The 140,427-nt window shown below is 54.8% G+C and overlaps 2 protein-coding genes across 4 annotated transcripts; one reads left to right on the top strand and one right to left on the bottom strand.

Annotated features, from left to right (window-relative positions):
- Nucleotides 1–473: 473 nt before the first annotated feature.
- On the bottom strand, nucleotides 474–62,504 carry KIAA0513 (KIAA0513 ortholog). Of its 2 annotated transcripts, XM_044255619.1 has the most exons (13): nucleotides 62,427–62,503; nucleotides 22,296–22,768; nucleotides 20,481–20,580; nucleotides 19,383–19,456; nucleotides 16,674–16,744; nucleotides 14,797–15,004; nucleotides 13,932–13,972; nucleotides 13,300–13,378; nucleotides 11,813–11,890; nucleotides 10,614–10,643; nucleotides 7,491–7,571; nucleotides 6,928–7,022; nucleotides 474–5,820 (listed from the first exon to the last, which is right to left on the bottom strand). In XM_044255619.1, exons 2-13 carry the CDS (start codon nucleotides 22,622–22,624, stop codon nucleotides 5,771–5,773), a joined length of 1,236 nt encoding a protein of 411 aa, XP_044111554.1. In that variant the 5' UTR covers nucleotides 22,625–22,768; nucleotides 62,427–62,503; the 3' UTR covers nucleotides 474–5,770. The 2 variants fall into 2 exon arrangements, with proteins under 2 accessions (XP_044111554.1, XP_044111556.1); XM_044255621.1 differs by lacking the exon at nucleotides 10,614–10,643 and having other exon boundaries at nucleotides 62,427–62,504.
- An 8,807-nt stretch (nucleotides 62,505–71,311) lies between these two features.
- On the top strand, nucleotides 71,312–97,750 carry ZDHHC7 (zinc finger DHHC-type palmitoyltransferase 7). 2 transcript variants are annotated; one of them, XM_044255623.1, is made up of 8 exons: nucleotides 71,312–71,483; nucleotides 83,435–83,520; nucleotides 86,395–86,725; nucleotides 93,365–93,489; nucleotides 93,635–93,731; nucleotides 94,173–94,254; nucleotides 94,989–95,119; nucleotides 95,748–97,750. In XM_044255623.1, exons 3-8 carry the CDS (start codon nucleotides 86,411–86,413, stop codon nucleotides 95,922–95,924), a joined length of 927 nt encoding a protein of 308 aa, XP_044111558.1. In that variant the 5' UTR covers nucleotides 71,312–71,483; nucleotides 83,435–83,520; nucleotides 86,395–86,410; the 3' UTR covers nucleotides 95,925–97,750. The 2 variants fall into 2 exon arrangements, with proteins under 2 accessions (XP_044111558.1, XP_044111557.1); XM_044255622.1 differs by lacking the exons at nucleotides 71,312–71,483; nucleotides 83,435–83,520; nucleotides 86,395–86,725 and adding an exon at nucleotides 87,104–91,635.
- Nucleotides 97,751–140,427: the final 42,677 nt, after the last annotated feature.

A 140,427-nucleotide genomic window follows, 5' to 3' on the forward strand; every position in this document is an offset into this window, starting at 1 on the left:
CCTCACCCCAGGGAGCACACCCCGTCTTGCCCTTGAGTCCTCCTTGGGCTGAGGATCCTTCCCCCAGGCCCTTCGCGGCTCCCCAGATTCACCTCCCTCATCCGTTTAGGCCAGAGATTTAGAAGTGGCTACTGGCTTCTTACAATCTGAAAAAGAGAAAAGTCCCAACATTTCACAAAACACAGCTGTCCAACCACACAGGAAAGGACTGATAAAGGTACCCCGCTCCTGCCAGGTAGGAGATGCCACCGACAGTCCCCACCCCAAGCCCCCAAAACACAGGAGGGGGGCAGCTGGGGCTCAGAGGATCGGGATTCCAGCCAGAAGGAGTGTCGGGCATCCTGCAGGCCCGGACTGAGGTCCCATCCACGGTCACCACTCCACCAGCACAGGACCCCTCTCACGCTGAGAAGATTGCCAATTCTCCAAGAAGGCCTCGCTGATAGGTGAAAACAAAAATTAAACAGAACAGCTTTTTTCTTTTTTTTAAGGATAATTTATTTAAGTTTCCACCTTCTGACAACCTGAGGTGCAATATAGAGACATAGATTGTTTTTTTCACAGGAAACCGTTTTGATTTTAGCACTGTTCTGAGATCTGCCACCTTGAAACTTCCTCAGCCTTAAAATACTGTTTGCAGGACGTCATCTGGTGGGACACGGGATTGCATAAGGGGCACACCAACACCTGCATCACGGAACCCTACTTTGGGGCTACTAAAGGGAAGGTCTGGGTGCGGCAACGGCAAATGTGGGGTCCAAGACCGGCTGGCTGAAGGAGAGAACGCATTAATGCTGGCGTGTACACCATCCCCGAGGGCCCCAGCAGAGGCCGCGGTTGTAACAAAGGCAGCAGACGGGCCTTGTTCTAACACATTAACATATTTGAAGGGGATCTATGTCTAATGTTTGAATTTCTAGCATTTCCTGATGTTCAAAGGTTTGGCTTGTCTTCTTCAAGATGCCTTAAGGAAGGGACAGACCCAGGCTCGCTCACGACCTTGCAGAGGAAGCTAACCCACGCCGTCTCTGGCACAGGGGAGGCCAGGACCACACCTGTGTCAGCGCTGGGGGGACAACGCCCGCAGCGCCTTCTTCCCGTTTTCACAAGCACACGTCCAGGACCAAGGAGGGAACAGGTACAGCCCCCCACCCCAATTCTAGGACTGACCCATGGCTCAAGGGGGATTTACCAACAGGCAGTCTCTTTAGCTAAAGTGCAGACCTCTTTGGGGGCAGCTCAGGAGGGCTCCAGGTGGCGGTGGGCTCTGCTCAGACTCAGACTCCATCTTGTCAAAGCCTTGGAGTCTGGGGCTTATGAGGATCTGGGATCCCCTCCATCTTCGGACACCCCGTGGCAGGCGTGTGTGGAAGAGACAGGAAGATGGGCAAACCCAGACCTGCTGATGCTTTTCTAGAAATGGTAAGTTTATCCGTTTCCATTAGTAACCAAGAGCCCTGCACTGAGAACGCTTCCCCAGTTGAATCTGAGGGACACGGGAGTCGGCTGGACACAGCTGGGGGGGGCTCCATTCCTGAGCTCTGGTGGACTCGGGGAGCACAGGCCAGCGCCCCGGGAACAGAGCACCCCGGCTCCCACGAGACCCTTCCATCCCTCCCCAAAGAGCATGAGACTCTCTGCCCCAGGGACAGCAAGGAACGCCGATGAGGTCCCACCAGAGCCTGCCACGGAGGATGGTCTTAGCATCGAGCAGATCTGCTGAAGGGGAATAATCTGAAAATGACCCATGCATTTGTTATCTGGTCAGTCAGCACGCCCCTATTCCCAGCTCCACGGCGACAAGGACGCAGGACACCGGTGGCCTGTGTGGCTTTGCCCGGGCTCTGAACATTGCACATTGCTCAGCTAAGGGTGCTTCCAGCCCACCCAGTTCCCTTTTTGGTGAAACTCATCCCCGAGGGTCATAAGGAATAAATGATTTATAGAGAAGCTAGGGGAAGGCAGCAGAGACGTGAGAGCGAGGGGGGTTGGGGGCTGGGAGGCACAAGGGACCCCCCACCCGGCAGCTGATCCTTGACGAAAGACGCGGAGAGAAGAGAGCAGCCTGGACTGGTCTGAGCACTGTAAGCCCCTCTCCGCAGGCTGGGGCCGGGCCTCCCTGCTCTGGACAGACCCTCCTTCCCAACCTTCCTCACTGTTCCAGGAAAAGGGCTCCCCTCCAGCCTCCGCCCCGCTGCCAGGAGTCTGCAGTTTTAGGTCATCTGGTAATAACGCTGACGGGCCCACCCGTCAGCCAACAGTGAGGCTGCTGGAGAGTGCCGGAGGGTCCGGCCTGCAGCTCGCGGCCCGGACAGGCAGTCATGGGCCAACCTGCCCCCAGGTGGCTTCTTGGCTCACCCGAACATCCCAGATTTTAATTTGGGTACAGAACTCAGGAAATGGGACTCTTTCTGGTCCTCCTTTTGGTAACGTAAGAACTTAGCAAACCTTCCCCCTTTTTTTGGCAACAGGAAATCATAGTTCACTCCATGTTACTGTACAAGTAACTTAGGGTATCACAATCTGGTTCTCCTACCTTTGGTTCAACACACATGCTCACACACAAGGCAGATGCAATCCAAATTATTAACGTGCCCACCCCCCACCTACCGATATTGCTAAAATGAAAACAACGGGCTAAACACATACAGGGCCGCATCTTGGGGTACCTGCGTGGTTCAGTCAATTAAGCATCTGACTCCTGATTTTGGGTCACGTGATGATCTCAAGGTTGTGAGATCGAGCCCCGCCTCAGGCTCCGCACTGGGCATGGGGATCTGCCTGGGATTCTCTCTCCCCCTCAGTGCCTGGCCCACCTTCAAAAGCTGCAACTCTACATCATCCTGTTTGCCAAGCAGGGAACTTTTTGAGAGGATTGGCTGTCCAGGCTCACTGTGAAGTGCACAGCCCTGGCGGACAGCCAGCAGAAAGTCTGAACCACCCGTGATGAGGGGCAAGACTTCAGAGCTCCTGGCTTTGGACACTCCACCTGCTGGGACGGGAAGGTCTCTTCTAGGATACGATCTGACCCTTCCTGCATTGAGTCTACGGTTCCTGAGTTTGCAGGAAGGGCTCACAAGAGCTCTCATACCAACATGTCCCTGTGTGTGTGCAGCAGACGGAGACTTCTCCACGCTCTGGACCTCTGAGTCTCCCCTGTCAGTCTGCTCTGACCGGGCCCTCAAGGGGAGAGACGGGGTCACAGGGACCCAGGGCATCTCAGCAGGGCAAGCTGCCAGCCTTTTTTCCAGGGACGGGACTCCTCCAAGTGACAGTGGCCAGAGGCATCGAAGAGGGCCCAGGTCTCGGCACGGTCTGAGCCAACTGGGCTGCTCAACCCCACTCTGCCAGCCACCTCTGGAAGAACAAGCAATGGGAGGGGAGAAACCCCCAAGCGGTCCTTGCTTCCACCTTCAAATGCTATTTCAGGAGGCCTACGGGGGGAATCAACCTCTCAAGATCATTTTCGAAATTAAAGTGCTTGGAAAAGCCCAAAGAAATCAAAGGGGCGTTTCCTTCCAAAGGCCCAGGAGTCCTGCTGGCCCCGCCCCGGGGGGGGGGGGAAAGGGCAGCGCCTCGCTCCCGGGTACTCTGGAGAGAGCCTCAGAACCCACTCCACTCCCTCCAGAAACCAGAATCAGACTTTTATCCAAAACTCGTACATATACACGGATAAGTCTTTGGGGCACCTTACAAAAACGTTGTGACGCATTTCCACTAAGTACTGAGATGTGACTAGTAAAGCCAAAGACATCGAGAATGAAGGGAGAGCCTCGCGGGGCTCGGACAGACCCCTCCCCCATGCAGCCCTGATTCTACAGAGGGGGAGGGGAGCACAGAGTGTTTCAGGAGGGGACGCAGTATCTGACAGAAGCATTGGAGGAGGGGCCCACATACCCCTTAATTTGACCTTATTTGTCTGAAACGCCATCGGTAGAGACATGCACTGTCCCTGGGCTCAACACTGGCCCAGGGTGGGGTGGAGGGACCTCCGGTCTGTGGGACCTGCCCCAGCAACACAGCTGTGCATTGTGTGGTGACATCGCCAGACAGGCTGACCTCTCTCTCTCTCCCTCTCTCCCTCCCTCTCTCTCTCTCTCTCTCTCACACACACACACACACACACGAACGATACCGTTACAAAAATAAGCAGAGTTTCAGGATCCAGCCTTCGGACACCAGCCCAGCCCCACCACACCAAGCTTCACGTCGCCTCTCCTGTCCTCACCGAGACATGCGGCTACAGCTTTGTCACTGCCTGCTCGTCTCTGGAATGTTCCAGGGAGGCATCCCACGACGGAAAGCGTTCCAGCACTGGCCGGGTCAGTGACCAGCAGGCATGGTTTTGCTGTTCTCCAGGGCAGACCGTGATGTAATGACTGCCAGGTGGGGAGGCAGAGAGGGGAAACGGGGGGGGGGGGATGTGGGGAAAGGAGTGCGCCCACGGGCCTACTTTCAAGGTCAGTGCCCAAGTGCAAGGGGCAGAGGCAGAGGGAAGCGGACGGACGGGAAGTATTCATGCCAGAGGAGCCACATGCTGGCTGCTTGCTGTCACACGTCCGTCCCCTCAGGCCGGCACAGACCCCAAGAGAAAAGCCAGCGTTCCCGGGCACCAGAAGCGGGACGAGGGGGTATCTGCCGAGTGTGCAGGAAAGCAGTCAGCCCGTGAGGGCGAAGGGGCAGAGGTGCCTTCCCATGGCTGCTGGGGGGCGGGGTCCCCAGGCCTCATGGCCACTCCACACACGAGCCCCACGCCACTGCCCCCAGAAGCCGCCTCTGCCCAGCTTTTTTTTTTTCCGTCTTCCTTGAAATACCGAAGAGCAAGGGTGGTTGTTCTGCAGCTACTGGAGAGACTTCTCTCATCCGCGCCTCTTGGAGGGGCAGGCGGCCCGCGCTCCCCCCAGGACGGACATGGGGGGACTCTGTCTGCATCACGAGGAAGCCGCGCAGACAGCGCATTGCAGGTGCCCTGACACCGCCCCCGCCCTGGGCTGGTGTGATTCGCAAGTGACCACACAGACCTCACGAGGACTCCAGGACGCTCACACCCCTTGCTGGGGCTTCTGCGGCTGGGAAGGAGGTCCTCTGCACCAGGCTCTCTCCTTCCCTAAAATAGCCAAGTGTCTCTTTCCTCTTAGCGGTTCCTAGGACTCAGGTTCCTGTCACACGGTGGGCAGCTGGCACAGAGCCGGCAGGAGCCATGGACTGACCCGGCTTGCCCGGAGAGGCCCATTGCCCCCTCCGCAAGGCCGTGGCTCAGCAGGAGCCCTGACTGGGGGAGCACCCCCACTCCATCCCGCTGCTGAACAAGAGGGTCCCGGACTGTCGCCCACGTCACTGGCGCGTCCCAGCTCCTGATGCCCCCACCTGCATTCCCCCGTGCACCTCCCACCCTCCCTCTCCTGCAGGCGGCTGCAGCAGGCACTGCTCTGGGCCCACCTCGGCCCTGGCTTCCTTCCTCCTCCTCCTGCTTGGTCCTGTGTCGTGGCCCTGACACCCAGGAGCAGGGGCAATCACCTTGGTTTTAGCCGTGTAATCCCAGAGACCCTTTGGCACGCGGATGGGGGGAGCAGACAGGCAGAAGGGAGGTGGGGAGACGGGCAACCGGATTCTTCTAACCGCTAGTTCTAGGGCAGCGCGGAGCGGCTCTGGGTGCTTCCGAGGTCATGCAGGGTCATCAGGTAGGGTGACAGCCAGTCGCTGGCCCAGAAGAGGGGTGTGCACCCTCGGTCCTCCTGGAGGGTGCTCCGGGCGACCTCCCATGGCCTGCCTACTCAATGGCCATCTGCTCAATGTGGTCGCTCAGCAGCTTGTACTGCTCTGGAAAAGAAAACAGCGTTAATTCTTGGAAGAAAGATGTCCACACCGACGGGCAGACCCTGCTCTTGGCATGTGGGCAGTAACAAAGCATGACCTCGGCGGGAATGGCAGCGTCACCAGGAACATCGAGTCGTGAGCCGCTAGCATGCTGCCCGCCTGGCCCCTGGAACTGGGCTCCTCGGAAATGAGACACGTGTTTTTAAGGAAAGAACCTCAAGCCCAGGGAAGGCTCCGTGCCAGTGGACGAACCGTGCCAAAGGAACCAGGCCTGAGTCCTACAGGGACGGAGGGCCGCGGGGCAGGCCAGGGGACAGTGTGTTGCCCCGTGCTGTGGGGCTGATGGACGCGTTCTGCGATTTTCCGGGGGGGCACCGGGCACCCTCCTACCTCCTGAGGCCACTCCTCTGTGGCCCCTCTTAATTTGGTGCAGGATGGAGGATTTTAAAAAATGATTTATTTGAGAGAGAGAAAATGCAAGCAGTGGCAGGGGAGGGAAAGGGGCAGAGGGAGAGAGAATCCCAAGCCGACTCCCTGCTTTTATTTTTTTTAAAGACCACTGTGTCCATCCAAATGTGTATTTCAGCGGAAGCCTTTTTAGACTGTGAGGAAAGCCGTTTCGCAGCAGGTGCGATGTTACACAAACACCAGCTCTAACAGAGTGGGGGGTATGTAACCTGTCCTGTCTTGCTAGAGAAGTCAGAGACTGTAGAGAGACGTCACGGCTCCTACACCCATCACAGCAGCGTGGTTCAAGAAAAAGCAGGCCATTTAGAAGCAAGGGCCACTGAGGGTCAGAGCTTCAAGTTCAGAGTCTGAGCGCCCAGTCCCATCTTCGCCTTTGGCCCCGTTTGGAAACACGGGGGAGGGGAGGCTCCCCAACCCCAGCGTACCACACCCCACCCCGGCAAATGCTGCCTGGCAGGAAAGGCCTTTAAATGCACCGGGAGGTGTCCCGGGCATGCAGGGAGATGGGAAGAGCCCGAGGTGAGGCTGCCTGCCGGCAGTTCCTAATGCAAACTCCGGCAATCCTTGGGGTGGGGTGGGGTGGGGTGGGGCAGAGCACTGGTTCCCCAGCCCGAGCCCTGGCCGCCTCTGGCCGCCGCTCACCTTCGTCCAGATTGCCGATCACGGCCTGCTTCTTCAGGAAATCATTACACAGCTTCTTGCTGAGCCCGAACGCCAGCATGTTGTGAGTGAATGTGCTGGAGGAAAAGACACGGTGAGCGGCTGCCCTTCCGTCTCTCTGAGAGGGGCGGAGGGCCGGGGCGGCAGGGGGGGCGGGGGGACAAAGGGCAGTTGCCTGGGCCCGGGGCTACTTTGCTGGGCAACTGCCCACCATGGGGGGGGCGGGGCATGAGGCATGTTTGTTGGGAACCGGAAGCCGAAAGCCGGGTCACACATGAACCGCGGGCTTGCGGGCTGCGTGAAAACACAGGGCTACAGTGACACAGAGACGTGTGATGCTGTCAGGGACACCTCCCCCCCGCCATGTCCCGCAGGTCAGGTCGGAAGGTCTCCTTGGCGGGGGGCCTCTTGTCACCATATCTGGGCATCGGTGCCCCCTCTGCCCTGCACGAGGACAGGCCTTCCGGCAGGAGAACCCCAGGCTGGCCCCCCGCACCGCGCCACTCAGTCAGGGCCCCCTGGGGGGGTCGTCGTGGTGCTCTCACCCCAGCTGCCCGAAGGTGATGTTCTCATTGAACCGCAGACTGTCATTGCGTTCCTCTTGGGTCATGTGGCACCACTTCTCCCTGCAAGCACAGGGGACAGGAGAGGGTTCCCGAATGCCGTCACACTCCCCTGCCTCTCACCCCGCCCCCCCACTCTGATCTACAGGGGGCCCCCGATCCACAGTGGGGAGCACCTCCCCCAGAGAGCTGTTGGATCCGCTCTTCCACAAAGCCTGCCCAGGGTTCTGCCACTCTGCCTGACAGGCCCAAACACGAACTCCGTCACTCCGTCCTTCCTGAGACGAGGAGACCCAAAAGCTCATACGCTTCCTACTGACCCAGCGATCATGTGCACTCAGTGGCTGCCCAGAACATTCTCCAGGGGACAAGGACACTATCCCCCGTGTCCTTCTCTGTGGGTCACAGATGGGAGGTCCTGACGCCACTGGGGAGGCAGGATGACCTGCAGAGAGGACAGGGTCCCGCTGGCGTCCCAGGGGAGGGGGAGCTGAGAACCCGTCCAGGAGGTTCCTCGGGCTGGTCCTCTCGCTGCAGGTCTCACGGGCTCTTTGGAGGGGGCAGCGTGTCAGCCTCTTGTGGCAGGGAGGCCCAGGGAGCAGGGGAGCTTGGCCGTGCTGAGGGCCCCTGGCCTGTCAGGCCAGATCTTCGCCCGGCTGTACTTCCCAGCCCTGACTTCCTCAGAGGCCCAGGTTCGTGCCCTGCGCCCCTCCCAGGAGCACAAGGATGAGACCCCAATCTCCCCGAAGGCCCCCGTGCAGATGGCACGAGGCCTTAGCACAAAGTGCAGAAACGCCAAGAGAAAGCAACGCGGTCTGTGGGCGGCTGCCCGGGCGGGACTCTGAAGCCCGACTGTCCTCCCTGGAGAGGGACGTGAGCCCGCACGGCTCTGGGGCGGGGATGCGGCTCTCTGAGCCCTGTGAGCTCTGTGTCCTGATGGAAAGCCGCCTCCAGCCACTCGCTGTGGGTGTGGTTGCCCTTCCCCTGGGAGAGCACCCCGTCTCGAGCACATCCCCTGCCCCTCCGGGTCTCCCAAGAAGCAGGCTGCTTGCAGGGGCAAATACAGGTGTGGAGGAGATGCTCACTTAAGCCCACTGCCCCTTCAAGATTACGCTCTGGGTGATGAGTCTGACTAAAGGTTAGAGAGAGAGAAGAGAGGAGGGAGACACGAGGCAGAGTGAGGGAGTGAAGAAGCCAAAGGAAGAGAGAAAGAACCAACATCAAACCTTAACTGCTCCCTGCCCGCCGGGCCCAGGGCCACTCGTGCTGCTGCGGCTTAGCGGAAGGCCACAGGACACCGGGGACAGGTGTCATTCCCAGCCTCCTCGTGCAGATGACAGGACGCCCGTGAAGATACCCAGAGCATGCTTCCAGGCATGACCCTGATCCCACCCCATTTTCCTTCTCAGCCTCTTTCCCGCAGTGGTTGTCTGGGCACATGAATCCCCATACCACTATCAGGCCTGCTGTGTACAGTTGTGTAGGTTGTGCAATGCACAACCCCACACCACGTGGGAATGACCGGCTGCCCTGACCCTCCTGACCTGGATGAGGAGGAGATTCTCTTGGCTGTGGCAAGTCCTAGAAGTGGGGCATTTAATCTGACCTTCGAAGAAAGACGTGGAAGGCCGCTGGCACTCAGCGGGTCAGGTGCTGCCTGCTGTCCAATCAGTTCCTGAAAACTGAGATCAATACCCAATACCGGGCACGGTCTAATCCCACACAGACGGCAGGATGTGTGTCTACACTGCCACAGTGGGAGCTGGACTGCGAGCAACAGATGCCTTTGGAAACGGAGGCCTTTCTGCCACTGAGTCTCACCAGCCGGGTTTACCGAAGAGGAGAAATGATGCTGGAGGCCCGAGGTTGCCCAGGGATCCGGGGCCCACCCTCCGCCCCAGTCTCAGAGGAACACTCGCCCTTCATCCGGCTGAGGCCGGGAGCATGTGTGGGTGTCCCAGGGGGCAGGTCTGAGACATGTGTGGTCAGACCACATCTGCTCTGGGGCTCAGAGTGAGGCCCAGAGGCCGGCACCCCCTCGTGGGCTTGGTGCCGACCGGCTTGGAGGCGGCCGTGATGCTTCAGCTCTCCCGGGCCTCAGCCACTGGTGCCAGGCAGCCCTGCCCCTGGGAGGCTGTGGTGAGTCATGCTCCCCTGCCCCCAGAGACACTGTGGGGACGCGGGGGCTTTGTACTAAAGGCCATGTCCTTATGCCTAAATGCTCCTTGTATAGTCATAATAAGGCTGCGTAAGAAACAAGATCTCTCGTGAACAATAAGCACTAAAAATATATCACTGATGAAAGGAAGCGTGCTTTAGGAAATGTCCGGCGAAAACAATCACTGTACCAGAAACTGTATTGTGAGTAGGCAGGCCTTGAGCTACCGAAATGTATTACAAAAGATAATCAACAAATAAATAAAATCTTTAAAAAAAAAAAAAAAAAGATACCCAACAAATACAAAGGTCAAATGATGAGATTCAGACCCCACTGGGGGCTCCAAGAAAACAGCCTATTCCAGGCCCTTCTCTGCAGGGGGCACCCTCACACACAAACACACACGCGCGCGCACACGCGTGCACGGGCTCCACACCAGGCCATGGCCGGCAAGGCGGGGGCAGCTGTCCTTCCTCTCTGACCCCAGGCCTGTCCCAGGGGCAGGGGAGGGTCTGCCAGACCCCTGCAGATGTCGGCACCTGGCTGACAGAGCCAGATTCTCTGTGCGCCCCCACCCCCGCCGCCCCCATGGCTTTGTGCCACGACCAGATTACCAAGCGTGAAGTCAAGGGGGTGGGTTCGAGGCCTGCTCTGGAGGGGCTGGAGTGGCCAGTGGAAGGCTGGCCTCTCCCTCTCTGAACTCACACCAGGCCCTGCAGGGGCTCGAGTGCCTTCTGTGTGTCCTGTTCCTGGTGCTCTGCCCTTGGCGAGCCCCCACCCGCCACCGGCCTGTCCCCAGCATGGGGCTTGCCCCGGGCGGCGGTGCTGAGCTGCCCCTGCGTGCGGGCTCTGCCTCCTGCAGCAGCTGGCGCGCGGCTCCCACCCTGAGGTGGCCCTGGCGGGGACCCCCGGCCCCGGAGCATGAACAAAGGCACGTGGACACACACCTCTTCTTCTCCTCCTCTCCAGCATCCCCTCTGGAGCGGCAGCAGAAACAGGTAAACAGAGGAACATGTCAAAGTCATGCAAGATATGTGGATGGAAAAAAGAGAACAGCGAGAGAGGAGCGTTATTACAGGCAGAAACAGAGAGACGGAGAGAGACGGGGTACTCAAGACCGTTCATCTGCTAGGAGCCCCACAGCTACGTAAGCAGCAGGAGGAAACCCCGTTCGCCTACAAGCATCGAAGCGCTTCCTTCAGTCTGGTTTCCCGGCAGAGCGTGGGATTCTCTCTCTAGAATCCCTGGGACGGCTCCCTCTGCCTCCCTCAGGAGAGGCAGCCGCAGCGGACTGCAGGGCGTCCCGCCCAGGGAGGGTGTCGCTGCCCCAGACCTGTGCAGACAGGAAGACTGCACTTCCAACCCCCCCAGAGCTGGTGGACCGGCCACACAGCAGGCACCTGCTGTCCCCTGCCAGGGAGAAAGGCTGAGGGGTCTCCCCCTGTTAGAGAAGGAGAGGTTCATGACAGAGAGGGGGTATGAATAGGGGAGCCAGAACTGGGAGGGCTGCTGCCCTTTCCTGCCCAGCCACTCGACACAGTGGGCAGCAACTGTGGCTTGCTGTGGCCAGAGCAGGAAGGGCCACCAGCCCTCACTCTGCTGTGCTCTGTGTGACCTTTTACAAAGGGGGTCTTCTGATGTGGCAAGACTAGCGTCAGGGAGGCTGGGGGAGTCTCAGGCTGCAGACCAGAGCAGTAAGCTGAAGGTAGCAATCACATCTCCCCAGAGGTTAGCTCTCTCGAGCTGAGCCTATGGCGGCGGGAGGTGGGGGGCAGCTGGCCCTGCATGCCCCGAGTCCTGTGGCCGCAGTTCTTACAGCAATAGGCAGACTCAATCCTTGGGGGGTCCTGATGGGTTCATTCTGGGGGAGTGTGCGTTTCAGAGGAGGGTCAGCCCAAGTCATGCCAGAGCCCAGGACAGAAAGCGCTCATGCAAGCCGAGGAACCCCCATTGACTCCCGCCCACGAAGCTGTGCGTGCCCGGGACCCCCCAGGCAGCTCGCTGGGCACCGGGGCCAGAAGGAGCTGAAAAAGAGACGGACACACTGACTCAGCTGCCGTTCTGCTCTCCTCTGCAGAAACCGGAAAATAAAGCCAGTCCCTGGGCCTCTGCCGCAAGGCAAGGCGGGCCCAGATGCTGCTCCTACCTGGTAGTGGGAGACCGCTTTCTCCTCTCATAGTGGACAGCATCGAAGAAAGCCGCATTCCAGAACCTCAGTGTGTGCCTGGGAGACAGAGCCGAGTGTCAGTCCTCTGCGGGGAGGCTGGGAGGCAGCGCTCAGCACACCGGAGGGATAAGAATGCACAGCTTGCAGACACATCGCAGAGAGGCAGAGCAGGGAAGAGGAAAATGGCCAGGTGCCTTTGTCCCAAATCGAGGTGGTTCCCTGGGCTCCTGGCTAAGGGTCATATCTCTCCCAGGAGGAGGGTATGACATGGAGGCAGGTAAAGTCCACATGCATCTGCGGGACATGGAGGAAGGCCGTCTTCCGCTTCTGCACCCCCGCTGGGCCTCCCAGAGGAAGATGGGCGTTTGGGGACACCAGCTGCCCGAGAACAGGGTCTAGTAACATAAACGGGAACCTGGCGAGGACAGGCCATGTGCAGAGAACAAACATGTTCATAGGGACTCACAAGTAAGAGACGTTCTTCCTAAAGATCAAGGGTCAGCCAACTACGCCACTGTGGCCTTCGAGGGAGGGGCACATCTGACATCCCTGGGGCTCAGGGGCCGGCTCTCTACTTGGGGGTGAACATAGCATGGCGATGGAGAGCCTTGGAGGGACCAAGGCAGCCCAAACAGTGATCCACAGAGCGAGACAGAGGGCAAGGGCTCCCCTGACCGCCGGCCTCTCACTTTACTCATGACCTTCCTTCCTAGACATTCGTAATAAAATAGCTTTATTGGGATATAATTCACGTACCATAAACTCAGGCTTCTAAAGTTCACGATTCAGTGGTTTTTACTCTATTCTGAGTTGTGCAACCCGGAGTGCGATCCTCAGAACATTTTCATGCCCCCATAAAGAAACCCTCCCTGACTCCTGCTTCCCGCAGTCCCCGACAACCGCTCAGCTGCTCTGTCTCCAGGGACGGGCCTGTCCCTGACGACAGATGAGGATAAACAGCATCATCTACTACGTGGCCTTTCGTGTCTGTCTGTAATTGTTTCCAGGTTCACCCGCGTCTCAACGGTCAGCGTCTCGCCCCTCCTGTGGCCGAAGAAGACCATGTGGTCGGGAGGTATCACGTTTTGCAGATCCACAAATCACGTGTCCCTGTCCGTGGATACCTGGGCGCTTCCCAGCTATGGGCTATTAAAGTCTTGGCCCGAGAACCTGTGCTCAGTTCCCTCGAGCCCCTGTCTAGGAACGGAACTGCTGGGCTGTTAGGCTGGGCTGCAGCCTAACTCTCCACTAACATTTGGGGGAGCTGCCAGGTTTGCTCGGCCGCTGTCCCCCTTCCCTCCCTGCAGACAGGGTACGTGGGTTCCAGTTTCTCCACATCCTCACCCACACCTGCCACGGTTCCCCTCTTCTATTCCAGCTATCCCAGGGTGGGCGCAGTGAGTCCCGGTGACGAGGGAGCCGCAGGGGCCAGGAGCTCGGGCCCGCAGGTGTGAGGGCGGCCTTACCAGATGGGCTGCTGCTTCAGGTGCGTGTACAGGTAGATCTTCTCCCCCTTCCTTTCTTCCTCCGGGCTGCACACGGTCACTGCGGGAGGGCGACAGACACCGCCCGTGGCTCCGGTTGCCCGCACAGGTTGGCAAACCCCTCAGCGACCCTCCTGCCAGGCATCGCTTCTCCCCAAAGGTTATGGAAACGCACGGTAGAAATTTCCAGACCACTTGTCCAACACCGCCCGCGGCCGGGAAGGATGCTCCTGCCACCTGGCTGTGGGGGCTCCTTCTGAGGGAAGGATCCCTGGCTCGGCCCCCCCACGCCCACCAATATGTTCCCTCACTTCCCTGCGATGAGGAATTTAGCTCCCGAATCCTCTCCCCAGAGAAGAGGCTCCCCGCCAAAATTCCATAGGCAAGTCCAGGCCAGGGTGGAGAGAAGTTGGGAGTCACCTAGGACAGAATCTGGTGCCCGGAGGAGAAGGAGCCCGGATGTTCAGGGGCCTGCTTGGTGAGGCTGCTGGTTACCAAGGACGGTGGCTGGGGGTGGTCGAAGACCCCTTGGGGGCCTGGCTACGGGACCAGGGGCGCTGCTGTGGCCACAGCCAGACCCCTGCTAGGCCAGGAGAGCACTGGGAGACACTCACCTGTCTTCTGCGGCTTCTCCTTGGGCTTGTTCTCATCCTCCCTGGGGGACAGAACCGCAGCAGTGACATAAAGACCCCCCCCCCCATTTTCTCAGCTCAAAGGAACGGGTCTAACTTGGCTGAAGCAGAATTATGTCTCTTAGCGATGGGTACATTTCATGTGGTTTCTTTTGAAAAAGTGTTATGAAGTCGGTGCTATATTTACCAACTGCCAATCTTCCAGGATTAAGGAGATGCGGCAAGGAGGCTCCCTTGCACCATCTTCTCTGATTCCAAAACTGCTTGGACCAGACAAGGAACAAAACCAAGTCTCCCGGCGGGAACCAGCCATCGCAGAGGACAGTGGGGACCACAGGGAGCCCGGGGTTCTCTTGCTGACGTGCCCCCTTTCTTGGGAGGTTTGGCTTCAACACCCCGCTCTCAAGCGCCCGGTCCTGGAAGGCTCCTGAGCTCCTGCCGCAAAACAGCTGTCCTGGAGGACGGGGGTCTTTCCCCTGCCTACCTGGTCCCGTTCACACGAGCTTTCACCACACTTCCAGGAGGAAGAGCCAGGGAGGAGCGGTGATTCCCCTCCTGCCACTGACAGCTTCCACATGCTCCCCCCAATCAATCCTAGAAGACCCCGGCCCCCAGGACATCCCTGTCTGTCAGCCAACCCACCAGCATGTGTGAACCCCAGAGAACCCTGGGGAGTCAAGCGGGGCTAGCAGCTGTGCTGCCGGCCCCGAAGGTCACCCAGGGAGGCCAAGTGGATGCCTCCACGGCCAGCCCACAGTCTCCCTGTCACCGCCACTGGCAGGTGGCACGGGGCCTCAGCCCTCGGCCACAGCCGCCCCTCCCCCACAGTCCACCTGCTGACACGTACTCTTGTTTCCTGGCCAGGGGTCCCTTCAGCTTGGTCTCCAGCCCCCCGAAGAAGCCCTTGACGTTCTCTGTCTTGGCCGATGTGTTCTTTAGCAGCCGCTCAGCGATGTCCTTCTTCTCCGCCAGCCAGCTGTTGGCGGACTTCAGGTAGGAGTCGATGCTCCCCGCGGGCTTCTCCTTGGACTCGGAGGGCAGCAGGTGCGGCTTACCTGGAGTGGGGGAGAGGCGGGAGGGGGCAGAAAAGGAACTGCGCTGTGTAGCCTCTCGGTGGCAGTGGCAACCAGCGAAGGACCCAAGATGCCAGGGGAAGGCGGAGGGCCGGGCCTCTAGGGCCACAGCTAAGCACCTGCTGCATCTCAGAAAGCAGCCAGGTGCACCCAGACTAATGAAGAAACAGGAGCGGACCCAGCCCTGAAGCCCGAGGACCTGAAGGAGGGGAGCAACGGACACGCGGAGCTCCGCCGCGGCGGCAGAGGCCCAGGGTTAGAGGGGGGCGAGGAGCCTCTCCCTGTGCGAGGAGGAGGCATGCGGACCCCGGACAGGCTCTGGGCCCCCGTGTGGGCCTGAAACTGGACGAGGCGGGAGTGGGCATCCCGGAGAGAACAGTAAGGCCAAAGGCTCTCCCGCAGCTTAAGGCGCCGCCTACAGGTCAGAGTCGCCCTCAAGTCGAGGCGCCCCGACAGATAAAGACGGGACTGCCGGTCAAAGATACCCTCTTCGGGTGCCTGAATGACTCAGTCGTTAAGCGTCTGCTTTGGGTTCAGGTCATGATCCCAGAATCCCGGGATAGAGCCCCACACCGGGCTCCTTGCTCAACAGGAACTCTGCTTCTCCCTCGGACCCTCCCCTCTGTGTTCTCTCTCTTGCTCACTGTCTCTGTCAAATAAGTAAGACCTTTAAAAAAATCTTAAAAAAAAAAAAGATACCCCCTTCAGAGCCTTGCAGGTCAAAGGCCACCCCTGCCCCGCCATCAAGGTGCTGAGTGTCCCCTACTAATTTAAGCTGCTGTGGGCACAGATGTGACTCCCACTCCTTCGAGAAAGAGGAGCCATGGTTTGGATGAGGGGTTCCCATCATGGGCACGAAGGGCCCATCCAGCGTTAAGGCAGTCGCCCAGCTGTCACCAGAACTGAGGCCCGGGGGGATGGGCAGTTGGGAGTGTGGGGAGGACAGAGCCGAGCTGCAGAAGACACGGGGTTTGGACACAAGACCAAAACTGCATCCTGAGAGAGGTGGGAAGGGAGGCTGTGCTCACTGCCGCGCTGACCCAGCTCTAGAACGCACGCAGGCACCCAGCAGCCTTCTGCTCACAGCGGCCTGAACGAGTCCCTAACGTCACACCCAAGGAACCTCATGCGGGGAGTCCGCAAGCTCCAATGACCAGCCAGTTCCAGAGCAATGAGCCAGAGTGAAGAAAGATCAGACGTCAGGATGAAGAATGATCTGCCCTTGCCGGGGGGACATTGCTGGCCCACACCAGGGACGCTTTCCACCCCAAGACCCTTTACTATGCCTCCCACAGTCTTCAAGGGCCAACCCTGTGTTGTATTTTGCTAAAACGTGAAAGAGAAGTCCTCACGTCCAGCAATTTCTGAATCGCCCACAAAATTGCCCACCAAGTGGACAGCTGCTGGGTGGCTTCCTTCCTATCGCGGCAAGGCAGCCGCTTGACCCACGCTACGGACCACACCTTCCCCTCCTGTTTCGGGTATCTCTCTCCTTGCACATCTTGCCCTAACCCCAGGTTCTGTTGTTTTCTGGAAGCCTCACAACTGCACCGCTAATGGGGAAAAGCCTCACTTGATGCCACGTTACAAGGGGGCGAGCCTTGAGTTTCCGTGTTTGCCCTCCACGGCGCTCGCGCCCCCGGGGCCTTACCGATGTGGTAGTAGGTGAAGCACATGGTCATGAGGTTCTTGGCGGGCCCAAAGTCATCCATCTGATGGCACCTAAAATGAAAAGGAAGGCCGGCCAGCTCAAACGCCATCCTGCCCACTTTTCTCACTGCAAGCTCCTGAAGCAAGAGCTAAAAATTTTATAAATATTTGGGGCACCTGGGTGGCTCAGTGGGTTAAAGCTTTTGCCTTTGGCTCAGGTCATGATCTCAGGGTCCTGGGATCGAGCCCAGCATCGGGCCCTCTGCTCAGCCGGGAGTCTGCTTCCCCCCGTCTCTCTGCCTACCTCTGCCTACTTGTGATCTCACTCTCTCTCTCTGTCAAATAAATATATAAAATCTTTAAAAAAAAAATAGGCCCACATTTATACCTCACTCCCCAGATGCTATGTAGAAGCAACCAAAAAGAATCCCCAACTGCTTATCTTTTTCAGAAAGATCTATATTTGCCGGAATGTGTGTCATCAACAGTGGTTATTGCCAGGAGGAGGGCCACAGGACCAAGGACAGGGTTGTAAAAGGGGGTTTCCTTTCCATTTGAAGTGCTGTGCCTCTCTACTCTGTTCTTCTGTGCTTTTTTTTTCTGTTTAGTTCCCGAAGTTTTTTGTTTAGTTTCTAACATTGTATTAACAAGGTTATTACATTAACCTTGTTTAATGTATTTAATGTTTAAAGTATTAACAAAAGAAAAGTCAATGGAATTTACCTAGACGGTGGGGTTAGGGCCAGTTCTATCTTTGAATATAAAATAATCTAATGGGGGGGCCTGGGTGGCTCGGTTGGTTAAGCATCTGCCTTCAGTTCAGGTCACGATCCTGGAGTCCTAGGATCGAGCCCCACGTCAGGCTCCCTGCTCAGCAAGGAGCCTACTTCTCCCTCTGCCTCTGTCCCACCCCCCACTCCTGCTCTCTCTCTCTCAAATAAAAGTAAATACAATCTTTAAAAAAAAAACTAATAAAACTTGAAGAACTAGGGGCGCCTGGCTGGCTCAGTGGGTTAAGCTGCTGCCTTTGGCTCAGGTCATGATCTCAGGGTCCTGGGATTGAGTCCCGCATCGGGCTCTCTGCTCAGCAGGGAGTCTGCTTCCTCCTCTCTCTCTCTCTGCCTGCCTCTCTGCCTACTTGTGATCTCTGTCTGTCAAATAAATAAATAAAATCTTAAAAAAAAAAAAACTTGAAGAACTAAACTCTGCCAATAAAATCATAAAGGACTATAAGTAAAAGTAAAAACAGAAGACACTAATAAACTAAAAATTATAAAACTCAAATATTAAAAATACATATTTTTGGAAGATTATAAGGTGTTTTTCCTTTTTCTTCCCCCACACACAGAAATACACATGCTCACTGAGAAATGGGAAGATTCTGTGTTTTGGTTGGATTGGGACTTGAATTTTATTTTCCTACCCCCCCCCAATTTTATTGAAGGAAAAAAATCAAACTCAGTCCAGAATTGACTATGTTACCACGTGGGACAGGTATGTCTGCACAATATGGATCCGTGAGAAATCCTACGATAGGAATGTCCGGAAGCGGAAGTCTTCTCGGGGCCGAGAGCACACGGCACACGAGGCAGCTGCGCCTGTTTGAAACCGATCCTTCCGTGACGCTCTCTTGTTCTTCCTCCCTTGCCAGCTCCGAGACCCAGAATCCCCCCCGCCCGCACAGGAGCCTATCCACAACATGGGACATTCCGAGCAGGTGCCGGAAAAATAGGGACCCTCCCCTTTATGGTCTTTCTCCTCCAGTCCACGCTCCATGTTCGTGGCGGGGGCAGGGACAAAAGAGGGGAGGAAACATTGAGACACTGGGGAATTAAGAGCTGGCATGTCTCTGCTGCAGGAGAAGGGGAAGGAAAAGTAAAGAAGGGGGGTTTTCAGGCCTGGAAGGACAAAAGGGACATGGGGACAAACCACGGGACCAGGACCTGCTTCGGGGCCACAATGAGGGGACAAGGGTAAGTGGGGCACAAACCACTATCTCCCGCATCCTTTCCCAATTCTCCTCCAAGTGCCCCCTTCTTCCTCCCATCAGTACGGCTGCTGTCCCCTCCTTTCATGTGTGTGTGGTGGGGGGGGGTGCCGTCGCCTGCTCTGACGCAGGTCCAGCTCGTATGATGTGAGTCTAGCGTCCCGGGGCCCCGGAGCCTCAGGAGGAGAGAGCCCGTGAGTCACACGGCCTGCCTCCCACAGCTGCACAGAGGTGGAGGGGGCCCTTTCATCCCCCCCCCCCAGCTTCCACTGTGCTGTCTGTGATAAAGGGTTCCAGCAGGGCCTAATTAGCACGCAGAGCAGGCTGAAGGCATCTGATCGCATCATTAAGTGGGTGGTTCTCTAGCTGGAAGTGCTTCACAACAAGAAATCCAGAAAAGGCTGCATCTCCACCGCAGGAGGGCAGCGTCAGTGGAGTGTCGTCCCCGCCTGTCCTGGCGGCTCTCACAGAGGGATCTGCTTACGCCCAGCTGCTGTCCCCTAACCTCCCCTACCGTGGGGGTTGGACCCTAACTTCCTCCCCCCGAGAGGCTGGGGCAAGGCCTCTCTGTGGATGCCAGCAAGTGTGGGGGGGGTGGGGTTTGTGGTTCAGAGCAAGCACGAGCTCATGCCTCGTGTGGCTGTTATGACTGGGTTAGTACGGAGCAGGAAAAACGGGGAAGACGTGCTTTAGGACAAAGGCTTTGGGCACAGCATCACTTACTCGAACAGGACCACGGCGAAAGACTGCACCAGGCGGTAGAAGGTCGGCTCGGAGACACACTTGGAGTTGCAGCGCTGTGCGGGAACAGGCAGACACGTCACTGGGCGGGCGGGCGGCTGTCGCTCAGACAGGCTCACCACGCTAAGCACTGCCCGACACAGCTGGGCCGTGAGTCTGGGACGGGAGCGGCCTCCTCTGTGCTAGAGTAACTGGGCCCCCCAGCAGAGCACAAGCCAACACTTTCCTGCATCTCTCTGAAATTTCAAGAACTAGGAGCCCCACACACTCACCCATACAACACAGAACGGCCTGGACGGATGAAACCCCCAGAGGACAACACGGGCCATTTCTGGATTGGAGAGTTTGGGACCATTTATGCGTGCTGATCGGCATTCTCTAATTTCTCTTGGAAAACTAAATTGCTAAAAGCGCCTGTGTGGCTCAGTTGTCAGGCGTCTGCCTGCAGCTCAGGTCAGGATCCCGGGGTCCTGGGATCGAGCCCCACTCAGGCTCCTGCTCAGTGGGGAGCCTGCTTCCCCCTCTCCCTCTGCCCCTGCTTGTGTCCCCTCTCTCGCTGTGTCTCTCTCTGCCAAATAAATAAATAAAATCTTTTAAAAAAATTATAGAAAAGTAAATTGTGATAAAAATACCTGAAAAAACCAAGAGCTAAAGCTACTTTGCAGAAAAAAAAAAAAGAACCTACTAGGTATTTACAAAAAATAATTATTTTCTGAACTCACATGGCTGTCACCATCTACGTTACCTTTGTAAAACTGAACTTTGTGGGTTTTTGAATAAAACTACGCATGGACATCGTCCACGTGCTCACCCTTAAAAAAGGAACTTTTCTGCAATTGCACAGATTTGCGATTTGTGCAATTACAAATGAGTTTGCTCGCTCATTCTTTCTCGCGGGACAACCAGATGAGCAACTTCCTGTTTCCCGCTATTCTAACAAGGCCTTTTGGGAACATCTTTAAGTAAGTTCTACTCGTTTCCCTGCTGGGCTGTTTCCTGGGGCTCTTCTCTTCGGAGCGGAGCAGCAGAGGTGGCGAGAGGAGGCCCCACCCACTGTACCTCCCGTCACCGCCCCCTCACCTGGGCGCTCACGAATCGAGCAAACCACTCGCGTCCCTTTCCGTTCTCGCTGCCACAGTACTCTCCAAACTTGGCTTTCTCCTCCTGGTCCAAGTCCTCCCTGAAAGGAGCAGAGCAGGGAAAGGAACTTTCAGTCCTCGGCAACAAACACGGCCAGAGTGGGGAAGAGGCAGGAGAGGCAAGGGGGAAGTGTGGCCCCCCCAGCCAAGCGGGGCCGCCTGGCTTACACCAGCACGTCCCACCCTCTGGCGATCCTGGCGGTGTAGGTCAGGGATAGAGACTGGGGGGGCCCGGGGGTCATCACAGCCAGGGTGAACAGACGCTCGCCTGACCTCAAACCACCTCTGATCACTCATCGTGGGAGGCGAACACTCCATCCCCAGATTTAAAGACAAGATAAAAAAGAAACAGAAGGCTGACGATCAATGAGCTCATGCAATCGTTCGTTTATTTAAGGTTTGGTAGAAAACATCTTGGTCTCATTTATCCCCAAATACCAACAGCAGATGAAATCGGGGACTCTGCCAGCCAGTCTGCAGTGATTTCTGGAACGCTCTTGAGAATGCATCCGGCTCAGCTGTCCAGGCTCCATACTGCTGACAGGCGGCCGCAAATACAGATCAGCCTTCCTGACAAATTAGCAGGCTTCTGCGCTTTCTCCCCTTTCATTAACTGGGTGTGCTCAGAGAAAGCTGACTAATTCCAGTGTTAGTCAAACAAAATTAGGAGAGAGCCACATCTACCGCTCTCCCAGAATGCGTGCAAAACCAAACACGAATGCGGTTTGGGATCGTCCCATATACGGATCGTCACGGAACTCTCTTCCCTATTCTAACGGCAAAGAGAAAGGACACACACCTAGAAAAGGCCGACGGCCACTGTGCCCGGTTACGAACCAGGGCCCTTAATCGCTGTAGGAAATACTGGCCTCTTTACGTGGCGTCAACAGGCGGATTCTTCCTACTGCTTTAATTAAATGGGAAAACGGTCCTGTCGGTCCCTGAGATCCTCACCCTGAAGTGTGGGCACAGAGAGTGTGGAGGTTTGGCGGAAATGCAGAGTCAGACTCAGCAGGTCTGGGTGGGGCCCAAGACTCTGCATTTCTAGCAAACTCCCGCGATGCGGCAACTGCGGGTCCCCATCCAGGGAACGAGCAGCAAGGCGCTCAGGGACTAGCGTGTGATGGGACGCAGGGCAAGGCTGACCTCCGAAACCCAGGGATCTGGGTTTGCAGGCTCCCTGCCCCAATACTGGGATATAACAAGAGTTGGGGGGGAGCTGGAGGCCTCCCCACAGACACCCTCTCCTCTGTCTGATCCCAACCCGAACTCCACTCCCTGCTGCTCCAGGGGCCGGGGCTCCTATGTACACCTTCAAGAACCATCCAAGAAGGGCAAGAAGGAGAAGCAAGGACGGGTCCGCATCCTGGCAGCTGCTTGAGCCTCCACTGCCACAAGCATCGAGAGAATTACGGGTCGTCGAACCCTTCGGGGCTATACCATCCCTGCCCTGAGAGTCCCGAGTCACGGCAGCGTCCCAGCCCCGCGTGGGCCGATGCTAACGTGCCAGGACTCAGACGCAGGGAAGCCACCCTAGAGGCCTTCTGGATTTAGCAGAAAGGACCTGAACATGTCAGTGGAGTGGCTGGAGCTGGGGGGGTGGGACAGAAGAGGTGGCGAAAGCTCTCCAAGTGCTTCTACCTGCAGCCAGGGGTGGGGGCTGAGAACCACCCCGGAGGCCCACCCCTGGCCAGCGAGGGAGCGGAAGCCCGGGCTCCATCAAGGACAGAGCCCAGAGCGGGTCCCGGGGACTCACCCTCCAGAGAAGATCTTCTCCACGTAGCCGCGCATGAACTCCCGGAGCTCCAAGGTCTCCTCGTCCTTGGCCGACTCGGTGCTCTGGTTGGAAGAGAAGGACTCGTTGGAGGAGGAGCGGCGGTACTGGTCCCAGGACGGGTGGGACGGCGACTCGCCCATGTCATTCTCGCTGTCCGCAGACTCTGTGGTCTCGCTCTCCGAAGCTCCGTCGCCCTGGGAGCTGTCCCCATCCTGCAGCTTTGGAGGCAGCATCTCCAGGGGCGAGGAGGCAGACGGCTCAGTCCCGAAGTCAATCAGCGTGCCCACGGGGACCTCCGGGGCCTCCATGGTTCGGGGAGGCTTCCAGGCTGGAAGACCAGCAGACGGGACCCCCAGACGCGTCAGCGGGAGCTGGAAGCCACGGGCACGGGTTGCTTGGTAGCTGCTGGCCACCAGGAGTCCTCTGGGGCAGCTCTCGGGGTCCTAAGGCATCTAGAATGGAAGACACAGAAATAGGATCACCACGAGAGCTACTCCCTACGTAAGGGGAACTTAGCGCTGAGAATCCAGACTTCAATGAACGAATGAGGCCACAAATTTCCTGAAAAGAGAATAGGCTCCAAACGTCTAGAATCTGGGTCATCACGGCATGGACATCACTTCCCGACTGCCTACTGCTACACACCTGGCACATGCAGGCACTCAGTAACTATTGGCTGAACAGCAACGAGCAGGACTTCTCGCAACTACACCTATGACTTCAAAGCCACGGCACCTCCTGGCCGCCTCCCTGCTCGGGCCCACCCGACTGACGCCAACAAATAAATAAAAAGGCCGATGCTGGGCTAGAATCAGAAAATCACCAGGGACACATCTGCCTGCTCACTGCCGTGTCACTGGCTTTGGGAGATGGTGTCGTCCGGCATGCTGGGAAAGCCGCCTCTGTTCCGCACGTGCGCCCTCCCTTCCTGGCTGTGTGTCTCTCCCTTCCTGGGCTCCCACCTGAAGACGCTTCTCCTCAAGGCCCAGACCCTTCCCAGGCTCTCAGACAGATGCCCCTTTTCATGTCACTCACCGCCCCGTCACCCACTTCTGAGGGTCATCTGCTGCCCAGACCCAGCCTCTCCTTCCCGCCCTGCCCCTGCACCTGCAGGATGAGGACACCCAGATGAAGGCATGTGTCTCATGGTGCCTGGTCCTTCCGCCCTCCCCCTTCCCTACTCCACCCCGTCTTCCTGCCTCACCCTGCCCGGATGTTGTCCATCTCCCAGGGGGACACGGTGACGCCTCTTCTGAGCAGCTCACTCCAGCCCTGGCCAAAACTATGCCCAATGCCTGCGCGCACCTCCAGCATTGTGCCTTCCCCCATTCGTGGTGCCGCTTGTGTGACGGACAGGTGTTCCCATTTCTGTTCGTCCTGCCACAGTCCACGCACCTCTGGAGCCGTGGGCTGCCCCGTGCAGTCTCGACTACGGGTGTTTGCCGCACGTCTGCGAACGGACCAACGGGGCTGCGCATGAACGTACCCTGAGAGCTGGGGACGGGGCTCCAGGATGCAGAGGTTGGACTCTTTGCATCTAAACCAGGTTTCCTGACTGCCAGCTGGGGGCGTTGCCTACCAGGTCTGGGACCCGCCTTCCCCGGGGCAAGCCACCAACAGCTCAGCACGAAGCAAGAGCCCTTCTGATGCATAAGCTCCTCCAGGCAAGGGCAGCCTCAAGACTGGGCCTGCCCCCTCGGCACCCTCCGCAGACCCCGAATATCTAGGACAATCCCCGGCAGGCAGGTGGCCACCGCTGCGGCGACGCTGGTGCATCTTCTGAGAGTAATTCGATACTAGACTGCGTCTGCTGCCTGTTAAGAACTTAATGTTCACAAATCGATCATGGGTTCCTCCAAATTGCCCAACTCAGGATATTTTTAAACGCCCTGAGTCAGAGAGATGGAACGGCTGGCTGGCTTCTCGTCATCGCAGTGGGAACGGTACACTTTGAGGAGATCCCAAGACGCGTACCTTGGTTCAAAAAAGAGAAGCATAAACCTCCACTCGAAAGAACCGTCAGGGCCAGGAGAGAAACACGGGGTTGTGAGGAGCTCGGGAGACAGGACCACCACCCAGAGAGGCGGTCACTGAGGGGGCCAGTCGGAGGCCGGTTCAGCCCTGGTCCCCCTCCTGCCACCTGTGCCTGTGGCCTCTGCTCCCTGGGCCCAGGTCTCCCCGTCTGAGACACTGTGGTTGGGCTCACATTCTAAAGTCCTCCTGGCCACCACATTTTCAGACTCTCCAGAGCACAGAAAATCGCACCTATGACGACACACTAGGAGTTCAAAATGGAAAAATCGCACACTAGGAAGATCTCGTTTGCCGTTGTTATGATAGGAAAATGGGGTCAAAATGATCTGTATTATAAACTCCCCCGAAACCAACTGAAAACTGTGTTCTGAGAAGGAATACAAACGGCTCAGACAAGTCACGTAAGAGATTCTCTTGCTAAATGCTTAGACAATGCTTCAGCCTACACTGGTAGCCGCGCACGGAGAGAGGCAAGTTAAAACAACTAGATAGCATCTTACACTACTACGTGAGCAAAAACTTTAAAATGCAAACAAAATACTGATGAGGTTATGGTAAAGTTGAAACTCTCAAGCCATCCTAAAAATAGGGATAAATAAGACACTGGAAAGTGTGTTTGTTTACTTACGTATTTATGCATGTACTCTCCGTGCCTAATGGGGGACTTGAACTCACGACCCCAGAGATCAAGAGTCGCCGGCTCTCCCAACGGAGCCAGCCAGGCGCCCCTAGAAACTATTCTTTGTGATTTTTATTATTTTATCCTCTGATCCAGGAATTCAAATTCTTGAAATTTATCCTAAGAAAATAATTTAAAACCCTCAAAACCGGGGCGCCTGGGTAGCTCAGTGGGTTAAGCCGCTGCCTTCGGCTCAGGTCATGATCTCAGGGTCCTGGGATCGAGTCCCGCATCGGGCTCTCTGCTCAGCAGGGAGCCTGCTTCCTCCTCTCTCTCTCTCTGCCTGCCTCTCTGCCTACTTGTGATCTCTCTCTGTCAAATAAATAAATAAAATCTTAAAAAAAAAAAAAAACCCTCAAAACCGGTTACATGGAGGAAAAAATGCTCCTTGCAACAGTACTTCTAATCCTGATAAACTGGGGGGGGGGGGATCTAAATACAGGAAAATGGCAAATACATTCTAACAATTTGATACAACAGTCATGAGTTGCAGTTGTAAGCAATCAGAACGTCAGTGAACGATGCTCACTTTACAAGCTAAGTAAACACAATAATCTGCCGTCAACGTACTAACTGAATCCCATAGCACACCGTCCTTTGGAGTGGGTGCTAGGAATCCTGGAGTGCACGAATTTTAATTTTTTAAAAATAACAACAAAGCATATGTACAAAAAGGGCTGGAAAAGAAGACAGAAATGTATTATAGTCCTGTAACTGAGGTCCTTTTTCCTTTTGATTTTGTTCTTGATCGTAACGATACAGTTTGCAATAAATAAAACACTGGGAGGGAAAAGGAAACAAATTTCTGTATCTGGAAGTGGTTTCCAGCGGTCAGAAGGGCTGCACTGATTTACCAAGCAGGACGCCCCAGCATCAAGACTGCAGGATCAGAGCAAACCATCCTGGCTATTTCTGGTCCAGCCCGAGGATGGCAAGCGGCTCTCCCAGCACCTCCTCACTCGAAATTCTGGGAGTGCATGTGAGTCATCCTTTTCCAGAAGCCTCCTGTGTGGGCTCAGGCAGGAGGGACAGAGCGACAGAGGGAGGCAGAAAGTGAGAGGCCTGACTCCTGGGTAGAGAGAAGTGGCGGGCGACCCGAGCCGCGGTGTGCCAGGGCCCGGCGGGCTGCCGTGTGCAGAGCAGACCTCCAAGACACACCCTGTTGCCCCCTTAGCCCAGAGATCTCCTCTCTGTCGAGGAGAGAAGGCAGGGGTGCCGAGTCTGCTCACGGAGCTGAGATACCATAGGGAGCGACCCTGTGTGGGTAGGGGCCTTGGAAGCACGCCCACCCTCTTCCTTCAGGATGGAAACGTAATCATGGGCCTCAGTACAGGTCGAGGTGAGGGTCGCTCTGAACACACCAGGATTGCACCCTTCGCGTGACTCCGTGTTGGGCCAGCCAGAGAACACAGAGGAAGTGGGCCCAGCGGGAACCAGCCGGGCCGTCCTCAGGCAGAGCTACACTTGGGAGGGCAGGCCCACCTGCACCAGATCTAAAGAACTTTCCAAAGAATGCCCAAAATGCACTACGCGAGACCCTCTAATTCCGCAACACGGGCAATTTACATTTATTTCAGAACATGCAGCGGCCCGAAGAAAACACACCTGTGGATTGCGCCCAGACCTTCTGCCTTGTTCTCTGCAGAAGGAAGGAAGGTTCCAGAGGTACGGCAGGGCCACAGGCTCCGAGACCCAGGCCATCAATTCACAGCAGGATCTTTGCAACTCCAGACCGCGTATATTAAAAATGATCTTCTGGAGCCTCGAAGCAGAACCAACCTTCCTGCAATTGTACTTCTGCAGTTCATTTTCTGGGCCTTACAGCACGAGTTTCTACCAACCAAACTAGGAGAAAATTCTCAGTCCACCTATAACGCAAAGGCCTTAACCACCCACCCACGTGCTCATTCAACAAGTATCTCTTTTTTAATCTTTCCTTTAAGTAGGCTTTTCACCCAATGTGGGGCTCAAACTCACGACCCTGAGATCAAGAATCCTGTGTTCTACTGGCTGAGCCAGCCAGGCGCCCGGGACAGTGTTTACTGAGCAGCTGCTCTGCGTCGGCTAGGACGTCAGCAGCTGGGAACGCAGGCGTGAACAGGCGGGAAGGAGCATCTGGTCACATGTGGGGGTGCAGGCTAACAGATGGGGTGGTGGCGGTGGCGAGGGCAGGGGGAGGTCTCGTAAAGACAGCTTATGAGATGGAAACCCATCTCATAAGATGGGGGGGGCTGGATGGCTCAGTGGGTTAAAGCCTCTGCCTTCGGCTCAGGTCATGATCCCAGGATCCTGGGATCGAGTCCCGCATCAGGCTCTCTGCTCCACGAGGAGCCTGCTTCCTCCTCTCTCTGCCTGCCTCTCTGCTTACCTGTGATTTCTCTCTGTCAAATAAATAAATAAAATCTTTAAAAAAAAAAAAAAAGAACTTTTGGGGGCACTGAGCACTATGGAGAGTCTCCAGGCAACGTCTCTGAGAGCCCCCAGAAGCGCTTCTTCGGACTGGGAGCAGGGGAGGCCGATGTGAGCTGAGAGGGAAGGAGGACCCGCCAAGAAGACTCAAGGGTCCTCTGACAGGAGAGAGGTCTGGGCAGAGGTGAGGGTCTGCACAGAGGCCCTCGGCAGCAGTAACTTCGGAAAGTTCAGGAACCAGGAGGCTGATGAGCTGAGGGGCACCGCTCACAGAGCAGAGGTTGGCCAGGCTCCCACCCCGGGGTCCGTCCGGGCTCATGGCAGCTGCGGGACCAGCTTCAATACCGGCAGCTGCACGCACAGGACAGGAGCACAGGGGCCGGGTGGGGGGTTGGGGGAGGCAGGCCCACGTGGAAACATCCTGATGGGAGGTTCCTGACCTCCTGCTCTCCCCTCCCCATCCCCTTGCCCCCCGGTCCTTTCCCGCCGCTGTGGCCCCAGCTGCAGAAGGAACTAGGAAGGAGGCGCCCTCTTGCAGCTGCCCAGCCATGTCCCCACAGGGCCCTGCTCAAACTCTGATTTCCCCAGCACCCCGGAGCAACGCGCGCCAGGATTTCTCCAGCCGGTAGACCTTGAGCAATCAGATGAGGCTCCCTGGGTGTGAATCCGGAACTTTCTGTAACTCTGCCCCTTCCCATCCACCTCAGGCAACTCCCCCTCGTTTAGTGTCTCCGAGAGCGATCAGATGTGCTGTCTTCTCTCGCTCACCCGTGTCCCTGACACGCCGGCTCACACTCGGGTCCAGCCAGCCCGTCCTTCACCCCATGACGCCTCTCAGTCAAGCTCAGAGGCTCACTCCCAGGCCCAGGCACACAGCGAGGAAGCGACAGCACACACAATCCAGCCACATGTCGACCGAGAAGCCCCTGCCCTTGACTACCACGTCGTCCCCCTACAGCTAACTCTTTGGTACCCCCCTGGGGCTCCATTTCTAGAAGTGGGGTTGCTGGGTCAGAGCTCTGAGCGTGACTAGGGCTGACGATGAACGCTACCGAGTGACCTTCCCCGAGCCTGTACTGCGGCTACATACACCCGGTGGGTTTCACGTCTGCACCTTCCTTTCAGCTGTGAGGTCAAAACGCCACCTTGCCTCCCGGGTTCAGAACTCTGATCCATTTGTTTCACTCTGGGTCAAGTTCGGGGCAGCCTGCAAGGAAGGGCGGGCCCATTCTGCAGAAGAGGAAACTGAGGCCAGCTGTGTCTCTGCAGCATGACCTGCACGAGCCCTAGCCTTCGACACCGGCGTGTGGCTGGAGTGTTTTGCCTCACGACTGGCCCGAACAGAGAAAGCCAGCCTCCTCCCTCGGGCTCCAGCTCCGCTCCGACTCACACCGGGCAAGTCATTTTATTTCTTAAATTTTATTTTTAAGCAATTTCTGCAGCCAACATGGGGTCTGAACCCACAACCCCGAGATCAGGAGTCTCAGGCCCCACGGGCTGGAGCCAGCGAAGAGCCCCTGGGAAAGTCACTGAAGTCAGGACCAGTTCCTATTTCTGGAAAACGTGGATGTGAATTTTTCTTTTTCTAGACTCATTTGGAGTATTAGCAAGATGAATGAGATAATACGGGGCCGGGCTACCGAGCTGTGTTACTGTCCTCCTCACCCAAGCTGAACGAGAGGCCGGCCGCGGCCACGTCAAGACCGCTGAGAGACGAGGCTGATGCGATATTCTCAGAACAGTCGACAGATGCATGAGATGTATGAGAACATTGTCTTCGAGCCCTCCGTCAGGCGGCTGGGCACGAGCGCGTGTTTATTGCCATGTCAGAGACGAGAAGTCTGCGGCTGGGGGAGGCGGGACCATGGCTGTGTGGAGTCCCCTGTGGGCACGTACGGAGCTGGACCACCTACTGGTCTAGGACCAAAGGTCAAAAGTCCCTCAGTGGCTACCTGAGCTTCTGCTCCACTGTGATCTCTCTCCAGCCCCGAGGTGAACGTCGTGTGCCAGGGCTTCACCCGAAGTAGCGAGCTAACCTCCCCACAGAAAATCCGCCTTGCTTGCTTGGCCTCAGGGTCGCAGAGGGCCAGAGCAAACCGAGACCTGCACACCCCTCCCTGATCTTGATCACGAACATCCTTGACCCTGAGACACGAGTCCTAAGACGTTCAACCCCATGCGCCTCCAGCGAAGGGCCTGTCCAAACGCAGAGAAGGTGAGGGTCTTGGGTAGGAACTAGAATATCAGTACCTCTCCCAGGCAGCCATGAGACTCCCGTAAGCTCTGGGATTTAACCCCTGAAGGATGGTTCCCCCCAGGTGTGGGCGCCCTTCGGCATCCAGGCAGCCTTCTTTACCCAACATCAGCTGGATGCCGCCCCTGGCTCAACCAGAACAGGCGGCCTGGCTAAGGGGGTGCCCCCAATCCTCACCCCATGAAGCACAGCCCAAGGAACTGAGCAAAGGTGCTTTGACCACGCAGCCGGGGTTCCCAAACTGGTGCCAGGGCACCCTGGGATACCTGAGCAAACTCACGGGGGTGCTGTGGGATATTTCAATTATTTTGAGGGAAAACACAGCAATACTGGACATCCTCCAGACACGGACCAAACTACCAGCTCAAAGCAGCTCTCAGTTTGACCCTTAGGTCATGCCGTATTCCTTTCTGCAACTCTCATCTTTACGAAGCAGAATTCTCTGCAATTATGAAAAGCACATAGTGCCTGCAGATCAGTATGGAACAAGGAAAGAGAATGGCCATGTCCAATGAAGAATGAAATGAAAAATAGTTTTTCAAATGGTGTCAGGGGGTGACGAGTGGTCCCCTAAAGGTGCCCACGACCTCATCCCCAGAACCGACAAAGACATGCCCTTCCACGGCAAAGGGACCTTGCAGATAGGACTGAGTGTGGGGCCATGGGATGATCCTGGATGATTCAGGGGGGCCCATCACAGTCACAAGGGTCCTTAGGAGAGAGAGACAGGAGGGCCAGGGTCAGGGCAGGAGCTGGAATGGTGCTTTGCACCTGGAGGAGGCAGATGAACCAAGGAATTCAGGCGCCTCTAGAATATGAAAAGCTGGAGGGCTAAGAGTCTCCTCAGGGGCCTCCAGAAGGAACCTGTCCTGCCCACCCTCGTCATTAGCCCCAACAGACTGACTTTGGACTTCCACCCCCAGAACTCTAGGACAGTAAATGTGTGAGATTTTAAGTCACAGAGTTTGTGGAAATTCATTAAATCAGCTGTAGGAAGCTAACAAAGACAGCTAGTATGTGGTTGGGACATAAAGACCCACAGAGGTACCCAGTACTTGCTTTAGCCTAGAAGTGTCAGGGCAAAACGAGAAGGACACTACAGTGCTATGAGCGCGGTGACCTCCAGGCCTGGGCCCACACCTGAGCCAAATCCTGTGTCTGCCACGTGGGCCTTGAACCCGATCCAGGCTTCCCATGGATCCCTGTGGAACGGACACGGCCCAGAATCAAGTGGAGCTCGTGGGGACCATGCGGTTTCCATCTCCCTCCATCGTGAACACATCACGAGAGAAAGTCTGGAAACAGAAGGGGGGATAAAGCCTCTGGACGGCAGCATGCCTCAAAGGCCATCTCCATTTCTGTGTCTTTCCTTCCTGTCTTGGTGCTTGTACGCGACCACGCCGAGGGAGGTCCGAGTGTGAGGTCTGCCGAGGCCCTGGCTGACCCTCTCCCATCTGCAAACACGCAGGTGACCTCACTCAGGGGTCTTCACTCGTCCCCCAAAGAGCATTTAATTTCCAGTAGACCTAAGGGCAGGTCAACAGGGCGTGGCAGGAATGAGGGGGAGACAGACCCCTGGCTTAGATTTCTGGTCTCCAGGGCTGCCTTGAAACCTGATCAATTATGAGGTCACCGTTACCTGGCTTTGCTCCGCTATTACCAGACCCAAGAAGGGACGGTTTCCAGGAAGACGCTGCTTATTAAAACCGCCGGAGCAGAGGAGGCGGAGAAGGAAAAGAAAGCTAAGTGGGATCATCCTGTAGGGAAAGGCGGGGTTGGGAGCGCTCTCAGTTGGCCTCGCTGGGTGTGGGAGCTGCTTCCACATCCCCCTCCTCCCGCCCGCCACAAACAATCCGCTTCAGCCACAGCGCTCCCTGCTCAGTGGGCATCTGCTCCACACAAAGCTTGCTCCCCTCGCGCCCCACCCCCACAGTCAGAGAAGGGCCCCAGTGGGCTGGCCTGGGGCAGGCAGCAGTGAGGAAGCCCACAGAGCCCCCCTGTAGAGCTGGGCCCTCCAGAGCCCCCAGAGCTCAGTTCCTAGCCCCAGCTGGTAAGAACACGCACCTCTCACGCCATGAGCCAATAGGGCTCTCATCTGCCTCTGCCCCGGGTTGAGGGTGGGGGGCGGGGTGGCCCAGACCTTGGGCTCCCAACAAGTCCCTCTGCTCACGCCCTTCCGGCCAGCTGATGGCGGCCTGCGCCTCTGAAGCAGGAAGAGAGGTCTGGGCCGTCTGGGGCTACGAAGCAGTAGTCATTCCAGAGAACGAATCCGTGTCCAATAGGAAATGTCACCAGTGTCCTTTTAGACATCAGTGTGTTTGGGCAGCTGCTGGACACGGATTTCTATCTAGTCAGTGTGGATCTAGGGCAACTTGAGGCCCGTGGAATCAAACAACAACAGTAACAACGACACCCATTCCCAAAGCCGGGCAAGGAGCTTACTGGAGTTTCCTGGTAGCCAAATCGAAAAAGAGAAGTGATGTGGGAAACCAGGGCAGAAGACACATTATTACACTTCCTTACTCCCTACAGCCAGCGGACAAGTCCTTGAGACCAGCAGAGGGACATTCCTCTAGGGACTCAACTGCCTCAATGATCATATTTTGCTAAGGGCAGAAGGCAACCCTCGCCCCACCCCCTCCCACCCAGGATCCTCTAAGTGTACTTTAACATATCAAGATGCCTTTAGAAATTTCCTTTATCTCTAAACCCCCCAAGCATACGGCCCACCGATATACACCTGAAGGGTCTCATGACTCAGGTTTTATTAGACGGTGATAAATGGCCTTTCCCCATCAATAGCCCAAGGCCCTGGAAACCTTGCTTCCAAAATTCCCGGAGACTGACGCTATCCCTAACCCTCTCCCAACCTGGAAGTCTATCATGGGCCAGTCCTCATGACCCCGGGGCAGCTCTTTCTGCCCCTGGGCCCTGTCCCTGGGCTTTAATAAAACCACCTTTTGGTACCAAAGACGTCTCAAGAATTCTTTCTGGGCCATGGGGCTCCGAACCCTAACGTTCTTTCCTACATCAGGACGCACACTGACTCCAGAATGTCGGGGACACTCCCTAGTGGGCCGAGCCTCTTCACAGCCTGGGGTTAGTGACCTCAGGACTACGCTCCCCCAGGAGAGGCTTCCGGCACAGAATAATTGCACAGGGAGTATCTGTTGTTGTGGGCATCTCCCAGGTCAGAGTTCAAAAGGGATCACAGGTCACAGGCTGCACATGCCAGGTTAGCTGGCCCGCCCACCCACCCAGTCCTAATCACGGGCACACACTTCCTCCATTGCCCTTGGCCTTCACGAAGGAGGGGGCTGAAGGAAGACAGGGAAAAAAAAATGCCACTGCCCATACTTTTACAACTGAAAGCAGGAAAAACTGTAGGAACACTACTGACCTTTCAGTCCGTAAAGCTGGCAAGTCCTGCCCCTAAGCCATTCTGCTAGGCTGCACGGGGAGACCACACAATTCCTGACCTCAGTGGGCTTCCAACATAACCCACACATTCCACAATAGAACGGAAACAAACCTGTTTTCTGCCTAGGTGCAAAGAAGAGTAGTTTGCAGACCCAGTTTTTACGAGATGCACGCACAGGAGGGACAGTAAGATGAGGATCTAACTAATGGTCCCAACAGGCAGGGGGCCCCAGCACACGACAGGGTAGGGACCTGGTGGAGATGAAGGCTCAGAAGAAGCAAGACCACACGGCTGGCAAGGAGCGCGTGGGAAGGCTGGGTCCATTTCTGCTAAGTAGAGGCCGGGAGAGAAGCGCCCTTGGAGAGTCCAGACATTTCCAACGAGGTGGCCTGTGGAACACAGCGAGCTACCACTGTGGTGTGGCCCTGGGGGTAACGTCGCACGGTCGTGTCCAAATCTGAAACCAGAGGCTTCCGAGACATTCAGACCGATGGGCAACGTGTCCAGAGGTGGCCTCCTAGCGGTGGGCTAGGGAGGAGCACGGGTGGAGGTCTGGGGAGGGGCGGGGGTGCCTGTGGCCATTTGGGATTCACATTCTGGATCCTGGATCCCAACCCTAGACCCTCATGTCATCCATCCCAACACAATGCTCGGCTCCCCTGAGTGAGGGCGTACCTGGCACGTGGACATGTGAAACCAGATGGTGGCAGCTCCCCAGAGAGCCCAGGCTAGACATGTTCTTGGGGATCATGAGGCAGGAGCACTGAGAGGGCAGAGGAGGGCAAAGCTGAGCGCTGGCTAGAGGGGGAGCCGTGTAGGAAAGGGACACCAGCAGGTGCGGGAGAAGGGGAGCATGGGGTCAGCCTGAAGCCCAGCACGACACACCAGCTTAGGGGCTTTAATGGGGCAAGAGCCCACGCTGGTCAAGGGGCCCGGAACGGAGCGTGTGTCTGCCACAGTGATGCATTACAATTCCCAGCCTTTGCAGGGGAAGCCTCCACGATCTCTCGTCTCTGAACAAGTGAAGATGACAGAAGGGGGAGAGGTGACAGGGACAAATGTGTCAACCTCACTTCTAGAGGCGAAGGAAGGAGATGCTGTGAAGAGATTGAAGGGGGACAGCCGGACCAGGGAGTATCTAGCGGTAACTAGCAGGGCAGCTCTGTGAGCCCCGAGAGAGGGAAGTGGTGAGGACCAAGGTCACACTCTGAGCCAACCTCATCTCCGGCACGATTTGTGTCTTACACACTTGTAGATCCCGAGGATACTGTGCAAATTGTACACTGGGGTACCCTTTCAGCAAGGCGCTGGACAAAATTCATTACAGCTCTGAAATGGACACACGGAGCCTGAATATTGTGAAAACTGGGTTGATTTATAAATGCTGTATTTTGTTGCCCTGAAATACACTTTTTTGCATTTTATTTTTCTAAAGATCTTTAAAATCTGAGGGAGAGCAAGAGAGAGAGAGAGAGAGAGAGAGAGAGAAAGCATGAGCAAAAGAGAGGGAAAAGCAGGCTCTCCACGGAGCAGGGAGCCCGATGTGGGGCTCGACCCCAGGACCCTGGGATCATGACCCAAGCCGGACTCCTTAACCAAATGAGTCATGCAGGTGCCCCCCTTTTTTCATTTTAATATCACTGAAATTGGATGCCTCATCATTGCTCCTAGGTAGGCTTATCATGATCTGTTGTCATTATGCAGAGACAAGAGAGGACCCTCCTTTATTTTTCAAAGTAATTAATGAAATAAATTCCCAAAGTGCATAAATCATAGTTATAGCACTGACTGGCTCTCACCAAGTGAACACTCCCACGTATCCACAGCCCCCCAGGAAGTGGACAGGACCAGTCCTCCTTACTCTCCTCCTCCCCAAAGGGACACGGACGGGACACCCTACGAACAGCTGGGGTCAGAGCAGATATTGGACAACATCTGGGACACTAAAATGACTGAGACAGTAAAATGGCAGTGTTTAGTCTTTCTTCACTGTGCGTAAGACAAGGGTGACTCTTACAACTGATGAGGTCTTAGATTCGATGAAGTACGGGGCTTGGCCGCACTGCCCAACAGTCCCCTTGGGAAAGATGACTGTCACTCACAGGCAAGGGACTCCGGCGCAGGCTCTAACCTACACCTTCATCAATTACTCTGGTTTGAAGGCAAATAACCCGGGGATGGAGAATGTGCAGAAGCTAAAGCCAGACGGGCAGTTAACACAGGGAACGACACAATCGGGACCCAGAAAGCTGTTGGGGGCTTCAGTGGTGGGCTGTCTTAAGACGACACCTCTAGATAGCAAATCTGTTCATTCGCTGGGCACCTGCTGAGTGCCTTCCCTGTGCCAGGCATGACGTGGCAGCCAAGAGGTAAGGACAATGTGGTCTCTGCCCTTGAGTAACTCATAAATTATTAGCGAGGGAGTCTGACGTGTGAGCACCGACTTGCCCAAGCCCCGTACAGGGGAGGCTTTGCACCCGCTCGTCTGTGTGTTGGACACTAAGGACAGACTCCAAACGGACCTCCAGCTGCGCTGATGAAAGCAAGCTGACCCAAACAGGAGCGGCGGTTCCACCCCACCCGCGTTGGCTGGTCAAGCTGCTCCCGGGACATTCTGCCCAGTCCCACACCTGGAAAGGAACGATCGGCTCCTTTGAGGGCAGCGACACCGAGGACACACGTCCAAGAGCCCCCACGCATTGCTCTCCTCCAGCATTAAGTCCAAAGCAACCCATGAGGATCCCTTGCTTGGGAAAAAAATAATACACTTGCAAGGGCCTATTCATTCAATAAACGTGAATGCTTAAGACTTAAAAAATGGGGGCTGGGAGGGGGAGAAAAAAGGAGAGAGCCCCTGAGAATCAAGAGAGCATCCAAAAGGAGAAAGATGAAAACGAAAGCCCGCTTGATGGTCTTGTCACCTGGGGAACCGGGAGGAAGGGGAAGAAACCGACTGGAAGTAAGCAACTTGGGGGACAGGACACGAGCCTTCAAACTCGCGAGCCGCAGGCACCTGACAGAGAGGCCAGATTGGTTCTATGCGGCTGCAGAAGGAAGAAGGGAGTCTGAGGGCGGAGGCCCACCCGGGCAGCATGTCCACCCCCAGAATGATGCCCCATCTCGTTTCTGGGCCGCCCGCAGCGGAGGGTGGACGTCTGCTGGTCAGCAGCTTATCCGCAGGAGAGGTCGCTGGCCTTCCGGGGTCCGTGCCACTGGCATCCTGAGATAACATTTTACGATGTGCAATGCGGGCTTCCCCCACTGCACCTGTTCTAACGCTGCTCCCCGAAGAGCACTCTGACTTTATGACCTCCGGGAAGAAAGAAACATCTACAGCGTCCACGGTTCACAGGAAAAAGAGATAAGGGACCATCTGCCGGTTCCCCAGCGTGGTCAGAGAGCGAGACGGGTTCCATTGCCCACAAAGACCTCCCCCCAGAACCACGACTCTGCTGGGTCGATTTTCAATCCACGATGCCGGGTCAGGTGCTGTGCTAAGTGCCGGGAAGAGAGCCATGGGAGAGATGAATTTCCTGCCTCGTGGAGCTTGTGGAAGGCTCCGGAACAAATCTCATTTTGCCACGCTGCCAAAAACCCAAAGGGTCCAGGAGTTCCACTGGCCCCAGTGGAGGCAGAGAAAGGGAACTAGGGGTGCCCATCAACCACTTCTCCATGGTCTGAGACTTAAAATATCTTAGTTCTTCAAAAGTCACCCTGACTCTCAGCTCGGGAGCCACTGTCACACAACGTACATTTCTCGCTCTGCTGATGTTTCGTCCGCCCTGGGCAACCGTGCGGTGAGCGGGTGAGCCCTGCAGTTCGAAGCAGCAAGGAGGCATGTGGCGACGGGTGTTTCCCGTTAATGCTCACTCTTGACTCCCTGAGTCGGTGCCACGATAACCCAGTGTTAGAATTTACTGCAAAGCGCCTCCCTCCCCTGGTGAGCAGCCGCACTTCTTCAACAAAAGAAGGCCCCAGCTGACAATGCGGTGACAGCTGGATTCAGTTTGGATAGAGACTGACTTGGCCTTCCGGGCTTTCAGATAATTCAACCAAATAAATTCGTACTGCTCTGACCCCTGCTACGGAGATAGCCACGATTCATCACTGCATTGGGACGGGCTCCCTAAAAGATCCGGGACTTGGTCCCTCTCCGAAGAACCCAGGGGAGGGGAGGGATGGAACTGAACAAGCATGCATTTTCTTTGGGCTTGGTGATTCGCTCTACTGGCGCTATGAAGAAGCGTGCCCACTGGACATCTGTGTCTCTGGGAGAGAAGGCTCCAGGCAAATCTTCCTGGACACGGTTCACCTGGCAGGCTGCGTCATCTCTGGCTGGTGGTCAGGACGCTCTGCAGTCTGGAGCTGGTCGAGGCTGCCCACACACCTCTCCAGGGGCCACCTGCAGCGGGGACGCTGTCCCTATAGAAAAACAACCTGCCACAAGCATTGGGTTGCCGACCTCTTCAAGACACAGTTTCTGCTTTGATCTGGCTGGTTTCCTCGCTCTCTCTCTCTCACACACGCACACCCCTCCCATGCCTTTGTCACTGCTTTCTTCACTTCCCTACGCACACCACCCACCTTCCTCTGGCTAAATCTCTTGGCACACCTCAACCCTGCTCGTCGACATGGAGAAATCTGAAATTTGTTCATGGGCTATGCTGGTGTCTTCTCGATGTCAAGTGTGGTCTTTCGAAATCCTTTTTGATGTTGAAACATGCTTGACAGTATTTTAAAAGTCTATCCTAAGTTTATCCTAAGGATGTAAGCCCAAGCGTGGCCCAGGGGCCGACGTGCAGCGACTTAATACAGCAGAAGGGACAGGAACCTCAATTCTTGACAAGGACCTGGACGAGTTCTGCTGTCCTGTTTCAAGAGCTCTGCTGGAGTGTCACAGAGAGCAGGGAGGGCAACACGGCACTGCGTGACAATGCCCAGGGGACATGAGAATGAAGCGGATCACAGACAGCAGGGAGGGCAACACGGCACTGCGTGACAATGCCCAGGGGACATGAGAACGAAGCGGAAAATGGGAAACCAAGACTGAAACTCTTCTGTGAGGACAACTTTGTAAAAATAACACAGCTCTCCGGTGTGCCCTTCTAACATCAAGCAAGCTAACACAGCAACAAAAAAAGGCGGATGTACAAATTCTGAACGGCATTAATAATTGGGCATTTGTAGAACGTTCAGGGCTGGAGCCAAAAGGGAGACGGAAACTCTGACGACCACATTAGCATCAGAGACCCGAGAAAGAGGCCACTTCAAAAGTTCTGCTCTACCGTCCACAGACGGTCTTTGTTCTCATCTGTGTCGACATATGCAGGTGGAAATTCAGGGCGACGGTTACTGGTATCAATAGGGCCACTCATTCAGAAAGTCTTAGCAAAGCAGGAATTATTCGTGCAGTAACTCGCCTTACTTGAGTGAGTGAGACAGAGAGGTCTACCTCACAGGGTTAGCCTCTCTCGAGACCAGATCTAGATTCTGCAGTGCGAGGCTGTGGACACCGGGGTCGACCTGGAGACAGACGCTTGGCGTCCCAGAGTACAGACTCCACGCACACAGAGGTCTGCGTCTGCTTCTCCATGGGTATTTTCCTAGCGCTCCCGCGATGAGGAGGGGAAAAGCGCATTTGCTTAGAGTCAAAGCAAATATTCGCTTCAAGCCGGCAGCCTGAGCAGGTGCCAAGGAAGCCCCATCTCTCTCAGTAAGGGCAGAGACATGAGGACGGGGAGTGAGGCGATCTGAAGGGAGGGGCCCTTGAGTCCTATGGGGGACACTGCATGGCCGCTGTTTCCACTAACACCTACCAACTCCTCCAACATTTCTAATTGTGCCCCAGCTACATCCCCACTTCCTCATTCCTTTGTTCAATCCAGATTTCTTTGTTGAATGCCTCTAAAACACACGTCTTCTGGCTTGCCTGTGGTTCCGAATGAGATGGGGTGGGGACAGTCCACCCAGCCTCATCCACCAAATGTGGCTGTAAAACCTGGGCAGAAGGCACCAAGCAGCGACCCGACCTGATGTCCCAGAAAAGTAAACCACACCAGGTAGAGGAGTTCAAGCTCAAGTTCAAGACAACTTGAAGGGCCACCCAAGCATTGGTGACCCTGCCATGTCCCTCGGCCTGGACTTTACCCAGAAGGGGACCTCCGTGCAGAGAGCAGGGCTCCATCTTGTCCTGCTTTAGAAGCAGGAAAGGGGCCCCTGATTCTCATTGAGCCAGATCCCAGGGGGTTTTCCTTGTTCTTGTACCTCGGCCTTCTGGGCTCTCTTGCCCCAGGCTCCCCAGTGACTCTGCAGTAGCAGTGACAACAGCAGCAGAGGGGCCCACAGAGGAGGGAGCCTTCCGTTCCCGTTGGAGGGGCTGTGCTCTCAAGAGGGTGACAACCCCACTGGGTTTTTCTCTCTCGTTCCTCCTCCTGCTCAGTCACGGAAGCGAGCTAAATTTCGGGGAGAATGTAGCCAAGCGGGAGAAGTAACAGCCCTGCTTTCTGGCCAAAGGACCACGGGGAGGAGATCCCTGGAGCTGGAACGATGTACCAGGGAGATTGTGAAGAGGGAGGAGCTCAAGAGAACAACCCCATAAAGCTATTTACGAGCTCTGGGCTCGGCCCAGGGCTGTGCATACACAGATATAATCCTCAACAGCATATCCTAGACTCTGAGTGCTGAGGCTCAGGAGAGACCACTGCTGGGGTTCCACACTGGCCAGGGGGTGACACACGGGGGACAGATCTGAAGAGCACCATGAAGGCTTTGAAAGCACTACAGATGCTGAAGCCCATGAAGGCTGGTAGGGACTGAAAGCCTGAGCGCCTGCTAAAACAGAAGCAGCACATTCTCCACGGGATCCCAGCGAGGTCCAGAGTCTCACAATGTAAGATCCAAATACGCGGGATCAATCCAAAATTACTCAACATACAAAGAACCAGGAAAATCCTCAGCTCATGAGGGAAAAGATAAGCAACAGATGCCAATGTCAAGGTGACAGGTACTGACATTAGCTAAGATTTCAAAGAAGTTATTATTTAAAAAAAAATACTCCCAAAGTAAGGAGTTGTGGGAATGAAGGGAATGATGAAAAGTCCCAGCAAAGAAATGGAAGATATAAAGAAGAATCAAATCCAAATTTCAGAACAAAAAAAATACAGTAACTGGAAAATTAAAAACCACTGGATAGGCTCCATAGCAAGTAAAAGGAAGAGTCAGTGAACACAATAACCCATCGATGAAAATGACCTCATATGAACAAGAAAAATAAATAATAATAATAATTATTATTATTTTTAATGCACAAAGCCTTGGGGCCCTGTGGGACAACTAAGAGATGTGACATTGGTGTTATGAGAGTCCCAGAAGGAGAGAAGAAAGAAGGCTGCACAAAAAAAATTTGAGGAAATAATGATGGAAACTCCCCAAATTTGGCAAAAGACATAAGCCTTCAGACTTGAGAAGCAAGAAGAACGAAAAGGATTACATCCAAAGAAATCCCCAGCCATGGGCGTCATGCTAAAATTGTGGACACTAACAACAAAGGACACATCTTGAAAGCAACCAGAAAAGAGAGACACATTACTCACTAAGGATTCGGTGATGGCAGGTTTCTCGATAAAACCGAGGCCGCTGGAAGGAGGTGAAACTTACATTTTCGGTGCTGAAAGAAAAGAACTGCCAGACTAGAATTCTATATCCAGCAAAAACATTGCTTCTGGAGCGAAGGCAAAGTGAAAACATTTGCTGCTAGCAGACCTGCTCCATAGGAAGTTATAAAGAAACTTCTTTAGACAGAAGGGAAATAATGAAAGGAAATGGCACAACAGGAATAAAGCAAGTGCAAAAGAAACAGAGAAAATCTGGGTAAATGTAAGAGACTAGTCTCCTCCTCTTGAGTTCTTTAAGATAGGCCGGACAGCTGAAGGCAAAACTCAGAGCTTTGGCTGAGGAGGTTTTCAGCGTAAGTAAAGATAATACACATTAAAACTACAACACAAAGGGGAGAGAATAAAGGCACCTACGTGGTGGTTAGGGCTTCTACTTTCCACCTGCAATGGTCAAATATTGATTCTAAGTGGACTAAAAGTTAAGTGTGCGTATTGTAATCACTAGAGAAAACACTGAAAAACCCAAAGCAAACAAACAAACAAAAAAACCCAGCTAGAATTGACCCTTGAGCAACAGGGGTGTGAATGGCCTGCGTTTGCTCATAGGCAGATTTTTTTTTTCCAATAAATACAGTAAGTACTGTAATGTCTTTTCTTTTCCTTATGATTTTCTTAGTAACACTTTATTATCTCTAGCTTACTTTATTGTAAGAATGTAATATATAATACAGACAAAAATATGTATTAATCCATATTTTTGTCATCAGTACAGCTTTGGGTCAACTGTATGCTATTGGTAGTTAAGTTTTGGTGGAGTCAAAAGTTACATGTGAATTTTCAACTGTGCAAGGGATTGTCACCTCCAACCCCATTTTGTTCAAGGGTCAACTGTATATATAAAGTAAAAAAAAAAACTCGATAGATAAATTAAAATGGAGATGTAAAATATTCAAATAATCCTGGCAAACATAGAAAAGGGACACAGAGGAAAGAAAACTCCACAGAACAAAGAGAAAACAAGTAAACAAAATAAAAATAAAATGGTAGACTTAAATCCAATCTTACTAATAATTATATCAAGTGTAAATTGTGTAATATGTACTAATTAAATGACAGAGATGATCAGAATGGATAAAAAGACATGACCTCGCTGTACATTACCTGTAAGAAATTCACTTCAAATGTAATGGTATTAGTAGATCAACAACAGAAGGAGAGACAAAAGACATATGCAAACACTAATCAAAAGAAAGCTGGAAAAGCCATGTTAGTTAGGGACAAAGTTCACATTGGAGCTAAGAGAATTACCAGGAATAAAAGGAAACACTACATAATGATAAAAGTGTCAACTCACCAAGAAGATAAAATGAACCTAAACATGCATATACCTGACAACAGAGTTTCAAAATACATGAAACAAAAAGTGAGGAAACTTAAAGGAGAAAGAGACAAAGCCACACTTACAGTTGGAGGCTTTAGGACTCGTCTCTTGGGAAGTAGCAGACAGAAAATCAGCAAGGACACAGAAGAGTGCATGAGTAACATCAACCAACTAGATCTCACTGACCTTTACAGAACATTTCCACCAAACAACAGCAGTATAAACACTCTTTTCAAGTGAATATTCCCCAAGACAGTCCACATCATGGCTTATAAGATAAACCTTAGCAAACCTAAAACAGCTGAAGTCATACAAAGCGTGTTCTCTGACCACAACAGAATTAGACGAGAAGCTAACAGAAGCACAGCGGGAGAATCTTCAACCATTTGGCAATGAAACAGCATACTTCTACATGATCCACTAGTCAAAAAGGAAGTGTCAAAGAACATGAGAAAATGTACTTAACTAACTGAAAGTGAAACTACAACAAATTAAAGTCTATGAAATGCAGTGAAACCGGGGCTTAAAAAGACATTTATAGCATGAAATACTTAAGTTAGGTAAGAACCAAGGTCTCAAATCAATAATTTCAGCTTCTATCCTAAAAATGAAATGGGGCGCCTGGGTGGTGTAATTGGTTGGGCGTCTTATTCTTGGTTTCAGCTCAGGTCTGATCTCGGAGTCATGGGATCAATCCCCTTGTGGGGCTGCACGCTCAGTGCTGAGTCTGCTTGAGTTTCTCTCTCCATCTCTCTCTGCCTATCCCACATCGTTCTCTCAGATAAATAAATAAATATTTTAAAAACAAATAAATACATAAAAACTACAAAAATATCAAAATAACCCCAAAAGGGAGAACATAGGAAATAGTAAAGATGAGAAATCAATGAGAAAAAAAGAAACAAACAAATGCAACCAAAAATGTCTTCTTAGAGATCATTAAACTTAACCCTCAAGCAAAATCAACGAAGAAAGAGAGAAGACACAAATCGTGAATATCGAGAATAAATGAGGGGGATATCACTAGAAAACACTACAGACATTAAAAGGATGACAAGAGGGGTTCTTGGGTGGTTCAACTAGTTAAACATTTGACTTCAGACTTTGGCTCAGGTCATGGTCTCAGGGTTGTGAGATCAAGCCCCACGTGGAAACTACTTGAGATTCTCTCTCTTCCTCTTTCTCACTACCCTTCTCATTTCTATCTTTTTGTCTCTGTCTCCCTCTCTAAGAATGAATGAATGAGTGAACGAATGAATGAGTGAATGAGTGAATGAATGAATGAACGAACAAATGGATGACAAGGGCACACATAAAGTCAGAAAGCTAGATAAGATGGTTAATTTCAATTCCTTAAAAATCACAAGCTATGTAAACTCACCCAAGATGAAATGGATAACGTATATAGTCCGTTAATTATTAAAGAATTTGATAGCTTTGAACCTTCCAAAACAGAAATCTCCACGTCCAAATGCTTTTACTGGCAAATTCTACAAAGCACTTATTTTTTTTTAAGATTTTATTTATGTATTTATTTGGCAGAGATGTAAAGTAGGCAGAGAGGCAGGCAGAGAGAGAAGGGGAAGCAGGCTCCCTGCTGAGCAGAGAGTCTGATACGGGGCTCGATCCCAGGACCCTGAGATCATGACCTGAGCTGAAGGCAGAGGCTTTAACCCACTGAGCTACCCTGGTGCCCCTCTACAAAGCATTTAAATAAACACTCCAATTCTACACAACCTCTCTTTGAAAATGCAAGAAAAGGTAAGATTTTCCAATTCATTTTATGACGTCAGTATTACTCTACCCAATCAAAGACAGTACAGTATACAAAAACGACAAGCCAGCATCCCTCATGGACACAGCTGTAGACATGTTAAAATACCAGCAAATCAACTCCAGCAACACATGAAAAGAATAACACATTATGAGCCAGTAGGGTTTATCCCAGGACTATGATGCAAAAATCAAACAATGTGATCCGGTGCATGGACAGTCTGAACAAGAATGAGCACAGGGTCATACTGAGTGATCCAACAACAAAAGAGATTTGACAAAATTCAATCCCTATTCATGAAAAAAGTTCTCAGCAAACAGGCGTAGTAGGGAACTCCCCTGACTTGATAAAGAGCATCTGCAAAAACTCCATCTGACATACACAATGGTGAAAGACTGAACGCTTTCCCTAACGCTGAAGCAAGGCAAAGCAGCCCTCACCACTCCTATTAACACAGCACAGCATGAGCCTTACCTAGTGCAAGGAGGTCAGGGAAAGAGATCAAAAGGCACTGAAGAAAACACTGGGAGGAAGAAAATAATCCTGTCTGTTCACAGATGACGTACTGTCCAAGCAGAAAACTCAAAGGAACATATCTTTTAAGTATTTGTTCATTTAAGTAATCTCTACCCCCAACATGGGGCTTGAACTCACAACACCAAAGTGAAGAGGCTCAGTGGGTTAAGCCTCTGCCTCCGGCTCAGGTCGTGATCTCAGGGTCCTGGGATCAGGCTCTCTGCTCAGCGGGGAGCCTGCTTCCCCCCTTCTTTCTGCTTGCCCCCTCTGCCTACTTGTGATCTCTCTCTCTGTGTCAAATAAATTAATAAAAATCTTAAAAAAAAAAAAAAAAAGAGTTGCATGCTTCTCTAACTGAGCCTGCCAGAGGCCCCCTAAGGAAATTTTTTCTAAAAAATCCCTAGAGGGGCGCCTGGGTGGCTCAGTGGGTTAAAGCCTCTGCTTTCGGCTCAGGTCATGATTCCAGAATCCTGGGATCGGGCCCCGCATCGGGCTCTCTGCTCGGCAGGGAGCCTGCTTCCTCCTCTCTCTCTGCCTACTTGTGGTCTCTGTCAAATAAATAAATAAAAATATTTTTAAAAAAATAATAAAAAAAATAAAAAATCCCTAGAACAGATAACTTTTGCAAGTTTGCAAGATGCAAAGTCAACACAAAATTCAACCATATTTCTACTTATAATGAACATTTGGAAACTGAATTAAAAAGAAAATAGCATTTACAATAACTTGAAAAAAGTAAATACTTAAGCACAAATCTAACAAAACATGTACACTATTTGTATGCTGAAGACTCCCAAACACTGATGAAAGAAACCAGGGTGCCTGGTGGCTCGGATGGTTAAGCACCTGCCTTCAGCTAAGTCATGATCCCAGGATCCCAGGATCCCAGGATCGAGTCCCGCATTGTGGTCCCTGCTCAGCAGGGAGTCTGCTTCTCCCTCTCCCTCTTCTGCTCCTCCTGCTTATGCTCTCTCATTCTGTCAAATAAATACATAAAATCTTAAAAAAAAAAAAAGAAAGAAGCCAAAATAGACCTAATAAGGGAGATGGAGACTGTGCCTGAGGACTGGAAGACCGAACACAGTAAAGATAGGGAGTTTCCCCAAATTGGTATTTCCTAAATTTCACACAGTTCCTATCCCAGAAGGACTTTTTATAGATATAGAACAAGCTTGTTCTAAAATTTATATGGATAGACAAAGGAACTAGAACAGCTAAGACAACTCAAAGAGAAGAACAGAGTTGGAAGAATCACACTTTCTGATTTTAAGGCTTACTGTGATAGCTGCGGTAGTCAAGACAGTGTGATGTTGGTGGGTGACAAGCACACAGACCAGTGAAACAGGACGGCATCGAGAAATAGCCCACACAAGTACAGCCAGCTAATTTTTGATGAAGATTCGAAAGCAACTCAATAGAGCAAGGAGAGTCATTTTATTTCAATTTTTTTAAGCGACAGTAAGGTTTATTGAATGATAGAGTACAAAGCTCCCAAAGACGGAGGGGGCCCAAGAGGGCTGCACAAGGACAGTCATTTTAACAAGTGGTATCCATATAAACGGACGCCCATGGGCAAACAGAGATAGAAAGAAAGATGTGGGGGGAGAGAATAGAGAGATGGATAGAGAGACAGAGAGAGAGAGACAAAGAGAGAAAGACTAGGGCACCGGGCTTGCTCAGTCCCTGGAGCACGCGACTTTTGATCTTGGGGTTGGTAGTTCAAGTCCCACCTGGAGTGCAGAGATCACTCAAAAATAAAATCTTTAAAAAAGAGAGAGGTAGAGAGATAGGTAAAAAGAACCTGGACCTAACCCTCACACCTTATTTAGAAATAAGTCAAACGGATCACAGACGAAATGTAAAACATAAAACACAAAACTTTTAGGATAAAACAAGGCGAAGAGTTCTTAGACGTGACACCGAAAGCACTACCCTTAGAAGGAAAATTTGATATACCGGACTTCCTAAAAACTAAAAGATTGTGCTGTGTGAAAAACACTGCTAAAACAATGAAGAAGCAAGTTATAGACCAGGAGAAAATACCCGCTGGTCACACAGCCCGCAATGGACTTGTGTCCAGAACGTGGAAAGAATCTGGAAACACACCAGTAAGCAGCAGCACCGGGGAGGAAGACAGACATCGCACAAAGCCCACGCGGATGGTAAGTCGGGGCGTGGAAAGGGGGCGGCATCATCAGCCACCGCGGAAAGGCAGGTCCAGACCACGACAAGCTACAACTACACATCTGTTAAAATGGCTACAATAAAAAATATTGAGAACTGTGCTGACGGTGATGCTGAGAAAATGGAACTCTTCATATGTTGCTGGTGGGAATGTGAAATGATTTGGCAGGTGTTTTTTTCTTTTTTAATAAACTTCTTCATTTTGAAGAGTTTGAAATTTACAGAAAAGTTGTAGAGTAGAGAATTCCCACATAACTCACAGCAAGCTTCCCCTACTGGGAACATCCTACATTAACGAGCCCTATTTCTCACTACTCATGAACCAGTGTCGATCCAGTCTTAGAAACTAGCATCTGTGCCTCACCCCTATTTCCTTGGCTCTTCCCTAATGCCCCTTCTCCTGTTCCAGGACCCTGAGTTAGTCATTGTGTCTCCTAGGATTCCTCTTGGCTCTGATAGGTTCTCAGACTTTGCTTGGTTTTGATGACCGTAACCATTCTGAGGAGTACGCGTTGGATATTTCATAGAATGTTCCCCAACTGGGATCTGTCTGACCTTTTTTCTCCTGGCTAGACTCGGGGGATGGATTTGGGGGAGGAAGGCTGGAAGGAAAGTACCACTGTCATCACTTCCTGTCAGAGGCATATACCAGAGCACTTCTCAGTGCTGACCTTGATTGTGGCTAAGGGCACCGTTATCAGGCTTCCCCAGAGCAGGATACTCTGTGGTTAATCTCCCCTTCCATCCTCTTTGGAAGGACGTCACTGTGGGCGGCCCCTCCTGAAGGAGTGGGTAGTTTTATTTGGAATTCTGCATAGGAGATTGGGGTCAATTCTTGTAGAGTTATAAATACACCTGTCACACAACCCAGCATGGCCACTCCTGCATACATATTCGAGAGAAACAGAAACTTCGGTTCACACAAAAATCCGTACACAAGTGTTTCTAGCAACTCTGTTCGTAATCATCCAAACCCGACAATCATCCGATGACCATAAACAGGTGAATGAATAAGTACTGAGGGCACCTACACAACAGTCTGTCGCTCGGCAGTAAAATCTGACGACACAGAACACCTTGGGTGACCTCAGACACACTGTGGAGCATGAAGGCTGCCATTCTCCGAAGGTTGCCTATGGTATGATTCCATTTATAAGACACACCCCAAAAGAGGGGGACCAGCAGTTGCCAGGAGTTAGGGATGGGGGTGGGTGTGAACACAGGGGAGAACCCAAGGAGATTTGGGGGCTGATGGAGAAAATGTTTCATTTCCTAATTCAATGCAGCAATGGTTGCATGAATCTCTAGGTTTTATTTTATTTTTAATGAATTTATACATTTTTGAAAACTCATAAAAATGTACTCCAAGAAAAGGTCAATTTTACCACAGGCTAATTAAAAAGTTGTTAAAAAAAAAAAAAAAAAGAGGTGGAAACAGCCAGCCGAGTTCCTAGAACACAGCATAAGTAAGTGGTAATGTAAGTAAATGGTAGTTCCCCCCTCCTTTTGTTTGTTTTTTTTTTTTTAAATAAGAACTTGGGCTCTAGAGACCTAATTCTTCAGCTGCTTGGCTAATGTCCGCCCATGATCCAGCATGTCCTAGATTTCTTGGTTTCTCTGTTCACGTTTCTCCCAGGTCTCTTCGGGAGCTACACACCCTTCCTGACAAGCAGGTTCTAAATGTAGATCCCCGGGGAATGTGGGGCAACCGAGTCGGCCAGCTCCTCTCCACCACCAGCTGACCTCAGAGGATGGTACGGCCACAGAAAGGCTGTTCCTCCTCTGGTGTTCGTGCACCAGCACCCACTCTCTTGGAAAAGGAATTCTCTCTCTGCGGCATGAGGGAAGCAAAGAACCACCGAGGGTCCCACAGACAGAGAGTGCCCAGAAATGATGAAGGCAGGGGAGAAGGGCTTCCGGTGGGTACACTGTCACCATTCTTGCTAGGCAGGGTGGGCACCACATTGCGGGGAAAAGAGGCAGAGGACTGGGTGGTTCTACCATACCAGAGTCCCTAATTTTTCTGTGATTTTTTTCTCATCCTTGTCTACATGGAGGAGAGAGTCCTACATGGAGAAAGTAGCCCGATGAAGTCAGCTTTGTTTTTGAACTAAACAGGGACACCAGCCACCAGAGCAGGCGTGACCGCATGGTGGGAAAAGACACATGGCGAGAAAGATTTAATGAGGGAAACCCACAGGCATGGCTCCTGCCAGATTCTCTACGTGAAGCGCCAACAGCCAAAGACCAGAGTGAAGTCGGAAGCAGCTCCCTGCATCTGAGAAGCTAGAACACGCAGTGTCAAGTGCAATGGACTGGCTGTCCTCCTAAGGGCTAGCCAGCACCTGCCCGTCTCTCCTTTTAGACCCGTCCCTAAGTGGATGTCCCTGGGAGAGGGCCTCACCTGCTGGGACAGCTCTGCACCCGAGAGGGGTACCCAAAGCCCAAGCTGGATATCAGGATCGAGGCTGGTCACGCAGAAGGGCTCCAGAGAGCCTTGAACTGAGTGCTGGTCTCAGAAAAGCTGACAACTGTCCATGCAGCCTGAACAGGCTGGAACACAGACGCCCCTCCCCCGCCCCCCCAGGGCAGAACCTGGTCACAATGACTTAGGATCATTGAATCCTTGAAGCGGAACCCAATTTCAGAACTTCCTCTGTTACATCCTTAATCCAAGGTCACAGGGCATCTGCTTAAGCCTCACATATAAGGACTCTCTCTCCCCAAAAATGGTGCTCACCGACAGCTCTGAAAAGCTGGGACAGGCAGTCCTGTCCTCCTCTCTCCTTCCACTGTCATGCCACAGACATGTCTAGAAGCACATCTCTGACCATTTCCATGACTAGGAATGGAAAATTCCTTTCCTCCTGACCTAGTAATAGTGGAGGGAGAGACGGTCTCCAGAGCTGCTGGTAAAGTTGGGGGGCCTCACCCTTCTGCACCACCATGAAGCAAATGCAGTCAAAGCTCCCCCTTCAGGGCCATGACGGAGGGGTCTGGTTCCTGAGTCACATCTCCAAAGGCTGGTGACCTGCCCTGAGTGAAGCAGGAGACCATCATCGCCCCTTCTGGGGGTGCATGGTCCCAGCGTGCGCTCCGGCATGGGGTCGCCACCTTCCTGCAAACCCACGTGAGGATACAGACTCTTTGGTATGGGCCAGACAAAGGTACTGAGCTGCACAGAACTCACCAAGTGACCTTGAGGAAAGAGACAAGCCTTGTGTAACCAGGGCTTCCTTCCTTCCGAGCCATGGTGGCTTTAAGGAGACAGAGATGGAGACCTCGCACGCCCTTCTAAAGGCACAAAGGTCCACGTAAGGTATTTCAGGAAATTAGATGTTCCCACGACTAGCTCATGGCAGAAGCACCCAAGCAAAGAGAACAGAGAATGGCCTGGGAGCCAGGCAGGGCAGTGACCTGGTCTCTGGAGGCGATGTGGCTATGGGGGCGGGCGTCCAACTCTCTGCTCGGCCACAGCCTGACACAGACCTCTGCCAGTTGTCAGCCTGTCTCTCCACCCAGGGACGTGGGCCTGGGACAGTCATACACCGAGGCTCAGGAGAACCAAGGGAGGATGGCCCCAGTTCCTCTGCCCAGGACTTTGAAAGAGCCAGGACACCTGCTTCCAGCCCCCACCACCCCTGTGGCCTGCTTCACTGGTTTTCTTTCCTGGAGTGATCTGCCCCATTTCCCAGCTGCTGACCCTTTATTGAGCACATATGAATGTCTTCCTCAGATCCCCTCCCAGACTCTTCAGTTTTAACCTAAGAGATCAAGTATGTATTTTTTGGACTCAGAATCCCCCAAAACACGACACGGAGGAAAGAGTCATTTCACCGAGCGCCTCTGGCCAGACCATCCTTGCTAGTTTGTTCCAACGATCAGAAGGACAGAGGGACAGAGAGAGATAGGAGGACAAACAGAGGAGGAGACAAGGAAGGATGCGCACACACACACACACACACACACGGAGACTCCCTATCGGATACAAGGACACGGCATCACAATTCTGTCAAGTGGTCTTAGATGTGACGTGACAGGTCTTTCTATCAAACATTTAAAGAATTTTATACCACCCGTTCTAGAAGCTATAGACAATCACATTTTTCTGAAATTTTCCTTTCAAGTTCGTATTTCAATAATGGATGGCATTTTCAGACATCTCAAAACAGTCGCTGCTCCTTCCTCTCCCGTGCACATGTGGGCTGTCCCGCCCCACCCGGGTGCCGTGGTGTCCCTGGTGTTACGTGCTCCCTGGAAGGTCAGAGCCCCTGTTTCCCACTGCTGCTTTGGTAAATGCGATGGTGTAAGAAAGCCAAGCCGCTCGGAAGTCCTCTTTCCAATAATGCTTACTATTATCTAATACTTTTTAATGCTGAAATGGTAATTACCACCTAACTTCAAGCTCACTACATTCTGGGCCACTGAGCTAATGCTGTATGGATAACCTGATTTAACTCTCCTGTAACCCGTGGGCTAGGTCTATTGGAATTCCCATCTGATGGTTGGGAAAAGCTTTAAGGCTTGAAAAAGTGAAAGAGTCTAAAAATCCCACGATGTTAGAGCTGCATGGGACTTGAAATTTCCAGAAGATGGTGGGAGGCTGGCAGACAGACAAGACAGGGACAGGGGAAGGAAGCTTGGGGGGAAAGCCGTGAGACCCAGGACAGTAAAGTGGTTCACAGACAGCTGTGTCTAGAACCCACGCTTTCTGCCCACAACATCACCCAACGGGTAAAGGAAAACCAGGGAAAACAATCACTCTCCTCCCTGGACTGGTCTGTCGTCTCCTGGCTCAGAACCACGTCCTAAAATATCACCACCCCAGGCCAAAGAACGAGGCTGCTGCTTCTCTTTTCTCCTCGGATGGCCCGCAGCACCCGTGTGGACAGGTGCACAGTGTTATTTTGTAGAATTCAGGTCATTTGTTTGACAAACGTGTATTAAGCCCCTACCAGATAGTGGGGACTGTGGCAGGACCTTGGGATTCAAGGAACAACAGGATATGTGCCTTCCTCCCCCCAACACCATGGAGGGAAGGACAGATACAAGGAAATGATCACAGCGACATCACAAGGGCTCTGATTCCAGGGCACAGATGTCAGTGGGAGCCCAGAAGGAGGAGCGCTCCATTCTGCCTCCGTTCTGCCTGGGGACAGTTTAAAGACTTCGTTCTTCAGGCTGCATCTAGGAGAAGCCCACTGGTCAGGCTCGGGAGGAGACCCCGGACGGGTCTCTCCCGAAGCTGCAGGGAGGACACACCCTGCACACAGTGAACACGGACGCATTCTGGCCTTGCTGGAGGGTCCGGAGGGATGACGAATACGGATCGCCAAGTCTGCCGCGACTTCAGTTTGTATCTGCAAGTACCGCTGACTCTTGGACCACAATTGGGGGGGGGGGTAACCCCCACGCAGTTGAAAATCTGCGTATAATTCCTGACTCCCCCAAAACTTACCTCCTGAGAACCCACTGTTGACCAGAAGCCTTACCGAAGATGTAAACAGACTATCACGTGTTCCATGCTACGTGTTACGTATTTTCTTCTTACAGAATTTAGAAAGTTGTAAGAGGAAACACACTTACAACTCGGTACTATATTATCTGCATATAAGCAACCCGCGCAGCTCAAACCCGTTGAACCTGCTGTTCCAGAGTCAACTGTAGTCCCCAAAACCTGAAAACCGAAACGTGCATGATCATTTTTCTACTCCCAATAAATGGGAGCCGCATGCTTTTCTTTTGGGGGAGCCCATGCGTAGAACAAGAATTAAAATGCACATAATTCTGTGCTCCAATCTTGCTTTGGAGTGTAAATAAGGATTTTTTTTTTTTTTTTTTAACAAGGGTACTTGGCAGATGTTTCCTTGCATGTAACTGAAAAGAAATCCGTTTCAGCTGCGGCTCTGCTCCGAGGGTAACTAAACAGCTTTCAGCGGGTGCTTCCAGCGTATTGATCTGCGGTTCTGAGGACACAGGCTCTTCCAGATGTCTTCCCTGCAGAATTCTAACTCCCAATTTAAAAGGGAAGCTAATTTTCTTTCCTCTCCAATGCTTTAGCTGAAGGCAGTTTTGTTCGGTCTCCCCTTTTTAGGAAGAGAACGGAGAATCAGAGGCAGGTTTAACCTGAGAGAGAGAAGGGAATGAAAAGATGGGGTCTGCAGAGAACCCATCGTGTTTCCAGAGACCAGTAACCATCCTGACGTTTTCAGAGGCGACTGAGAAACGCCAGGGATGTCGGCACCGCTCTGATCTACAGCAGGGCTGACCTACAGCACCACCACCAGCTTTGGGGCTGGGACATTCTTTGCAGGGAGAGCTGTCCTGTGTGAGCACAGTGAGATGTTCAGCAGCCCCTGTGGCCTCTCCCCACTGATGCCAGAAGCACCCCAACGTGGAGACAATAAAAAATGTCTCGGTGGGGGGGGCATCTGGGTGGCTCAGTGGATTAAAACCTCTGCCTTCGGCTCAGGTCATGATCTCAGGGTCCTGGGATCGAGCCCCGCATCAGGCTCTGCTCTCTGCTCAGCGGGGAGCCTGCTTCCTCCTCTCTCTCTGCCTGCCTCTATGCCTACTTGTGATCTCTGTCTGTCAAATAAATAAAATCTTTATTAAAAAAAAAAAGTCTCTGGGGGGCACCTGGGAGGCTCAGTGGGTTAAAGCCTCTGCCTTCGGCTCGGGTCATGATCTTGGGGTCCTGGGATCGAGCCCCACATCAGGCTCTCTGCTTGGCGGGGAGCCTGCTTCCCCGCCCCCCTCTGCCTGCTTCTCTGCCTACTTGTGATCTCTATCTGTCAAATAAATAAATAAAAATCTTTAAAAGAAAAAATGTCCTGGATGCTTCCCCCAGTCGAATCCTCTGATCTGTATTAACTCGGAGCAGCAAACATGGCCAAAGCACCTCAATCCCGTTAACTGCTTTCTAGTGAAAACCCTTCTCTCTCTCGGGATCACGGCACACAACCCCCCAGACAGATCCAATAAAAGGGGGCCACAAGAGACTGAAGACAATATATGACTCTGTGTGAAACAGTTTACATTTCTGGCCAAAGGAGAGCTTGCGCACTGAAGCCCTCTGATTCCAACAGGCTCCAAATGGCGGTGGCTGTCATAGGTTCGCGCCCTTGTTCAACTCACTGTCCATGGGCAGCGCGCCAGTGTTTCAGGTGAGTAAGACCAACAAAAGCCGAGCCCACAGGGAGCTTATGTTCTTCTAGTCAGAGAACAAGGAGATCAAGGAATCATTACAGCCCATCATTGGGGCTGTAAAGCAGCAACGGGCTTGAGCTGTGCCGTTCAACAGAGAAGCCACCTGCCGCCCATGGCTGGGAAGCCCGTGAGGTGTGGCTCATTTAAGCTGAGCTGTGCTGACCACACCGGATTTCGGACTTAGTCCAAAATGAGAATGTAAATGTCTCAATAATTTTATAACGATTAGCTATGGAAATGAGATTTTGGATACACCAGATTAAATAAAATCTGTGATAAAAATTAATTTTGCCTGTTCTCTTTACTTGTTTAGTGTGGCTGCTAGAAACTTAGTTCAATGCACATAGCTCGCCCCTATTTCCATCAGGCGGTGCTGGGCCAGAGAAACCAGATGGAAGTGGGAAGCTCCTTTGGCCCGAGAGGCCGGGGAGGGTCACTCTGCCATCTGGGGCACCAGCATCCCAGCCCCAGGAAATGGCCAATTCACAGCTTTGCAGTGGGAATGGACCTGGCCCATTAAAGCGATAGTGAGGCAGTGTGGCTGGGGGGGGGGCACGGGGAGGGAGGGAAGGAGCTGAGGATGGCAAGGCTGGGGGCCAGTGGGAGGCAGGGGCCTGGAGGCCAAGCTAAGGGGTTGGGATTTCATCCCAGGAGCCATGGGAGGGCCCTGGAGGGTTTGCACTGGGGGAACATCATGACCTCATTTAGGTTTTACCAAGATGCTACACTCGCGTGGCTGTGTGCAGAGAGGAGACTGGCATTCCAGCAAGGACAGAGGCAGGCCTGCCGGGACGGAGGCATGAACTTTGTGGGACCCCTCAAGCTTTGGGGGCACTCTGGGTCAGCTGGCAGGGTTTCTGGGAAGAGGACAGGAAGGGTGCCTCGTGGCCCAGTCGGTTGAGCAGCACTCTTGGTTTCCACTCAGGTCGAGATCCCCTGGGTTGTGGGCCAAGCCCCGCACTGGCTCTGCGCTCAGGAGGAAGTCTGCTTGCCCCCTCCTCCCTCTGCCCTTCACCCGGCTCTGAGAGAGAGACAGAGAGAGGGCGCCCATGCTCGCCCAGATAAATCCTTAAGAACAGAAAGTAGAGGCGAGGGAATGAGTTCAGAGATGCTACTTATTTCCCACAGGATATTTAAGTCTGGTTAATTCAACTTACATTAAAATTTTGATTATATATAACACCTCTTTGTGCCCCAAGAGCAGGTAAGTGAAGTTTGGTGGTTTTTTTTTTTTAAGAAAGAGAAAGAACGTGAGGAGGAGGGAAGGAGAGAAAGAGAGAGCATCCTAAGCAGGCTCCCTGCTGGGCGCCAAGCCCAATGCGCAGTGGATCCCACAACCCAGAGAGCACAACCTGAGCCGAAACCAAGAGTCAGACGCTCAACCTTTGTTGACTGGTTTCCTACTTCCTTGTACCACTGCACCAAGTTTCAAACTGGGGATTTTTAGGTTTGTCATTTGTTTTGGTCTCACTTAATGCATTGACTCCATTCTTCCTACTCTACTACTAACGCAGAACTTGCTTTTCTTCTCTCATGAGGCTTTCACTCCTTTTAATTGGGCCCTATTTTTGCATCTCAGCCTCCTGGGATCCCCCCCCCCCCCCCCCCCCCGCCCAAGTCCCCTAACTCAGGAGTGTCGGCAAACAGCGGTCCTCTGAGCTCATCTGCTCTGGTATTTTCCATTTGCTGTTTGCTCCGCTGTTGCTACCGTCTCCTTCTCCCCTAGCTCACTGGTCACTTTTGCCACTGGTGAGTCATTTGCTCTGAGTCATGCCTGGCTGTGAGGCAAAGCCCAGGAAAATGCCTCAGAACACACACCTGGCTTAGGAAAGGACGTCACTGAGGAATATGGTGCTTTCCTAAGTGGATTCAGTAATTAACTAAAAAACAAAATCCCCTTGTCTCTCCTGTTTTCTCCCCCTCCAAACTACCACGTCCCTCAGCATCTGCTGGAGATGATTCCTGCGGTGACAAATCTCAGTCATGCATCTTGGATTGTGACAGGCCAAAGGACGTTTCTGGAACGAGCCCAGAAAACCCCTGAGGACGAAAGCAGGCTCTTCTCCCGTAACGTTCTTGCTCTACGGAACGGAACACCACCAACCTCACACACAGGCCACACGAGGGTTGCGTGTCGAGAGCTACGACACTGGTGTCTCACACGGGGACCACTACACGGAACGTGAAACAGGGAGAAACGAGAACCGCCCCGGACCAGAGCCGGACCCGGATCAGACCGTGGGACAGGAAGACGAGCTGCGTGTGGACAGCGGGCCAATTCCTCGCCTGTGAAGCGGGGATGGCACCAGCAGCTCCCCCGGAGTGTCCCTGGGGGGCTTAGCGTGACGACCCCCGAGCGCGCTCTGCACACTGCTGGGCCCGGCAGAGCGAGGCGGATCAGCACGACCTGTCCCAGCAACGCCCCCCGCCCCCCCAGGAGCACAACTGCCCCTCCCGCCTTTCTCCCCCAGAAGGCTCTGCGCTTGCCTCCCATTGTGGCTAACCCTGCCGTTACAGGAACTGGGACCCCGAGAACCACCCCAGGAATACGAGCACGTTCCCCACCCTCCGGCCTCAGAGCCGCACATTTCACATCACAGGCTCCTTGCTTCTGAGCACCTTCCCTCCAAATACCGGACTCCTGGCAGACTAATGTCACCAGCGCCCAACACGTGGGGACGCATCGGCCCGTCAGGTCCCCACAGAAGGGGTTCCGAAAATACAGCAGGAAGGAAGAATGGAAAGCAGGGATGTAAGCACCGCCCTTGGGGTGGGGGGAGTGAGGGGGTGGCACTCAGAGACATTAGAAGGGACGGCAGATCTGGAAGGAGACAAAGAAAAACCGGGTGTGATGGGTGCCCCTGGGGAAGGGACCGGGAAGCTGGAGGGCAGAGGCGGGAACTGCTCTTCATCAGGCATGTTTTTCTTATCATCCGAATTCTGTACCATCTGCAGGTATTACCTTGTCCAAAACCTCTCTACGTTAAATAAAGAAGGGATCCTCTAACTCCCTTAATAAGGCGAGACAAGAGCCAGAAATGACAAGGTCTCAAAGGCAAAGGTGCAAGTCCTTTTGGACTTTTCGCTGGCAGTCTGCCCTGTTCTCATGCCCTCCTCCGGCCCCAGCCCCCCAAATACAAAGAGTTTCCCCCATGAATTCCTGGAGGGCTCATTCTCGGAACGCCAGCAATACTTTTCCCGGGTCATAACCCGAGACACTGAAACCCAGAACTCATAAAACCTTATGGAAAAGCCCTTCTGAATCACTGGGAAAGCCCAACAAGGGGAGACGCAACTTCTCCGAATGGTCTAGCACCCAGCAGATCTGGCCTCCTGAGGCCCACAGCTGGGCATGTCAGGCTCAGCTGCAACGTTTACTTCACTGTGGGACGTCAAGGAGCGAGGCCTCCACTACAAAGACAAGAGAAAGCAAACCGCCAAGGAAGGAAATCATCCCTCCAGGGCTCATACACAGCCATCAGACAAACCCTGCAGCCTAACCTGGGCTTGCACCACGAGAAAGACCCGTCTGCTCGCAGGCGGGAGGCCACGGCTCTTGCTATCCCATGTAGGAGACTCATTTTGTCCTCTTGACCTTGGGCAAGACACTCGATTGCTTGGACCCTTGGCCTCCTCACTCTGACACATGCAGATCACCACTGACCTTGCAAGTTGTCAAGAGCGCAAGGCTTCATGTAAAAATACCCAAATCCACGTCATCATCCCTAAAGAGAACCCAGCACCTCCTGCCAGTCTTGTCCTTTAAAATGTTACTGGGTCTTGAAGTTAGAAGCTGTTACGCATTGAACTGTGTCCCCTAAAAAGATATGTGGAAGTCCTAACCCCCAGAATCTGTGACGGTGACCTTATTTGGAAACAGGGTCTTTGCAGATGTAATTAGTTACTTTAAGATAAAGTCATGATGGAATATGACCAACTCGATGGCGTCCTTATATGAATTAAAGAAACACACACACGCATGCACACACAGGGAGAGGAAGGCCATGTGACCACAGCGGTACAGACCGGAGAGATGCGGGCTACAAGCCAAGGAATACGAGGATTGCTGGAAAACCAGCAGAGGCAGGGAGAGAGGCAGGAACCAATCCTCCGTCTGGATCCCCAAGAAGGAAACAACCCTGCTGGCACCTTGACTTTGGACTCCTGGTCTCTAAAACTGTGGGAGGAAAACAGATGTTGTCTTAAGCCACCTGGTTGTGCTACTTTGTTACAGAAGCCTCAGGAAAGTAGTACAGTAAGTTATCCAGTTTTCCTCTCTATCTAGTTGCTTGAACTGTCTTTTCTAATGACTGGCTAGTCAGCCATTTTACATCTATGTCTATGTCTGACTGTCCCCAGTACAGGAAAACTAACTCAGTATCGACTAAGGCAGCAATCCCTCCCATCTTTGAAAAAGTCCGTCATTTAAATCATTCATTCAACAAATATTTAATGAGCATGTACTATATGCCAGGCACTCTCTGGGGCACTGCTGATACACTGGTAAATGGGCAGCAGACAATAAAAGCTTTCTCAAAGAAGACCATTTCTGATATTGTTATGAGGGAAATTAAACACTCTAATATAATAAAGTACATGGGGTAGGGACCTGGAGGAAACTGTTTTAGTTGTCAGGGAAGGTCTAAGGATGTGATATTAGAGCAGTCCCTTGAATGATAGGGAGCCAGCCAATGGAAATTCTGGTGAAAAGAGCCGCCAGTGCAAAGGCCCTAAGGCACAGTGAACCGGATGTGCTCAAGGCACAAGAAGATGATGGGATTTTGTGAGTAAGAGAGAGGTGACTTGTGAAGCTGGAGAAACAAGAAACGTCAGCTAGCACTCACCTGGCACCTGAAGTACAACACAATGAGAAGTGAACTCAATCCCCAGAGTACTGGGAAACCACCAGGGAGAGGTATGCTTCCACCCACAGTTTTTATAAGATTACTCTGGCATGATACAGTTCTTAAAACTAAAACCTTCCTGGGGTGCCTGGGTGGCTCAGTAGGTAAAGCATCTGCTTTTGTCTTGGGTCATGACCCTAGGGTCCTGGGACAGAGCCCTAGTCAGGCTCCCTGCTCAGCAGGGAGTCTGCCTCTCCCTCCACCCCTCCCCCTGCTTTTGCACTGACTTGCTCTCTCTCTCTCTCTCAAATGAATAAGTAAAATCTTAAAAAAAAAAAAGAAAGAAAGAAAGAAAGAAAACTAAACTAAAAAAATCTTCCTAACTATAACTTGCGTCCTTTGGTTCTTGGGCCACTACAGAACAAGTTTATTAATGACAGCCCTGAACCCTGTGACCATGCCCCCCTACCCAGATTCTCACACTTACCAGCTCTAATTCACTCACCACCACAGCAATTTCCAATGGCTATTCTTGATTTTTTCCCCCTATCTCCTTTTTAAATGTGATGTCCAGAAAAGAACACAATACTCTAAGCACGGAGTCATAGATTGGAACTGTTATCTTTCTCATTAGGGACTGTACATCTATTGTTGTGCCCTAAGATTGTCTTGGCTTTTTTTTTTTTTTTTAATTTGTCAGAGAGAGAGAGAGCACAAGCAAGCAGAGTGGTAGGCAGAGGCAGAGAGAGAAGCAGGCTCCCCGTGGAGCAAGGAGCCCAATGCGGGACTCGATCTCTGGACCCTGGGATCATGACCTGAGCTGAAGGCAGCCGCTTAACTGACTGAGCCCCCCAGACCTCCCTGTATTGGTGTTTAATTCTGTTTTCTACCATTGCCCACTGAGGCATCTCTCGGATAACCTCCCTCTGAAGTCCTTTTCCAGATCTAGATGCCCAGAGCTAGAAAGTGGGATTAAAGCATGTTCTTCTCTAACAAGAACAGCTGTGCCCTGTTTTCTATTTAAAAAAAAAAAGGTGTCACCATAACCCAAACAATGCCACGTATCGAATACTGTATCCGATAAATAAAACGACTGGGTCTGCTCCCCTCGTTTCACAACCAACCACGCTCTTCTTCCGGGTGGAGGACAAGGAAAACTCTCAGGGACATGTCCCTAGAATTGCTTTGTTCTCTTGCATCACCATCACCGCTGAAGACACCTAGACTATTTGGAAACACAGAGCAGTTGGGCAAGAGGCTCCTTGCAAGCCACTTCCTACTAGATTTCTCAAAGATGCATAAACAAATCTGAGTAGATGCAGACGCTCTGGGGCTGTGGTGGGGGACCCGACGGTGCAGGAGCACGGGGGAGCTGAGCTGACTGAGTGAAGAGGCCAGTGATGGCAGAGAGCCATGTTCTGCCCTTGGATGCTGGGGAAGACCCCACGTCCTCGGAGGCACCGTAAACTGTCCTGTCCTTCCCCCACCCACTCCACAGGCTGATGGCACACTGCTGCTTCTGGTTAACCCCAGAAGGTGAGGCTTATCGTTTTGCTTTGCCGCTAGGACCTAAGTGACTCTGGGCACTCACTTGGCCTCTGTTCTCTCATCAGTGACATGTGACTGGTAACACCAACTATCACTCCCAAGTTTATGGTGAAGCTCAATTGAGATTTTGTGCACGACCCCTTCGTAAAGTACTCTGTCATGTACAAGTGAGGGGTTGTTAAGAGCGACAGGATTTTACTCCTCCCTTTGTGTATTTTTCCTGCTGCTGGTTGAATTTTCATGACTTAAAAAAAAAAATCTTCTCAGGTTGCTTTTGATGTTTCTTTTAACCTAATTATTTTCTTTTTTTGAGGGAGGAAGCAGTGGGGGAGGGCATATAGTGTGACTCATTCCATTCTAAACCTTTCTTGGGATTGTCCTAAAAGATGTCATCTCTGGGGGTCACCATAAGGCAATTCACCTCTGAAGAACCAAAGTTAATTGTCATACAAAGAGAATCACTATTGTCCATTCTCTGGAGTTCTGTAGCAAATTATTTAAGGTTTGTGATTCATTCACATCACCCAGTAGTAGCTTTTTACTGCCTTTAGTTGTTACATTTTCAAATAATGGAAACCATCTTCAGGCTGACACATGCCATAGGAGAGACACATGCTACAAAAAAACCTCAAAATCCAAAAACAACCATGGGAATGCATCCCAAGACCATACAAGAGGCTAGAGATAATCTGTAATCACTGAAAGTGCCTATGTGTGAGTCCCCAGTCATTTCATTTCTTTTATAGAAAAAGAAAATCTCATGAGTCAACTTTTTCATTGTGAGCAGGTCTCAAAAGCCTTTCGCCCAAGCTTCAAATGCATAAGCAGTCCTATTTCTGAACAAATGGACATAAAAACAAGTGACAGGGTGCCTAGGTGGCTCAGTCATTAAGGGTCTGCTGTCTGATCGGGTCATGATCTCAGGGTAGGGGGACTGAGCCCTGGATCCAGCCTCCTAGGGAAGCTGGCTTCTCCTACACCCCCTGCTATGTTCCCTCCCTCTCTATGTCTCTCTGTCAAATATAAATAAAATCTTTTAAAAAAAAAACAAACAAACAACAAGAAACAAAAAACGAGTGACAGTGGAAGGGAGAGGCTCTGAACAAAGAGAAAACAAACTTCCAAACGGGAAGGTGTAAAAGACCAAGGAGAGCGTTCATGTGTAACTAATCAAAATCATCCTTTTTCTCTTTCCTTAATTCCCTGTTCTGTATCTTGGCTGCCCTGGTTTGGTTCCGGGAGGGGGTCCCTCTCCTGAAACGACTCTGAAACATTAGCATTAGGCGGCAGCGGTCTGGGCGGCAGCCGTCGAAAGCAGCCGGGGCCCTGACAGCTGTCCGCGTGCCTCCACCACTGACTCACCCCAGCGACAACCTCTCCACCAGGCGCCTCACCTGCTAGCTCCGAGCCAAGTTCCTGCTCAGTCTGCAGGTCGGCACCCCCGCCCCACACTCAACCCCAGAGTCAGACGAGCAGGCCAAGGCTAGTGCCCACCGCAAAGTCGTCCTCTGAAATCCGGTCGAGGTACAAGCCAGGGAAGGGCAAGCCGGGTGCCGGCGGGAAGAGGCGCCCAATCCCCGGGACTACGGGTTCAGGCCGCCCCGAGCCAGCTGTTCCGCAGCTGCCAACCCGGCGCCCGCGCTGCCGTGCCCTCTGCAAACCTCGTCTGCTTGCCGGCCCCTCCGGAGGGCGGGGGAGCCCCGGGCAGGCACAGGCAGCGCTGGCGCGGCAGCACCGGGTCCGGAGCCCCCTCTCCCGCACCCCGCACCCCGCCCGCCGCCCAGGAGCAGAGAGGCGGCGAACTTGCGCCCGAACACCCCGCACGACTTGGCTGACGTCCTTCCCATCCTGGCCCCAGGCACCCCCTCCCCAGCTCGCGCTCCCCGGAGTCTGGGGGTTCTTGCTCCCCGACACTGAGGAGCTGACTCCACCCCAAAGCCACTTGACGACACCACCTGCCACCGGGGGTGGGGACCCCCTGTCCATCCCCCCCTCAGCATCCCCAGGTACTGCACCGCCCCCCGCACCGCGGGCTCCCGGTTCCCCTTCCTCCTCCTCACCCCCAGCTCGCGCCGACCCTGCAAAAGCCCCCGAGGCCCTGACCCCCGCGCGCGACCCCGCGTCATCCCGCGGCCCCCTCCCTCCACCCGCGGCCCCTCACCCGCCGGCCCTCGGAGAGCCCCGCGCCGCCCGGACAAGTGACGCGTGTTCCCCCTCTCGGGCGCCGGCGGGAGCCTCTCTCACCGCGGCGGGCACCGGCCGGCGGGTCCGAGCGGGGAGCGAGCGGCTGCCTCCGGGCTCCGCGCTGCGGCCACTGCGCGGGCCTGAGAGCCGGGTCCTTCCGAGGCGCCAGCAGCGCAAGCTGTCAGTCAGGCGGCCGTGCCCGCCCCCCCGGCGCCGACTGCGCAGGCGCGAGGGTGGCCCCGCCCCTCCCCTCGCGGCCGGCCGGAGCGCGGGTCACGTGACGGGGCGGGGCGGCTGCTCCTGGGCTGGGCAGCTGCTCCTGGGCGGGGCAGCTGCTCCTGGGCGGGGCAGCTGCTCCTGGGCGGGGCAGCTGCTCCTGGGCGGGGCAGCTGCTCCTGGGCGGGGCAGCTGCTCCTGGGCGGGGCAGCTGCTCCTGGGCGGGGCAGCTGCTCCTGGGCGGGGCAGTTACGGTCCCGGTACCCGTCCCGGATCTCTCGGTACCTGGGCTGTCCCTGGGCGGGAAATCTGGTCCCGCGGCCCCCGGGAGCGCGCTCGTACGGCTCCGGTGGATCGCTGTTGCGGAAAGTCGTGGAACTAGGGTTCCCCGGGGGCAGATGGGTGGGACGGGTTGTTCTGCGAGCACAGAAAAGAGGGATTTGGGGATTTGGGTCCGGAGGGCTGGGGGAGCCCCGGCCGGGAGCCGCGGAGTGAGACCGGTTCTGGGTGCGTCGGGGCCCCGACTGTCTCCACCTTTAAGACAAGATGACGTTTGCCGTTTCCTGCCCTCCAGTACCAGGGATAGGGTGAAGTCTTGACCTTAACGAACACGCTTTCAGAGTGAGTCGGGCAAGGAAGCAGGTACCGAAGGGCACGCGGAGGCCTGATTTAGTTTTTGAAGGGGGCATCTTGAAAAGCTAATAGATCCCACCTCGCTTGCCTCGAAATTTCTAGGCCAGTCTGCATCTTTTCAGCAGATGCAGCAAACAACTTTCAGGCCGTTTGGTTCCTGGTTCCCTCATACCTCTAAAATTAAGAGAAAGGGTTTAAAAAAAAAAGTGTCTCCTGTGGAAGCTTTTCTCAGTTCTAGAGGAAGGACGTATAGAAACATAAACTGATGCCCACTCCCAGTAATTTCGGGGGTGCGTCATACTTGGGTCCAGCACCAGCAAGATAGAGACTGTGATCCGAGTGGGCGGACCTTCTCCCCTGGCTTCCAGCCTGCATTACAGAGCTCTAGGGCTCCTTCTGGTGGTTGCTTGTATGAAATGATAAAGCCCGGTCCCAATAAGCGTAGTGCTCTCTGAAACGGGGGAATGTCAGTGCAGAATTTCTATGCAGAGAACTGCAGGTTCTCTGAAGCCCTAGGAGTTACACGGGAGGATCTGGGGTTCTGCCACTTTTAGGAAAAAAGGCCACTTGGACTGATGACCAAACATGTTTGCTGTGCCCCAAGTGCACCTGCTAATCCCAGCAGATGGTTGGCCAAGTTTAAGAAAACAACATGAAGGAAAAAGCCAGAAGCTTTACCCACAAGAATTATGGGGCCTTTGGTGTCCTAGCTACTTCTGGCCCATTCCAGATTTGCCTGACCAGCTCGGTGTGGCCCTCATGTATGAGAAGTATTTCAAGTTTAGTATGAACTCAGGAAGGGAAGGAGTGTAAGCTAGCTTTCATTCCCTTAAGTGGACACTACAAAAAGGTGGGCATTGCCATTGATGCCTCCAGCAGAATACGAGCCCATCTAGTGGACTTTGTGGGAACAGGATTGCATCTGTGGTTGGACAAATCCTCACCTAGTTTGGGGAGTGAACACAGCATGAGGCAAGGACCCAAGCAGCCCTGACCTGACTCTGGTGATAACCAGTCTTCAGGAAAACTGGAAAATGTGAGCTCATTGAGGGTCAGATTCCATTCAGGCAAAGTATCATTTCTCAAGAGATTCGTATGAACCCTGCCTCGCCATGCCTCAGAAAAGGTCTTCTGACCTTGCCAGCAGGTTGGAGAGAGGCAGATACATAGCCATTTAAAAAAGGGTGGGGAGCAGAGTTCTGCAAATCCCAGGCCAGCGAACTGGACATAGGGCGTGGGAAATAGGACAGATCACTCACAAAATAACTGTGGTCCCTCAGAAGAGGAAGCACGGATGACAAAGACCAGGTCATCGCTAGGTTGACCATATTTCTGTTGTGAAATGTACAGACTGCTAAATCAGGAAATAGTATAGAAATAGTGTACTGGGGCCTGGGAGGTGTATTTACCAGGATTCTTTCAGTTAAGAGTGACAGAACTCAATTCACACTGGTTTTTCAAAAAAAAAAAAAAAAAAAGAATAAAAGGCTTACATAACTCACCTAAATTCTGGGGTTGGTCCAGCGGGATCCAGGGGTACCAATGATGTCCTCAGAACTCAGTCTTTCTCCCTTACTTGACCGCCTCCCTCTGACCTGGCCTCACTCTGGGATCAGTGACTTTTTTATAAGGTAGTCTCCAGGAGCGACGGCACAGGTCCTTTCATTAGAGACTCCGGGCAAGAGAAGGACTCTGCCCTTCAACACTTCCAGCAAAAGTCCTAGGGTTTGATCTCAGTGGACCAGCACTGGTCGGGTGCTCATCCCCTCAAGCCCATCTCTTAGGCCAGGTTGTTGGGATGACTGGACAGGAGTGAGGCTCCGCCCTACCCGACTCCTTGGGTAAAGAGCGCGGGGATGGGGGCGTCGCCACAGGGAACTGAGAAGATGGATTCTGGGCAGGTAGGGGAATGCCACAGATAACCAGGACAAAGCATGTGCTGAGGTATCTCATGGTATTGTATAAAGGACATGAAGAAAGGGTGGGAGAAATAGGAAATTTATTGGATGGCTGAGTCCATACTCAAAAATACCTTGACTAGAAGATGGCTCGGAAAACGAATTCTACGAGATCAGCCAGGCAACTCTTCCGCTTCTGGCTGCCCGCCATGCCTATTTCCCCCTCCCGCTCTGTAACATATTGCCACAAATGTTGTGGCTTCAAATAACATAGATTTACTCTTTTACAGCACTGGAGTTCAAGTTCTAAGTGACTTACCTCAGCGGGACCGTGTTCCTTCTGGAGGCCCTAGGGGAGGAGGGCCTCCTTGCCTTTCCAGTTTCTGGGGGGCTTCCAGCATCCCTTGGCTGGGGGAGGGGTCTTCTTCAATCTTCAAAGGCAGACCCTTTAATAGTTCCTGGTTCTTCGGAGCCCTTCTAGGCACTGATGCGTATTTAGGGCACAGGCTGGTGGTTTTGTCAGATGTCTCTCAGTGTAGGGTTCTCTGTCTGCCCCTCAAAGTCAGGTGGCAGAGTGTGGGCAACAACAGCACGGATGTGTGTCCTCAGGGTATCGGATCAGGAGACACAAACATCCCTCTCTCTCATTACTGCCGATGCTGTTGGCCCACGGTTGAGATGGTGACCTATTTTTCTACTGTAACAGTATCTTTTCCCCTTTGTCATCTCTGGGAAAGATACTTTTAGACTATTTAAATATCCTCTTTTTCCAATGAACTTCCACCCGACGGCTTAGGATCCAGTAATGATAATGCCAGGCTGACTGCCGGATGCTGAGTGGTCTTAATCAGAGGACTCTGTCGACAGAGATCGCTTGACATTTCCTTGTGTCTGTCCTTGACCTTTTCCGGTTCTTCTCCGCAAAGCAGCTGAAGTCACCTTTAGAAATCACACATGGGACCAAATCCTCCAGTGGCTTCCTACTGCCCCTCAGATGTGGCTAGAATCCTTCCAGTTGTTTGGGCCATGCATGGTCTGGCCCTTCCAAGCTCTCCAGCTCGGTTTCCTCACCCTCCACACACTGGCCCCTTCAGAACTTCCCGCAATCCATGCTGCTTTCTTCTGCAAGGCCTTCCAACCTACTCTTTTGCCTGGAACCCTCCACCTCCATCCCCTGCATGCCTTTGCTTATGAAATATCCATGTGCCCTTCACCTATCACACAAAAGGAAGCTGTGTGACCCCAGGCCAGGCCAGATGTCCAGGTATACCCTTCTACCATGCGATGTCCTTTTCCTTTATAGGAACACCCCTGTTTGTAATTGGGCACTTATTTACTGGTTCACCGTAGTCTCTGTGCTCTGTAAGAGGCAGGGACTGGCTGGTTTTGCTTACTCATGTGTCTGCAACACCTAGCAAGGGGCCAAGCACAGAGCAGATCATTAAATGCTTGTTGAATAAACCAACATGAGTTTAAGAAACGGATCTGGGGCAGAGAGGACAAGAAGATCATGAGCACACGTGGGCAGGGCCTTGCTCCCAGGAGAGTTGGTGATGGGGCCTTTGGCAGCAGGAGCAAGCAAGCCATCAGGGCCTGGTGTAGAGCGCATCAGTGTACAGCCTGGCCTCTGGCACCTTGGAGGAAGAGTCTGGCACAGTATAAGAAGTAGGCTCTTCGCAGGCCGACAGAAAGAGGTGTGCAAGCTAGCTGGGCTTTCTGCTTCCGTGGGGCAGTCACTTCACTCTGAGCCTCAGTTTCCTTAGCCCTGCAAGGGATCACACCAGCTTCGCAGGGCAGTGAGGATGAGGTGAGTTTATGGGTGTGACAGCAGCAAAGAGGACAGGTCTGTGTCCGAATCCTGGCTCTCTCCTCCTAGCTGTGTGACCTTGAGCACACTGCTTAACTGCATTGAGCCTGTCTCTTCACCTCTGAAAAGGGCCACCCATAGTGTGTCCACTCCCTCATTCAGTGCAGGTTTTTTTGTTAACAGGAGCTGGGGAGGCACCAGTGGACACAAGCAACATGGCTCGCAGTAAGTGCTCCACGCAATGTCCACTAGCCATACGCCTGCCCCACCAAGTATAGGCACGGGGTCCCAGCAGGCTCTATCCACAGCTGGAGGGAAGGTGGCCCTGTGCAGCGGAATTAGGACACATCGTACCACTCTGGGTTCTTCAGACTCCCTGGGCTTTGTCCAACACCATGGGCTGGGGAGAGTCGGCCTTCTCGCTTCCCTATTCTGGCTGTTGCATTCAACACCACAAAGCCGTGGTAAAAAATGAGGAACAACCCCAACACCCAGAAGAAACCTCTGACTGTCCACTGTACAACCATTAGAAGCATCCCTCTCTCTCCTTCTATCCCGCTGTGTGTTTGAAATCGAGCACACAAATCCCAAGTGTCCAGAGGCGAATGAATTGACCCCGAGTGGGAACCGGTACAAGGGGCATCCAGATCAAGACGTGGAATATGATTACCCCCTGGTCACCGCTGCCTTGCTTTCTCTTCCTATGCCAAATACCAGTTTTGCCCTATTTTGAAGCTTTTAGTAACGGAATCACATAGTGTATCTTGCTTCTTTTAACCCAGCGTGTATTTGAGAAGCTGATTTCTGCTGTTGTGGGACAGTTGGTTGTATGAGTGTACACCATCTATTCCTCCTGTCGGTCCCAGATGTTTAGGAGGTTTCCAGTTTGGAGCGACTGTGGACAGCGCTCGGAGAACATTCCGGCGCCTGTCTTTTGGTGAACACAGGTTCACGTATGCTCAGTTTCAGCAGATTGTCCTAACAGCCGTCCCCCGTGGTTTAATAATGACCTTGCCTCCAGCGGTGTACGGACGTTCTAGTTACTCCCAATGCTTGCCAATGCTCGGTGCTTTGTCATTTTAGCTGTTCTGGTAGGTGTGTAAATATTTCTCTGTGGCTTAAGTTTGCGTTTCCCTGGTGACTAATGAGAAGGTGCGCTTTTTCATGTTCTGGAGAGTCTCTTCCGTGAAGGGCCTGTTTGAGTGTCTTGCCCATTGTGGCACTCTCGTTTTGTCATATTTTATGTATTTAAAAATAAATACATGGTTTTAAAAAATTAACGAATTACAGACCCATTTCTTGTATTTCTGTCCAGGGATATTCTATGTACATAGAAACATACACATCTCAAAATAAAATAAAATAAAATAAACATACATCTCCCCATTCTGCTTTCTTAACAACGCACACAGTTGGACACAACAGACCTGATATGCCTTGAAGACCAGACATCTGAATTCATGAAAATCGGCATTTTTTTTTTTTTACAATTATACATCACAGCATTCCCATTTGTATGTACAACCTGTCCAACGAATATATTCACAGGCCTACAGCGTGCTGCCTGTGTTTTGCTTCTACAGCACGCTACCGTATGCACGCAAGCGCAAACAGCTTCGTGCATATGGGTAAGCCTATCTGGAGGATAAACTCTTAAGGCGGGTTGCTGGGTCAAAGGGCACGTACGCTTACATATTCTGTGATCCATACTGCTCGTTCACTCTGCAGAGAGATGAACACATTTACGATTGCATCAGCTGAGTCTGTGTGCCAACACAGAGTGTTACCAAACTTTCAGCGTTGCCAATCTACTCAGTGAAAAATGGTATCTCCTTCTTCTTCAAATTTGCATTCATCCCTTTTACTCTGAAAGAGCCTGAGCGTCTTTTCACATGTTTGGATCGAGTGTCTGCTTTGGAAGGGCTGCTTCCAGGGATGAGTGGTGAGCGGGAAACCAGCTCCTGAAGGATAAACAGAACCAACCCTGGACATGGGATGTTTCCCATCCCTGCAAAGGGAATAGGAAATAGTAGGGTTTCTGCTCTCAGGACCTCAGTGAAATCAGGGAGAGGTAAAAAAACCAAAACCAAAACCAAAACCAAAACCAAAACCTCACAGTCTTGAACCACAGTCTTAAAACAGGAAAAAGCCCTAGAAACCAAATCTAATCTCATATTTTGGAGATTAAGAAAAAAAGTAACAAAAACAAAAGCTGAGGCTTGGGAAGGGGAAATGACTTGCAGAAGGTCTTTTGAAAAAACATACAATTCTGTTAAGAAAGATGAAATTCCTTGATAGCATTGTTTGTGTCAACCTTTGCTGTCCGTCTTAAATATTTTAATGGATGATTTTACTGTGCCATTTCCTATAGTAAGGGCAACACTTTCAAAGTTATAGTGGACAAGCTACACCGGGATTAAGGGACACAGGCAACACAAACAAGTATGGGGACTCTAAGAAGAATCATGGGGGTAAGGATTCCTCCACTCTTCATTTTTTGGGAAAGACTCTGAAATGGGTCAAAATGATTATTGGGTGTCTTCAGTGAACAACCAGAGGTCTGGCACACCCTTTGGGGTTATCTTTTCCCTGGGGTCTTCTCTTTTCTTTAAGCTATTTATAACTTTACACGTTGCAGGGCTTATCCACAGATATCAGACATAAAGTCAGTTTTCTCTGGTGAAAGTTCAGTTGATTCCTCCCCCAACGCCCCCGCCTGGCCGTAGAAGCCAGCTCTGCATCTATTAAGAAAATTCATTTTAGCATTCTTGACTGCCTTGATATGCGTCTGCCTTTTGGATTTATGTCTGAACCAACTATATGTATCATCTTACATACTTCATTAATGGGTGAGTTACTTTTAGAATTGACGTGGTTATGTTTGTCCCAGATAACCTTTTCTCTTTTATTTATTTTTTTAAAAGATTTTACTTATTTGACAGAGAGAGAGAGATCACAAGTAGGCAGAGAGGAAGGCAGACAGAGAGGGGGGAAGCAGACTCCCCGCTGAGCAGAGAGCCCGATGTGGGACTCGATCCCAGGACCCCGAGACCATGACCTGAGCCAAAGGCAGAGGCTTAACCCACTGAGCCACTCAGGAGCCCAAATCTTCTTTGAAAAAAGACCCATTCTAGGGCCCCTGGGTGGCTTAGTTAGTTAAGCGTCCCACTCTTCATTTCATCGTCTCAGGTCATAATCTCAGGATTCTCTTTTCCTCTCCCCCACCCCATCCCATCACGCTCTCTCTTTCTCTCTTTCAAAAAACAAAAAACAAAAACCCCTATTGTTTTCACAGTGCTCCTAAGAAGGCCATCTCAAATATAGGGCTACCTGAGGTCTTGGAGTTATTCAAAGATAACCGTCCTTTCTTTCGGCCAAGGCAGAAGGAACAGGTCACGGACTGAAGGCCCCGCTCACTCTCCGGCCCCGAGGAAACAAATCCCCAAGCTAAGAGAGCGGGAGACAGGCGCCCGGGGAGCGATGACGACATGCACACACAGCGCCGCTGGGAATAAAGAGGAACAAGATCCAGTAACACAAGTCTAAACTTTTAAATGCACCCCGTGACTTCGCACAGCTCAGCGGGAAGAAGCGCTTCTGGAAAAGCAAGGGCGGTAGACGGTGAGCCGGCGCCTCGCAGCACGTCGGGCCCCGACGGACGCCCGGGCTGGAGCCCCCGCTTCCGTTCATCTCGCGGTTCCGCCGGCCCTTGGCAGTGTCGGGACAAACACTGACCGCGCACCCGCTTCCCAGCCCTGCGGAAACGGCCCCAAACACTGCAGGAGAGCCAAGGAGATAACGAGCGCGTGTCCACCCTCAGAGCCCTCGGCACCCGGCGTCTGGAGGGGTCGCTGGGACGCTCAGGGAGGGCAGCGGAGGCCCAGCGCGCCCCAGGAGCCCCCAGCCCGGGCGCCTCCCCTTTCCCCCACGTGCTTTCTGGCTCAGTCGCCGCCACTCCCGCTCCACTATTTCCGCATTTTCGAAGTTCTCGCTCCGCGCGCCGCACCAGCCACCCCTAAATCTGGCTCTGAGACGGCGCCGCGGGCGTCGGCCACGGGGTCCGCGAACTGGACGGGCGGACGGCGCGGCTTGGCCTGCGCGGCAGCCCGTAGCCCCCATCCTTCCTCTTCCAGACTTCGGTGTGGATGGATCCCTTTATTTTGGCGAGCGGTGCTTGCGACCAAGAGCTGCCCTGGACAAGGAGCCGTTAGTCTTCGAGACTCTCGGGTCCGCGAAGATCCCGGCTCCCCATTCCCCACCGACCGCCTCAAGCGCCCTCTCCGCGGCCGGCAGCGGCGCGCCCGGAACTGCGCAAGCGCGGCGCCGCCGACCCCGCGCGGTTCACTTCCGGGGGTCGCGCCGCCCGGCTCTCCAGGCAGGGCTCGCTGCCCTCGTGTGTGCTCGGCGGCCGCCTCCCTCCGACCGGCGCGGCGGGACCCACCCGAACCGAGCCGCGGGGCCCGCCCCGGCCCGGCCATGAGCGCGGCCGCATGATGCGTCCCTGTCTCAGCCGCTGCAGGCCGGGAGAAGCCGCAGCGCCGGGCGACCCCGCCCGGGCCTCGGGTGAGTGTGGCGGGCCGGGCCGGGCTGGGGCCGGGCAGGCTGCTCACGCCGGGGACTCCCGGCCGCCCCTCTCTCGGCCCCCTGCGCCCTCTCCTCCACCCGCCGCGCACCCGCGACCTTCCCGAGCTCCTCGGGGGCACCTCTGTGCCCGTGCGTGACTTCCCTTCCAGGTGTCTCCCCGTCACCCCTTCGTTGATCTCTCGGGATCGGGCGCGAATGGCAGCCCTAGCTTTTTGCCTGACCTTGGGCAGGACACCCAGCTCTCGGAGCCGCGGCTTCCGCTCTGATAAACTAACCACGGGCTTGTTGTTAGGGCGGAGAGAGAGAGACTGTAAAACCCTACTGTGAGCTGTAAAGAGTGGTTTATAGGCGTGTATTACGATGGGCTCCCGTGAACGTCGCCCGTGGCTCCTCGGATGCTCCTGTGCCTCCCTTCCTTTTAAAAAGTTTAACTGTTCTTGTATTCTTTGCTCCTCTTCGTGGTTATCTTCCCTTCCCCCATCAGTGATCTTCGGCGGCGGGGTGTGGGGTGGGGATTGCGGGGCAGGGCATCTCGGACAGTCTGGTCAGCCTTCAGGGCAACGTCTGCATGTCGTCTTGCTGCAGCCAAGGTCCATCTCTCCTGGGGAGTCATTGCTGCGGGAACTAAGTCCCTTTGCTGTGATGGACAAACTTTATTAGCTTATAAATAACCCGTTTATGATGGTGGTTACAAGGGAGCGGAAGAGCTGTCAGGGCAGCGGCCTTGTAGCTTCTTCCAGTGACCATTTGCGCAGTGAGTCCGCTTGGTGTATGTACCTCCCGCACATGTATTTGTCTGTTGTACTCTTGCTGTCTGAGATGGTCGAGAAATCTGGGTCAGTAACTATTTCTTCCTAAACTCTTCACCTCACAGATGACAAGTTTAATCTTTTTGACCTTGTTTTACCACTTGTACTTAACCCAAAGCCACCTTTAAAAAAGTTACCTTATTGAACTTGGTTAATGTGAAAGGATTTGGGGATATTTGAAAAAAGGAGAAGGATGGGACAGGAGCATTCAGTTGTATTTCTTGAACATTCTGGAAGATAAAAGGGTTTGAGTTACCGAAGTCGTTTGGGTTGTATATTTTGGGGGGTTAGGCTGGTGGGTTCACCTTCACTTTTGAGTTGAGAAAGGGAGGAGAACAAGGCCATCTGAAAGGTGGTTTCCTGAAGAATTCATTAAACTGCCGTGGGAACTTTTTATGCAACTGTCTCAACTCAAAGCAGAGGGGGTCAGGTGTGTGCAGAAGCATTCCACTACGAATGGCTCAGAGCCCGTCTCCGCGGACAGTGTGCGGATTGGACGCTTACAGCTGTGCTGACCAGCCCAGCATAAGAGCAGGCGCCTTCCAGAAAGGACAAGCATTCGTATGAACGGAATGGGTCACACGGTATCAGCGTTGTCAGTTCACGGCCCTCTCAGTGAGAGAGAAAATACTAAAATGTCTTGATTCAGTCAGAGGTATGGACTGACTTCCACGTACCTGCTGAAACTGTCACCTGCAGGCTTGGGACTTTCTAGTGGTAGAACTAATAGTTTTTGGTCGTTTGAGAAATGGGACTAGAAATAAGTTTACATGTGAACTTAATGTTTGGGATGAAGTGGGAAGCAGTTTTCCTGATTTTGGAGCTGCCCTGCTCCACTCCATGTTGGGCAGCTCAACAAGACAATTTTCCTAAAGCAGCTTTTTGGAATTATGTTTCTTAAAAATAATGTCTCAATTAGAAAAATAATACAGATTATTTTGTTAAAAAAAAAAAGTCCAACACTAGAGCAGAGCATGAAGTCTAAACACTCACTGAATTTGAATTTCCTTTTGGCCCCAGAGCCAATGTCCAGCGTCTGTATTGACCCCTCGCTTTGTGACCCTTGGGCTGTAGCATCTGAGAAGTTCTCGGGCCGACTGTGAGAGGCAACTGCAGAGTTTAGAGGGAGACAGTCATGCAAGATCACCCTCACTTCTGACTTCAGTGGCAAGTTTCGGGGTTCTCAAAACCACTCTCAGGCTGGACGATCATTTAGAAGGACTCCCAGAACTTACTGAAAACCGTTATGCTCATGGTTGTGGTTTATTACAGGTAAAGGATAAAGATTAAAATCAGCCAAGGGGAGAGGCTTCTCACACAGAGTCTGAGGAGGGGGCAGGGGTGAAGCTTCTGTCGTCCTCTCTCTGTGAATTCCGATGTGTTACATTCCTAGCATCGATAGGAGACAGTGCACGGGGTACTGCCAACCGGGGAAACTCATGTGTGCCTCGGTGTTCACAGTCTTTATGGGGGTTCTATTTTGTAAGTGTAACGGATTCGTTAATTGGCCACACGGAAAATGTGAGACCCAAAGGCCCCCCTGAATCACAGTATGGGTCTTTCTGGGGTGCCCAGCTCCCACCCCGAGTCAGATTGTCAGCCAAGACCAAAGGCCAAACCTCCTTTTGGGCAAGGTTGTATTTTTTGATTGCACAGCAGCATCCTTCCTTCCTTCATGGTCCTTTTCTACTTAAAAACACACCCTTTTGTTTTACCACTGACAGATGACTACCTTCTAGATCACGGAGGAAACAAAGGCTACTGGAAGAGTTCGCTCAACCTTGAGTCTTTTCTACCTAAAAATCTCTCTCAGTGTCCATCAGTCTTTTTCTTTCCTCTGCCTCTGAGGAAGAGAGAGTCCCTACTTCTCATGAACTCTGTGTCTGTTCTTTGCCCTGCCTGTCACGGGACAGGCTATTAGGCATTTCCTCTCACTTTTGCCTCTTTGATTTCTTCCCACTCACTGACTTCTTTGCGTCTCTCTGCAAACAGATTCTTGTCTTGCTGCTTATCGCTGAGTTTTACTCCATTCCGGTAGAGCCTTCTTAGAACCCTGTTGTCTCATAAAGCCCAGACTCCGTGTGGGCCCAGGATGGTGCCTTCCCTTGGTACCAGCATCTTACAGTTTTGAAAACACTTAAGTCATCCAGGAATGCCTTCTATGTCGAGGGGGCTTGGGAGGTGCTTGATTAACGACTCAGCTGGCCGGGCAGAGAGTGAATGTCCTCTCGCTGGAGGAGAGAGCAGGAGCAGAAGCACGGAGGGGTGAAAGGGCGTGGAGAGGGGACCAGCATGAGCGCGCCGTGGAACAGAGTGCACGCACTGAGCCCAAAAAGGTAGGGGAGCCGGATTCACTGGAACCTCGAGTGCCATGGGCAGGGCTAACAGGTTTTGGACCACATTGCCTCTGTGACCCGCACTGTGTATTTGGCTGTAACTCCTGTGGCTACCCAGAGGGTGGTGGTTGGACCTGGTGACCTTGAGATTAGGGTTCTGCAGAGACACCCGCCAGAGGTGAGGGTGCCTAAACTTGGTTGTGGGAAAGGTCAGAAGGGAGGGGGCAGGTAGGAAGGGGTGAGGGGCTGTATGTCTAGAGGGTAAGAGGAACTAAATGATACTGGTTGCATGAGGGGCGTTCTCAGGACGTGGGAGCGAGGCCAGCTCCCTGTGTTGCTGGTGCTTTGGAAAGGGTGTGGTCCTAGGCTCTGCATTCCGGGAGGGGTGCTCTTCCCTCGCGGCACCCTGTAAGCGAGAAACAGTCGGGATGGAGAAGCTTCCGGTGTCTCTCGAGACAGGCTTCTGCAGTATCATTTCTTTGTTGAAATGTTTTGGATTCTCAGAGTCCCACAGTCCCTAATTCACTTTATTCATTAGAGAAAGCACTTTCTAAAACCAGCTACTCTGCGAGGCAGTGTATTTTAATGGAAGGACGTGGGCTCTGGTGTCAGGACAGTCCTGCGTCCACCCTTTCCTGGCTGTGAGCTTGGGCAAGTTACTGCCATCTTAAGGCTTCATGGGCTCGTGGCTCAAATGAGCCGATACTAGCGCCTTGCTTTTGGGGTAGCAGCGGGTTCTGGTGCACGGATGCGTGTGAAGCCCCGTGCCGGGAGACGGGTAGTCGGAGCTGGCCTTTCCTTTCCCTTTCCAGCCTCTGGGCTGTCACTGATTTGCCGCTGACAGCTCGCTCAGGAGTGGTGCGGCCCATGTTCGTAGCACTTCGGGTTCAGTGGAGTCTCATGTTAAAAAAGTTCATTTCATTTTAAACAAGGAAATCCTATTTAGGAACATCTGGAAAGAGGCTGGGATTTACGAGCCTGATTGAGCTTCCGCTAGTGCCTGGGACAGGACTCCTAGAGAGTTTGGAACTCTGGTGTTCTTTCTGTTTCTGGATTTAGAATTCCTCGGGGTTCATTGACCTTCTTGGGATTTTGAAAAGAGCTGCTCCATTTGACTTGGAGAATCCAGCTGTGGCTGCGGTACGGTGGTAGCAGCGAGACTCTGGCGTGTGGGGGAGCACGCCCCTGAGACGGCCTCGGCAAGCCAGCACGCCCAGGTGTTGCCCCAGGAAGGGAGGCGCCCCCGGAAAACCCCTACAAGTGGGTTTCTCCCTTCCTCGTCTCCCTCTCTCCCGTTAACCTTCCACATTTCTCCCTGACTGCTTTCCCCCAAGGCTCCCAGACTCCTGACCTCCCCTCGCAGGCCAGATCTCACTTGATCGCCTCCCTGTTCCGTTCCTGTGGGCTTCCTCCGGCGCGCTCCCGGGTTCTCTCACTCGTTCATTCCACAGATGGGTGCGGAATGTGGAGCGTCCTGGGTGCGGGCCGGGGCATCGCCGGGACATGGCATGATGGCGGTGAGAGACGGCCAGCCCGGTGGGGAGGTGAGAAGTGAGGTCAGCATGCCTTGGGGTGGGGGGGTTCACTGCAGGGAGGCCTGCAGAGGCAGAGGCACTCACCGGGTGGTTTTAAGAAATGGAGGAACGCAGCATGATTTCTATCTGTGGGAACTTACTCGGGGCTGAATGGGGGTGGATTGTGGGGCGAGGGCAGCGGGGAGAGCAGAAGAGGAGCACGTGTGGGAGGCGCCCAGCGGACTGCCCGGGGCCAGGCTCCTGGGCCATGGTTTGGCTGGGCGGGAGGGGGAGGAGGCCCCACTGGGGTTGGCTTTGGAGATCGTGCCCTCAGGACTTGCTTAAGGGTTTGGTGGGGGGGGGGTCGGGGAAAGCCCAGTGAAGGGTGACTCCTGTATTTTGACCTTGACAACTAGTTGGAGGTGCCTCCGTGCAGCCATGAAGGTCGCAAGGGCTGGTGGGTGGGGTGGTTGTTGAGCAGCTGCGGGATTTACCTGGGGTGCCTGCTTGGTTTGGGAGCTTCCGGGACAGATGTGTCTTCAGCAGTGACAGTGGGCCCGAGAGTCTAAAAGGTCGTTTAGAGAGAGCCTGTAGATAAAGGGAAGACCCAGGGTTGAGCTGGGCACTGCCAACACTGAGGTGTCCACAGTCGAGGACCCAGTAAGAGACTGAATTGTGGCCGGTGGGAAAGGAAGTTCTGGCGCTGCCCCGCCCCCCATTCATGAGATTGACTCTGTTCCCAGTCCTGTCGGCCCCCCCACAACGTGGGCACATTCCTCCATTTGCCATCCTTCCATATTTGAGTGTGGAAGGCCTTTCTAGAAACCTTAAATAAGTTTACCGTTCACAGTATGGGGAATGTGCCAGCATGTGATTGAGGCTTAGCTTTAGGTAGCTGAATATTCTGCTGCTTTTTTCCCTTAAAGGTTAATACTCTGTTCTTTAGATACAATAATTTGAGGAGACAGTGGTTTCGTACGGCATACGCTGTTGGTAGGGTTTGAAAGCGCGAGCTAAATCTTTCATGATTGCAAATGGACGGAAAGAACATTTGAGAACGTAATTGCCATAAACACACTGGAGCGGATTATCAGAGCGCTCCACTGGGGCTGCAGGATCAGCTAGGACCGTGCACGGTCTTCCCACTCCGTCCCGGCTCGCTTAGCAGCCAGGCGGCGGGGACGCCCCCGGATAGGCCGCCAGACCTTTCCCTTCACTCGCTTCCACTCCCCTTCCAGGTCGGGACCTGCTGGCTCTTACCGTTCCCTGAGCGGTGCCTCCGCGGAGTTCTCGGCGCTGGCCCGCTGACCCAGCCTCGGCCCCACCTGGCTGCCTCGTCGCTTCCTCCCCACCAGGTTCTTGGTCTCCCCAGGACCTCCAGTTCCCCGGACTTCTCGGTCACCTGGCTTGTCAGGCCTCTCCCCTTCGTCCTGCGCTCCCGGGCCCGGTGAATCATTTCAGCTCAGGTCTTGCCTTGGATACCCTGGTTTTCTCTCCTGTATTCTTGGCCACTCTCCAGCCCATTAGGCCTGTGGGGGCCGAGCCAGGCTTCTGGAGAGCAGCGCGAGCCCCTCCCCTCCCGTTGTCAGAAACTGGGGGGCCCGCCGCGCTGCCTAGGCCCACGGCTTCCTGGATTGTCCCCCCGCAGCGTCCCTTCTCCAGTCTCAGTTGCCTCCGGCGCTTGGAATGCCCCCAGCCTGCTCCTGACTCCGTGCCCAGGAGACGGTGGGATGGCGTGGGAACGGCTTTCGCTTCAGTCGGTCTGCGCGGTTCTCCGCAGACAGGCCCCCGCCCGCCCCACTGTTGCTTCCTCCGGCTCAGGAAGAAGGGTCATCCCCCGAGTCGGCAAACTTAGACACAGTCTTTTCAAGAACAGAAAACCTCAGAGCGCCTGGATTGTCCTTGTAGTTGCAAGAAGAGTTCCAGTAAGTACAGGACGAGAAAGCAAACAGGAGCAGGCGTGGCGGGGCCTCTCTGCCGACCTTCCCTTAGACCCCAGCCCAACTGGCTTAACTGCACATATCTTCTTCGTTCTGTTTCCGTTAAGTCCCTTTTGGGGCTGCCCTCAGCTTTTAAAAGCTAGCCATGGTCAAGGCAGGATGCCCTGTGGTGGGATTTGTATGGAGCCCCAGGGACTCACGGGGGTCGGGGGTTGCGGGGACTTAACCCCTCGGGTCCAAGGCGGCCCGTGTGCGACAAGCCCGGGTGACCCTTTAACAACATGGGTGTGACTGCGCAGTTACTTACATGTGACCTTTTTTTTTTTTATAAATATAATACAGTACTGTAAATGTATTTTCTCTTAGAATTTTCTTTTTTTGTTTGTTTTTAAGATTTTATTTATTTATTTGACAGAGAGAGAGAGGGAACAAGCAGAGGGAACGGCAAAGGGAGAGAGAAAAGCAGGCTTCCCTTTGAGCAGGGAGCCCAGTGCAGGGTTCGATCCCAGGACCGGCGATCATAACCTGAGCTGAAAGCAGACATGTAACCAACTGAGCCACTCAGGCGCCCCTTAGGATTTTCTTAACACTTTGGTGTCTCTTGCTTACTTTGCCATAAGAATACATACAAAAATTGGGGCACCTGGGTGGCTCAGTGGGTTGAGCCTCTGCCTTCAGCTCAGGTCATGGTCTCAGGGTCCTGGGATCGAGCCCCACATCGGGCTCTCTGCTCAGCGGGGAGCCTGCTTCCCCGCCCTCCTTGCCTGCTTCTCTCTGCCTACTTGTGATCTCTCTGTCAAATAAATAAATAAAATTTTTAAAAAAAGAATACATACAAAAATTGTGGTGTTTGTTACTGTAAGACTTCAGGTCAACAGTAGGCTGTTACGAGTTAAATTTGGGGGAGTCAGGGGACGCCTGGGTGGCTCAGTTGGTTAAGCAGCTGCCTTCAGCTCAGGTCATGATCCCAGCATCCTGGGATCGAGTCCCACATCGGGCTCCTTGCTTGGCAGGTAGCCTGCTTCTCCCTCTGCCTCTGCCTACCTCTCTGTCTGCCTGTGCTTGCTCTCGCTTCTCTCTCTCTGACAAATAAATAAATAAAATCTTAAAAAAAAAAAAAGTAAATTTGGGGGAGTCAGAAGTTGTAAGTGGATTTTCGACTGTTTGGGGCAGGGATGAAGACACAGCCCCCATATTATTCCAGAGTCACGATCACTGTCCTAGCGGGACCTGAGATCACACAGAGAGCAAAAGCTCAAGAAGGATTCCCTCGACTTTCCCTTCCAGCTGCATATGTCCAGGACTTAACTGCATCTTTAAAAAGGTGTTTCTTTAGTTTCCTCACGACCCAGTCTCCCGAGCTCACGGCACATGACAGAACCCGGTGGGGAGGGGTCCCTGCTGAGCCTCTCCCAGCGCCTGCTTTGCGGGCACAGACTGCTCCAGCCTTTGTGCCCTTAAGCCCCCCAACTCCCTTGCTGGCTCACTGGACCCTTGTCAGAGCTCCAGCCCCACACTGCTGGGGCCCCTTGGGTGGTCCGTTCCCACTTGGTCTCTCTAGAATGGAGTAGCAGGAGGGCAGTTGATAATCTGCTAGTTTTACAGAAGCTCCTTAAATTCTGTGAGCCCCAGTCTCGGGGGGCGGGGGGTGCCCTTCCTGATCTGCAGCTCCCATATTCCAGGAGACCGAGGCGGGGCAGAACCGCCTCCGAAGCCCTTTCACTTCCCTGTGCTGCGCCCCAGCCACACCTCGCCATTGGTGCCCGCTGGGCTTTTGCTTCCCGTAACAGCTCTCAGTCCCCTGCAGGCCCTGCTTCCCTCTTGGCCCCCTGCGGCTGCTTTCTCTGTTCTGGGTGGTGCCAGCCTCCTGGTTGGCCAGCTTCCTCCTTCCGTCCTTGGTGTCACCAATTAGTTTTTAAAACATCTGTGCATTTGCCAAAGATCTGGTGCCTCCTGTACTAGAACAAGCCCAGACTTCCAGACTGCTCAGCTGGGCATTCTGAGTACTCTGTGAGCGGCCCCAGTCTGCCCTTCCCCTTTGTCCTTCTCTCCCTCCTTCACCTTGAGCCTGCGGCCCTCGGGCTTGCTGTGTTCCTGCTCCCACCTGGGCTCCTCACACTGTTCTCACCTCCTGTCTGTACCTCTGCTGTCAGGGCCCACCGTGCTGGCGGCTGCTTTCACACCTTCTCTGGCTCCTCCGGATGGAATTAGCTGCTGTCAGCCCTCTCCCTCCTCACACTGTGCTCCTAATTTGGGGATAACACTTAGCACATTGTTTACCGGCCTGATTCCCACCTCTGCAGGTCTGTGAGCTCCTTCGGGCTACAGCTCCCATCTGGGGCTGCGCATCCTGGGGCCGGGGACAGAGGCACCGTGCTTGGCGCTCCCCACTCCATGTCTGAATTAAGCAGCTCTCTCAGGGCTCGCATTGGCTTCATGTGCTGCTGCTGCGCCTGAAGCAGAGCTGCTGATTCCTGCTTTTTATAGGTCATCAGTGGGTGTGTGGATAGTAAAGCCGTAATGAGTTTAAACAGCACCTTAACATAAACATGAATATCGGACTCTAGGGTAGACATTCTTTTTATTGCAATAGTGAAAGTATCTGATTCTTTTTTAAAGGTTTTATTTTTAAGTCCTCTCTACACCTAGCCTGGGGCTTGAACTCACATCCCTGAGACCACGAGTTGCACACTCGACTGACTGAGCCAGCCAGGCGCCCGTCTTGATTTTCTTTGTAGTTACTGGTCACCAAAGAATACTGACATCTTTTCGTTCGTTTTCAGTTTGTATTTGAGAATACATTGTCTGTTCACAGCCAAGGAAAAGGTGAGGAAAGAGGCCAAGAACCCTGCCTGAAGATTCAGACAGAAGTTGGTCAGAGACCTCCTGGGCCCTGTGTGAAGTTTCTGGAGGAAGCTTCTGGCTGGAGGTTGGCCTCCGCTTCACCTTTCCGACCCAGCACCTGTCCCCGTGCTGCTGATTTTTCTCCTGTGCATTTTTTTTTTTTAATCGTACAATGAAATGTACAATCGTAAGTGTACTGTTGATTTTTTTTTTAATAGCTCATTGACTTCTGTTTGGAGAGACGCACGTGCCGGTGGCACCAGTGAGGTCAGGATATAGGGCGTTTCCATCACCCCAGAAAGTTACCCTGGGTTCTTCTCAGTCATCCTGCTGTGTTCAAACCTCTGTTCTGATTTCCTTCAGAGTAAATTACTGCTGCCTGACTTCAGGTGCCGTGCGGGTGACATGACATCTTTGAGATTCATCGTGTGGTTGCAGATCTCATTAATTTCCTTCCTCTGTGCTGCTGAGCAGCGTGCCCTGGTAGGACTATGCCGTAGTTTCTCGGTGCCTCCTTGGTGGTGGATGTTCGGGTTGTTTGTGGTCTGGGGAGTATTGCGGATAAAGCTGCAGACAATTGTGTGCACGTTTTGTGTTCACATTCACTTCCCCTGGGTAAGTACCTCCAAGTGGAGTTGTTGACTCGCAGGGTGGGTGTTGAACTTGGAGAAAGTGCCAGGCCGCTTTTTGAAGGGGTTGCTGTGTTGGTTACTTTTTAAAATGCAACAAAGTAATTGGGGATTTGATCGCATTGTAGAGATTCCTCTGGAAACCTGATGTCCGGGATGAGGAGTCTTGTGTCTTGCAAAGCCAGTTTTATTTTAAAACATTGTCAGCATAAGCTTATCTGCAAACAGTTCAGAATACCATTAGGTATTTAAAGTTGTTGGCTGTTGCGTACATAGCCCGTGAATGTAGTTACTCTGCGTAAATACCGTATTTGGAAAGTCACCTGCATTAGTGGCAGCTGCGAGGGGTCACGCCACATGTGTCCCTCAGACATCCAGAAGGGGCTCCGAGCCGGAAGGGGTCCGAGCCAGCAGGCACTTGGGAACGCTGGCCAGTGGGTGGCGGTGGAAGGGCGGGCAGGGGGCAGGGGGCTGTCGGTAAGTGCTGGGGGAGAAGCGGCTCCCGAGGAGCCCTGCGGTGGCGGCCGGAGAGTGGCCTCCGCTCTGCCCTGGGGAGTCTGGCTAGTGGCCGAGACTAGGGGGTCCCCTGCCACCGCTGACCCCCCAGCCCCTCTTCCAGGCCAGCTTCCTGCTGTCTTAGGGGTCTTGGTTTCAAAAGATAGGCCCCGATGGAGCGTTGGCTTAAGTAGAAAAATCATCTCTTGGAAGGAAACGGGGTGAGGACAGAACAGGCATCCAGGAGGGAAGCGAGGCCGCGGCAGGAAGTCCTCCTGCTGCTGGGACGCCAGGCCGGCTACTTGGATTTTATGCTGTCGCCTGAGGTCTCTGTCTTCGTCACTTTATTCTCCTTTTGGGAGAGTTGCTCATCTCTCATCCTGTCCCGTTTTTTGTTTGTTTCTTTGTTTTTAAATTTAATTCTCTCATTTTTATTTTTCAGGAACTAGGAAGTCAGAATGTTCCTTTTGGTTTCACAGATAGAGTGTTTTAATTGTTAAGGTTTCTCTCTACATTTTACTTCTTCAGAATTCCTTTCCCCCTCTTTCTGGGCTCTGTCTCTCATGAGACCTAATTCGGGCTCTCTTCAAAACCTCTGACCTGTAGGTCAGTCGAAGGATTCTGCTGTCCACCTAGAACACACACAGGGACGCTCGTCAGTTCTATGACATTAAGACTGGAAATAAATGGACAGCTTAAAAAAACTCATGAAAAGGTTTGTGCTGGAAATAAAGACTAGTTTTGTTGGGGGCTCCTCCCACCCCCATCTTGGTATCTTTACGGCCTTCCCTCTCGGGCCATAGGCGTGCTTCTGGAGATGCCACGGCAAGTCACCGGCCTGCCGGTGATCCGGGAGCCAGGAGGGAGATGTCAGCTGGGACTTTCTTCCTTCAGGAGATGGACACGTCCGGCGCCCCGCCTGCCTTCCTGTGCCTCGCTCCCTCCTGCAGCGGGTCTCACCTCTTGGTCTCACTCTACCATTTTCTCTGGAAGTCTTTTTGCTGTGGCTGCTAAAACACTTGTTGACTTTTGAAATACAGGCTGATCTGGTTTGGTTTGGGGGATCCCTGGGGATCTTTCTCAGGAGATTTTGGCTTCTAGACTTGTATTTGATGCCAGGGCTCAGGTAGCAGGAGGGGGAGACAGGCAGATGTAAAGTAAACGACTTTGTTTTCAGGACTGTCCCATCATTTCGTAGTTTATTAGTAATGAAAACACAGAGGAGTAAAGATTTCGTGGTTCCTTTACATGTCAAATGTTACACTGGTTCTACAGCTCTCCAAATTAGTCCTGTCCTACGAAGCGTCACACGCTTTGGTCATTGAATTAGTAACTTTTTTAATGAGAGTTTGTTGTCTTCCAGATCCTGTCACACGCGACACTATGCACCTTAAGATCCTGAAGAAAAGGCGCAAGATATTCAAGTAATGTTTCGAGATCGTCTGTGAGGTAAGCGAGTGACTATGCGGGTGTCTCGTCCCGGCGTCCTTTCTGCCACGGACACCAGCTGCGTTCGTGGAGGGGGCAGCCCGGGCGGTGCTGAAGGCCGGTCTGTCTGCCCGCCGGCCGCCGCCTACGGTCTGCTCGCCACTGCGTGGGGGGCTTCCGGGAAGTGACTGTGGAAGCTACCAGCAGGTGTTACAGGGCGAGGCACGTGCCGAGTGACATTAGCGGAACGTGTCGCTCGCGTGGTCATCCTATCGAGTTGTGTGGCGATCTCCGGTGCCGCTAGCCGTGTTCTGGGAAACGGGGCTTTCTCTGCCATGAGCATCAACTAAGCTTGGGTTTGGGAGTATGGACAGAATCCCGTTAAATCGGCTCCTAAAGGCAAAAAATGCTGACGTGCCCTCTGGTGGCCCATGGTGCTTTCTGGTGTCTCTTAGAAACGGTCTTCAGGAGCTCGAGGGCAGTGTGGCACGGAGTGTGGAAGGAGACGCGCCCTGACCCCAACGATGGGCTCACTTAGTGTCACATCACGCACGGCCAAGCCGCTGCTGCCTGTTTCCAGAAGACTCAGATGGTTCCGTGTGAAGGGGCTGCTGCCTCCTTTCCTCCGTGCCCTTCCTCCTGCATCCACGAAGGGGAAGCGCGGTGACGCAGCAGAATGTCCGTGCCGTGGGCTATGGAGAGTGGACTCTGTCCGCCGTACCCCGCTGTGTTCATTGACTGCTTTCGGGTGTTGGGATTTTCCTGTTGCCTTCTGGTGGGCTGTACAGATGCAGCTTTGTAACATTTGCACGCAGACTTCATGCATCCACGTTCTCATAAGCTTGTCTGGGAAGCTCCCACCACGCCCGGTGCTGCCATGTTTGTGGCTTCTCTTCCTGTAGGAACAGACTTGCCATCTACAGTGGGGTAGGGACATGCCACGACAGAGCTGTACCATGCTCTTGGGGGGTGGGGGGTGGGGGAGCTTCTCACCAGCGTCTCCACTGGGAAGGTTCCGCCTCCACCGTGTGTGCCGCCAGAGGACTGGCGGGCTCGGGCTTTCTGGACGGAACTCCGGCTGTACAGACACACCGGGACAGGAAGCGAGCCTGTCGCTTCCCATCTTCCTGCACAGCAGGAAGCCCACTTGTCATGGGTGCTGTCCTGCTGGAGGAGGAGCCATAAAGCAAAATGATTTCTGGTTGGAGGAGTTTTTCTGCTTCAGTGCTTGGTGGTGTGTAGTTAGGACTCACTCGGACCCTCTTATGGAAGTCACTGGGAGACTCCTGGAATCCGAGCAGGGGACCAGGTTCTTGCTGGTGCTTCTGCCTGACAACAAACAGGCACTTGCTGGGGGCCGCACAGCGTGTGCACAGCGAAAGGGAGTGTGGGGAGAGAAGACCAGAGCCTCCGTGTGAGTCGGTCAGGAGCGGGACACACGAGGGCTCCGTGCGCTGCAGGCAGCACTGACGTGCGGGGCCTGGGAGTCCCAGGGAAGGGGGCAGCGTCCGCCCCAGTCTCCGCCCCTAATGGCCGGTGTGGGCAGAGCCAGGGCCGCTGCCCTCTTCAGGTCATCCCATCCCATCTGCGGCCCAGAACCCTCCCCCCCTCAGAGTGTGCTCTTGAGAGGAAGGAGAGCCCTTTGGGGTGGCTTGCTTGGGAGGGAGGGAGGTCCGGCCCCGGGGGGCACGGAGGGTCCCGGTGCGTGACAGGGAGGCGGTGGATGGGCTGGGACCGTGGCAGGCTTGGCAGGTGCCAGCCACGAGGTCGGCCGGCCGTAACCCGTGCGCAATCACTGCGTCTTTAGTTTCTTCTGTTTCTCCTACGAAAAACCCGAGAGCTGTTTTCGTCAGACCCAGGAGCAGGGTTACTTTACGGACAGTGGGAAACCGCTTTGAGTGAGTGTTTGCCCAGCAAGAGGGAGCTCCGCCAAGGTTGTGCCGCATGATCTCCCGCGGCTTTGCGCCGTCCTTGTCACCGCCGTGCCTGTCACGGTGGTGCCACGGTTGCAGGAGGAGAGGAGGCCGCGCCTGGGCGGAAGGATGGTGTGTGGAGGGCGTGTGGCGGCCTGAGGGGGGCCCGAGCAGCCCGCTACAGCCCCTGCTCCACGTCGGGCTCTGGCCGAGGAAGTACTCCGGCCGCCCGGGCCTCTCTCCCTCGAGTGAGCGCCTCCAGGGCCATTGAACGGACCCCTGATGTTTGCCACAAGCGTCCTGCTGCTGCTCGGTCACACGCTGGTGACAGAAGGGCATGCGTGAAGGCAGCCGTCAGCCAGTCCGGGAAAGGCTCCGGAGCTCCTGCACCCGCGCTGTGTGCCTGGTTCCGGGACTGCGGGAAACGGGAACGGTGCCGGAAGGAGAGTTAAGAAATGGATTAGCAAGTGAAGAAAGCTTGTAAGAGGCGAAAGCAGAAAGAAAGAAAGGCCTTCCAGAAGGTGCAGAGCTGAGGGCGAGCGCACCGTCAGCCGCGGCCTGGGCACGGTGGGGGAGGGCGGGCAGGAGCTCAGAGCTGCCCGCAGAGGGTGGCTCGGGGGCCGGGTCTCCGCACCCATGGGCCAGCGCGGGCTCGGTGCCACCCACTCTGTCTCCCCCTGGGCCGGGAGCCTGCATCTGGCCTGGCCCGTCGTCGTGGCTCCCCTGTGGCTGGCTGCAGGGGACAGTGGGCACGTCTCGGCATCGCCCACACAGTGGGACCGATAGTGTCACAGGCTGTCCGCTAGTCACGAAGGTGGAAGGTTTTAAGGTTCAAATCTTGTTCGGTTGTCGTCTTTTCTGTCACGTGTATTTAGACGTCTCCGTGAGACAGCCCAGAGCAGGGAGCCCGTCAGGTTTCAGGGGCACGTGAGCTAGCGTGCATGTGTCCCCCGGTCCTCACCAGCTCTCTGTTCCCCTCTAGGGTGCGCGGGGAAATCATGCCGTCATCAGGACACCGGCTCCGGGATGTCGAGCATCACCCTCTCCTGACCGAAAATGACAGTTACGACTCTTCGTCCTCCTCGTCCTCGGAGGCCGACGTGGCAGACGGGGTCTGGTTCATCCGCGACGGCTGCGGCATGACCTGTGCCGTCATGACGTGGCTCCTGGTCGTGTACGCGGACTTTGTGGTGACATTCGTCATGCTGCTGCCTTCCAAAGACTTCTGGTACTCTGTGGTCAATGGAGTCCTGTTCAACTGCCTGGCGGTGCTGGCCCTGTCGTCTCACCTGAGAACCATGCTCACCGACCCTGTGAGTACCCGCCGTCGCCCGCACTTCCTTCTTGTCTGCTTCTGTGGCCCACAGGCCCTGTGGCCTCAGGCTTTTATTTCCCGGGTAAAGGCTTGGTGTTTTTCATGGTTTCTTTTCTTAAGTTTGTTTATTTATTTAAAGTGATCCTTACATCCAACACGGGACTTGAACTCACAACCCCAAGACCAAGAGTCGCTGCTCTACTGACTCAGCCAGCCAGGCATCCCACATTTTTCGTGTCTTACTTTAAGATTTATTTGAGAGAGGGCGCGCAAGCGAGAGAGAGGGCCCGGGCACAGATGGGGGGAGGGGCAGAGGGAGAGAACCTCCAGCTGACTCCCCGCTGAGCCTGGAACCCGATGCGGGACTCTGAGCACAACCCTGAGATCCTGAGCTGAACCAAAACCAGGAGTCAGACACGCAACTGACGGAGCCATGCAGATGCCCCACGTTTTCCGTGTCTTAACTGGAGAAGAAACATCACTCAGACACAAATGATGTCACAATGCACGAATGGAAAATATCCTGCTGGGCAGTTTGTACGGATGGACAGATGGTGACTGGAAGATTCGTAAATTCCTCCCGGTTCAGATACTCTGTTCCTCTAAAGAAAACACTCATGGCCAGAGATGTAGGTTCTGGATTTCACCACGTAACTAATCTTGAGTTCCCTGCATCTCTACAATTCCCTGATCGTTCTGTGTCACCTCAAGTCTGAGGCCAGGTGGGGTCCTTTGGGAGCAGTTTCCCTGAGAGTCAAGAGGGGCAGACCTAACACCGTGAACTGCCCTTGGTCCCTGAGGTCTTGAAGGCCACTAGATTCAGAACCTCTGTGTCGAGTCAGGCTCTTTCTCTGAGGTTTGAGACTTCCTCAGGGTAGGCAGAGCGGTACGGACCCTGGCAGCTCAGCCAGGAGTCACCCCCAGACTCTGGGTTCCAGGCTCGCTGCAAAGCCCGGAGGAGGTGCCAAGGGCCCCAGGGAGAGGTGCCCACCATCAGCGGGGCCGTGCGACGGGCGGTACCACCCGGTGGTGCCTGTGGAGCAGTGTTAGAGAAAAGCTGCTTCCCACGGCAGTAAAACCACAGTTTTCCGCTACTGGCACAGGGGCTCCTGACAGGTGAATTAGCATCTACCCGGCTCATGTCTGTTGGTAGCTTTCTCTGCAGAAAATACTGAGAAGTTAATATCTTATTGATACAGATTGTTTTATAAATCATATTAGGAATCCGTCTGAAGGTGAACTGATACCGGTCGGTCCACCCGGTGTGGTTACGTGCGCATTTATCTGACTTGTGCTGAGTTCGCACCCCAGGGGCTCTTCCTACACTGTTCACTCAGTCCCTTGCTGAGGGGGACTCTTGGGCAGAGGACAGTGTCACAGACCCGGCCAGGGAGCAGCGGGGAGCAGCGGGGAGCAGCGCCACGGGACAGACTCGGATGCAAGGTCTGCTGATGACTCCGTAGACTCACCTCACAAAGATTGTGCCATCTCTGGCCACAGCCCCGTCTGATGACCCCCCACAGACTTCTCTGGGGCCCTCTCCTCCCTTCCTTGCATGCAGCAAAGCCTCTCTCCAGGAGCGAAACCCTGCTCCTAACATCCGCAGTGCTGCTCCTGTCCCAGCCCCCGCTCCTGTGGGAGAAGGTCTCACGCTTCGCGGAGGGCCCCAGAGCTGGGCATGCTGCGTGGTGGGGAGAAGGCGTGTGCGCGACGCTGCCCCTGTCCCTTGTGGGCACGCTGATTCTCCCTGCCGGGTCACTACAGAGAATGCTGGGCGAAGCGGCAGGAGGGAGGGAGATCCGAGGTCAAGGAGAAGTTTGGGGTCCTGGATATCAGCGTTGGAATTCAGACTGAATTCACACAGCACAAAACTTAGGCTTTTAAAATGCACGGTTAAGTGGGTGTTACATATTCCGACTTGTGCATCCACCACCGCAGTCAGTTTTAGGACATTTTCATCACCCAGAGGAGAAGCCCTGCGCCCCTTAGCTGTCACCACCTGGGCCCTTCTCCCCCCAAGCCCTTGACACCTGCCAGCTTGCTTTGCATCTGCGGACGGGCCTGTGCTGGACACATCACCCGCACGGAACCCTGTCAGATGGGGTTCTGCCTGTCTGGACCGTCTGCCTCGTAGCCGTGTCAGAACTGTGTTTTTTTACGGCAGAAGGACGTCCGTGTCCGGATACGCCACATTGGCACTGTCCGGCTTTTACCGAGGACGCTGCTGCACACGCTCCCGCGCCGGTGTTCTGGAGGTGCGTCTCCTGTCCCTGGGGAGATGCCTCACAGTGGAACTGCTGGGTCCCGGGCAAACTCTACGTTCAACGCTGGGAGAACTTCCGGACTGTTCCCCGCACTGGAGAGCACGTGCCCAGCCGCGGCGTGAGGGCGGCAGCTCGTCCACCCCCTCCGGCCCTGGCCCGTCTTGCGGACGACTGCAGATCTGCGGGCGTGAAGCCGAGTCGCGCTGTGGTTTCCGTCCGCGTCTCCCTAGTGACTGAGGATGCTGAGTGTCGTTCCGTGAGCTTATGGCCATTTGTGTCTTCTTTGGACAACTGTCCCTTCAAGTCTTTTGTCCCTTTGAAGTCGCTGTTTCGTGTCCGGACGCTGCTGGAGGCTACAGACACTGCTGGAGTCAATGTACGTAAAACCGGGGACATCCAGGGCAGCCTGAGGAGCCCAAGGACAGGGACTCGCCTGGCTCCCGACAAGCCTTGGAACTGGGTCGTGGAGGCTTTTGTCAGGACGGACCAGCGGGAGAGCGGGACAGGCTCCTTGCGTGTCTCTGTCCTTCGGGCATCTGTCTGTCTCTCCTTGCCGTCTGGTGAGGAAGAGGAGTCCCGCAGACCAGAGCATGTTGGACTCCTTGGGGGCCAAATCCCCACGGCTGACGGGAGAGGGCACGGCCCCGCGGAGTCACGCATCCGTCCTTTGTCCCTCAGCACGGGGAGTCTGCTGTCTTTGCGGGTCACAGCTTTACCGTCCCGGGCTCCAGTCTCGGCTGCACTGGAGCCGAACCGTCGCATGACGGCAGGGCACAGACCCCACTGGGACCTCAGTTTACAGGCAGCAGGACCGGCACTGGCTTCGGGTCACATTGTTCCTGAGAACAGGCCCTGGCTCTGAGGAACAGGAAGGAAGTGGCGTCCTTGAGAGGGGACGGGCTTCCTATCAGAAGGTGAGACTGTCACCGATCTTAACATTCAGGAACACGCTGAGGACTGGAAACTGAGAGAGACCACCCACGACCCAGAGCCCGCCGTCCCAGATCCTGGTCTGTGTACGAATGTCCACCTTCTCAGCAGGTGTTGGCCGAGCGCCTGGCGTTGACCAGGCCCTCGTGGCGCCTGCGGTCCTGTCCCAGGCACCCGACGGAGGGCGCCCCTCTGCAGCCCACCAGCTCGCAGACGTGGTGGTCAGTCCACACCAGAAAACAAGATCATTCAGCTGAACAGGGAACAAAGCAAGGCTTGAACAAGCTTTGCCTGTCACAGAGTCCCTGTCTTTCTGTTCACTTCCTGCAGACCGTTCGCAGCACCCAAAAGTGGAGCGGGAGCTTTGTTAGCTTGTCCTGGTCAGGCTCGCATCAGCGATACCCTTCCTGCTCCCTCTCTTCCTCTCCCCAGAGCACCTGGAGGTAAATCACAGACACAGTAAAGCTTGGTTTGTAAATCTCGGCATGGACGTTGTGAGAGGAGGGCTTTCTCCTGTACGGCGGCTCCCGCAGATGGCCGGGCAACCCCTCCGTGTGTGTGCCTGTGTGCCAGCGGCCCCGGGGTCTCGGTCCACCCGCTCCTTGGGAGCGGGCCTCCAGTAAGGCCTGCACTCGGATGCTGGGTGACCTGTGTCTTACACCTCTCAGTCTCTGTGTCTCTTGGGATTTTTTAGTGGAAGAAACATGGGCCTTCTGTCCCAGGGCTTTTGTCGCGCTCTGGAGTTTGCAGCTTACACCCCATGTCCGTTTCCACACATGGCCTGTCCCCTGGGCAATCGTAAATGTGTCTTTAGGTCCCGGGGAAGCCCCGTTCTCAGCTGGCTCTTGTGTAGGTCCTGGGGATCCAGAATGCATGACAGGGAGTCGGGGAGACAAGATGGAAAGATACGAGAGAAAAGAAAAAGAAGTACATTGCAAAGTGTCACCTCCCTGGCCACGGGCTGTGGCTGGAAGTCGTGTCCCCAAGGGCAGACATCTGGTTCCCTGCCCCGGAATGGCAGAGAGCTGTGTGTGGGTGGCGCAGGGACTGGACACTGGAAAAAGCAGCAGTAGAGCTGAAAGCTGTTCGGGGTCACGGGATGCCCGAAGGCGTGGCTGTGGTCCAGGGAGCCGAGGCGAGGCACGCAGATGGGTCTCAGAAGAAGCACCCCTGACGGGTGATGGCCAAAGTAGGAATGCAAGACTGAGGACCGCATCTCCAGCCTTCAGCTTGTGGTCTGCTCTGTGAAGGCACAGCGAGAGACCCAGAATCCGAGGGTTGGTCACCAGCTGCTGGGCGTCAGCCGGGTGGCCCAGAAGCCCTGATCAGCTATGCTGCCTGCCCAGGGTTCTGAGCAGCGGCCCAGAAGCTCTCCAGCAGGATCCCCAAGATGCCCAAGGCAGCGCGTGGCGGCCCCCAGCCAGCGGCGCCCCCTGCCCTCGCCTCAGGAGACGGTCCTTGGAAAGACGGGCACTTACTGGGCCATGCCGCTTTAGGCAGGCGCATTGCAGCAGATCACACTTTGCAGAAGAAGGCATCAAAATTAGGGTGTGTGGAGTTTGAAAATCTGGTGCGTTTCCTATCACGGAAACATAGGGCACTGAGCTGTCAGCAGGAGTGTGCACGATGTCAGTGTCATGGGATTTACAGAATCACTATATCTTTAAGATGCCTGGACCAGTGGAGGAAACTTGATGAAAGTCTCCACATTGTGGTATGTAGGTTACGTCGTAAAATATTGTGCCTGACGTTCTGGTTTAAGTTTTCAAAGTCAAAACATCCTAAACCCTTCGCTTTTTAATCCCATTTAAGAAGACAATTAGAGTGTTAGGAAATGCTAGGACCAGAATAGCTTCCCCGTGTTAGGACAGTGAAGGGACCGGCTACTGCGCGGCGGGAAACGCACTGTGGTAGGAGGTGGGCAGGAAGCCACCCCTCCTGTCCTCAGCCGGCAGGACGCCTCCTGGAGGGTGGCCTTGCTCACTGGCTCAGGGGCTCTAAGTCTGGCTTGCTGGGGGCCTGGAGCCGGCAGTCCTCAGTCTCTTGGCCCAGCACACTCACTGCTGTGCCTTGTCAAGCGTGGATGCTGGCCCCCTCCCACCGGGGCTCAGATCTTTGGGCCTGGCATCTGCCTGGGCATCCGGCCTGGGAGGAGTCCCTCGCCGTCCCCACTGCTGCTCACGCCCACCTTGCACCTCCCCGGGCTCGTGCTCCCACCACAGCCCTGGCCTGCTCTTCCTGAAGCGCATTTCTGCTCCAAGTGCAGGCTCCGAGGCACTAACCAACGGGAGATGAGACCTTGTTCCCGCCTGCCGCGCGCAGAACCTCCTGCACTCTTGTGGGTCCCTGTCCTCAGTGCACCCCGCATGGCTCCTGGGGTCCTTTCCCACATGTGTTGTTCACTGAGCATCTCCACTGCCCAAAGAACAAGGCCGTCCCTGCCCGCTCCTGGCTGCCCGTGCGCTGCCTCGGCCAGAGTGTGGGATACCGGCAAATGCTCCGCTGCCACCTGGGCGCCGCTCCGCACAGGGCCCTCCCCACCCACAGCGGGTGCGGTCAGGAGCTCAGGGCCACACTTCCCAGGTGTGCGTGCCAGCCCTCCTGATGAGGCCTCCGGGGCAGGTGCACTGCACAACTCTGCAAACACGAGATAAAGTCCCTCTCCTTATCACGGGTCTGTTCGGCGCCGCCCTGCGCAGCGGATAGGAAGGCTCTGTGGGGCATTCTTATCATGAAGCCCTGCCCGGAGAATGGGGTGACTCGGGAGTGCTGTCCACAGAACATTCCGCCCTTTGGGGACAATGAGCCGCCCTTGAGCTGGAATGACTCGACAAGCCCTACCTCTGGTGTGTCCCGCGTGAAGCGAGAAAGAACTCAGGTGACTTACCGCTTAAGAAAGATAAAGCATTTTGAGTTCATTTTAATACATGTGCTACTTTTCTATGAAAGTAAAACTCCTGATTGTGTCTGAGTTACACAGTCACTTCTTTTTGTCTTCTGGTGTTTTTTTTTTTTAAGATTTTCTTTATTTATTTATCAGAGGGAGAGAGAGCGAGCACAGGCAGACAGAGAGGCAGGCAGAGGCAGAGGGAGAAGCAGGCTCCCCGCCGAGCAAGGAGCCCGATGCGGGACTCGATCCCAGGACGCTGGGATCATGACCTGAGCCAAAGGCAGCTGCTTAACCAACTGAGCCACCCAGGGGTCCCTGTCTTCTGGTTTTTAAGTAGGCTCCATGCCCAGGGGGAGCCGTGGTGGGGCTTGAACTCACAACCCCGGGATCAAGACCTGAGCTGAGATCAGGAGTCGTCCCCTCACCCCTGGAGCCACCCACGTGCCCCTTGTTTTCACACTAGCGTAGCTGGAGTGGCAGCCCCAGCGCAGCTGTCAGATCTGACTGCTGATCTTTCCTTCTCTCCCACCAAAACATCCTCCCTAAACTGCAGGGGGCAGTGCCCAAAGGAAACGCGACGAAAGAGTACATGGAGAGCTTGCAGCTGAAGCCGGGGGAGGTCATCTACAAGTGCCCCAAGTGCTGCTGCATCAAGCCCGAGCGCGCCCACCACTGCAGGTACGCGGCCCTCCCCGAGCAGCCCCTCCCGAGAGCAGGCGGCCCTGGGCCTCTCGCCGGCACCGGATTGTATGCATTGCATGTGGGACCCGGCTTGTGTGTTCTCAGAGTGCGGCATACTGAAAACCGGATTTCTCCTTTTCAGTATTTGCAAAAGATGTATTCGGAAGATGGACCATCACTGCCCGTGGGTGAACAACTGTGTAGGAGAAAAGAATCAGAGGTTTTTTGTGCTCTTCACGGTGAGTAAAGCGCGATCACGTGGGGACTCACGGAGTGCTCCCCTCTCGTTAATGGGAGCCTGGCCCACAGCAGGGGATCTGTTCTCACGGCAGACCAGCTTCTCAGAAGCTCCTCTCCGGGACGAGACCGCGATGCCGCGCTGTCCTTGGCCGCAGGCGCCTGCTGCCTGTGTGACTCGAGGGGATTTGGGCCAGAGACGTGGTCTCCGTCTCTCCAGCACCGTCCGTGCCGGCAGCTCACAGGGTCTGCCCTGCTGCGGTTCAGGGAGGTGGCACCTTGCTGTAGAGCGACCTTGGGTGGCAGCTGCCCGCTGCCCTGATGGGGTCCCCCCCTCGTTCATTGATGAAGGAATGAAGCGAGACAGTGGACAGCCGATGTGGCCTTTGCTCCTAGAAACCTGTGGCTGCTCCCTGGTTGCTGACGGGCTTCTCTCATTCCAGATGTACATAGCTCTGTCCTCCGTCCACGCTCTCACCCTCTGTGGACTCCAGTTCGTTTCCTGTGTCCGAGGGCAGTGGACTGGTGAGTCACGCCCCGTGTCCCCTTCCCGCAAGCGCGTGCCGTTGGGCAAAGTGGGAAGAGCCGAGAGAACCAATGTGCCAGTCCGTTCCTAAATTCTTCTAGTGAGGAATATGGGTTTCCAGTCCGTTTCACTCGTGTGTCGCAGCCACAGACACACAGTCCTTCCTTAGCCGTGTAGTAGTTCCTGCAAAGCCGTTGTGCCGAGGCTGAGACCTGGAAACGAGTGTCGCTCTGCCAGACCTCGTGTTTGTTTTCCAGCCGCCTAGCGGGGAATTCAGCGTGCTCCCTGCCTCCTGGCCGGGAGCGAGCTGCGGCAGGTGCGCTAAAGCGGGCAGTGATCACGCCTCCCTGGAGGGGACGGTGGGTCGGCCAGACGCGCGCCCCCCCGGGGGCCCGTGCGAGGAACCACGAAGGGCGGGGGCGCAGGGCTGTCCTCTCTCCTCGCTTCCCCTGAAGGTCAGCGCACAGGTTCAGCTCTCACTGAAGCCTCAGGTGAGATGGACGCGCTGCCCCACAGCGGGTGGGGTGGGGTGGGTTTGGGCCTGGAAGGGCTGACCACCTCCGCCCCGTGGTGTGCAGCGAAGGTGCCCGTCGACGGGCGAGCACGGCCATTGCTGGGCCGGCTCCGGGCCTGTTCCACGAGGATCCTTCTGTGAGCCGAGCGCCACGCTCGCATGCGCTCTGGGTGTTGGTGTGCGCTGGGGCGCACTCACAGCCGCCCTCTCTGTCCGCAGAGTGCAGTGACTTCTCACCCCCCGTGACTGTAATCCTGTTGGTCTTCCTGTGCCTTGAGAGTCTTCTGTTTTTCACGTTCACTGCAGTCATGTTTGGCACCCAGATCCACTCCATATGCAACGACGAAACGGTACGCTTGGCCGCCACGCCTGCTTCACGTTACTTGGCTTGAGTACGTGGGCAGTCCCAGGGTCAGGGTCACCGGCAGGTGTGGGCGTGCTAACTCGGGACATTGCTAGGTCCGCTCCTCTGTGTCTGTCCTTCCTGCCTTTACGCGTGGCGCAAACTCAAGGATCCGTTTGGTTAGAGAGTCAGCGGCCCCGGGCAGGTAGAGCCAGGCCGATTCCCAGGTTCTAGGAGACCCAGCCTCCCGGAGCAGCTCCGTGAGGTGCGTCAACAAATTGCCTTCGTGCCTTTGAACCGTATATCTAGAGCAGGCACTTGATAAATACTTGTAACAAATGAAAAAAGGCCAGTGGCCTGACCCCGAGGACCGGCTCCTTTCTGCCACCACCGTGGCTGCCCGAGCTATGTGTGGGGCAGGGGCTTGGTGGGGGGCACTGGCCAGCCATGGGGCTGGCATAGCAAGGAGGGTCTGCTCTGCTGACCACTGGGGCCCACACGTCGCCAGAGCTGTCGCGTGGAACCGGATTTCAGACTCTGGGTCTGGCTCCTCTGCGGAGAGCACGGGGCCTGGCCTGCGCGTGGTGGGCGTTCCGGGGGGCCTGCCGCCCACCTGCAATCCTCTCTGCTTCCAGGAGATCGAGAGGCTGAAGAGCGAGAAGCCGACGTGGGAGCGAAGGTTGCGATGGGAGGGGATGCGGTCTGTCTTCGGGGGGCCCCCCTCACTCCTCTGGATGAACCCCTTTGTTGGCTTCCGGTTTGGGCGGCTGCAGACCAGACCCAGGAAGGGGGGCCCAGAGTTCTCGGTCTGAGGCCTCATCGTGCCGGGACTTGTCACCAGACTTAAGTTATTTATTTGGGGTCTGAAAGGGTATGAGCAGCTCACCTGTGACCATTAGGGCAGACGGAGCCTACACAGACCGGTTGCTTGCAGCAAGCAGAGTTTTCTAGATTTATAGTCACAGACCAGATTTTTCCAGACCAGTGACGGGGTGACGCTCTGGCCAGTTTTTGCCTGTACGACTAACGAGAGGTACGTGGCCACGTGAAGAAGCCAAATGTCATTATCTTCCTCACGGTTAGGGTTTTTGTTAAGAACACTTGGCGTTTTCTGAGAAGTCGCGTGGGCTGTTCCATGGTGATTAAAGTCCTGTGTACTAAGCTGCTTTTCTCAATCATGAAGAAAAAACAAAAGTCAATCCAGTGACTGAGATTTCTCCAGCTAACGGTGTCAGGGCGTTCCCGTCGACCCGGGGCTTCGTCAGTGCCCTCGCTCGAGCAAGAAGGGGCGCTTGCACAGAGACACACTGTGATCTCCGTGAGCTCCGACACTTTGCACTGAATACGCAGAAGATCTGGGCACCGAACCGCGGCGGTGGCTTCAGGTTCGCTCGCACTGCCCCGGAAGCGCGTGCTTGGACCCTTTCGGCAAGTTTGTGCGTGTGTGCGCGTGCGCATGTCTGTGCGCTTGTGCGTGTGTGTGCGTGTGCGCTTCAGCACTGGCAGTGTTGTCTAGGGGACGTGACCGGTACTAGCCGCGTGCAGCCAACAAGCTGTTTTTCAGAAGCCGACGTTTCAGGGAAGAGGAGAGAGCGGCCACGGGACCCTCGTCCCGCGGGCGTTCCTATGAATGTATTGCATTTTGGAGAATATCTTGATCCAAAGAACAATCACTCGTGTGTGGTCCTTCGTTGCCCACCTGCTTTAACTTTATTTTGAAGATCGTGGGTGCGTGAGGGCCTTGGAGCTGCCGTGGTTTTGTTCCAGCCATGTCAGCAGAGTACGGACGGCACCTCAGTGAAGGGAACAGCCAAGGCTTGGGCCGGCCTCACCCTTTGTGCCGCCGGATGTCGGTCTGGGTGCAGAGGAGGGCGGGCCCGGCCACGGGGACTCACAGAGAGAGTGAGTGGGGTGGGGGGGGCCCTCTGGGCCTCACTGAGCACGTGAGGGGACCCCCAGGCAGATCCCCGGACTCTGAGCCTCACTCACTGTCCCAGAGTATTCAGGATGGCAACAGCTTTATTTTTTGTATCATTTATGTTTGTTTCTCTCTCCACGTCACGAGCGATAAAACAGGCCCTTCTGTGCAGAGCTGAAAATGCTGTCAGAAAGCAAACAGCTCCCCTCCTTGGGGACTCGCCTTAAACTTGCCTGGTCTGCGGCTGTTCTGTGGGACCCGTGAGGACGCGAGGTCCAGGGCGCTCCTACAGCCCCGCCTGCAGGCCGAGAAGAGTTGGTGTTTCATTCCTGGCTCGGACGCCTTTCCGTTCATCTGTGAACTGTTCCGTTTCTGTTTGGAATTAATCCGTATCCTATCCTAATCAGGGCTTCTGCCGCTGCTGACGCAGATCCACAGGGGGACCTACCTGAGACACAGCTGTCGCCAGGCGAGCAAAGCTGGGGGATGTCTCGGCAACGGACCGAGTCTGCACACACGTGTGAGCCATGGGGTAGGGCCGTGTCCCCGCCAGAGGGACGGGCCCGAGGGGGCCAGACACGACGCGCGTCCAGAGGTCGTGTTGCGTGTTCATTTGCACATGTGTTGTCTGGGGTGGACGTGTATGTCCGGCTTCAGTGTGAGGCTTTTAACATGTATACCTGTTTATCAATAAAAACATGGTCGAAGTGGTTGAACCCATGAGACTTGCAGGTGTGCAAATCCAGTGTCGACTTCCAGCTCTTCAGCGTCCCTTTTCTATGAAACAGAGTCGCTGGTGATGGCCCCACACAGCTGGGCAAGTGGCACGAGTCCACCGACCAGCAGCGCCAGCAGCCTGGCCGCCGCCATCACTGTCCCAGAGCCCCAAATGCCCCGGTGCTGTTACGAGTGGCGTGGCCGGCGGGCACTGCCCTCCCAGACTGTGCCCGGCCCCCATTTACTGTCTGCTCCAAGCTGGTGCGCGTCATCTCACTTGACTTGGTTCGGAGCATTCCTGTCATTTCTTTAGTGCACTTTGAAATAAAACCAATTTTTAAAAAAATCTCTTTCTTGGATCCAGAATCTCGGGCACCTACAACTTTTGGCCCGAGGGAGCCAAAGGGCCGTGAGGAGGGCGAGCCTGCGGGTGCTCCGACCGCCATAGTGGGAGGACGGGCAGCTACGTTTGTGACCGCGGTGCCCGCTGGCAGGGACGCTGCCCGCACGCTGTTCCGCGAGGCCCCTGCCGGCGTTTCGGATACAGCGGAGCACGGAGACACAGCCCTGAGCCCGGCAGCCAGGCCGGCGGCGGCTCTCGGTGCAGGGTTTTGCTGCCACATCCCCTGTATTCACTGTTAGGGGGTGCGGGTGGACTACTCATAAGTAGGACGTTGGCATTAAGACGGATAACGGAAGTGGCACCCACATCCGAAGGTGGCCGAATTCAGTTTTCATGTATGTGAACTTGGTTGGGTCCTGAAGCAGAGGCGGCCTGGAAAAGGTGGCCTGGAAAAAGCCCACGGCGGCTCCGGATGGCGTTCCGCCGCTCTTGGGGAAAGGGTGAGCTCCCTACAGCCCTGACTGGGCACCAGATTTAAAACCACAGAGCTTCCTATCCGCTGATAACGGAAGCAAAGACAGCCTGAAGACATGAAGGGACGATACACTGATGTCAGTTTGTGGCTGGTTTTGCTTTTGATCAAGGGAAGCACAGCTCGGCTGCCAGGCCTGCTGGGGAAGACCGGGAAATCTGCAGGCCCAGGAACACAGGGTTTCCCGGGATTCCCGCCTGCCTCCCTCCCCCTGCCCACTCCCACAGCGTGTTCGCAGCCCCACATCTTGCTTGTATCGTTTATGATGGCTGCATGAAAAACTGCTCAGCCAAGTAGGGTCTTTGCTTTCCTTAGAGAAGTGCAGTGCATGCCCTGGTCCCCATCCCTAGGCCTTCCTCTCCCACCCCGCAAGCCTCTCTGGTCTCGGGGAGGTTCTGCCTGCACCGCCCCCCCGCCCCCGGACCCATTCCTGCTCTCAGAGCCCAGCTTCTCCGGCTGTGTCACGTAGCTGTCGTCCTGAAGCACATGTGTTCCTGGGTTCCACATCTGGGTCCTGCAGCTGCTGCAGAACGTGCCGAGCTTCCTCGAGAAGGGGTGTTGTCGGTCAAGGTTTCCAACACGGTAGCCGGTTGGAAAACGCTTTTATTCTGCCTTCACCTTGGTTGACGGACAGTATGACCAGATTGTGAGTTCTAGTTGTGGTCTCTTCCGTCGTCCTGCTGGAAACGCCATATCGTCATTTCCCCCAGCACAGCCACTGAGACGGTGTGTGTCCCCTGGTTCCCGTGTGTCCTCAAGCGTCTGTGCGTGTGTTTCCGACCACAGGAAGCCTGTATGGTCCTCGGATGTCCCCGCGGTTGGCCTTGTGCACGTGCACCTTCCCATCCCAGACATATCCTCCTGGTCCTGGCAGATGACCCATCCTCTCCGTTTTCTTGTTTTTTCTAACTCTTACAAATTGAATGTTGCCCTGCCTAGACCGCCCCTCTCATTTTCTTACTGTCTGCTGTGTTTCTGGAAAATACTCTTAATTCTGTCTTCTAGCAGAATTATTTTTTTTAGGTTATGATAGTTTCCAAGGGCTTTTTATAGTTCCTTTGTCCTTGTTTTCTTTCTTAAAGAAACACACACAGCATTTTTTTAAAAAGTGGTTTCAGATTTCCAGCAAATCTGAGGGGATGGTTCAGTGGGCTTCCGTATGCCCCATATACCTCCCCATCAGCATCCCCCACCATAGGGTACCACCAGCCCAGCTGATGAGCCCACAGTGACACATGACCCAAAGCCCACAGTTTACATTAGGGTTCGCTCTTAGTGTTACTTCAGTGGGTTTGGAACAATGTCTAGTGACGGGTGTCCATATACACGGTATCTCCACTACCCGGAAAAAGCCGTGGCTCCACCTCGTCCCTCCTTCCCCTCTACCCTGCCTGGCATCTGCTGATCTTTTCACTGTCTTTGTAGTTTCGTCCCTCAGAAAGGTCATCTGGTCGGAATCTCACTGTATGTGGACTTCTCACGTGGGCTTCGGTCCCTCAGGGACAAGCATGTGAGTGTCCTGTCTCTTCCCGGCTTGATGGCTTCCTCTAGCACTAGTATCTGATTGCAGGTGCAGGTGATCCAGCTGCTCAAGAGCATCTCGCTTGCCACCCAGCACTGGTGGCTGTGAGCGGAGCTGCTAGAAACATCCACGTGCAGGTGTCTGTGTGGACCTACGTGGACTGAAGTCTTCAAGCCTTGTGTGTTCTGGGGGGAGTTTTGCAGTTTCAGGTCTCCTGTTTGAGTTGACGTTTGTGTGTGAGGGAAGGTCAGAGGTCCGTTTTCATTATCCCATTTTCCCAACTCCACCATTTGTCGAAGAGACTGTCCTCTCCCCTTTGTGTTTCTGGTACCCTCTGTCGAAGCTCAGTTGGCCACAGATGCCCGGGCTTATTTCTGGGCTCTCCGTTCTGTTTCATTGGTCTCTGTCTCTACGCTGGTACCGTATTGTTTGGATTCCTGTGGCTTCAAAATCTATTTTGAGGGGCACCTGGATGGCTCAGTGGGTTAAGCCTCTGCCTTCGGCTCAGGTCATGGTCCTGGGGTCTTGGGATCGAGCCCCGCATTGGGCTCTCCACTCTGCAGGGAGCCTACTTCCTCCTCTCTCTCTCTCTGCCTGCCTCTCTGCCTACTTGTGATCTCTGTCAAATAAATAAAAAAAATCTTTTTAAAAAAAATCTATTTTGAAATCAGGAAGTGTGATCTTCAGCTTTATTCTTTGCTTTCATGATTGGTGGGCTAGTGTGGTTCTCTATGAGTTTTAGAATTGTTTTTGTGGCATTGGGACTCTGATGGGGGTCACATTGGCTCTATAGATGGGATTGGGGGGATGTGGGCATATTAGTAATACTTCTTCCAATCCATGAACATGGGATGCCTTTCCATGTGTGTCTTTGATTTCTTTTACCAGTGTTGTTGGAGTTTATACAAGTTCTCCACTCCCTTTGTTTATTCCTAAGTATTTTATCTTTTTGAAGTAAATGGGATCGGTTTCCTGATTTCCTTTTGAGGTAGTTTGTTGTTAGTGTATAGACACGTGACTGACTTTTGTATGTTGATTTTATATCCTGCAACTTTTATTATTAAATTTCTTAGTTTTAACAGTGTATTTATTTATTTTGGTTTGTTCTGGGGGGCATCTATAGAGTTTTTTTATATGTAAGATCATGTCATCTGCAGACAGGCATGGTTTTCTCTCTCCCTTTCCAGTTTGGATGTGTTTTACTTTTTGTGGATAAGTGCTCTGGTTAGGGCTTCCAGTACTGTGCTGAATGAAAGGAGTGAAAGTAAAAGGCGTCCTTGTCTTGTTCCGTATTTTTACTGCTGAGTATGATGTTAGCTGTGGGCTTTTCAGACATGATCTTTATTATGTTGAGGTACTTTCTATTTACAGTTGAGAGCTTCATTTGTTGTTGTTTTTAAGCATGAAAGAGTGTTGAGTTTTGTCAGACATCTTTTCTCTGTTGATATGATCCTGTGAATTTTATGCTTTATTCTGCTAATGCAGGTGAATCACATGAGTTGACCTTTGTTTGTTGAACCATCCTTGTATTCAGGGGGAAAATACCACTTGGTCACCGTGTATGTTTCTTTTAATGTGCTGTTGGATTTGGTTTGCTATTGTTTTGTTGAAGACTTTTATATCTGTTTTCATAAGGGACATTGGGCTGTAGTTTTCCTATAGTATCTGTGTCTGGCTTCGGAGTCAGGATAATGCTGTCCTCATAGAATGAGGTTAGAAGTGTCTACTCTTAAATTTTCTGGAAGAGTTTGAGAAGGACTGGCGCCAATTCTTCCCTTAATGTTTGGTAGAGTTCACCAGTGAAGCTGTCTAGTCCTGGACTTCTATTTGTTGGGGGGGTTTGATTACGGATTCAATTTCAGTATTAGCTATAGGTCTGTGAAGACTTAATAAAATCAGAAATGAAGGAGGAGACATTACAACCAACACCATAGGAAAAAAGTGACTATAGGAGACTAATGCAAACAGTCCTGTGCCAACGAAGGGGAGAGCTTAGAGAGGATGCACTCCTAGAAATGTACCACCTACCAAGACTGAATCACGAAGAAAAAGCACACACTTAACGATTCCACCTGCATGAAGGCCGTGGGAGCCCCCCACCCCACTCCACCCCCTGGGCACAGCTAACGTCCTGCAGGAGTGCCCTGGGGGTCAGGCGTGTTAGTGGCAGGTCTTTATCTTGAGGAAGGATTTTACTGGGAGGAGGGACTTGAGACCACCAACAGATTAGGAAGCAAAATTCAAACTAAGTGAAATGTTTGGATTTCACTATCCTTCCTTTTACTGCATCCCCTCGTTTCGATTGTCATCCTTGAGAACGTCATAACGAATGTGCTAGGAAAGAGGAAACAAAGGCTCCTACCAGCCAAGACCAAGGAGACCATTTGCTGACAATTTCTCCAAAATAGGCACGTTCACAAGCCTGTTGCAAGACGCATGAACCTTCAAGAGCTTTAAATGAAAGGGGCCACAGGCGCGTTGGCAAGCATGCAGGTCTGACGTGAACATGGTCACTGCTTGTCTTCCAAGTAACACAAACACAACAAGCACGTAAGCCCAGACAACCGCAGAGACCCACGGGGACCTCACTTCGTCCAACTACAGAGACTGGGGATCTCCATTCTCACCCCACCTCCGGTCTCGTGTATATCCACCCAGACCCTAAAAACACCTTGGCCACGTGCAGCCCCCTCTCCCTGGACCAGGTCTGGTGGCGAAGCTTTGCCCCATGGATGTGATTTTTTTCAGTGTTGGGACATCCTAAAGGAATGTGACTTTGCAGGCTCATGAGATGGGAGCAAGCAGGTCCAGTTACTTGGGGTCCCAAAGCCCCTCGGGTTCTTCTTAACAGTAGTCCCACACATGAAAACTGACGGCCTCACAAGGCCTTATTTTTGTAAGGACATCGCCACGCCATGCAAAGTAATTTCAGCATTTTACAAGTTCTGAACCAGAGCTGCTCACACCATAATGTACATACACATTTCCTGGCATCCTGGTAAAGGTTAGATCCTGACTCAGCAGGCCTGGGGCTCAGCCTGAGATTTCGGCATCTCTAACCAATTCCTGGTGACACTAACACTACTGGTCCACAGACCCACACTGAGTAGTAAAAGCTAAATGTCAGCAACCATGGGAAGAGTTAATTAGCCCCCTGTAGCTCCTCAATGAAAGTATTAACCATTTGACAACACTGAAATATGCTTGCACAAGTGAAGAAGCCCATCTTCTCCCATGTCAAGATCATGTATGCATGTGTACACACACACACACACACACACACACCCTTGTAAAGTCAGACCAGGAAGAACAGAGAGAAAAGTAAAGCAATTGGACTTGATGCAACGAGCCTTTTGGAGAATTTGTTTCAAAGTGGGCAGGTGTTTGCGGAATCAGCAATTAAAAGGAAGAAAGTGCTCGATCCCGAAAGCAGACCATTCCTTTGAGCTCTTTATCGTCTACTCTAAAAAGTCTAAAACTTAATCATTTGGGGAAGAGTTCCTGGCTCACTGAGAAAAGCCTAGAATTTGATCCAGGTCAGGTAGGAAGTGTGGCTGAGGGACGAAGCAGGAAACGATTCAGACAGTGGAGAACGGTGCCCCCGTGGTATCATCTGGGAGGTGGGAAGCGTTTCCCGCAGAGCCCTCACGCTGGCTGCTCTTGGACGTGGGTGGGGTCACTCTGGCGTTCTGTCTCAGCACGACCTTGACCGCTGGCCCCAGCCCAGCCATTCCGAGGACAGAAGTCAGCCAGCTGTGACGGCACCCCCCTCATCTGAAGGACTGGTTTGGCCTCAGAGGCCTCCTCGAATCAGCACGGAGGTTCCCAGGGGACCACTTGAAAGGAAATGGCCCTCTGGGGGCAGAAGCTCTATATGAAGACACGGCATTATTCTGACTTAGCAGTCAGGCTTTGCCATGTCCCAGGCAAGACCTGCAGGATGGCACTCCAAATCTGAAACCCCCTGGTTTCAGACCTGGGGGGTCCTGGGAGGACCACCCGGCTCCACATGCCATCTGGCCGCAGGTGGGCACGCCCGTGTGCACAGACAGGGACGCTGTCCACCTGCAGACCGGCCATCTTCCCCTGGCCGGAAGAGTTGGCTTGAGCTCCGAGAAAAGCATCCGGGGCAAGGGTCAACAATGACAGTGACCACCAAGACACCATTTCAACCCTCCCGGTTCTAAAATGCCATCGGGTCCATGATCCCATCCCATCTCACTGGAGCCCTGCGGCAGATAACAGAATGCCCATTTCACAGACCAAAAGACAGGCTCCCTACGGTGACCAAAATGCCCCAGTCCTCACGGGGAGGGAAAGAAGAGGACCCCACAGGGGCATTCAGGCTAGAATAAAACACTTTTTCTAATTTAGCTCCTCCTCTGTTTTTATTTTTCTAATTACTGAGTTTAAAAAGTAATTTCAAAAAGCCCTTTTGAGTAAATAGGTCCAAAACGGTAACACAAATTGCAACCTTCGCTGAGGTTATTTCAATGAAATATTTTTAGTTGCGTTTGAACGGCGAATATATCCTGAAAACTTCACTGCTGTTTCCAGGCTAAGTCATGTCCCCCTGGGCGAGGGAGCAAGGCCTGTCCGTGTCCTCGTGACCCCTTTCCTCCAGGGAAGCCTTTGTGCTGGCCTTGACACCTGTGCCGGTGCAGGGCCCAACCTGGAATTTCTGGCTCCACTCTGACATTCAGACCCTGATTTTTCAGTGTCTGGGATGTGTGTGTCCACAGCTTCCCACTCCCTGGCTCAGACTCTAAAAGCCTCCAAATCTTTTCTGTGACCTTTAGTGCAAATCCTGGGGGAAGGAAGGGACAGCTGGGTCAGTGGCCAGGACCTGCCTACCACAGCCTCCGTCGCAGCCTGGAGGAGCCAGCTGCTGAGAAAGGGAGGGAACTCGGGCCCTGGGGGTCCCAGAGGATGACCAGGAGAGGCTTCTTTGCAGCCCACAAGTGGCACAAAATGACCATTTTATGTTTAATGTTAACAGGAGTTTAATAAAAACGTAAGAAGTGGGCTGAGCTCCCAACTCACCTGCTCCTCCAGAAGCAGCTCACAGGACTCCAGGAGGACCAACTTCTGCTGCCCACAGGCTCACATACGTCACCTTGGTGGCCAGGGTCCTGCACAAGTGTGCGACCCAAGGGTCAGGAAGCTGAAAGGGAAAGCAACGGGCGTTGGCCCTCAGCCTGGCATCAGCGTAATGTCCACCAGAGGGCGCCACCAGACAGCAGATGTCCACACAGGCCTGCAGCCACAGACACTCCCTGCCAGGGCTCATCCCCCCCCAGGCCGTCCACAAATACCGAGGAATGCCTACCCTGTGCCAGTGAGGCCTCTGCCCTCAGCAGACATGGATACAAGAAATTAAATTATATACTGTGATTCATGCTATAAATGAACAGCAGCAGGAGAGGGAAGACCAGGGTGGACTTCATGGAGAATGAGGACTCAGGGAAGGGCCCTGAGGGAGAGAACAGCATCCAGGTGGGGGCAACAGCACATGCAAAGGCCCTGGGGCAAGGAAGGGCTGGCTGGTGTTGAGTTTTATCTAACATCAAACTGGAAGTGGAGATGCTTCAAACAAGAGAACGCTGGGGTAGGAGAAGGGGGCAGAGCTCACGTGGCCCAGCCTGCTGGGCTCGGAGAAGGCGCCGAGCATGCTAACACGTGCACACCAAGGGTTACCAGCCAGGTGGGGCGCAGGCTCATCCAAGTAGGTTTCCTAAAGAACAGGCCAGCTGTCCCCGAGAGTCCAGCAGCAAAGCAGATGGGCTTCTGAAGATCGGGGGCTTTAGACATTCCCCTCCGGGGTGGGGTGTTAGGGGTCCTCAGGTGGGCAGGGGGGTAGCGGAGAGGCATTTGCTGTGGGAAGTGCCCCAGAGGTGCAGGGGAGCAGGTTTGAGTAGTTGGGAGCGGCCTGTGCATGACCTTTCTCTGGCCTCGGTCCAGGTGAGACCCGGTCCTCTGGGCACAGGGGCAGTGACTTACTGGATGGCCTTGACAGCTACCTGGCAACATCCAGGTAGCCTTGACAGCTACCTGGATTGACTACATCCAATCCCCCAGAAAGCTCGGCCATTAGGCGGCCTCCGGGAGCCTCACTCCAAGGTTTGGCTCTGGGTGGCCACGAGAGCGTGTGGGACGTGGCTGCGTTTCCCACTGCTGCCCCCTTGCAGCGGCGGGACCTGGGGCTGGCACTTTCCCTCTGTGCCTCAGTGGCCTCAGCTGCAAAATGATGCCGTCGCGGTCCTCCCCGTGCAGCCTGCGGGAGGCCTGGGGCTGTGAGCGCGGCCGGGGTGCCCGTGCGCTGTGCTATCTGTCCCTGGGTCAGGGCTCCGCGGCCACCGCACGACCTCACGCCCCACCCGACAAGCAGTGGGTGCTTGGACTCCTCGCCCACGTCTTTTGCCCTTTTCTTAGTTTTTCTGGACTAACATAGTGTTCTTAGTTAAGAAGGTCTTGCAGGCTTTTTATTTTTTAAACACAAAAACTTAACCAGCTAAACAAAACCAAGTCCATTTATAACAAAGTCCCACCAGAGCAAACATTTGCAATCCCCCGCAAATTTAAACAGGCTGTGGCTCATGTCTTTAAAAGCCACCAGCATCTTCATGTTTGTCTAGGCCTTTCTCTGCTGGGAGGTACTTTTCCATCTGCCCTCCTTTCTCCCGGAGAGCCCGAGGACATGGGGGCGGCCAGCCCAGCGCTGGACCAGGGGTGGGCACTCTGCCCCTGGCTTTGGGAGCGGCTGCAAGCCGGTGGTGTGACCTGGACGTGGTCCCATGGTGCTGGGAAAACACCCCTTCAGTCACTCCCACGTACAGATGAGGACAGCTCACCTGCAAATGCAGATTCACAGGCTCCCGGGGCGCATTCCTGATGGCCACCCTGCCTGGAGCTGGCGGCCTTTCCCCTAAACGCACACGTGCCCGTTTCAATCTCCCTCTCTCTTTTTTCCAGTGAGCTCTATGCCCATCATGGGGCTTAAACCCACAACCCCAAGATCGAGGCTCACACTCCCACTGAGCCAGCCAGGCGCGCCCTGTTTTCCTTTTTCAACAACCTGTTGAAGAGAGATTCACATAACCTAAAATTCAGCACTTTCAAGCAAACAGCCGAGAGGGACCTTGGGCCCTGAGAGTGTCGAGCACCCACCCTGAGAACCCCCGTGCCCGTGAGCTGTCCCTCCCCGCTTCCCTTGCCCTGGCAAGTACCTGTCTACTTCACCTCTAGGATCGGCCTCTGCGGGCCTTTCTCACAGCCTGGATCACGCAAGCAGGCTGCCTCCTCGCTGAGCCGGTCTTCAGGGCTCCTCCGGGTCGTAGCCTGGCTCCGAGCTCTGTTCCTTTTCCCGGCCCGTGTGCACATGTTACACGCACACAGCGCAGTCACGCACAGCAGCCCCTGGGAGCCCAGCCCGTTGGCCCCTCTGGATCCCCCTCTGACCCCCCGGAGACTTGCTGGTTCACTGCAGCCCCGGGGCCCCTTGGGCGCACAGGATCCTCTTGGGCGCACAGCCTCAGACCGGGATCCGCGAAGCAGTTTCTTGGCCAGTCCCTGCCCTGGGCGTCGCTCACACCTGCGCACGCCTGCACGCACACACGTGTGCACACGCATTTGTCAGTGGCATCGCGGCCACACCATGTGTGCTGCTCTCCCGCGTGCACACAGAGCTCCATCGATCCCCTGCTGCACACGCAACCAGCACACAGCTGCTGTCGGGCGAGGCCCCCGGGGCCCCTAGGCGCTGTGACCCTCAGGGGTGGGCCAGCCCCACCAGCACCCACACCCCCAGCCTGGAAAGGGAGGTCAGAGACGGCCTCTGGTTTCTTGGCCTCCGACTTCCCAGAGCCAACACCTGACAGCGCTGGCAGCCCCGGGGCCCCATGGACACAGGGGAGATGTCTGGTAATCAAAGGAACGAAAAAGTGAACAGCTACTTATCACTCATTGTTTAAGGCCTAGATCAGATGCCGCCTCCTCCAGGAAGCCTTCCCAGGGTCTTGGCTCTTCCCAGGGGCCCGTATGTGTAGCACAGCACATAAACTCATGGGTTGTAGCCGATAGCACTGTGGCGGCAGCCATCACACGGGCCTCCATTCCTCCTGGTACCTCCAGGAGGGGGCAGGACCACACAGGGAGGTGAACGGCGAGCCTGCAATGCCTGGCATGTGGCCAGGGACGAACAGACAGCAGGAGTCACCTCTGCCATCATCAACACCGCATCTGAGCACACCTAACAATTTGTTTCCACCCAGCTCTGCCGTCACACCCATTGTGCGGATGGGAAGCTGAGGCTCTGAACGGTCCACATCTTACCCGAGGCCACAGGGCTACTAAACATGGGAGCTGGGCAGCTCCAGGTTGACCTGCCCTGGACCTTGCTTCCACCCTCCTGTTGGGGCCAGAGGGGACACACAGGAGCAGAGTGCGCTGGGGAGCTCAGGAGGGGGGAGCTGAGGCTCGGGGAAATGGGAGACGTGGCCTGTGTCTTGCCACTCTCAGAGATGCCGGCAGGGAGGGAGGACGAGGCGGAGACGTGATCCCGAGGCGCCGCCCCATCTGCACACACAGGCCCTTGGTCAGTGGGAGGGAAAAGACTCCTCAAAGCAGAGAGCTCGCCCCCACCCCCAGGCCCCCTGAGGCCGGGACTGCCATGTTGGCCACAAAGCCCAGGTTAGGATCTGCCCCCTTTCACCTCTCCCTTGGGGAGAGGGTGGGGGACCCACGTTCTCTCAGGGGAGACCCTGAAGATGTCAAGGGCTTCAGTCAAAAGAGAAGAGAAGCTGAGGGGAGCCCGGGGCTGGCGAGTTGGGGGCCCACACACTCGCACGGCCCGCACCGATCAGAGGCTGTCTGGTCTTCCCCCCACTCGGCCTCCTCCTTGCCTTCCAAACAGGATTCTGTTGTTCCCAGGCTGGTTCCAGGTTCTAGGCAGGACTGGGGAGAGATGGAGGGAACCACGACCTACCGGGGCAGGAGAACGCAGGTGAGGGCTCTCCCCCTTCTTGCGGAGAATCTAGATCTTAGAGGAAGGGACAAGGAAACAAGCAAAACTGGGGGCAGGAAGCTCATCTTCATCAGAAAGCAGGGCTGAGGTTGGGAGGGGGCGAGAGGCAAACACAAAAGCCAGATTTGGGGGGTGAGGTCTGGAGGGAGTGAATGAGGGAGGCATCCCGGGTCACGGCAAGATTTGGGAAATAAAACCGTGAGTGAAGCAGATGCCTTTCATGTTTTAGGGAATTGCAAGTAAAAATCCAGAGTCCATCCTCTCCCCGGTAGGTGCCTGGATCGCCCTTCCCTGCAGCTCTCTCCGGACCGTGCCGTCTGGAAACGTGGCTCATAGTAGGGTTACACCTGCAAAGTCCATCTCGCAACAAGGAAATAATTTAATCCTCATCACAACTCGGAGAGACTGGGGCTGTCATTATCCCACATCAACGATGACAGAACGGAGGCACGAAGAGGTCATGTGAGTTGCCCAAGGTCACGGAGCCAGAAAGGGGCCACACCGGGACAAATCCGGGGTTCTCCTGCCTCCGAATCCTGACCTCTTTTCTCTACCCAGCTCTGCCCCCAGGGAAGGGTCCAATGACACTGAATCGTCTCTTTTTCAGCGTTTAGTATTTTGGGCCAAATCTGAGTGAAGTTTGCTGTTTCCCCTGAAAAGCTTGGCCTGACCTCAGGGCACCGCGGCCGGGTCCCTGGCAAGAGTCATCTGCTGGCGGGGATAGGCTAGCGGGCAGGCTGCTGTGGACGCGAGTCAACAGAAACTCAGATAACCCAATAAAAGCTCTATTTACCTCTGTGGCCAAAACACACAGGACAGTTTAAAGGTGTCCAGCAGGCGAATGCCCACTGCGGGCACGGAGGTGGGCTCCTCCAGTCTCTGCCGGTGGAAGGTCAAATCCGTACAACTTTTTGGAGGGTAACTCGACACTATGAATCCAACGTCTTTAAAAATACACCGTCTTTGACTCAGCCGCTCCACTTCTAGGAACATAGCCCAAGGAAATAATCCCGCACAGCGTAATTGTTCTCATTCCCACGGGGACGGAGCTCAGATGGAGGGTCCGGTGCGGTCAACGGAGCGCACGTCTGATCACTTACTGGAACAGGTGCCCTTCCACAGGCTGATTTGGTTTCCCCCCAACATGGAAGAGCATTTTGGATATTTTAAAAAAAACCAACACCTAACTATGCATATAAATTTCTATTGATTTCACGGCCTGGCTTCCAATTCCAAAAGCAACAGGATTTTCAGGCTGGAGAAGACCTTCCCGCTTTTCAAATGCAACATTTCCCAAAGGGGATCCCATAAGAGGTTCGACGGTAGATGGCAGATGGCAATGAATGCTTCTGCGTTTAAATGCGTTCGGGAAAATGGAACGTGCTCTTCCCTGCAGGACTTCTCAAGGCCTTTGCTATATAGCAGGCCATTCCAGGTCTCACCCGGCAGATGGAGGGTGTGGTGGGTTTCTGCGCCATGTTTGGCCACTGCATTCCTTTTCTGGGGCTGCTGTAACAAAGAATCAAGACCTGGGTAGCAAAAAATAAAACATCCTTTCTTAGTTCCGGCGGCTGGAGGCCCAGGAGCAAGGTGTGAGCAGGGCCAAGCTCCCTCTGACAGCTCAGGGAGAGGATCCTTCCTTGCTCTCCCAATTCTTGGTGGTCCCAGATGTCCCCTGGCTGCCTTCGCACGCTTGTCTGCTCTCCGTGTCTCTGTCCAAATTCCCTCTTCTTACGAGGACCGCAGTCATCATGCCCACCCGCTCTGGTAAGACCTCATGTAAACTTGACCTCTGCTAAGATTCCATTTCCAAATAGGCTCACACACACACACACAGGTTCCAGATGGACGTGAATTGTAGGGGGACACCGTTCACCCCAGCACAGATGGAAAGCCCTAGAAGGCTTCTAAGCAGGGCATACACGGGAGCATCCCTCCGCCTGCCACTCTGGGCCAGATCACAGAGGAAGGGGGGGCGCAGGGTCAGCAGCAAGAGCTCCCTGCCAGGTCCGGGCGAGAGGCGTGTGGCTTGGGCCAGGTGGAGGAAGGCAGGTAGGGGCAAGTGCCTGGCCTCGGGCTGCTGCATTTTGAAAGTGGAGTAACAGGTAGTGACCCAGCATTTGAATGTGTGCCTCAAGGAAATCCAGGGATCTGAGCCTGAGAAACCGGAGTGACAGAGGTGCCATCCATGGGGAGAGCCAGCTGTGACCAGACGGAGTTCTAGGAAGCATGGTGTGCGCACCAGCAAGGAAGGTCAGGCCCCCCCAGTGTAGCTAAGAGCTCCATACGGAGCTGACCCATCAGCCCCAGCTACGGTCTGCTTGGCTTTCCAGAGAGTTCCGACTCCCTGATGGTCCATGACACCCTTTGTACACTGGCCTCCATGCCCCGCCCCCCACCACGAGTCGTCTCCAATGGCCCGGCCCAAGGGCCCCGCTTCTCCCAACATTCTGTGACCAATCACAGGCCGTGCAGGACACACTTGCCCCCTGTCGCCATGGGAGGCTGAAAATACTGGAACCTTGAGGGAGCCGCTCCTCCTCTCGGGGCCCTGGTGTCCTCTTCTGAGATAAGGGATTCCAGGGCTCGAAGGGGCCCATTTGGAGGTGGCCTCCCAGCCCCCGTGGCTCTGTAGAAACAGTGCCCTGCCCCCACGCACCTTCCCGGCAGCCAGTGTGTGTGCGGCGCATTCGAGGGAGGGAAGGCTGGGCCCGGTCTGACCCTCCCTGGGGTGGGCGCCTGTGGGTGCTCGAGCAGACAACAGGGCCTGCACAGTGCAGGCGAGGTCACCTGGGTGGGGAGACTCCTGTGGCTTCTGGTGGCTTTCGGTGGCCATGCGGCGTGGGCTGGGCTGCCCAGCAGGGCTCGCGGGAGTCGGGCGGCCGCAACCTCAGGCCTGGAGCCTGCTTCTGTTTCAGCAGGGCTCTGGGTGGTTTGCACCCATGGAAACGGGTCGCGCTGCCCAGGCTGGAGTCCCCTCCCAAGCTCTCCATGAAGCCGGTCCCAGAGCCAGGCAACTGTCCTAATTTGAGCTCTGCAATTTCTTGTAGACCTCTCCCTTCTGCCGGGAATTCGGAGGACTTGGTCCAACATCTGGGCAGGCAGGAGGCTGACCTGGTTCCATGCACCGGACTGGCCGGGCGGCAAGAGACGTGGCAGGGAGGTGCGGAGTGACTACGTGGGCAGCACTCGGAGCCTCAGTTTTTCCATCTGCTAGATGGGCGATCTCTGGCTGCCTTCCCTGCACCAAAGGACAGCTTAACCCCCAACAGCGAAGAAAGCACACAGGCTGTGAAGAGAGGCCAGCCCCTGAATCCCGACATGCTCCACTGTGGGGACACCGGCCCATTCGCTGGGGTTCCCACCGAGCACTGAGCGTGGGAAACAGGTGACAGGGGCCGTGAATGTGTGTGCGTCCTGGGCCCGATGTGACAAAGTGGTACAGACTGGGAGCTCAGCACAGCAGACCTGCAGTTCTGGAGGCTGGAAGTCTAAGGTCAAGGTGTGGGCGGGCTATGGTCTCTCCCAAGAACCCTTGCCTGCCATTCTGGCTTCTGGGGCCCCCAGCAATCTTGGCGTCCCTTGGCTTACAGACCTGTCCAACCTCCATCTCATCACAACATGGCCTTCTCCTGGGTGTCCAAGTTCCTCTCTTCTCATAAGGACCCCCATCACCAGCTTCAGGCCCACCATCATCCAGCATGACCCCATTTAACTTGACATTGGCAAAGACCCTATCTCCAAATAAGGTCAGTCACAGCTTTGGGGGTAATGGATCTTTTCACAGGGCTCGTCCCTCCCACACTGACAGTGAGGAGTCAGAATGGCTGGGTAGCAGGACAATTCCCTCCTGGCCAGGTCTGGGGGAGGGGGACAGCCAGCACAGCTGGGGACTCCCGGGCTGTCCCACCTGCCCTCACAGATGTAGGTTCCCCATGTCTCCCTTGCAAGGGGCAGCCGACCCGAGGTCAGCCAGGTGCCCATGGACAAAGCCACGCCAGAATGCAGAGTTCGGGTGCTGGGCCCAGGCTGGACTGGGACCTGGGGAAGGAAGCTCAGTGTCTGTGCCCCAGCCCCGCACACAGACCCCAGGAAGGATGGGCGACAAGAGCGAGAATTCATGGCGGAGAGAAATCAACACCTTTGCCTGTTGGATGGCAGAAGGACTTAACCTCGTCGTAAGGGCCCCGCGGCACTTCCCAGGCACATGCACAGGCCCACAGCAGCCGCCACCCCGACTAGTCCTCTGGACGGGGACTGGGGACCGAGCTGGCTCCCAGGCTCCCGGGAGGCTGGCTCTGTGGAGAACGCTTCCCAACCCCGTCAACACACTTTCCAGAGAGGTGTGGGGACCTGCCCGAGGTCACACAGCCATCAGTCAGGGCCTGTGGGGGAGGGGCAGGGGCCCCGCCTCCCGTTCTGCCAGTGGGAGACTCGCAGCCTTCGTCCACCGAGACGGCGTCCGTCGGGGAGCTCTCCGCACAGGGGAAGCCGGGGTGGGCTTGATAAGGGCGCCCGGTGGCCCTCGGGAAGCAAGGCTCACCCGCGCACGCCCATCCTCCCTGCGAGCCGCCGGACGCTCCAGGCTGCCGGACTCAGCCAAGGCCTCCCCAGCAGGCCTCTCGGGGGTCCTGTCACGTCCCGGAGCCTCAGCTTCCAGAGCCGCGACAGGATCGCAAGTTCGGTGTCATCGGGATTGCCTCCCGGCAGCACCGGCACACGGCAGGTGCCCGAGACGGCGTCTCTGATTTCTATCGGCTGGACTGTTTCCACAGACTCACCAGCTTAAATAGCACAGATTTACCGTCTTCAGCCTAGAGGTTAGAAGGGCAACACAGGTGTCCCTGGGCTCAGTCAAGGTGTCAGCGGGGCTGAGTTCCCTCTGGGGGTTCTGGGGGACAGTCTACTCCTTGCCCGTCCAGCTTCTAGAGGGGGTATTCCTGGGCTCAGGGCCCCCCAGAGCCGAGCCAGCAACACTGTCTCTGTGAGCCTTGCCCAGCTGCAAAGTCCCTTTTGCCGCGCGAGGTCCCATATGCACAGGTCCCGGGAATTAGGACAAGGACGTCGGGGCAGGGGTGGGGTGTTGGTTTGCTGACCACAGGTGAGGGGCGTTGAATTCCATCAAGCAAGGGAAACCTGGCCTGGTCTCTGGCAGTTCTTTTTGGACCAAGAGGATTCCATTCCAGAACCATTTCCCATCCAGAACCATTTCCCATCCTTCTGCTGTTTTTGACTCTCTTCAAAGAGGTACTGTCTAGCCAAGGAGACTGGGGCAGGGCTGCCAAAACTTCGCTTCAAAATAAACCCTACTAGGAAATTTCCATGAGATCGGGCCCTTTTCTTCCCCCAGAGCCCCGCCTGGAATCCCAGCCCCAGCCGGGCTTCTTGTGGAGAAGCCTTCCGCCTTCACGCTCTCCCAGATGGGGCTTGCGTTGTGGTGGCGGCAGCGTTTCTTTTCTTTTGCTTGTTAGTCTCCCCCCACCCCCGACCCTAAGCTATATGGCCCCAGGTCTATGGCCATGCAGGCAAAGCGAACCTGACTCAGGACATCACCAACCTGGAAAGGGTTCGCCAGCCCTCCTCTTCAGAAGGGCCTTGGTCATCCCTGCTTATATTCTTCAGGGATCCGTCCTCCGGTGGCGGGGGGGGGGGGGGGCTCTGCCATCTCGCAAGCCCTGCACATTTGCAGGGAGACTATTTTATGCCAACACGGACGCAGGCAGACACGTCGCCCCGGCCTAACACCCAGTAGCTTTTGACCTCGATTTACCCAGAAGCACCTGCACACGGGCTCGGGGTCGGACACTTGCGCACGGAGGAAGGGCACTTCTCTGGATTTTAAACAGCTTGTAAGGCACACGTCATCTCGGGAATTCATCCCCACTTTCCTGATGAGGAAGCAGGCTGGCACAGGGGAGGGGACTGGGCCACGGTCACTCACCCGCTAAGTGGCAAGGCTGGGGTTCGCAGCCGAGTCTACTGACTTTAAAAAGTCTTTCTAGTTTACGGTGGCAACATGCCTCTCCACTGTGATAGGAAATACATACGTGGTCTTTGGCCCTCGGACCCCGGTACCTTCCTCAGAGGGGTGGGACGGGCGTCTTAGTTTATCCTGAGCAAGACCCCTTCCACCACACCTGAGCCGAGGCCAATGAGGTGACGCTTGGCGGCCCCTAGGTAGCTTCAGCGGGGGTTGGTGGGCAGAGGAACCAGCTGTGTGATGAGAGGCTTGGAATCTGCAGCCCCATCCCTGACCACCTCTGGGGACGGAGTTAATCACCGGCGGCCCATGACTGAGCCCATCCCGTCTACATAATGGCACCTCTAAGAACATTCTAAATGAGGGGGTTTGGAAAGTTTGAGGTTGAGGCTTGACACACCTCAAGCCCCAAGGGGACAGATGTTCCTTCTGGACGTACCTCTGCACCTGGCTGTTGGTTTCTCTCCCTTATAATAAACCAGTTACGTAAGGCAGTGTTTCCCCGAGTGCGGTGAGCTGATAACGCAGATTATCAAACCTGACGGGGCCGGGGGGAGGACCCTCCATGTGTGGCCACGTCAGACAGAAGTGCGGGCAGTCTGGGGACCCACTGCTTGCATGGGCCTCTCCAGTGGGGGCAGTCTTGTGGGTCTGGGCTCACTCCAGGGAGCGTGAGAATTGAAGAAAGTCGTGGGACACACAGCTGGTGTCCGCAGGGAACCGGAGAATGCCTGGGTGTGGAAAACCCCACATTTGAGTCAGAACTGTTAGCAGCGAGACACAGATCTTAGTCGAGTCTATATTCATTCGTGCATTCTCTCGTTCAGGGTCCCGTAAGTTCTACAGGTCAGCTGCGTGCGTTCCCTGTGCCCCACGGTGCACCGAGGGAAAGGGAAGCCCCAGGACCCTACGCAGCAGGACCACTGCGGAACTCATGAACAAACACAGCACAGACTCCGGTTCAACTGGTGTGGGGTGGGCCTCTCACCCTGGGAATTTGTAAAATTTCTTTTTAATTTAGGCATGTGGCAGGCTTCGTAACGGTCTCTATACCAGGTCCCATACCAGGTCCTAATCCCGGAAACCTGTAAATGTTTCCCTCGTTGGCAAAGACTTCGAGGATACGACAAAGGCTCCTGAGACGGGTAAGCGGGATCCTGGGTTATCTGGGGGCCCTAAAGCACTTGTGTCCCCACAGGGAGGCAGAGGGAGGTGCGCCCCACAGAGGGGAAGATGGCATGACCCCAGGATAGAGACGGGGGGATGTAGCCACAAGCAAGGACGTGCCAGCAGCCGCCAGAAGCCAGAAGAGACGAGAGCTTTCAGGCCCTGACACCCGCGTCTCACAATCCTGACCTCCAGAACTCAGACAGTCGGTTCCGTTCTTCTACACCCCAAGTTTGCGGTAACTGACAACAGCGGTCGCAGCAAACGCCCATGAGGAACAGCTCACACACGGCTCCCATCAGCCACAGCCCGATGGACGGTTATATGCACGTGTCCCTGCGTGACCCCCTGTAGATCACGACAGAACGTCCCCAGCACCCCAGAAGGCTCCCCAGAAATAACTGCTCTCCTGGCTGCTCTCGCAAGGCTTCACTGTGCCTGCTGAAGGGCTTCACGCACATGGGACTCGGCGACAAGCACAGTTTGCTCATCTAGTCGCCACTGGTGGGCACCGGACCGCCCTCAGGTGTCCATTATTACGGACCAAGCAGATAGGAACAGTGGCCTGTGGTCGTCTGCGGAAGTACCCGTCCACCCACCTCCGGCACATATCTAGGAGGGGACCTGCTGGGTCCGGACCAGTCCATTTCTGCAGCTTCACAGGGGACCCAGATGTGTAATCCGGTGCTGAGAACCGCGGCTCTAAGTCAACGCTTCTCAGCTGGGGCCGCCTTTGCTCCCCAGGGGGCACTTGGCCCTGTCTGGAGACGTTTCTGGTTGTTACAACTCAGACTGGGGGAGTGGATGGTCTCCCGCGGACGGAGGTCGGGAATGCTGCTCAACAAAGCTCCTACCGGACACAGCAGACCACCCCCCGTCCCACGGCCCTGGTTATCTGGCCCATGGCCAAAAGGCCTCAGAAAGCCTGGGGCGCACGGAGGAGTCACGACCCCCGGGCACGCGTAACCCACCTGCCCGAGGCGGCCGCTCCCAGGGCCTCGCTCCTGCTCGGAGAGGTGCGCCGGCGGCCGGTGCGAGGGTCCGCGGGGCGGGAGGACAGAGCAGGCTGCGAGCCCAGAACGCGGCGTCCTTCCTGGGGCCTCCCTCCGCTGGGGGCCGTTGGCCGGAGCTCCGGGGACAGCCTCCCGCTGCACAGGCGCGCGCAGAGGGTCTGCGCCCTCGGTCCCGTGTGCCGCAGCTCCCTCCTGGGTCTGGTGGCTCTGGACACACGGAAAGCCCTCGGGCGCGGGGCTGGGGGACCAGCGCGAGCCACGCGGCAGACGCGCGCTCAGTGCGTGGAGGTCGGTCCAGGGGCACGTCCGGGCGGCGTGGCGCAGGGAGAGCCCGAGCGAGAGCGGCGTGGCGCCCAGGGCCTCGGCAGCGAGGGTCTAACCGGTGGGCTTCCAACCAGCTCCATCTGCCGGGACGGGAGGAGACGCTTATGGCCTTGTCCGGGCACTCACAGGGGGCCTCTGGGTGAGTGTGGGGCACCGGCCTGCTGTTCATGTCCTCGTCCCCCTGGGCCCGCTGGACTACATTTCCCAGCAGCCCTTGCAGGCAGGCGCCGTCCTGGGCCCGTAGGCAGCGGGTCTTAAACACCTGCCACACCTGTTCCTCCTGGTTCTGCGCAGCCCCAGGAGCCTGAGGCCGAGGCTGCTGGTGGGTGGCCCAAGCCAAAGACAGGAAGAGCCTGGTCCCTAAGTCCCCGGTGGAAATGTCACCCACCAAACACCTGCTTTGCTCCGCTGAGCCGAAAACAAACTCCGGGTGTGTTAAGTCACCGAAACGCGGAGACTGGCTTACTTCCGCAGCTCGCGTGTCCTCGTGCCTTGTGCCCTCTGCTTCTCCGAGCGGGGACAGGGACTTACAGCCCAGAATGAGGACGAGTTTGCAGAAAAACGCACAGGTGCCAAAGACACGCAAGATAACGTGTAAGTCAGGGCAGCGAAGGCGGTGGCATTGGGCGTCCGTTTCTCAACCCCGGCAGTCCGGTGTCGAAACCTGTGGACAGGCGTTCAGATGTGCAAACCTGAGTCAATTATTCCTTGCTCTTGTTTTGTTTTGTTTTGTTTTAATTTTAGCATTTTTTAAATTTTAGCATTTTTTTAAATTTTAGCATCGGCACGTGATGAAAATCAGATCGGCTCTTCAGAAGTACTTTCTACTCTCACATTTCCGCAAACTTCTTCAAACGGCTCTCAGGCTCCCAAGGCAGGACTCCGGGGGCCTGAGGCCCACCCTGGTGTTCAGTCCCTCGTGTTCCATGATTTGAGCCGCGGAACCCTGAACTCAGATACTGCATTGGTCGCTCCCCAGCTTGGCTGTTCTGGGTCTTCAATCGGGGTCACTTTGCTCCTTGCACTGGTGACCCCTCTAGCCCCCCTGCCCCAGGAGTGAACCAACCTGCCTGCTTGGCCATATCCCCCTTTCCCCTCTGGGGTCCACAGGACTTCTGAAGCCCAACATGCCATGCACAAGCCATAGGAAGCCAGGATCTTGGGGCAGGTTCCTTCCCGGGACCCCAGTCATGCCCTTTCTCCTCTAGCATCCAGGCCCATGTGGAACCGGCCCTGGGCTGGGGGATCTGGGTCTTCCCCTCCTCTGGATCCCCAGCGGCTGTGTTTCCCAGATGCCTGGTCTGCCGACGGAGGCCAAGGGGGGCACTGGAGGAGAAGCCACCTGCCCCCTCCTCCTCTGTGGGTCTGGTGGCCTCTTGCGCGCACTCAACTCAGGTCGCAGCACAGCCCCGTGGCTTCTCGGCATTCTGTGGCCCGCACGGCCCGCTACCTGCAGTCCATGACCTCCGTCAGAGTGCTGAGGGGAGTGTGTTTCCCGGGCTGGCCCCGATGGCTACACCGGCCTCCACTTCCCACGGCGCCACCACACCCGGCCATTGGCTTCACCCGCTCTGCCCTCCAAGGGTTTTTTCCTTCCCTCGGATTGGGGCCGAGGCTGGTCCTCCGCGTGTGGCTCTTCCTGGGAGAACACCCAGGTCTGGGAATTCCAGAAACACCATGCACACTTGGGTGCCTGACTTCCAAGAACACTGAGGACGTAAGAAAACCTCAGAAAGTTACCTTGAAGCTCAAAGCTGAGTGTGTCTCCTTTTCTGTGTCTTCTCCTCCTCCCCGAGCGATACGCTGCATTTTGTGGCAGGTTTGCGACAACAGTAGGGGGGCTGATGAGGGACACCCCAAAAGAAAAGCTCTGAGCTCTTTCATAATACCCTTCCTCTATAGACGTGAAGCCAGCTGCCAGCGAGTGACAGAAAGTATCCGCAGGAGCAAATGTCCACAGAGACTAGTGACACGTGGCTGCCCCAAGAGCCAGGTCTCTCCAGAAGGACAGAAGATGCTGCTACCTGAGGGCTGCGGGGTTGGGGCAGGAGGAAGCCAGGGTCCCTGACCATCCCTTTGGCTCTGTTTTGCTGGGCGTGGGCGTTACCTTCTGAAAATGGAGGAGGAAAAACATCTCATTGCGTTTTCCAAAAAGCCCAGTTGGCTCAAGCCATCCTGTCTGAAATACAGGGAAAAAATGAAGAAAAACAGCTGCTTAAAGTCTCCAGCTTGAGGCTGTGCCCTGCCAGCCCCCTCGCCCGCCACTTGTGATACGCGTTTGTGGGTCAGGCAGAAACAGGTCAGAAGGGTGCCAGGGACGGTGAGCGCAGCAGACGCCAGAGGCCCCGTCTTCTGGCTGCCCAGGGCTTATCGACCTTTGGTGATGGGGAGGATTACAGCCGCCATCATTCCGTCTGCTCACTGGTCTCTGAGCACTCACGGGCATACACTCCTCTGAGGTCTGGGATCAAAGGTCGGAGATGACTAAGGGGACAACTCCCCTCCCTGTCGGCAGTCAGACCCAGACCGTCCAGGCCAGCCCGAACTGCCCTGTGCATCTCTTTCATGCCATAGTGGCAGGCAGGTCCAGCTGGTGTCCCCGAGAGACCGTGGCTTGGTGGCATGTCTTGGGAGGCTGGCCTCTGCGAGTCGCGTCCACCAGCCATCACAGGACAGACATCTCAGAAGGACCACAAGAAACAGAACCGAGCCCTGGCTACAGTTTCTACAGCCCGGACCTGCGGCAAGCATTGACGAGGCCATTCCTCACAGAGCCAGCAGAGGGCGCTGTCCATGGCCACATCACACTCCTGACACCTTCCATGGCTCCCCAGCGCTCTCCCAAGAAAGGCCAGATTCACAGAGCCGGCTTCCTAGGCCACGGATGATGTGACTGTGGCCTTCCTGGCTTCTCCTCACCCTCCATGCTCTGCTCAGGCAACAAGGGCCGTCTTGCCGTTCCTGGGAGAGACGATACCTCCTGTGGCCGCAGGGCTTCTGTGACCCCTTTCTCCCCAGCTAGACTGTCTGCGGGCCTCGTTCATGGCAGACGCCCCCGCCCACATGATGCCAGCATGGCCTTGACCCCTGCTGGAAGGCTGCCTGTGGTGGACGTGGGTGCTGGCCACCAAATCCTTCTGGATTCCCACCTTCCTGGGCCCCCGGGAGGACTCCTTGTCAGAGACAGCTGCGAGCAGCAGAGATCCGCCGCTGCCCGGCATCTCGCGGCCGGGACGCTCCTCCCGCACGGCGTCACGACGGTCAGGGGACGGCGGCTCCTCTCCTGGCATCCCCGGTGTCGGTGAGGAGCACCCCCCTGCTCGCCTGTCGTGAGCCCAGACAATAAGCAAGGAGCAACCCTCAGTGTGTTCAGCCGCCGGGAGTCGGGGTTTACTGGTTAGAAGCCAGTCTGGACGGGGGCCCGCCTCGGCCCCGCTGCAGGACAGCCGGTCGGCGGCTGCACCGGGATGGCCCAGGGCCGGATCTAGGAATGCTGGATGGCTGTCAGGCTGCAGTTCGTTAAGTAGTAATTAATAAACCAATAGTAGATTTACATGAACATATAACTTTTATGTTAATTTCACAACATACCAACCGAACTTGTATTTACTCATTTAATAAAATACATGAATTTAAATTAATAAAGTAATTTAATGGCTCAGAGATGACCTTTTATTCCTTTTCCCACCTGGCCTGAAATTTCACACTTAGAGGGTCATTTCTTTGGCATGAGAGCCATGGGGCCCAGCAGGGGCTGAGTGGTGAAGGACGATGGGAACAGCTTGGTGGCCCTGAGGTGGCGTCTGAATCTCTTTGCTGTCGGGGTCGTGCTGGTTCCTTCCCGCCAGCCCGTGACTCTGCTTCGGCTCTGCCTACCCCATGGGGTTGGGACGCTGGGAAGCCAGGCCAGGAAGGCCAGCAGCCTCCCCCCACGTGGCTTCCAAGCACCTTCCCCAGGCAGTGGGGTCAGCCATGCTGCTGTCTGCATGGTGGGGGGGCGGGGGCGACCCAGTGAGAAAACTTCCACATGAACAAATGCCTCCAAACACTCTCCAGCCACACGTGAACCGTAACCCTGGGCTGGAGCCGTTCATTCATTGTTCTGTTTCTGCCTGTGAACTTGCCCTTGAAAGCAAGGGCCGTCAACGCCTCCTGCCGGGTGCCCACTGGGACAAGCTGAGAAACAGAACCAGCGACAGTTGCTCACACACCATGCTCCCCGGTCCCCTCCCGGGGCCACGGCAGACATGACAAACGGATCACAGCTCTCCAAACAGGCATTACTAATCCGGCGAAGCCTGCAAAGGGGATCTCTGGCCATCGCGTGTGACCTGCTGTGCATGGCCTGGCGCTCGGCACGTGCGTTAGGACCTTGGTTAGAGTTTGTTTAAGGAACACAGGTTCCGAACATCTGGTGACCAGGGCCCCCTCTCCCGCGCTGTAGCTGTGTAGTTTCTGCACTGAATGAAAGCATCTGGCAGGAGGGGCCGCGGGGACTAGAATCCGGCCATGAGCGAGCAGTGGCCTTGGCCGTGGGGGACATGCCTGCCCCACGTGTGGCAATCCCGTCAGATGTTCTTGATTTTACCCAGCGCTGCCTGCCTCGGACTTGGGAGAGGGGGCCCAGAATCCCAAAACCGAAGGCTCCAGACAGGCAGTAGCCTCTGCTCCCCAAAACAGAAGCTGGGCACAGAGGAGAGTCCTCAGGCCCGAGCAGGCTCCGTCCGTGGGGCTCTGGAGCAACGCGGCGGCTCTGGAACGGCGAGGAGTGTGGTGTGGGCCACGTCCACATGTCCACACCAGAAATGTGGTCCCTGGACCACGAGAAACACGTGCCCTTGGCTTGGGCTTGGCTGGGCTGACTTCCCCTCACCCTCTTCACTCACGGCCCAAGACATTTAATGGGGAGGGGACCCCCTTTCACGTCCCTTCATTTAAATGCCTCTTCCCTTTTTCAAAGTGCAAGAGAGCCTCGGTTCGCCCATTGAGACCAAACGTGGTAAATTCTGTCTCTTTCAAACCTGACCTTCATTCCCGCCATTCCCGCTCGCCCGGGCTGGCGCGGGGTCGCGTCTGCAGTGAGAGGCCTGGTCAGATCCGGCCCCATGCAGGCGAGCAGCCCTCCAGGCGGAGCGCGCAGCCTTCCCATCCCCTGGGCCACGAGAGGCCGCGCTTCCTGCCATCAGAGAGGTCTCCGAATGGGTCTGCAAGTTTTACATCACCGTCCCGACAGGCGGTGGTCAGCACGGGGGTGCTGCGGCCTGAGCCCTGGGCGTTTGTCCCCAACTCCGCCCCGTTCCACGTCTCTGAAGGCAGGTCTTGCGAGCCATGATCCGGTGAAGATGGTTTAAGGCTTTGGTCCTGATGCTCAGACACCTGTAAGGACGGCCACTGGCCCCACGCCCTCGGGGACGAAGAGAAAACAGGGACCTCCCCCACTGGAGGGAAGATCCCTAAAGGAATAAGGAAGGAGAAAAGAGGGGATTACCTGGTGGCCTCCATTAGGGTCAGGCAGGAGCTGTGGGAGCCTCAGTTTCCCCCTTTATAAAATGTGTGATGACCCGGAGGCCTGGCCTGCGAGGCCGGCCAGGGGCCTCATGCGGCCGGGAGCAGGCTGGGGTGGTCTGTGAGCTGTTCAGATTAATCCACACCCGGCCCCCAGGTGGAAGGTGTGTGCCTTATTTCTGGCTGGTTCCCGGGCCCGTCCACAGTGTCACACTAACCACATTCCTTTCTGACCAAGATGAGGGAGGATTAAGGTCTGATCAAGACGAAGTGCCAGCCTCTGGCTCGGCCCATCCACGGAGCCCAGCTCTGCCCGTCCCACTGAGGATCTGCCCGGAGGCCGGGACCCCCACTCGGCCTCTTGTTAGTGAGAGGCGGGCGGCCAAAACGGGACCAGAGCAGAGGGTCACTGAAACGCTCGGAGAGTGTGCAAAGCCAGAGCTGGCCGGGCGCGGGCCCCAGCCGAGCAGGCAGTGTAGACAGGAAGTGTGCAATGGGCTTCTTCAGGCTGGACAATCTCTTTTTAAGTGGAAATGTGGATCAGCGTTCAGGAGAAGACTCAGTCCTTGGAGACAGACCAGGTCTTTCCCCGGCCAACAGCCTTGCGCTGAGCGTGGGCTGACCCAAATTGGAGACCAGCTCTCCTACGTGGCAGTAGGAAGCTGGGGGGGCTTGGTGGCCCTCAAATGGGGCTGAAGAAGCTTTTTGGCCGGGGAGAAGGGGAGATGTGTGATTATGCCCTTCCCTCCTCTCCCTCCCTCTGTTCCTCCCTCCCTCTCTTCCTGTTCTTTTGATTTTGCCAAATATTTACTAAATGCCTACTATGTCCCAGATACTCTGCTGGGCACTGGGGATTCAGCAGCAAATGGAAAGAACAAAAAATCCTGTCTCTGTGGAGTTTACATTTTAGTGGGAGAAGGACAAGAAAATAAATAAATAAAAATAAGTTCCAAGGGGCTCCTGGCTAGCTCAGTCGGTGAAGCATCCGACCCTTGATTTTGGCTCAGGTCATGATCTCAGGGTTGAGAGATCGAGCCCCGCATCGGGCTCTGCACTGGGCTTGGAGACTGCTTGAGATTCTCTATCTCCTTCTCCCTTTCTAAAAGAAAATAAATTTCAAAAGTAAATTTCGAAGTGCACTCTGGGGGGAAAAAGTAAGGAAGGGAGATGCACTTTGCCAGTGAGGGGTGAGGGGCTCTTGGATGGGGTAGCCCGGGGAAGGAAGGTCTCATAGAGGGTGATGAGGAAGTGAGGTCTCTGGGGAAAGGCATCCCACAGGAGAGGGCACAGCAGATGCAAAGGTCCTGGGGCGGCACTGTGTCCGGCATGTTTGAGGACCAGCAAGAAGGTTCCGTTCATCCAGCTCCTTCCCTGGACTGTCCCAGAACCTTCTCTTTGTCCCACTTGCTTCTGGGACTACCTCTCTGACCCAGTGACAAGTTCCGAGCTGGGACGTTGTTCTCTGTTCTGGGGACTTGGGTGAGGAAGCTGAGACGGGTCTGTCCTCGCCTTGGTTACAGGCCAGTCCCCATCTTGAAACCTGGCGGCCTGTGGGTTCGCCTGGCCCAAACAGCTTGCTTGCTTTGGCCCACACCGAATATTTTTTCTTTTAATTGGGAACCTTTAAACTGGGTGTAATTTCAAACTCACAGAAAATTTGCAAGAACAGTACCGTGGACCTCCCCGGAGCTCTTCACGCAGACTCACCAGCTGTTTGGGCTTTGTTCCATTTGCTTCACACCCAGGTGTTGCTCTGGGCGTGTGGGGAGGCTTGTCCCCTCCCTGAGCCACGTGACCGTAAGTCACAGCCCCAGACGCGGCCACCTATGTGCACGCTGCGGTGTGACAGAAGCCACTGACGTGTCCCCCAAAAAGAAAGTGTGCAAACACGTGTCACAGACGTGTCCCCCAAAAAGAAAGTGGGCAAGCACGTGTCACAGACGATTTCAGAGCCCGAAGAAAGGAGGCGGGAGGGCCTGCCCTTCGCTGCCACGTGGCTGAACCCGGAGGACATGATGCTCAGAAACAAGCCAAACAACGAAGGGCCCGCGCCGCCGGTGACCACATCCGGGACGCCAACAGTCAGACTCGTAGGAGCAGAGTGGGTCGTCGAAGGGCACGTAGAGTCAGGTCCGTAAGATGGGGCCCTCCCGTGGGCCCACCGCACGGCACAGAGCTGTCGGCAGAAATGGGGAGCGGTGGGCTAGGAGTGTGGCTCCCATGTCAAACGTGGTCACCACGGAAGGAAGGAAGGAAGGAAGCTTTGGAGGTGATGCGTATGTTTACAGCATAGACCACGGGCCTGGCTTCATGGGTGTAGCCTGATCTGCAAACACAGTGAGTTGTGCGCGTTGAACGCGGAGAGCTTTCTGGGTGTCAACCGTGCCCCGACAAAATGGTGACAGAAACGCTTCGTGGGCAGTTCCCGAGAACAAGGACGTCCTCTTCCTTAACCGGGTCGAAGCCGGGAAATGCACGCAGACACCCCCTCGGATCCGACCCATTTCCTGTGGCTCGTACTCAGATCTCGCCCCCGGCCTGTTCGTCTCCTGGGGCTGTTTTTGAATGTGGCCCAGGACCCCGTATTTACCTGCCGGATCTCCTGAGTGTCCTTTCCTTGTGTATGGACAACTTGGCCTTTTCTTCTTCTCTGGGTCTGCATGGCGAAAGTTCTGAAGCGCTTGGGCCCGTTATTTTGTAGAGCATCACAGTTTGGGTTTGTCTCACACTCAGACCCTGGTTCTGCGTTCGGGGCAGGAATCCCGAAGAAGGGATGTTCCCGTCCCCTGAGCACGTCTCCTCTGAAGACATGATGTTGGTTTGGTCTAATACAGGTGACGTCGTGTTTTTTTTTTTTTTTAATTTTTTAAGTTAATTTGTTTTAGGAAATAACAGATTCCTCCAAACCAATTCTTTTTTTTTTTTTTAAAGATTTTATTTATTTATTTGAGAGAGAGACAGTGAGAGAGAGCATGAGCGAGGAGAAGATCAGAGAGCAAGGCAGACTCCCCATGGAGCTGGGAGCCTGATGCGGGACTCGATCCCGGGACTCCGGGATCATGACCTGAGCCAAAGGCAGTCGTCCAACCAACTGAGCCACCCAGGCGTCCCCCTCCAAACCAATTCTTAAGTTCCCTGCAAAACTGGAAGTAAACAGAACATGTCCCCCTCGTGAACAGAAAATCACAATCCTTTGGGCCCAAGATACGTTGCATGTCTTTTCCTTCTGCAAAGACAGACGGACAGAGCTCTGTCAACAGAGATACAGAAGCAAGGAACAGATGACTCATGTTCCATTCTGGAGCAGGGCCAGCTTCGAGCCCAGACGAACCTTCTAGAAAGAACGGCCACATGTCCAGTGGCCTGTGCTCCCTGCTCCACAGCTGGTGTTTTTCTCTGCCCGGGGCGGGGTGGGGGGTGGCTGGGTCCCACTGCAGAGCCGCGTGAGGGCCGCGGGGCTCAGGCCCCACCTGCCGGGGGTGGCGGGGGCTGGCGTGGAACGGGGGCTGGGGAATTGCTGGTGTTAGTTCCGACCACTTGGTTAGGCTTGTGTCTGCTGGTTTTGTCCACTGAAAAGTTACCATTTCCCCTTTGTAAATTATAAATAATTGGGGGGGGGACGTTGAGATTATAAATGCCCTGTTACTCCCAACATCGTCTCTTGTGAGGGACCTCACTGCACCGTTCGTAACGCATTCATTTGTCGGCAGATACACGACCCGGCAGATAAATTGTTGTCAGGGAGGCGCCTTTTCTTTCCAGAGAGGGTTTTCTCTTCCTTTCAGTTACTCATTCATTCTTTCCTTCCGTTGCCGTCGAGGTGGTGCGCGTGTTTCACCCATTCTACGGCCGGGTGTCTTAGCCAGCCACTGCTGCGTAACGAGCCACCCCAGCACCAACGTGGGAACATTCTTGCAGTTTTGTGGACCAGGCATTTGGGAACGGCTCAGTGGGGTAGTTCTGGCTTGGGGTTTCTTAGGGCCAAGGTGAGGCCTGAAGGATGGTCTCCCTCCGCGAGGGCTCCCCACAGGCCGCCCGAGTGTCCTTGCCGCGTGGCAGCCGGCTCCCCCCAGAGCAAGTGACCCAAGGGATGGGGAGGCAGGCAGAGGGAACTCCTTCCCAGGACCCAGCTGGGAGGTGGGACAGCATCACCTCCACCACGTTCTACTGGTTAGAAGTGAGACTTAGTGAGCGGGTCCACATGGAAGGGAGGGGAATGAGCCTCCGCCCCTCAAGGAAGGAGGTCAAAGAACGCGCAGACATACAGGGGCTTCTCAGAAAGTTACACACAGCGTCACCTTACGACCCTGCCACCCCCCTCCTAGGGATGTACCCAGAATTAGGAAAGCAGGGACCGGAACAAGGGCTTGTACTTGGATTTCCCAAGAGCAAAAGTCGGAAACCGCCCAAGGGTGCCGCCAGCCGATGACGGGTGAACGGCTCACGGTCTGGTTGATGGTGAACTTCATTTTGTCGTCAACAAGACGGAGGCGCTGACACGGGCAGCAACAGGGACCAACCTTGAACCCGATGCCCCACGTGAAAGACGCCAGACACAAGTGGTCACGCACGGCGTGATTCCATGGGCACGAGACGTCCGGAACAGAAAAACCCAGAGACGGGGCCCGGGGGGACAGCGGATACAAGCAATCGCGTCATCGAACGGGGGCTGACTTGGGGGTGACGGTCGCATGTGGACCGAGGCGGAGCTCACAGCTGTACAACGTCGTGAATGCACGAATCGCCTCCGGGTGGCTCACTTCAGAGAGTTAATTACATGTTATGTGAGTTTCCTCGGTTAATTATTTAAAACCACAACCACAACAACAAAGTCCCACTCTGGGCAAGCCTGGACTCTGGGAGACGGGCTGGAGCTGGGCAGTCTTTCGGGAGCACGCGGGCAGAGGGGGGCTAGGGAGGGACGGGGGTGTGCAGAGAGATATGGACAAGGAGCGGATGGAGGTGCCCTAGCTTCCGGAGGAGGGGGGCAGCGGGGGAGGGCGGGGACGGCGAGGATCATCAGGGGCCTCTGGAAGCTTCTAGAAGAAGAGGAACGAGCTGTTTCTGCGTTGGGTTTGTGGGGCTGGGAGCGACTCCCCCCAGGGCTGCGCACGGGAGCATCTGCCGCTAAGTGAGTCAGCGGGAGGGCGCGCTCCACATCTATCTGGGGAAACAGGCGCCTGTCTTGTCATCTGACACCAGCCCTCCCCACCACATCCCGGGGGCTGAGCCCCGATGTCGGAGCGGCCGGCGCCTCCGCTGAGCCTGGCGGCAGACGGGTGACTGTGACTGTGTGGGGAGGCGCCACGTGGGGCCGGGGGGTCTCGTAGGCAGCAGGGGGCTGTGCTCATGTCACAGGCGTGTCCCGGAATCCTCTGCGCCTGGTCCAACGGCAGCACAACTTCCCTCAAGTTTGTGGGGTTTTCCAGGCTCGTTCTCGCTGGGGGCTGGGTTCCGGGCGCTTGGGTGGGGAACGGAACCCTTACACCCTGAACGGGGAGCAGAAATGCTACGGAGGATACCCAAGTCTCGGAGAGACCTTTGGGGATCAGGGTGGGCAATATTCTAATCAACACCGACCCTGGGAGGGCAAGAGCCTCCCTAAGGCAATAGTCACGATCAGGTGAACCCGAGTCTCTGTTTAAGCAGGTGACCGAACGGCCCCAGGGAATCCCTGTGGCAGGTTTTGGGGGATCATCACAGGGTTACAAACTTGGCCTCAGGGTGGGGGGACCTGGAGTCAAGACTAGCTGTGCCACCCTCTAGCAGTTTAACTGGGGGTCCAGCCGCCCGATCTCTCTGTGCCTCGACTAGTCCTTCTGTGGAATGGGGTGATAGCGAGCCCCGGCGGGTAGCGCAGTGGAAATGTGTGCCATGCGCTGGGCACCGAGCACACGGCCCCCACGATTACCAGCCTTCGTCTTTACATCACTGCGATACGCCCGAGGTGCTGGCCAAGATTTATCAGACCCTCCTTCCCCGTCACCCGACAGCATCACGACGTTTCCCCCCATTTTACGAGGGGGAGAGACTGTTCCATTCAGGGATGGGTTGGGGCAGGTCGCATCTGCACAATTTCAAATCGCACACACTTTGCTCAACTTCATGCTTAGTTTCTTACAACCTACAACCGTACCTTCCAGAAATACATTTTAGAAGGGTCCCCTCTTAACATGGCCACGGGGTTTGGGAACTTAGAGCCAAGCCTCGGCTGCAGGAACAGCTCCCGGCCCAAGAGCGGCGGGCTCTCTCTCTTGCCCGGGATCTGGGCTGGAAGCAGGGGGTCATGGAAAGGGGCTTCCCTGGGTCTGGTAGAGGGAAAGCCGCTTCCCGGTACAGCGGCTGGGCGGAGCGGCTCCCGCGGGCATGCCCACATCAGGATGACTGAGGGAGGGTCCGGGAGCTGTCCGTGCTCAGGTGGGCAGCGCGGGGCTGGAGAAAGGGGCTGGGAGGTCTGTGCGCCGTGCCCAGACCTGCAGTTGGCCAGTCTCCAAGACCCACAGGGAGGAAATTGGGGGAACAAATACCCACTTATCTCCTCCAGCTCCTGCTTGTGTCTCCCACTGGCCCAATCCCACAGGACTCCAAAGGCAGCTGGTCCCTACAGGAGGGCCCCGGGAGGCAAAGGGTGCTGGACGGACACGCGTGAGCAGCAGCAGCCTTCGGAACAAACCCTGTGTCCTCAGAGGCCAGCATCGTCGGCTGGGAAGGGCCCCCTTGTCCCCCCCCACCCCAGGAGCCACGGGGATGGCAGGCCTCTGGCTTCCTCATGCGCAGATCTCATGAGGGAGAGGAAGGGAACCTTATCCCGCTGTTTGTAAACCTCAGAGAGCCCAACAAAGTGTTTTTCTTAGAAGCCAGGCCCGGATTTGCCTTGGACATCTGGAATACCTTACCCGATTTCCCAATCTCCACGAGGGCGGCCCTCGGCTAACTCGGGACCGGGGCCAAGCAGATGGCCCAGGGCACCTGAGGGACTCACATCTGATGGCCAGAGGGACAGCTGAGAGGCAGATCCCACTTGGATCCTGTCCCAGATTTGGCCGGAAAAAAGCAGGATGGACAGGGTGTTCTGGAACCTTCACATGGGGCACGAGGACTCACATCACGCCATCTCACCAGACTCTCCACCGCCTCCGGACCCTAATATGCCCCAAGTCCCGTCCCACGGCAGGGCCTTCCCTGGGGTGTTCCTTTGTCACAAACGCCAGCCCAGCCCCCTTCACCCCACTGCCCCCCCCAGCTCTCAGGGGACACAGTCCCCAGCTTCCTTAACTGGGTCACAGCCCACCGTGAGCCCTCGGAGCCCTTGCTTCCGTATTTTGTCACACGGGGTGTCTCCCAGCTGTCAGCCCCGGGGAGGGCAGGGGCGCGGCTGGCTCCCGTCCAGCCGTCCCTCCGGGTCTGTGCCTCGTAAGCCGTAGAAGCTCAGAGAAGGGTTTGCTACACGAGTGGATGAACCCCAGGAGCCCCAGAGAAAGGGTTTGTCTGGACTCTGAGGGTTCCTTCTACTGTCTGCACTCGGAGACACAGAGATGGCAGTTCCCAACTTTTCTTCGACGTTATTTGTGATGTTTTGAAGGAAAATGAAGTGGAAACGGGCAGAAGTGACTTGTCCACGCCGAGGCGACGGTGAAGGTGGTCGGGGGCTATTTTCCCGTCTCTGAGCTGCTCCTTCAGCCCTCAACCCAGCAGACGTTTGCCCTGGGGTGGGCACGGCCGGGCCAGGGTGCTGGAACCCGACATCATTCCCAAGAGCCGTCCCTCGGATGAGCGAACCTAGGTGGGGGCCTCAGGTCCCCTCTGTGCTCCAGGAGCTGTAGCGGAACATTCTGTCCGCCCCGGCTTCCTTGGCGGGTCCAACGCGGGGCACACGTCACAGTGCAGATTCCCGGGAGGGCCCGGTCGGGACCCCCCACAGGAAGGGGTTTGGTGGAGCTCAGCGGGCGCGGTGACCTGCAACCCCTCTGGGAACCCTTCCCATGGGGACACCCCTCCCGGCCACCTCCGTCCTTGCGTCTGAACGAAGACACACAGGAACCAGGGTGCCCCTTAGTAACATTCAGATAAGCGGGATGGTTTGACTCACCGACAACACATCACGGACAGCCAGGCCTGGAAAATATGCGTAAGAAAAAAAATAAGCTGAAATCAACAAGAAAAAGAGGGGGAAAGTGTTCTTTTGTTTTGTTTCTTTTTTTCTTTTTTTTTTTTTTTTTTTTTAAGGCTGGAACCAATTTGGGGGTTAAACCAGCTGCCCACACAGATTTATTTCAGCTTTTCAAGCGTTATTCTATATGATTTATTTCCTGCTAACGCATTTGACAACTGTTGTGTAAACGGTTTCCATTTATTCTGGAAAGACATCTCCTCCTGCTTTGGGGAGGTCCTACTAGGACCCAACTGAATCAGAAAAAACAGCAACTGGTTTTGATTTGGAAAAACAAAACCCACAAGAAGACGAAGAGTAAAATAAATGCTGATTCCAAAAGCAATCTTAAGACATTCCAGAATGAGTCACCGGGGCCTCTCTGGCCCTCTTTGATGGACCAGGTCTGAGTCCCGCTGTGCACCTCTGGGCAGATTACTTGGGCTTTCCGAACCTCTGTTTCCTGACCCATAAAATGGGGATGGCCGCTAGGGCACCTCGCGGGGAGAGCGTCACAGAGACTAGGCAGGGCACTTTGCAAACACTTAAAAACGGTTGCAGTTATGACTCTTATAAAACGGAAACATTCTGAACCACAAAGGACTCCTCATGGCGCTTTAATACCTCAGCTCCAACCGCAAGGGCCCCAGAGGGACCCGGGCAACACCTGATTTCCAGTCTCGGACACGGAAGTGACATATTCCAGAACGAGGGAGGCTCCAGGAAGGCGTAGGGGTCCGCCGGCTCTGGCACAAATGGTCCACTAAAGGCAAAGTTGTCTTTGAATCTGAAAAAGCCTTTTTATCTGAAAGGAAGTGGGGGCCTCCTTTCGAAGAAAGCAGTTTGCAGACCTCACAATCACTCTTGCTTCGCTATGACGGGGGAAAAAGATCTCCATTTGGCCAAGTCTGTGAAGCCGGCTGGAGAACAAGAGAACTTTCCATGAGCTGGTATTAAGGCAAGGTGTGATTCAGGTGTTGGGGATAAGGGGTTTCCAGAGCGGTCATTAGAGTGGAAAGGCCGGGTTTCCTTGTGGCCACCAGCACCGCGGCCCCGGAATGCGGCCGTCGGAAGGCGTGGGTGTTGCCGTGAGCATGGGGAAGGGGCTGCCGGGGCACAGGGCTGCTCGCCACCGGACACGGGTCCAGAGGATACAGGCACGTTCCGTCTGGCAGGGCTGTGCTCCAGTGGCTGCCATCCCGTGGGAGGTGACGCAAGAGGCGTCCCCTGGTCTTCATTCAGACCCTCTCGAGAGGGTCCCGCTGGCCCAAGTGTGTGGGCTCCGTCAAGGCCCCCGCAGGTCAGAGCACAAGGAAGGGGCAGGCCATCAGCCATCCGGGCATCCCATGGCAAGAGGACTAGAGAGGCCGGGGCCGGAGGCCAGGAAAGGAATTCGAGGTCAGCACTAGCTGAGCCGAGTGAAGGAGAGAGGGCGCGGGGGCAGGCCGGGTCAGCAGGCCAGTGTCAGCTCCCGGGCTCCAAACCAAGCCACGGCTGAGCACACAGGCCAGAGTCAGCACGGAGATGCTGACTGGGCCTCACAGAGGCTGACGGTCGCAGGAGCTGCATCTCCGCCCAGGGGTTCCTGGCAGTGACCCTGCTGCTGCCTGAGGGCAAAGAACACTCACCCTTGGCCAAGACCTTGGCTGCCTCCTGTTGGGAAGGGGCTGATGAAGGGCTGTGGGGGAGGCCGAGATGGCAGGGCCGCTGGGATGACCTCGGTGTCTGGGGAGGCACCCAGGTTCTTAGTTGTAATGTGTGTCCTGACTCAAGGCCAGTCTTAGCACAGGCAGTGAGGGGACTCAGGACAAGGGCACCCCCCAATTCCCAGACCCTTCCCCATAAGACAGGGGCAACTCACACAGGTGGTTTAGTCTCCCTCCTGTATGCACCAGTCCCTCTGCTTCAGGCTTCAGGCTGCGTGGTTCATGGGTGTGTGTTCCCAGGAAGCCCAAGTGAGGGAAAGTGGAAGGGTGGAAGGGCAGAGGGATGAGGCTTCCTGAGTGCGCATCCTGCTGGGGACCCCAGGGGACAACTCAGGGTTTCCCGCGAGAAGGACAGGGACGCATACACCCAAGCTTGTCCTTCCTTGCTGAAGGGCTGCTCCTGGGACAGTAACTCCTCCGAAGGGTGACCAACCTTCCCAGTCCGCCTGGGACCCAGCTATTTCCTGGGTTCCGGGACTTTGAGTGTTAGAGACAGGAATGTCTGGGCAATTGGAACAGATTGGTCACCCGACTCTCTGGCTCTTCCGGGCCCCCTGATGCACAGTGAACTCGCTCCTACAGCCACAGAATGCCTCAGCCGCCCCTACCATGCACCGCAGGTAAGAAGCCGTTGGCATGAGCTGCCATGGGGAGTTCAGAGGGGACACGGACGGAGGGTATCCAGAGGGTCTGCTGCAGCAGTCTAACCGCCCCATATACCTGTGACTGCCCCACCCCTGTGCATCCTTCCTGCTGCCTCCCCTCATTCCCGAGCCACAGCACTCTGGCCAGTCACCTGCTCCACACACTCTCCTGGCTCCTCTGGCCTCAGGGCCTTTGCACTGGCTGTTCCCTTTGACTTGAAGTCTCTTTCCTGGACACACATGTGGGAAAACGTAACCTCCACGAGAGAAGTTTGTTGGGTATGAACAGTGCCTTATTCCCAATGCATGGTGTCTAACACACAATAAACATTTATCGACTGTTAAACAAATGAATGAAAATGATCTAAAAACAACATTAATAGAAATAAGAATCTCAAATGCACCTGGAGATGAGATTCCAGGCCTTTCCACCCATGGAGATGGCCTCCTCCACAGGAAATGGAAGGACAGTCCAGTGAGGCCCGAGAGAGCCCCGGGATTCCGGACTCCACTGCAGTGGTCTCTCCGCCCCCTTGTGCCCTGGAGCCTCCAGCAATCCCTGCTGGAGGGGACCCAGCCCAGGACCAGGACTTCCCGATTCCTCCTCTTGAGCAAATTAACCCACGCAGAACCTCGTCAAATGAAACAAAAAATGTGCTGTTGACTTTTTTAAAGCAGGGGTGGGAAACCTAGACCCAGCTGCTTCCCATTTCCCTCAGAGGAGCCCTAGAGGGAACTCAGAGGACTAGAGGACTCAGAGGCAGCCTGTCCACCCAGCCCCAAAGAGCTGAGATTAGACGTCCCAGGTGAGGGTCTCCTGGAGCGCGGCAGTGGATGCAGAAGGTGTGAGCATGTCTAACAGGCTCCTAGGTGATGCCAATGGCCTGTGGCCAGGGCTTTGAACATGTGACGAACATTCGGCAACATCCCCACTCTGCCGGAGTCAGGAAGGTTTGATGATCTTGCTTGTAGTTTCCACAGGCTCAGCAGTGATGAGGTATAGACAGAGGAGGCAGAGGCCCTTGGGGTCACTGGCAATGTGAGGGTCAAGGCAGTTTCTCAGATATATAGGTCCATGGATCTGAAGGTATTGCGTACCCACGCTGTTGTCTGTTGTGACAAAGAGGCCCCCTAATTCCTTGACTTAAACAAGGTAGTAGTTCTCTCACTGTCGGCGGGGGGGAGGGGGGAATGTCCAGGGCTAGGAGAGCAGCTCTGCTAGCTTCAACACTTGTTTTTTTTTTTTTTAAAGATTTTATTTATTTCACAGACAGAGATCACAAGTAGGCAGAGAGGCAGACAGAGAGAGAGGCTCCCTGCCAAGCAGAGAGCCCAATGCAGGGCTTGATCCTAGGACTCCGGGATCACGACCTGAGCCGAAGGCAGAGGCTTTTACCCACTGAGCCACCCAGGCACCCCAGCACTTGGTTTTTTGTCTCTGGATCCAAAGTGGTTGCTGCAGACCCTACCATCGTGTCTACATCCCTGAGAGTGGGAAGGAGGAAAAGGCAAAGGGAGCCATGCTCATTCTTTTTCAAGGCACCACCCAGAAGTGTCACAAACCACCTTGCCCCACTCCGAGGGCCAGACACAGCCATGGGGTCATCCCTTGCAGCAGATGAGGCGGTCTTAGGCTCAGTGAAGCGGAGGCATTCTACCATTTAAGGAAGGAAGGGATGGATATTGGTGGCAACTATAGGAAGAAAATTTATGTTCAAACCCTAAACTTGAAGTGATGTGAGTGATATTCCAACCACTTTCTTAGGCATAGACCACGTGGGTAGAGAGTACATGGAAAATGACCCCCAAAGATGTCCACATTCCAATCCCCAGCCAACTGTGACCCAGAAACTGTGTGGGGGCCGAGCATAGACTTGGACCAGGCCCTTTCTGGAACCACCAAGCACAGACTTGGCTTTCCCCACCATCAGCTAGGGATAGCGATATGTGACCAGATACATCCTGAGGATGCTGGGGTTCCCCAAGCTGCTCGAAGAAACAGACCTTCCCTGCAGCCACCTGGGAGCTTTGAGAGCGTCCCATCTGCCACTGTACCAGTGCGTGACACACGCTTCCGTCCTCCCGTAGGATGGGCTCAGCTGTTCACAGTGGCTCACTCTCGGTGACTCCCCCAGACCTCCCAAAACCTTTCTCACTACCCCATCCCCCCCAGGAGGCTGGGGAGGAGGAGGCAGGCCTTCAGCCCAATACCCTGAGGCTCACGTTCTCAGCTGTCCACATGGACCAATAGCCTGTTTCCTGCCCCCAGGGACCAGTGAAGACGCAGAAAGATGATAGCAGATAGAGAATTCTGGGGACTGACTCCATGGAACGCCTTTCCAGAGAGCCTGTCCCTCCAGGGGTGGTCACTGTGACTAAAGAGGAAACAGGCCACCAGACTATCCTATGGGAGCCCCAGTGCACCTGGACATTCTGGAAGGTTCCTCGGGTAAGGCAGGAGGGAAGCTGCAGCTGGAAGGGAGTGGGTGGTCAGCAGGCTGAGCCCGGAGAAGCCACCTTGTAGGTGGGAGTGGGTCAGAGAACTGGCTCAGCCCTGAGCCTCAGAGCCCACCTGGGCTAGCTTCACCTGATGGGTTCCTCACAAGCAGCCTACAGAGGCCCCTCAGCCTACAGTGGGGACCGAGGCCCTGGAGGGAGTAACTTGCCCAAGGGCATGCAGCCAGGACCTGGTGGAGCCTTCCCATACTAGCCCGTGCAAAGGCCCAGGGGTCTGTGGTGAGAGGAAAAGCATCAGGGCTGAGGAGAGTCTGCACAGGCAGATAGAAGGCAAGCTGCAGGACCTGAGGGCTCCCCACCCCCCAGCCTGAAGGCCATGGGAGGGTGATGGGAAGCCAGAGGGTGTTCTGAGCAACAGACAAGGCAGGGCACAAAGACCCCCGTGCCAGGATCCCCTGCTCTCCCTGGTGATGTTCCCTCTGGCCTGCAGCCGTCTCCTTCTGGACAAACATTTGGAGCAGGGTGGGGACATTTCCTTCTGGAGATAAGGTCTACGCAGGCCTTCCTGGAGGGAGGCCTTCCCGAACAGCTGTGGATCTGGACGTGCCTCCCTGGGCCGGGACATGCTGGAATTTTTCTGATAAGTTAATCCCGAGACTATAACGATCCTAGGGGCTTAACCCACCTTGGTCTGCTTACAGACAGAATGCAAACAGACAGCCTGCAGCCTTTCCAAACAACGCACAATTCGAGGGGCTGCTTTGTAGGGCTGTTAGGGGGGCCTGACCTTGAGGGAGGGGCCCATGACAGCGCCCTTCTCCCTTGGAGACAAAACGGAGCTAAAGTCCCTTTGTGAACCCTCTTTGCTTAGCAGTCCATTGGGGGAAAATTACAATGTCCAAGCTTACCTACCTCCCACCCCCAATTAAGAACTAAGATAGTTTTGGACATCTCATGGGGAAAATGTGGTGGTTTTGTTTCTTGTTTTGTTTTGTTTTTACAGCTCTTGTGAGATTTAAATCGCACACGACACGTTCAGCTGTTTAAAGAGTACGACTCTATAGTCGGGGGCATATTCAGAGTGAAGCTATGGATACAGTCCGTTCTCGAACCTGTCATCACCCTGTACCCTTCGCCGTCCCTTTCAATGTCCCGACCCCTAGCCCGGCCCCCCGCAGCCATGAATCTGCTTTCGGGATCTGTGGATTTGCGCATTCCAGAATCTCCGCATAAAGGGAGGCCTGGGCTTGGTGACCCACGGCCCGTAAGCTTCCAGCAGAAGGGTCTCCTGGCTGCTGGGGGCATCCCGGGGCAGGTTTCCGTGGGGACTTAGGTGGATGTCTCCTTACACACAGAATGCCTGGGTCGTACGGGAAATCCATTTCACCTTGGGAACAGCCGGACTGGGAAAACATGGGTGTTTCCAACATACACGACCTGTTTACTAAGAAGATTCATGGACACCTGTTACGTGTCGGCTCAGAGCTGGGGGTCCCGGAAATTATCTTAGTTTATCCTCACAGCCGGCTTATCTGGCAGTGGGCACTGTTGTTGGCCTCACTGTTCAGGGGCAGGAACAGATGAATCAGAGAGGTTGAGTCACCCAGCAGCGCGGCCCAGCCTGTACGTGCAGAGCAGGGATTTGAACCGTCGCTTTCTGATGCCTCCCGAAGGGTGGTCTCTGTTCGTTCTGGCACCCGGAAAAGCCTCCGTGTCTCCTTTTTACTCCTTTTTGGCCGTGCTCATCGTGGGGAACCGGAACGCTGCGGCCGCGGTCTCCCTCCTCCTGGAAATTGTGTAGGCTGAGTCCCAATGCTTGTGTGACCGTCGCTGACTCACCTCTGGCCCGCCACGGGCTCCCCTGCTCAGACCAACCCCCGTAGCGCCCTGCGTCCCGCCGTGTTCTTCCTTTTCTTCCCCAAGGCCACATCGATGTATGTCCGCAAAGAAAGCGCTTCCCACCTTGAGAAGGTCTACGGTCCTGGGCTGGTCCGCAGGAAGCTTCCTTGAATCACAAGGGGGGGGTGCTTCAGACATTTCTGGACCCCCGCCCGGCGAGCTATGGGGGGTATGCTAATGAGACACACGGACATCTGGGAGGTGGAAGGGGGGCTGCCTAGACCGGGGTCGGGCTCTGGGAGGAGTTTGCCATTTCCGGAGTATTCGTTTGGACCCCTGGGTTTAGATCTATAAATTGATCCCTGGTGCTCTGCTGCCCCCTGGTGGTGGGCAATTCTGCATGCCCCCCCCCCCAGAGGTGCCCCCTGACTGTAGACTGACACGGGGACCTGCTCCAGGGGCCCCCAGGCCAGCCCCCTCGTAACTGCTTTCCCTTGGTAACCCATCTGCTATCAGTCATTTGTACTTTAGTAAGAGTCAGTTCAAGTTCTAGTCTGTCCTCTCCAAGGAGATTTCTTCCTAACCCCAGAGCTCATCACGGAAGGGCAGGAAGGCTCCCCCTTGGCTCTGTTTCGTGGCCTGGAGAAGGAAGGGGCAGGGGTGTCTTTCCAGACACCTGGAGAGCAACTGTGTCCTCTGAGCCTGGCATGTGGGGGAACCTGGCCAAGGTCCTGCCTCCAGCTTCCCTGGGCTCCTGACCTGGACGTGTGGGGTGTGCCTTCGCAGCTGCCGGGTAAGACACTAAGCTCTGATTCCAAGCACTTGCCCGTGCTCAGCTTCCCACTGTATCTTCCCGTGTGGCCCTCCGAGGTCAGAGTTGCCGCTAATCCTTATCTCATAGACATGGCCGTGGGGGTGCAGACAGGCTAGGAGGCCTGCTTCCTTGCACCTGGCAAGCTAAAGGGTCAGGAAGGTGTCCAAGGAGACGGGCCTGTGGCCTGCTTGCTCTAGAAGGCTACAGGCCTCGGAAGAAACAAAGCCGAAGATGGCGGAGGCGGGCCTCGTGTCAAGGACACCCAAAGTCGGGGATGCGATGAGCTCTCCTAGGGAGGGGGACCCAACGAGGAGGGTGGGGACCGAGGGTCAGCTGTCAGCAGGGACAGCAGAGGAGAAGGAAGAGAGGCCCGGGAGGCAGGGAGACCGTGAGGGCAGAGACGAGATGTGGACAGGCAGCCAGCAGCGGGATGTCGGGGTCTTCAAGGAAAATCCACCGTTGGATCAAGCATGTAGTCGGCGGTAGTCCTCGGCCCGGTCCGGCCCGGCCCGGCCAAGGTGGGGCCTTGGGGCAGAGTGGAGGCTCTCACGCAGGGGTGGGACTGAGCTCAGGTGCCTTTCCTATTCTTCTGGCCCCCGGGTGCCCCCGGAGACCATTTGAAACCAGGTTTCCAGAGATTCTGATGGACCTGGGAACCCGTGGTCCCTGCCCGTGGCCGTGAGAATGACTTGAGTGTGGGTGGAAGGAAGCTCGTCGCACCACAGGGGTCAGGAACGTGTCCAGGCAAAACAGGAGGGACACGGGTGGATCGTTCTGGCTGAGGGGAGGTCACCAGCGTGCCTTCCTCGAGGCTGGTCTGTGCTGTGGGCCCAGATGTCCGGGGTCATGGGGACCCAGTTCCGCCCCGGGCACAGCTGCTCTCGGGGAGGGCGGGGCACGCACAGAGGCTTCAGGGGCCTGACGTGTGTGCTCAGCATGCCCGGCCCCCCCACTGTCAGGCCACTCCAGGGACTCGGGGGCCGGGAGAGTGGCCAGGGCCAACATCCCGGGAGCAGCTGGGACGGTGGGCCGCTGGGCCATCTGGAAGCTTCCAGGCCTCAGGGAACACTTACGTAACTGGTTCAGAGGGGAAGTCTGGACGATGGGTTAGCTTGGAGCCAAGGATGAACGGAGTGTTCCACACAGTGGGCCAGGGGGCACTGGGGTGGCATCTCCAGTCCAGGCCTGGCAATGAGGACCTTCCCTTAGTCCTCAACCCCTCGACCCCCACGACGGACAGAAGCAATTTAAGCTCTGTGAGGGTGGGCATCTGTTTTGCTTTGTCCCCCATGGTGCTCAGCACAGGGCGTGGCACACAGCAGGCACTCAGCACAGAGGCACACAGTAGGTACTCAGCACCGGGCATGGCACACAGCAGGCTCAGCACAGGGCATGGCACATGGCGGGAGCTCAGCACAGGGCGCAGCACATAGTAGGAGCTCAGCACAGGACACTGCACACAGCGGGTGCTCAGCACAGGGGCAGCACACAGTAGGAGCTCAGCACAGGGCACTGCACACAGTAGGTGCTCAGCACCGGGCGCAACACACAGCAGGCTCAGCACAGGGCACGGCACACAGTAGGTGCTCAGCACGGGGCGCCGCACACAGCAGGCGCTCAGCACGGGGCACCGCACACAGCAGGCGCTCCGTGATGTGTGGGA

The sequence above is a fragment of the Neovison vison genome, chromosome 7, assembly GCF_020171115.1.
Source record: "Neovison vison isolate M4711 chromosome 7, ASM_NN_V1, whole genome shotgun sequence".
Taxonomy (NCBI): Eukaryota; Metazoa; Chordata; class Mammalia; order Carnivora; family Mustelidae; genus Neogale; species Neogale vison.

Excerpts from the sequence above, each read along its gene's own strand:
- ZDHHC7 (XM_044255622.1), top strand. The coding sequence starts at position 91,312 with ATGCCCAAGGCAGCGCGTGGCGGCCCCCAGCCAGCGGCGCCCCCTGCC. Across the intron at positions 93,490-93,634 it reads GAGCGCGCCCACCACTGCAG|TATTTGCAAAAGATGTATTC; the intron begins GTACGCGGCCCT and ends TCTCCTTTTCAG. Across the intron at positions 94,255-94,988 it reads TGTCCGAGGGCAGTGGACTG|AGTGCAGTGACTTCTCACCC; the intron begins GTGAGTCACGCC and ends CTCTGTCCGCAG.
- KIAA0513 (XM_044255619.1), bottom strand. The coding sequence starts at position 22,624 with ATGGAGGCCCCGGAGGTCCCCGTGGGCACGCTGATTGACTTCGGGACT. Across the intron at positions 19,457-20,480 it reads CTCGATTCGTGAGCGCCCAG|CGCTGCAACTCCAAGTGTGT; the intron begins GTGAGGGGGCGG and ends GTTCCCGCACAG. Across the intron at positions 5,821-6,927 it reads GATCGGCAATCTGGACGAAG|AGCAGTACAAGCTGCTGAGC; the intron begins GTGAGCGGCGGC and ends TTTCTTTTCCAG.